Source organism: Theobroma umbraticum, unplaced genomic scaffold (genome assembly GCF_002168275.2).
Source record: "Theobroma umbraticum cultivar Fairchild unplaced genomic scaffold, ASM216827v3 scaffold_95.0, whole genome shotgun sequence".
NCBI classification, from domain to species: domain Eukaryota; kingdom Viridiplantae; phylum Streptophyta; class Magnoliopsida; order Malvales; family Malvaceae; genus Theobroma; species Theobroma umbraticum.
In genome coordinates this window covers 3,952,761-4,075,899 of record NW_018397257.1, presented here as the reverse complement: position 1 = coordinate 4,075,899, position 123,139 = coordinate 3,952,761, and the positions used below count along the sequence as shown (strand labels likewise).

The 123,139-nt window shown below is 31.9% G+C and overlaps 5 protein-coding genes and 2 long non-coding RNA genes across 9 annotated transcripts; 2 read left to right on the top strand and 5 right to left on the bottom strand.

Moving 5' to 3' along the window:
• Window positions 1-1,535: 1,535 nt before the first annotated feature.
• Window positions 1,536-5,249, bottom strand: LOC110412085 (Calcium-dependent lipid-binding (CaLB domain) plant phosphoribosyltransferase family protein). Its single transcript, XM_021422520.1, has 2 exons — window positions 4,990-5,249; window positions 1,536-4,483 (listed from the first exon to the last, which is right to left on the bottom strand). The coding sequence occupies exon 2, from the start codon at window positions 4,096-4,098 to the stop codon at window positions 1,783-1,785; it is 2,316 nt and encodes a 771-aa protein (XP_021278195.1). The 5' UTR covers window positions 4,099-4,483; window positions 4,990-5,249; the 3' UTR covers window positions 1,536-1,782.
• Window positions 5,250-17,419: 12,170 nt separating this feature from the next.
• LOC110412992 (NAD(P)-binding Rossmann-fold superfamily protein) lies at window positions 17,420-26,967 on the bottom strand. Its single transcript, XM_021423670.2, has 12 exons — window positions 26,662-26,967; window positions 26,435-26,575; window positions 25,525-25,573; window positions 25,120-25,137; window positions 24,338-24,450; window positions 24,150-24,263; window positions 19,806-19,856; window positions 19,079-19,167; window positions 18,923-18,983; window positions 18,769-18,846; window positions 18,436-18,546; window positions 17,420-17,817 (listed from the first exon to the last, which is right to left on the bottom strand). Exons 1-12 carry the CDS (start codon window positions 26,782-26,784, stop codon window positions 17,689-17,691), a joined length of 1,077 nt encoding a protein of 358 aa, XP_021279345.1. The 5' UTR covers window positions 26,785-26,967; the 3' UTR covers window positions 17,420-17,688.
• Window positions 26,968-32,179: 5,212 nt separating this feature from the next.
• Window positions 32,180-41,629, bottom strand: LOC149527434 (uncharacterized). 3 transcript variants are annotated; one of them, XR_016351004.1, is made up of 3 exons: window positions 41,083-41,605; window positions 32,886-40,980; window positions 32,180-32,454 (listed from the first exon to the last, which is right to left on the bottom strand). It is a non-coding gene; the product is annotated as an uncharacterized LOC149527434 (long non-coding RNA). The 3 variants fall into 3 exon arrangements; XR_016351002.1 differs by having other exon boundaries at window positions 32,890-40,980; XR_016351003.1 differs by lacking the exon at window positions 32,180-32,454 and having other exon boundaries at window positions 32,462-34,395; window positions 40,947-40,980; window positions 41,083-41,629.
• Window positions 41,630-43,542: 1,913 nt separating this feature from the next.
• TOP6B (topoisomerase 6 subunit B) lies at window positions 43,543-49,872 on the bottom strand. The gene is made up of 19 exons (XM_021423222.2): window positions 49,627-49,872; window positions 49,489-49,541; window positions 49,034-49,131; window positions 48,821-48,926; window positions 48,389-48,526; window positions 48,195-48,246; window positions 48,003-48,067; window positions 47,539-47,645; window positions 47,155-47,257; window positions 46,911-46,996; window positions 46,604-46,800; window positions 45,845-45,960; window positions 45,629-45,714; window positions 45,445-45,517; window positions 45,009-45,100; window positions 44,741-44,879; window positions 44,568-44,662; window positions 44,306-44,480; window positions 43,543-43,983 (listed from the first exon to the last, which is right to left on the bottom strand). The coding sequence occupies exons 1-19, from the start codon at window positions 49,706-49,708 to the stop codon at window positions 43,837-43,839; spliced, it is 2,010 nt and encodes a 669-aa protein (XP_021278897.1). The 5' UTR covers window positions 49,709-49,872; the 3' UTR covers window positions 43,543-43,836.
• Window positions 49,873-52,257: 2,385 nt separating this feature from the next.
• LOC110412741 (uncharacterized) lies at window positions 52,258-53,162 on the bottom strand. The gene is made up of 2 exons (XR_002444893.1): window positions 52,847-53,162; window positions 52,258-52,508 (listed from the first exon to the last, which is right to left on the bottom strand). It is a non-coding gene; the product is annotated as an uncharacterized LOC110412741 (long non-coding RNA).
• A 9,172-nt stretch (window positions 53,163-62,334) lies between these two features.
• LOC110411880 (linoleate 13S-lipoxygenase 2-1, chloroplastic-like) lies at window positions 62,335-70,578 on the top strand. Its single transcript, XM_021422236.2, has 9 exons — window positions 62,335-62,829; window positions 63,686-63,957; window positions 65,859-66,099; window positions 67,367-67,687; window positions 67,881-67,966; window positions 68,774-68,884; window positions 68,965-69,266; window positions 69,355-69,621; window positions 69,738-70,578. The coding sequence occupies exons 1-9, from the start codon at window positions 62,466-62,468 to the stop codon at window positions 70,495-70,497; spliced, it is 2,724 nt and encodes a 907-aa protein (XP_021277911.1). The 5' UTR covers window positions 62,335-62,465; the 3' UTR covers window positions 70,498-70,578.
• A 13,591-nt stretch (window positions 70,579-84,169) lies between these two features.
• On the top strand, window positions 84,170-89,321 carry LOC110412569 (linoleate 13S-lipoxygenase 2-1, chloroplastic-like). Its single transcript, XM_021423133.2, has 9 exons — window positions 84,170-84,601; window positions 84,723-84,991; window positions 85,179-85,416; window positions 85,901-86,221; window positions 86,344-86,429; window positions 87,121-87,231; window positions 87,356-87,657; window positions 87,749-88,015; window positions 88,107-89,321. Exons 1-9 carry the CDS (start codon window positions 84,259-84,261, stop codon window positions 88,864-88,866), a joined length of 2,697 nt encoding a protein of 898 aa, XP_021278808.1. The 5' UTR covers window positions 84,170-84,258; the 3' UTR covers window positions 88,867-89,321.
• The last annotated feature ends 33,818 nt before the right edge of the window (window positions 89,322-123,139 follow it).

The window sequence follows — 123,139 nt, the reverse complement described above, 5'->3', positions numbered from 1 at the left end:
AGCATTCTTTCAATTTCCCGTAATTGTTCTATAACAAAAAGCTCATCTACCATTTGATAATTAATAAAGCGACTAACAAGAAATTTCTTAGTTGTTGCATCTTCTGTCATGTACCTAGCTTCCAGTTTGTCCCATAATTCTTTTGTAGTAACCTTGTTCTGGTATGTGTCAAATAAGCTATCAGCTAAACCATTCAAGATGTGACCTTTGCACATATAATCGGCATTATCCCATTTTTACCTCTCTCTCATTGCAGCAACAGACTCATTTTCCCCTTCTTCTGGTCTAGGTGTCGTCAAAACTTTCAAGGTTGATAATAGGAAATGCATCTTCTTCTGCCATCTTAGAAAGTTACCGCCATCAAACCGATCTAATTTTACAAAGTCGAAAACCAATTCTCTTAGTGTTCCGCTTGCAGCAGCCATTGTTGGAACGGGAATAAAACCTTAAGATTGTTAGAACACCAAACTGAAAAACTTAGAAATTGGCTTCAAAGCGTGTATCAATGCCACTATCTTTAAGATTTTATTCGCACTTTTAGTATGCAAAAGAGTTAACGGTGTATAAACCTCGAAGATACAATGAAACACAGTGATTGATGACGTTTTGCACTGACAAAATCAATCCACTGAGTACTCACACCGGATTATAACAAGATTATCAAACTTCTATAATATTTTTTCTGTAAGAAAATAGTATAGAAAAAAACTTGAAAGATGTTTGAGGAAAAAGAATGAGAGATATTACTGTTTTTCTTTTTATGTACGTTGGATAAAAAGGGTTCTCTTTTATAGGCATAGATACCTGTTCTTAACAGACACTATTTGTGTCTGTTTCAAACTTCTGTTGGTCTTTTCCAACAGACATGGCTTTTTTTTATTATTTTATTTTATTTTATTTATTTATTTTATTTCCAACAGATATAATCTTTTTTTTATTTTAATTTCCAACAGTCACAATTTTCTTTTTATTTCAATATGAAATCATATTTTTTATTTGAAAATGTCCAACAGAATTAGATTTTTGGAATCTCTGCAATAGTAAGCATAACATATTTGCCACCCCAAGTCAAATTATGGTCTCAAAATCCAGTCATTTTGCAACCTAAAAGAAGATTGATTCAGGAAATAAAAGACATCAGCTCAATGGAGATCAACAAAAGTAACAGTCATCAAAGCCCACCAGTTGGTTTAGTTCATGCAAAACCTCTTGAGTTCTCAATTTAGTTAATGCCAAACATTTGGAGCTCTCTTGTCTGCATAGAAGAACAGACAAAACTGTTGGAAAGGCATCTGGTTTACCATTCACATAGAGTGACATGAGATTGAAACCACAAGGTTCTAAACAGTGATGCCATCCCAACCGTTTATGATCGCTTCTGGTTTGTATACTAAGTTGTAACTGTCGTTTCCTCGAAATGAACACATACATTCAAATGTCCTGGAAAACCAAATGAAAATGATGATTGGAAACTTTGATCACACAATCATACTTAGGCAAATAATATTAGTAAGATAAATAGGGGAAGAGAAAAATGGAATAATGGTGAAGTTGAAATCTAGAAATTGACAGCATAATGACAACAGGTTGCCAGAAAAAAAATAGAAGAGGCTACAGTTGCATGAAATTTACTAAATAAGGCAGACGAAAATTACACATTATACCAGAACCATGCATTTGCAACCAAGTAAAGAGCTCGAAGTGCTGAATCGTTTGCCCTGCTTCTGGATTTGCATACTAGACATTCAATGAAAAGGATAAACATATAATGGCTGGTTGTGCTCATAGCATACTGTCAGATCTTGCAGGCAACCTCCTAAAGAAGTTGAGAGGTACCGAAGGAAGCTTGTGGCGGAACCTTGGATGCCTTAGTGTATAAAGGCCTATGAGGAGAGCCACAACCTGGAATGGTGTAACATATAGAACTACGGCAGCTATCAAACAGAATGTCACAAAAAGAGTGGTTGCTCTTGGGTCTCTCCAGCTCAGCAGAGACTGAAATCTTTCCCCTTGAGTTGCAAGATCACCAATCACAGTCTGAACTCTCCCTGCTATACTTCTTAGACGGTCATATCTCATCCTGACAATATCTGAAGGCCGAGAAGTGGGGAAGGTATCAAACTCTTCATCTAGTTCATCGGGATGGGCAGCATCAGCATGAGAGAGCCGCGTGTCCATGTGAGGAGGGTGTCGTGGCCTCCACCGGTAGTTCCAGATTCCAATTAGGAAAAGGTAGAGAAAAACTGTGGGAAGTATTAGCTCAGGATAAAGAACTAATATAATGAAAAGGATATGAATCAGAATGGTTGTAAGAGGGTTTCTCCAATTGCATATTTGATCAAACCATTTTCCAACTGCAATCAACCCACTTAGAACTCCCATAATTCTGAAAAAGTTCGCTTTGCTTCTCCTCATGCTCCACATATGTGAATCAACATCAAGCATGTACTCCACAACTTCCTTCCTCAATGGTGGCTCAGCCCGGCTCAGCCTCACTGAGACAATATGCATAGCCTGGTGCCTCAAGCTATCAAGCTGAATGACAGACAATGGATGGATGTAGTGCATCTTAGGCAACAGCGGATGTGAATACATATGCAGCATGTTAATCAAAGTTGAGCAGGTGAACCTCACAGCCAATTGAACTTCACCTGTCTTCTTAACCCCTGAAGAATGTAGCACCAGAAGAGGATACGAGTGAGTGTAGACCCTATCTGCTTCAAGTGTAGACAGCCGTATCCTTACCTTCCCAATTCTCGCATCCTTTGTCCCTCCAGCTCCCCCATGTATATGACCATTATCGAAAACCCCTACCGTAATGACAGTACAAGGGTCGAAAACCTCCCAAGTGTATTGCTCATTCCACTTTGGCATAAAGTTGTCAACAATTGTCCTCGTCCGAACCCACTTCTGCCCATACTTAGCCACACAATAAGCATCAGTGGTTCCTCGTCCATCTTTTGTTTTCATTGGCATCAGCCCATGAGCACTTAGAATACCCAGTTCCAGAATTCCAATGCTGGGTCTCCATAACTGTTTTGCTGTTGGTCTAAGATCACTACTGTAGTGTGTAGATTCATCCAAAACATGATACCCTCCTTCCAAACAGATCCTTAAGTGAATCCTGCTGGAAAATTTTGTTTCTTTCTTCTCTCCATCCACAATCACATGTTTCTCCAGATTGTACCACCTACTGTTCACAGGTTTATGGTCTAACCTTCTCTGCACAGCATGCAGAGGAATCACACACTTCCCCAAGGTTTCATCCTTGTTTGATCCCACCCTATCTTCCACAGTTAGAACCAAAGGCTCCTCAAAAGGTTCAGCAACAACAAACATTAAGTCCTCATTCCACATTGGATTGATAGTCTTAATTTGAGATGTTCTAGTTCTTAAAGCCTGATTTCCAAGAGCAACTTTCACAAAAACTTCTGGGAACCTGCTTTTATCAGTAGGTACCAAGTCCTGAGCTTCAATCACATTCACCCTCACATACCAAAGTTTAGGGGAAAGATACACTTTTGATCGAATGTTTGCAACAGCATCAGGGCCAACCGATGCGGCATCTGAATGCCATGCATCAGGAAATGCCTCATCTGCTTGAGTTCCCATCCAAACAGCCAACATAAGCTCTCCCTTAGCTTTATCGCCCTTTCGATCTTCCAATCTATACCACTGTGGCGCCAGTGGGCTATCTGGAGGAACCCTTTTTGGAATTTCATTGAGATCAAACATAACCCTGCCGATTAAATCATCTACAACAACATCCTTGTCCTTCACTGACACTTCCAAAACAGAAGCTTGAATACTTTCTTTTGAGAAAGCAAATACTTGATTCCATTCAGGATTGGTCTTCTTCTCGAAATGCTTAGTAGTTCCCTTGTAGTTTCCAAGTTTGACCTCAACATAGGGATCACAACTACCAGTGACATCTTTTCCAGGTAAATCCTTGGCCTTGACAACTCGAACATAGAGGTATTGCATTTGCTCAACGAGATCATAGGTGCAAGACAGCTTATCGCCCGTGACAGCTCCTGCCCCAATGTTGGGGGAGGTCTCCTTTAGGGCAAAATCTACAGGTTGTGGAGGCTTCTGCATCTTTCTTCTAAAGAACACTCAACAGTTATGCAAAGACGTGACAACTGTTATCAGGAAACAAGAAATAGAATATTGAAACACGGTAGGGATGGTAGAGATAAAAATGCTACAGAAACCAAAAGCTGAAGTGTTCTGCTGTGATTATCAGTCAATTTGAATACAAAAGAAAAGAAAAACGCTGCTACAACTTTAAGAGTTCAAAGCTGAATAATAACAAAAAAAAAAGGTAAAAGCTGAGGGAGTTGGAGTGTTGAAGGCTCAAATCTCTAATTAAGGATGAATAAAAGGAAGTGAAGGAAGACAAGAGGATAAAAATATTTAGCTTTTGAGTAAGAGTTTAACACTAGGCACTTGTAGGAAAGCTTTCAAGTTGAGACACAAAAACCTGCAAAATCAAAGGAAGAAAAACCATGAGTAAGAATTATAACCCATCACCTCCATCTGGAAGCTGAGCAGAGGAAGGAAATAACATAGTAGGATAAGAACACAGTTTCTATGTGCTGTCATTATTATTGTCCATAATCATTATTAGGGGAGCATTTAATGCAGTTAAAAGCCAATGTAAGGTAAACTTGAAGATTCTTTTGAAAAAAAAAACATTTTCCCAGCAACCAAACAGCTTTAAAACTGAAACGTTTATCAGAATATAAAATAAGACAATGAATGCGCATTTTGTAACAAGAAAAATCAGAAACAGATCTCAAGCAAGAAAACCCATTAAACCAAACACAAGAAACAGGAAACTCAAGCAAAAAAAGAAAATATCTTTGTCAGGCATTATTGATACTGTCACATAACTTAAAAGAGTAAACAAAGAAAACACACAGTTTCAAAGTTTGAACAACTACTTAGACCAACCCCAGAAAGAGAATCCAACGAGAAATAATGTACCTTTTGCAAGAGTGTAAGAAAAGAAGCAGCTTGCTTGAAGGTGCAAGAATGAAAACCTTTTGGAATATATCTCCTTTTATCTCAATGTTTAGAAGCAGAAGCAAGTGAGGAGTGAAGCAAGATAGAAATGGGGACAAGGTGGGGGTACCGAGAGAACTGTTAAAAAGACTGAATCTATCTATAAAGAACACAAAGAACCTACTCAGTACCCACTTTTTTCTTTTTACCTTTTCTTTATAGTTTAAATTTTTTTTTTTTTCAATTCTTCTTCCAAGTAATAACAATTAGTAGGAGTAGCAAAGGGGCTAAAAGGAAGAAAAAGAAGAATGTCACACGTGGGAAGACTGTGGTCGGTTTGGGCACATGCGAGGAGAAGAGTTGCTTTGTTTTGCTCTGTTTGCTTGTTTGTTTGTACGTTGATGGACCCCTGACTTGGTGTTGGGGGTTTCGCTTTCTCTCGGGGCACCACAACTCTCTTTTTTCTTTGAATCTTGTTGGTTTTCTCGTGATATCCCCCACCAGTTAACAATGTACGGGCTTTTGTGACAAATATACCACCTTGCCCCTTCCTTTGTTAATCTCACAAAATTCCAGCGCAACCCTAATAATTAAACAACTCTTACATTTAAACTCAAATTTTACATTCATTATTGTCACCTTAACGCATATTTATTAACACCCAAATAATCAACCCTACCAATAAGCACCGGATGTTAAAAGTAATGATTTCGGTTTTGGAAGTCTGAAACGTCCGATTCAATCACCCAACACTCCAACAGAGCACTATTAGTTATAGAAAACTTATTCCATAAACTCCTTTTACAACATTAATTATAAATACCATAAATTAAAATACGATATGTAATTAAAGATTATTATGTGAATATGTATAAATTTACACGTTTCATTCATGTAATATAACAATTATTATAAAACAATAAAGTCATACATCTTTACATAATAATTTTTTAGTATACATAGCATTATAATTTATTAAAATTATGGTTGACATCATAAAAATGAAAATGTTATAAACAGTTTTTTAATTATTTAAATAAATTATATTTTTATTGCGTTTAGTTAAGTTTAAATAAAAATAACACATGATCAAATTATCATATCATATCAACATTTATTAACATCACTTAGAAAGTGACATGTCAACATCACGTAATATAAAATGATAAATAATATTTTAATTAACGATAAATAATTATTTAATATAAAAACTTAAATATATTTAAACAAATAAATTTTTATTTAAAATTTTTAAAATAATTTAAATTTTTTAAAAATATTATGCGTAATAATATTTTGTTTGTGACAAGTAACCAATTCTTAAGTCGGACCAAAAAATAAACCGTCCCATAAATACTAGCTTTTAGTAAATCTCGCATGAAAATATCGTCAACCTAATTCCATAAATACTCCTTAAAACTACAGCGTACGCTCAATTATCGTGTGGTCCAGCTCAGCTACTCCCAAAAAGAACAAAAAGAGAAATGATAATGTACACTCAATCTCTTCGAAACTCTGAACATCAGTGGCTGGGAAGGCCACAGATTCTGTACTCTTGATCCACTTCTTTGACGTGGTATTCTCTTATTGGCTCGCTGAACAGAATAGAGGTTCTGCTGCTTTGGAGATCCTCCCTTAACCAGTGCGGTTCACTTTTGACCAGGTCTCAGAGAGGGTTGGCTAAAAATTTTCGGACGTGGCTCACCATTATTGGTATTTTACATCTTAATATTTTTTTTCTCTTTTTTTTTCACTAATTATTATATTAAATTATATCTTTGATTGAAAATCATTGAAATTTACTAATATTACTGTAAATAATTGTTAGAAACCATCAAGTAAATAACAAAAGAAAAATACACTAATCTATTGATTTTTTATCATAATTACAAGTAGATCTATTAATAGTCTCAACAAATATTTTTTGTTAAACACATAAATCTTATCATTAATCAATTGTTTATGTTTTCGTTAATTTGATAACGTAATAATACTTTTAAAATAATTTTATTTTTTATTAATTTTAAAAATTAACACTATATAAATTATAATTTTTTATTTTTAAAATCATTTGCTCTTTTATTAAAAAAAAAATTCTCTCTTGGTTTGTCATCCCGTAGCCGAATCTAACTATAGAGCGTTAGATCTGACCAGATTAAGGAAGCATTGATCTGATGCTCTCTTAAGAAGATCTCGTAGAATTTGACATTTCACAATCAAATCTGGTTGTAAAATGATTAACTTATGTAAAAGAGTACCGTCTACTAGTATGAGAGAAAGAAAAAGAGTAAAGAAAAAAAAAATATATTTTAGGCATTTTATGTTTAGGTATTAATGTCGTTTACACATTTATAATGAATTATTCATTTTAAAAATTAATAAACTTAAGTGTAATTATGATAAAAAATAAAAAAAGTAAGTATATTTTACCAAAATAACAACACTAATCTCTCAATATGATTTTGCTTGCATGGGTTCATTAGCTCCTTAATGAAGGGCTTGATTTTAAAATCGAAAGGAATTAAATGATAGCCACAACCGTACCCAAGATTAAATAGTAAACAGGTAAAATCTAAAAACAGTAGTTATATTTGCGCATAAGTAATCAAAGATGAAATGATAATGATAGTCTTTAAACGGTCTCTTTGTCTTTGGATATAATAAGATGAACTTTTTCTTCTTTTTTATATTTCTTTTAATATAACAAAAAATGTGAAAAACCAAGGAGCATGGCGAAGATGCCACATGTTCCCTCTGTAGATTTGGACAAATGCCTTACTGCTTTGTGCTCTCTGCATTTTGTTCTTACTAATTAGCCGTTCATGCAAATTAAATAAATTACAAATAGCAGTTATGTGCATTTTTTTATGCGATTATATGAATAAGCAGAAGCAACTCAACAATTTTAAAAGTTTAAAATGAAATATTTAAATGAGGCTTTTTTTTAATTAAAATTAAACAAATTTATTTTTTAGTTTTTTGAGATGTAAAATTTATAATTAAACTTTTATAATCAAGTCATTTTAATATTTTTTAATTGATAATACAGTCAATCCATTTAATCTTTCTTTAAATATTATTGATATTAAATAAGATTTTATTAATTTTATTTTTGAAAAACTTCTTTCTCTTAGAGCAACATTTATGAGAATTGTTAACATTATTCAAAGAGTAACATATGCATTTGAAAAACAATCAAGACTTTCTATATGATTAAGTCTGCTGATTGGATTGCACCTGAACATATGACTCATTAATTGATATATGATCCCTGCTTAAAAAGTAAGGTTCAAATCCCTTTCAAACCAATTAAAAAAAATTTATGCTGATTAGACTGTTATCTTATATTTGTATAATTTCTTTTAAAATTTTTAACTTTGAAAATAAATTTAAACCATCAATGTCAATAGTTGTTATATTTTAAGGAATATTCAAAATTAAGGCAACATTTATTCAAACTATTATGACTTCAACCTTTTTCCACTAAATAAAAAATCAAAAATACTTTCATATATCTTAAATTGTTCAAATTTACTTTGGAGTGAAAAAATTGCTTAATCTAATATATTTAAGAAGTAATTAAGTCTAGATGATTCTTCAAGAGATCTTGTTATTTCATTATCAATATTCTCATCAAATTATTTTTTTCTACAAATGATACATGTATCACAGAATTTAGATTCTATGTTCATTTTAGATGCAATTTTTTTAGAAGAAATCCTAATAAATGCAAATCCATATTACTTTAGGTTGATTGGGATATAGGAGAAATAATTGAGAATTAATAGTATTGTAATAGTTGGGAAGTGATAAAAATTGAGATTTATTAGGCACATAACTAAAGAAATGGAAGAATATGTTATTTTATTAAATATCTTTGACTTTAACATATTTTTAATGACAAATGAGATCAATAATTGAGAAATAAGGATGTGGAAGTGACAAGAAATAGATATTTATTAGGCATGAGAGAATAGGTAAATATTTAATTAAATATCTTAATTTTTATATATTTTTAATATAATTAATTATGTTATAATTATTATAAAATTATGAAACTTCTTAAATTTGAGACCTAAAGCCTTGCTTGGGTGGTCTTACCCAAGGGCTAGCTCTGTGAATAAATGTGTGTATATATATATCACAAAATATTATACATTCAAAAATTTAAAAGTCAAATGTAAATTTGAACCAATCTTACATATGACGATAAAACTTGAACTTAAAAAAACCTTAAAGCTTTAAGGGTCAATCTTTGTTTTTTTTTTTCTTTCATTTTTTCTCTGTTGGTATTATTGTTAAGAATGCTAGCTTTATAATAATAAGGAAATATCTAAGAGGATGAGAATTGGATTTCTAAAAAAAAAAATTCAACAAATCAAACTTTTAATCGAAACAAGCTTGTAGGCAAGTTCACAAATTTGTTTTCATTTTAATGAACAAGCAAATTAGTTGAGCAATTTAGTAAGCAAATTAATGAACAAGCCAGTTGAAAATATATTTTCAAAACTCTTCAAAGTAAAGTTCACAAATATATCAAGGTGAATCGAAAGAAATTTGAAGAGTAGATTACAGAATAAACAAACTAAGAACATATGTTTAAATCTTTCCAAACTAGAGTAAAATGTGAAAGTATAATAAGTGAAGTATGAGGATGAAATGCACAAGTTCAAAGAGTAAAAGGAAGAGAGAAAAGACAGAATTTATAGAGGTTCAACCTTCTCCATAGGTGTCTACATCTTTTCCCTTGGCAAGCTAAGAAGTTCAAGTCCACTCTTAAGAAACTACTTTTTTAAAAGATTTACAAAGCACTACCTTTTATGGATCAAGTATAAGCATCGCATTTTCAAAGATCAAGCATAATCGTTGCTTTTTCAAAGATCAAGCATAACCTTTAAACACTACCTTTTAAAAGCTAAAGTATAACTTTTCTACTTTTTAAAGATCAAGCATAACCTCTAAATACTACCTGTTAAAGGCAGAAGCATAACATTTTTCTCTCTTACAATGTCAAATAGCAAGGATACCTCTAAAAGGTGAATTTTGTTAGGTGAGTACAATGTAGATAGAGTATGATGAATACAAATGATACGAATGGTAGCAGAAAGAATTTGAAGCTCAAAGATAGCTTAAAAGCTAGATGGAAGAATGTGAGTTGCTTGCTCTAGCTTGGTTTCTCTTTTTTTTGTTTTCTTGTTTTTCTTCATGTTGCTTGCTTCTAGATCAAATGATATTTTTCTCTACTCTTCTCTCTCCTATAATGTGTTAGAGAAATCCTTGTTATACTTGAAAAAAGTTTGGAGTTGTTAAGGATGATTTAGTAGGGGAATTAGTCATTTTTCTTGTCTTTTTCATGTCTAATGGCTATTTTCTGAAGTCTAAGAATCAACGTTTTCTTCTCGAGACATTAATTCTTCTTATCTCTAAAGCATTTTGTTTTCTAAGAATCAATCAACACATTCCTAAGAAATCGATTCTTCTTGCCTATTGAGCTTTCTATTTTCTGAAGATCAATTTTTGCATTCTTAAAACATTAATTCTTCTCATCCTAGATTTTTTGAGAATTGATCTTTGTCTTTCCATAAGTCGATTCTTCTTTTACTTTGGGTGCCAAATTCAAGATTCAAATTTGTTTTTACTTGCTCCATCCTTATCCAATTATCCTATCTTTTCTTCCTTTTCAAGTTTCTAAATTTTTCTGTTGTAACTTTGGGAATGGATGAATTGATGCTTGAGAAGTCAATTCTTACTCATCTAGTGATTTTTGTATCTTCAAGAATCGATGTTTTTTTTTTCCAAAAGTCAATTCTTATAGCTTAAACTTAAGTTTTAAAGTATTCAAAAGATTTTTCTTTTCACATACAACTTCAAATAACAAGTTCAAAAATCATTCAAGTATGATAATACTAAACCACTTCAAAAGCATTCAAGGATCATTACAACAATAAATTTTGATCATTTTTATTATTTCAAAACTCTAATCATTTTAAAGATAATAAAACTAACAACTGTGATGGATTAAATTTAGGATTATTTGTGGCTCCATATCTCAACCATTGTTAAATAAGCTCAAGTCACAATATAATGTATTTTGAACTTGTTTGAAAATTTTTTAAATTATATTATATATTCTACTAGTTTCTTTGTCTTCAGTAAATGCATAATTTTATTTATAATTGAATAACAACAATTGTTATCTAATATAAAAGTAAGTGACCTGCCACAAGAAAATTATAAATTAAGATATGCATATCTCAAAATATAATACAAGTACTTTGCTTCCAAAAGGAATTAAAAATTATACATCAAGGTCTGCGTACCTCAAAAAACAATTCAAGTACCTTACTTCCAAAAGGATTAAATTATAGATCAAAGTTACAAATACCTCAAAAGCGATTCAAGTGTCTTAGCTTCAAAGGGATTCATATTTTTTTTTCCTAGTGTTCTTTGTTTTTTAAAAACAACTGTTAATTAATTCTGATGGCCAACTAAGTAACAACTCTTGTTTTTATAGATATATTAATGAACTTGAATCTATAAGACCTAATTATTGTCCAACAAAACTTATATATAAAACCCAAAAGAAAATATGCTAGGGATCTTAAGGATCTCTCTACAACTATAGGTTCAAGTCTGTGTCATTTCATAATTCATATTTTACTTAAAAGTTCATTTAATCTAATATTATTATTTAGTTTTTTAAAATTAACTAAGAAACCTCATTTATCCATTAATTGCAATAATGTTCATCAACGCATTGCAACTGACCTTTGCAAAGAAAAGAATTACCAAAGAGGCCCCTTTTATTACAATCTTTACTAATAAATCCTTTCATCATATTATATTCCTCATGAGCCTTATGGATAAATAATTTCCATTATCACATCCAACCCATGTGATACCAATTTATGATTTTCATTTTTGTTGGACTTTGAAACTATTTTTCTTCAAAACACTAATATATAATATTAATATAAATAATATAATTTTAAAACACATTTTAGAAAACAAATCGGTTGGATTTCTTGAGTCCAATAATCTTATGAAATCCTTTGAACTTCTTTCTTAATAGAGAATAGTAAATCTTTTATTGAGCATCCAATATACTTTATTTAGCATGTACATAACTCAACTTACCAAGGTATAGCTTTTAAATTCAGCATTATCTATTGGTAACATGAAAGTTATATAGATACTAAATAAATTATATTGACTTGTCAAGTCTAAAGACAATTATTAATTTGTACTCGAACTCTTTTTAATTATTGACAGCGACAAACTTATATGGAGCTCTTTAATTAGACCTTATTCAATATATGTATCTCATACACTATGTCTATTTGTTGGCTTGAGAGTTAAACATTCTATCTTTTTGATAAAGACATAATAAGTGTAAGTTTTAAACAATTTGTCACATTTAGCTTAGAACAATTTTGATAAATAAAGAATTGAAAAACTATAACTCCCTACTTAATAGTTCATCAACTATTAGTATAATTTTTCTACAATGTTATCAAATAATTTATGATCCTATATGGTATAAATAAATAAATAAATAAAATACCCATTAAAATACTATATATATAAAATTAATAATTGATGGAATAATTTATTTATCTAATAAATAATAAAATTAAATTTTAAGGACATATGTCTAACGCATTCATCATTATATATGATTCATCAAAGAATATTCATTGATTTAACAAATATATTTATTTGCCAAAAACAAAACTTCTATATAATTTAGCCCTTAAGCTATAAAAATTGTGTCATTGTCATTATTTGACTCTTATAAAAGGATTTTATATTCGAAAATATGTCAACAGTAATATTGATGTTTTTCCTTTATATCTGTGCCTTTTACGGTGACGTTATAAAAAGTTTAATGATAACAAGGAAGACCAATTCACAAAAGTTGTAACGTTAAATTGCTTGCAAGACAAAATAACATAAAAACTCTTTGACCATTACGCAAAAGTTTGTAATGATAAATTAAGGTTAATTTTTTTAAAAAAAAGTTTTTATTTTTTATTTATTTCTAAATAAATATTTATTTTAAAATTTTTTTATTCAGATAAACATTTATTTTAACTCATGACTAGTTGAATTTCTTCTCACTCATGCCCTAAGGTATTCCTTTTTGAACATTAAAAATTGGCTAACTAAAATGATCATGTCTTTAAAAAGAATTTCCCATTAAACAATTTCTTACGTAACAAAAACTACGTCAATACTCGTGTGTGTGCAAAAGATATCAATTGATCAGTCAGTGATTATGTAATAAACATGATATATTTTTGTCAACATAAAGATTTATTTAAGTGTAAGTCATAGAATAGAAATTTATCTTGGTATAATAAAAAATAAATTATTTAGATAAAATATGAAATATTAAGGACTTATATTTTAGTCATAAATAAGTATATTAATAAAATTTTTATTTTAAAAATTGTATTGTGCATTTAGTGCTCTAAATTTGAGAAAAATCAACATTATTTTTGGTCTGACTCATTTTTTTTGGGATATCTTAAAATTATACTTTTTTAATATCAAATGTTTTTACATTTTTATATTCCAAAAAAGAAAAAAAAAGTATTAAATACAAAAATTTGAGTAAAAAAGCTCAAAGTGAAGAGTAAATATTTGGTGAAGTGGCAAGTAGCATTGGAAGTCCAAACCCAAAAAAAATAAAAAAAAATCGAAAGGGATGGCGATGGGGCCAGAATTGAAAATGTGAAAACTACTGTTAACGCCCTGCATTAAGATTTATATATATATATATATATATATATATATGCATATGCATGAATGGCGTCATGATTTTGATTGGAAAGTTGATGCTTTCGTCGGGTCTTTTTCCATCAATAATGAGAGAATTCATGCTAGGTGGATTACTTGCTCTTTTTCCTATCTTTTTGTCGAGTATATTCTATATAAGTTTTTAATTTAAAAGTTATTGTAAAATTTTTATAAAAACTAATAATTTTTAAAATTAAATTAAAATTATTTAATTAATAACTTAACAAAATAAATTATATAAAGTTAAAATTATCATAAAAAATATTCATATTATCTTCAATTATCTATTAAATCAAAACGAAACAAATCTGTTTTGAACTTATATACGATTTCAGATGTTAAAATTAAATAAATACATATAAAAATGAAACTGCTTTCAAATTTTATATAGTAGTAATAGTATTAAATTTTTATTGATTTAATAAGTAATCGAACCATGATACTTTAAATTCTCAAAAAAAAAGAAAAAAGATAGACGATATATTTGATATTAAAATCCTTTTAGTGAAGAAAAGAGAAAAGTAATTTTAAATTTTACGTCTTATTTTCTCTTAATTTTTGAAAGAACAAAATATCTCAAAATTTGTTATTTTATTATTGGGTCTTTTATTTTATTTTAGTAATTTTTGTAAAAAGAGTTAAAAGAGAAAGCGATCTTAATTTGCATTAGAGAAAGATGATTTGCAGAAACCAAAAGAAGAGAAAGAAATATTTTTTGAAAAACTGACATGTTTTTAAATAAAAGAAATAAAAAACTCTTTTTTAGAGCTTCCAATAAAGTTTTAATTTTTTTTAAAAAATCTTATTTGACATAATTTTTATTTTTAAAAAATAAATAAAGTAAAAAAAAATCAAGTCAAACAAACACTCCACCCGAAAGAACCCAAACCAAAAATTCTTTCCCACTTTCACTCTAATTAATTTTACCAATGGAGAGATTTAACCTGGAAACCTTCGCATTTAAGCTTTCCATCATGAAGTTGGCGGATTGATGGCAACGTGCCCCGTTGCCAGTCTTATGCACAAATATTAACCATACAAAATATATTCAAAGGTTTGACTTCAATTCTGCTGCCAGATGATTTGCACTGACAACCTAACTGCAAAATTTCAAGAATGTCTTTTTCTTTTTTGTTTTTTTTGTTGGGTGTAAATTAACGAGAGCATGACTTCATCTAACCACCCTTTGTCACAATTAATGCAATTATCAGTTTGAAAGGAAATCTTTATTTTTTGAGTATTTGGAAATAATATGATGTAGAAAATTAATGATTGGACATTTTCAACATTTAAGTGCTAGTTTTTTTTAATTAAAAAAGAGAAATAGAAAATGATTCCTAGTATAAAAATTGTGAAAAGAAAATGCTATCCATCAAACATGGTTGATTGAGAATATGAAGGATGTGACATTCTCTTCTTCATGGAGAAAGGCTAAGACCTTTCAAAGATCATGAAAATCTCACCACTCTGCCAAACCTATAGATGTGTGTAGGTATGATCATAATATAAAGAGCTAATTTTGGTAAAGAAATGATCATTTTTTTTTATGGAAAATTAAATAATCTACTCAATCCAATAGTTATAATGTGATGGTATTCACATTTTGCATTTATTAAGTTGTTAAAAGCACTATAAACCAATTAAAAAGTGTTAATAAACCACTGATCTTTATTTCATTATACAGGAGGCTGAATTGTAATCCCATCTTAATCTAATCGACACATCATGGTATAAAGAAGTTGGTGCCTCAAAAGGATCCCACCCTTGAGCAGCTTCGGAATATATATATATATATATTTGCATCTCCATATTCAATTAGAAATTGGAAATTGAGACTTGATTTAGAATTTTTAGACTTGAGTCTTAATGTTGGAAGAGAGAATGTATGAGATAACAAAAGATTACTTTTGGCTGTGTAAAATGGGATCATATATGTATATATATATATATATATATAAAACAAAGTTTGGGATTCATGAGATGTTAGAAAATGTAAAGCTCAAAATCTTTATAGGCAACAAATAAATAAAACCAGTATATTTATAATGTGCATGTCAACTTACGACTTGAATCATTGCATCATGATAATGGTGAACATGGTTAGATGATTATGATCACTCACTGTAACATCAGAATAAAAGCAAAGAGGTAAAAGAATTAAGATGAAACCTGACTGGGATCATGATAAAAGAATTCAGATCTTGTAACAATCAGAAGATGAAAAGAAGAAGAAAAAAAACCAAACTCAAGTTTTGATTATTGCAAGTTTGTGCAGAGGGAATGATGGAAGTTTCTTGTACCATTCAACTGTTATAATAATAATGTCATGCCCATGTGGAGTGGTGGTCATCGGGCATGGCCAGTCTCCATAACTTTTCTCTCCTGTCATTTTCTTTGCCAGCTACAACCTGCTATTTATTGGATTACAATTACAATTCTTATCCCCCTTTCTCTCTTTTCCCACCTCTGTTTTTCATTCCATTAATCAGATTGTTACCATAAATAATCACTAGTCAGCAAGGCTTCATTTTATTATTAGGAAAATCATAAAAAGGCCAAAAAAATAATAACAATCCGAAAGATCCCAATTAGAAATTGAAGTTTCGTGTTTGGAGTTTCCATTATTTATAGCTAAAAACATTATTTCTATCTCTCTTTACCATAAATAATCACTAGTCAGCAAGGCTTCATTTTATTATTAGGAAAATCATAAAAGGCCAAAAAATAATAACAATCCGAAAGATCCCAATTAGAAATTGAAGTTTCGTGTTTGGAGTTTCCATTATTTATAGCTAAAAACATTATTTCTATCTCTCTTCTTCAAATTTTAGATTATTTAATGCAATTCTTATTATTATTATTATTATTATTATTATACATAATATTTTAAAAAAATTATTAAATTATTTTTAAAAAATTTAAATAAATTTTTATATTTTTATTACATTCAATTAAATATTTATATTTTTATTTTAAATCAAATAAACTCTTATAATTAACTGTTGATTAACTAACTATTGTTACTCTAACCTATCATGTTAACATATAATAATAAATGATAACGTAACATGTAGATATAATCACGTGATATTTATACTCTTCACGTCAATACCACAACAGTACTATATGATATTAAAAATATTAAATAATATTTTAATTAATGATAATTAATCAAACATTAATCATAAGAATATATTTGATTTAAAATAAAAATATAAGAACTTAATTCAACGTAATAAAACAATAAAAATTTATTTAAATTTTTTTGGATAGTTTAGAGTTTTTAAAAATATTATATTTTAATAATAATAATAATAATAATAATTATTATTATTATTATTATTGGAGTGATATTTTGAATTGTACGGATTTTTAAAAGAAAAAGACAAAATTGAGCTGTATGAAGCTTGGGCCATTTGCAAAAGGTTGGGCCTTTTATGCTTCACCAGGTTAGGTTAGTCACATTAATCCCACGTGCCCCACGTGTCAGAGGTATAGGTACGACTGGACCATGCTGCTTCTCTCAGCTCATGCCCATCTTAAAAGATAGTCACAAGCTGTCGTGGAATGGGTTTAAGCAGTGTGGCAAAACAAGATATGCAATGCAACCTGCAACTTGACTTATTTTGTAATAGGATAGGAGAGCTCACTACTGTATTGCAGAGATGGAGAAAACATTTTCTCATTTTTATTCAATTATACCCATTTCTATGGTTTCTACACCCTATTTTTATTGTTCCAAGGTTCCCTCTATGAGTTCCTTCAATTTTATCAACCCTGAATGCTTCATTAAAGTGACAATCTTGTAAAAGAGTTTGTGAATCCATATTCTTACTGATAAACTTTTGTCGGCAGTCGAGATCCATGGCCATGCTCAACCTACAATTTTTTCACATGAACCAAGGCTCCACCCTTGTTTCCAGATTCAAGCATTGCCTCTAACACAGCAACATCCCTCGCACCTTCCACATATGAGCTGCGAGGTTCAGCTTCATAGCCACTTCCCTCCTGCAAAAACGTATACAACAGGATCAGGGTCATTTCAAAAGTAGTTTGTAGGGGAACAGGCGCATACAAGCTAGCATTGTTCTTGAACATTCACAATTTTATTCAGCCAGAGAGAATTACCAAAAGAAATCAGGATAATCTGATATGTTGCCTAATTTATAAAATTAAAAAAGAAAAGAAAAAAGAATCGCATCTAAACATTTGGCTTAATGGTAGGTGCATTTATTTCTTGTTCAAAGAGCTGTGTCCAAATCCTCCCTTCCCAAATAAACAAAAAAAAAAGAAATGCCACCAAAACTATTTGAGTAGTTCAGGTAATTTAAGAGAATAAAAAAAACATATAAAGAAATCTGAGAATACATATTAAACTTAAACCAACTCACACATTCATCCAATGCTGGGACAGACTATTTTTATCTATAGAAAAGCTCACTCTAATGAGAATAGTGCATAGACAATCAAAAATAGATTAACACTGTTGCCTAATAATTATCTAATGATCCTGTCAGTCAAAAATTGATGCTGAACACCTTTGAGAGCAACACAAATACTAGTATGCAAGTGGTGGAATGAAAAATGCAACAGCTAAAACATCATGAACTTAACATCAGTTATTACCTTCAGGGTCGCCCGTAGAATGTCATGTATAAAAGCTTTTAATTCTTCATGTACTCCACAGAATGGGTAGAATGTGCTTTTGCATTGCCCATCTGCACTGTATAGTGAAACCTGAGATGGCATTTCAAGATATCAACAGAAGGATGTCATTTGTCACAAATTGATCAACAAAAAACTCCAAAAAAGCTTTAGAATTTAAAAAGAAAGTATATCAAGAAGAAATTTCCAAAGTAGCTTTAGAATTTAAAAAGAAACTACAAATCTCAGGAAAAGTTCAGGACAGGAGTTTCAACATGTAATGAATCAGCATTGCAAGAATAAAATCTGGTTTACCAGGTAACCATGCCTTCCCTCTTGTTTTCCACGCTCAACTTGTACTGTTCCTTTCATGCCGACTACTCGCCAAATTACCTAAAACCACTAAAAATTATGAGCACAGCATAACAATGTATGCATAAATTGTTTTAAGTATCTCTCCACTGTATACCTTAGGTGAACTCGAGGATACAACCATCACAAAGACTCCAGAGCAGCCATTCTCCAGCTTACTGAGGCAAGCAAATTTTATTTCAAGCCTTTAGCCTTTCATTTCTAAGATAAAAAACGTAGACAGAAAATCAGTTATATTCTGTAGCTAACTCACAAATTAGAAGAAATGATATCTGGAGGAGGTAAAGTTGTATCTATATGAGAGGTTATAGCCGATACCGAAGTCACCTCACAACCAACCATCTGCTCAGAAGAAAGGGAAAGTCATATTGCAAATTTATTGGTAACTAAATAAAAATTGAGCCATTTCATACATAGCATAATAATAATCAAGCTTAACTTTAGCATCTAATTTTGCTTCTATTCATTTTCTTCTTATCTGCATTGGGTAGAGGGTAGGGATAAGGGAGCCCCAGTAGGGGAATTCAAAGAGTTGATGGATGGGTTTCTCTTGATGTGTTTTGCTAATTGTTTATGCTCTTGATTGTACGGCCTAGTATCTTGATATTTTCTATCCCACCATCAAAAACTATGACTAGTTAATGTAATTTTAAAAACAAGAAATGAAGTTAATCATCCAGCTGGGCTTCAACAGTTATTTGTCAGGCCATAAAGAAACCTGGTCATAGATTGACATGATTTGCACGGAGCATGATGCTTGCCATTTTGGAAGAAAATAGCAGCTATAACTTTACATACAAAAGAATAATCCTTTGAGAAACATAGTTGCTCTTCTCTTCTCTTGCCTTTAGAGGGAGAGAGTGAGAACAGTTTCTCTTCTCTTCTCTTGCCTTTAGAGGGGGAGTGTGAGACGGTATGATATCCAAAAAGGATCCTAAGAAGAGTTAATTAGCCATTAAGATGGTGGAAGAGAGACGTACCATCCTCAAACCAGCAATGAAATGCACGCCCATATCCAAAATAAAACCTCCCTGCCAAAATGAAAGATTTTCTTGTCAATGTAACAGGCAAAAATGTAGAGAAAATTATAATGTACATTATGTAATGGTATTTAACCACCCATATTTTGGCTTGTTAGCTTGGTGTGCTTGGGTCAGAGTTCTCAAGCGAGAGTACTGTAACAATAGTATTAGCAAGTGTTTTATGCTTGAGGGCATTTATTTGATTTGGTACGTTTTGTACTTGGTATAAATTGTTAGCTGTTTTGAGTGAGTAGTAGAAATATTTTACACCTTCATCAGTACTGGTTTATGTGGTATCAGAGCTTGGTGTGAGACTTAATTTGGCTTTCGTCCCTAGTGCAATTGAAGACTTTGTTTAGCTGTGGCTGGTCCTTACTCTTTGTTTTAGCTCTGTTTTGTTGATTCTAGTTCTCTGTTTTCATTTATCTTGGCTTTTCAGCTTTTAGAGCATTAATCTCAAACAGCAATTTTATCACCTGGGAAATTATTTTTGACTTTCAACCTCCTAGTGAGGGTCCTTGTGATAGGTTAGTTGGCAATCTGGTTTGTTTCCTATTTGTTGATTATAAGCTTTGTTACTATTTGATTTTTGGTTTCAAAGGCAGCTGATGAGAGACATTGGCTGTCAAACTGGATGGGAAAATTTAGCCCTCCTAGAAATTTCCTTTTAAATTCTTTGTTTGAGGAAAAAGCTCATGGGGGAATATTGATGGAACAGAAACTCAATCAGATGTATCAAATGTAAAAGAAAATCAACGATGGAGGATGAATAATGCAAAAACTTTTTCTTGGATATTGACTTTTAGGGAAACAGTGGAATTCCATGAGAGGTTAGTGTAATGCAAAAGAGATGTAGGAATATCTTGGAAAGGTGTATCAACAACCAAACTGGGCAGGAAAATTTCAAAATGAATTTGAGATGTTCAAGTATGGACAAGATGAGAAAAGTGTGCAAGATTATTATGCCAGTTTAATGACCTTATGGATTGAATATAAGTTTGTGAATATAAAGAATGTAAATACAGCTTGCAACATTTCCCTCATGGATTAAATTTTAGGTGAAGTTCCATGGGTGAAGGCAAGAATTTCAAATTAAGTTATTCTTGAAAAGGAGATTAATAGTTGATAAAGTATTTCGTTGCTAAAAGAACTAGAAGAAAGACATCTCAAAAAAGATCCCTATGCAGTATTTTGAATGTAAAGAATTTGGCTATATAGCCTCTGATTACAAGATGAAGAATGCTGGTGCCTACTCCAAATAATCACAATATATTGAGACAAATTGATGAGATTGAGAAACACAAGGGTGAGCTTTGTATGTGTAGAGCACCTGTGGTGGTTGGCTGACTCTTTACACAACAAGTGGAAGAGCTGAAGCCTAAGCCGTTTGTAGGAAACCACTTAGAGAAGGATGTTGATAATTTTGTGTAGGGCACGGAGTGAAACATCCAAGTGGTGTTTATGTAAAGAATATAATTCAAAACCAAAACCAGATCTTCAGCATTTTCTTAGTCATGCAAAAAGGTTTCAAGACCTAATTTAGAAAATCTTTTCTTTAATCATATTCTACAATTGAAAGTTTTTCTAAGTGAGATTTTCTTCCTAGAAAATCCAAAACCATATTTGTTAATTTTCTTGAAATTTTTTAATCAAAACACGTAATATCAACCAACCAGGTACCTCTATTCATTTTCCAAACTCATTGAGCAAAATAAGAGCAATCTTTTATACAAAAGTCCTAATATTAATGGATTAAAAAAAGTTAATGACACCATAAAACTCACCCCTCTTTCATATTTGGAATCTGTGAAGAAGAGGTCTTCAGCAGAGGGATTAGATTTGGTAGGGACATGACTGTCATTCTTATAGACGGTGACAAAATGTTGACTTAAAAATTACATTCTACTATCAACAATGGTGCCCAGCTGAAACTTGCAAGACGGATAATAGTGCAAGAGCTGGAGTTTTACTCTAGCCAACCCTTTGATGATTACGTCAGTGAAGTGTAGAAAAATAGAGAGAGAGTGAAGAAAGAATCAGTAAGAAGTTGAGGTGAGCCCCCTTGTGTAGACAACCTTATCATAAATATCAGTGTTGTCAAGATGTGAACCTACACGCTAAGGCACAATGCTAATCAAGCAAAGCACCTCACACCCCTTTGGTGAGGTGCCTTATATAAATCAAATGCTCTTTTGTGCCTAGGCACTCTTTGTTAAGGTGAAAGGTGCATCAAAAGCATGTGTGATTTCCGCATCCCTTTGGCTTTTTAGTTATATTTATAATAGTTAAAACAGGACTATGTCAACTACCTTTAGACGAATAAAACACTAGGTAATAGGTAATATGGTAGATGCTTAATTTTTCATTGAAGATGGAAGTAAGCATTGAGCTTTGTTAGATGTTGTTAGATGTGATAGTTCTTCATCTTTGAACACGAGACAATGAAATGCTGGCAACTCTTTAATATTTATTAACAAAATCACATATTTAAAGCTTATTAGATATAATACATAGAGTTTTCTTTGTGTGCAATATATTATTTTTAAGAATGTAGCACCTTTCTTCACTTAGGCAAGTATTTTTTGCATCTTCTGCCTCAAGCAATGTAAAAGTCCTAGCACCTTGTGCCTTTGACAACATTGATATGCATGTATGTACATACAAATGTATATATAATACATAGAATTTTCTTTGTGTGAAATATATTAATTATATTTAAGAACTTAGCACCTTCTCTCAGGCAAGTATATTTTTAGTGCCTTGCGTCTCAAGCAATGTAAGAGTCCTATTGCCTTGTGCCTTTCACAACTTTGATATAAATGTGTGTATATACATAAGTACATACATACCTACATACATATAAGTTTTTTGTGTATAAAAGGGGGAATTCACCTACATCCATATAAAATTAAAGAGTTTTACGCACCTCTTTGACTATTGGATCAAAATTAAATCCAAGGCTAAGATTAGAAATTTTTTTGTTACTCATCCTAACTTTTCTCTCCTCATTTCTTCTTCATTTTCTCTATTTTCTAGCTTTTTCTACTAAATCTGCATCTCTTTACGGCTTTCAACAACTCAAATCTCTCAAACAAATATTTTATATTCATAGATTGTAATCTCAAAATTAGTGTCCAGGTAGCCACTCTCAAAGACACATAACTATAAGTGAAGAAGATCCATGACCCAACCAAATCTTTCAATTGCCTCCAACAGGCTTAACCCAAATTTTATTAGCTGATGCAATTGTTGGGGCTTTCTCTCATCTAGATAAAGCTTAAAATCTATTTATGTTGTTTTCCTTTAACCCTAAAAAGTAGAATGATGAACTCCTATAATACTTAGTAATCAACAATATCAACAAAACAAAAAAAAAATGGAAAAGAGACTCCAAAAATTACTTCAAAATGATGAATATCCATCAGCTTGGTGAAAGCGAGAAATAGAGAAGAAACGATAAAGAGCAGGCAATGATTGAAAAAAAGGTTTCAATCTTAGTCATAGATCTAATTTTGATCCAACATTAAAAAAAAAAGCATAAAACTTTTCTGTTTTACATTGATGTAAGTGGATCCCTCCCCATATATATATATATATATATATATATGTATAGAATATTATGGTACGAAGAATTACCACAATGTACTTTATTATTTCCCCCATCTGTAAATAATATCAACATGTACTTTAAAAAAAAAAAACATGTACTTTAAAAAGGTTTAGCAAGGGCTTTACGTTTAAAGGTCTTTATTTGTTCCTTTTATACTTACTATAAACAGCAAACTGTTTAAGGGGTGTGCATGAGACATGTTTTACACAGCTTCCCCTATCTTAGTTTATTAAACAATTCAAGCATGCTAATAAAGGTCATAGAACTGATAGTATCAATATTCATGCTGAGATGACCCTCGAATTTCAAGATTCACAGAACACATACTACAAGAAACAACTGTTGGCTTATTGTACCCATGCCAAACACATATAAAGTATAAATATCTCAAATAAACACGACATTTAGGGTCGAACCTCACACATATAGATACAAACATGAAAAATCAAACAAAAAATTAGTGGATGTGGGAACGTGTTTGGCATCTGTATTCCACTCAGCAACATCGCTTCTCATTTTAGCAAGGAATGATTTATAAATCTGATTTATCAATCTCTCATTGGGTGAAGTATAATGTTTAACTATGTGTTGGAAATAGTTTAGGCCATCGTGATAGAGGGTATACTTAGACAGAACAGCTTGTGCACAAGACAAGAAGCTTACGTCATTAGATATCATTTTGAAAGAAATACCTCAAAATTTCGCCTCCAAGAGCTAGAGAAATAAGGATTTGAACTATTCATCGAACCTTCAATGATAATTTGGACATTCATCATATCCCCAATGTCAGCAATTAGTTTCTTGCTCTGCAAAAGCAAAGAAATTTGAAAGTTGGACGGCAGTGTAGATTTAACAAAAGCAGGAATGCGCAAAAGAGTACCTCTACAAAGGCAGGTTCAAATCGATAGTTTTCTGCTACAGCCCAAATTGGTTGACCAGGGTTGCTGCAAATGGATTTGTAACTAGAAAGTGCAGTTTCTATCTCAGTTGTGCCTACAATATAAAACCATTCCAGTTTCTAAAGAAATCAAATCCCATAAATACTTTTTCTTCTTTCTTTCTTTCTTTGTTTGGGTGGAAAGAGGATGAGAGAGAAGTTATTTTAAAAGCTCATAGCACCATATATAATCTAAACAAGAAGGATCTTGAAGAATATATATCAATAAAATTATTCTGATACCAAATATTGTCAATATTGCTTTGGAAAAAATTTTTGAAAGTTTTGTTCTTGAGTATCAAAGAGAAAAATTTGTTTCCAGTAGCAAAATATTTTTGCTTCTGTCCAAAAGTGAAGTTTGTAAATGGAAAAAGCTTTAAACAAATCTTTGCTTTTCTGTCTTCATTTTGCTGTCTTAGGTGATCTGGAGAAAGTAGACAACATTGTCAAAACATACTACATTTGTAGTACAAAGAACTGGAAGTTGTGGAGACCTGTCATCCTTCAGACTTTTGGTAAGATGTATTTTACTTCTGATTGTTGTTTCCAGCCTCTAGCATTTTGTGCATTCTATCTTTTGTTAATAATTCTTTGATTCATGTTTTGTTATGTGCGTATGTTAAGTTCATAATAAGTAAAAATTAAGAGAATAAAGGATACAAATACCATTTTCTAAAATTAGAAACCAACTGAAGAAAATTTAACTGAAACAGTATTGAACTTACTAGCTGCTGCAGGTTTCTCTAGAGATCCATGAGTTAGCCAGGTGATACATATGGCACATGCAAAACAAAAGGAAATTTAGTGCATTACGCATGGAAGAATAAACAACAAGACTAATATCTAATCATATAATCCAAACTATGATTATGCTAGCTATGTACTACAACATATCTAGGAGGTGCATCACCTGTCTCTCCTGCCTTTCATTCAAGAAAAAACAAGGGGAAGGGTGGGATGCAATTTTGTTTGATTTTATTTTCTTTGAAAGGAAAAAGTAGGGTGGTGGTTGAATATAAAGAGAATCTATGAAACAAATTGAAACTAGAAAAAGCTAATCAGCCTCATTAAAAGAACAAAAAAACATAGCGCACTTGTCTTTACGGTTAGAACATAACAACATATCTCACCTTGAATGACATGCTTCCCTCCTTTTAGCAACTTCAGTGAGATATCTACCTGCATGGTTTATTTTCACAAAAGAGACAACAATCCACTAATTAGTAGAATTAGTATAATGTCATGCTAAATTGTACAATGTTCTGGTGAAGAAATGTAGGCAGGATATCGAAAAGGTATTTGCTAAAAGTATCTCTCATAAAGAGTTGGATTGAACTCTAATTATTACAGCTTTGTCACAGTTAATTTTCTGAGTCATCTACCTCTGCATGGTGTTTGTAATAACATAAACTTCACAAGAAATTCATCCAAAAAAAGATAGGCATATTTTAAGAGTTAGGCAAGCGTTAACAAAATTAGATCAAGATGAGGATAAAGAAGTAGGAAAGAGACCAAACAATGAGAAAACTCCCAAAGGATGATTAGCAAGTATAAAAATGTAAATTTGTTCTCCATCAAAGTACTACTTTCTGTACGAGACAATTTGAAAGCAAATACTAAATACAACGGCGCACCCGAGCATTTGGCTCATTAGTTGGTACATTATCCTTCTGCTTGAAGAGCAAGGTTTGAATCCCCCTCCCCAATTATATATATATATGTAAAATACTAAATACAAAAGCAACAGTTCAATAAACTTATTAATGGCCATTCAAGGTGCTTGATATAGAAAAGGCAGCAACAGCCCAATAGTTACATGACATGAACATTCATATTTTACTCATTTTACAAATGCAAAGCCATCCCAAACCGTTTCGCCTTAAAATTTTCTGGCAAATCTTAATGAGTGATTGAATGGCGCTTATGAAGGTACTATTTATAAAAACATTTTCAAATTCAAATGCAGTAGTTTGATATGTATGTATACACACAACAAAGTTTGTGGAGAAAATAATGATGAAGAAATGTGAAGTAAAGAACCTGAGCTTGGCCAGCCAAAACGACAGCAGCACCAAGAATAGAAGCATCTTGAATGATGTCGTTTAGACCTTGGTCTCCCCACTTACATTCCACTCCAGGGAAATGCTGCTTCGCTAACTCAACAGCTCCTCTGGCAGATTCCTTCTCATGGTCATCAACAAGATCATTACTATTTCAATAAGCAGCAAAACGAAGAAAGAAATCTTTCAATGAAAAAAAAGAAAAACCTGTGTACGGCTCCAGATGTATTTGAGGCAGAGGAGATGCGAGATCTCGGCGAGTCTCGGGATGTATTGGGTTTTTACGAATATTCCGGCTCCCACAACCGCGATTTGTGGAGGGGCTGCCATGCTTGAGGTTTCTTCTTTTCTTCTTTAATTGTAAATCCAAGCAATGGTGGAGGTTGGAAGGGGTTTAAATTGTGGGATGTGGGAAGAAAAATGTGTTATGAAACTGAGAGAGACTGTTTAAGCCTAAGCCCGAGGCTGTCCTCTCTCACAGGTTTTTCTGTTGGGAAACTCTCAAACTGCTCCTCATCATTTTGCTATTTTCCAATAAATAGATTAATAAAGAAAATAAAAGAACGATTTTTTAAGAAAGAAATTGATGTCAAAACGACACCTCTTTGGCCGTTGGACCGTATATTGTTTTAAACATGTCAACAGATGTAGCAGAGAACTGATGGAGTTAATAAGTCTCCTTGAATGAATAATTTTGGAGAGTACAACTTAATTTCTTCGATTAATAAACTTAATCCAACATTTTAGGTGACTATAGGTTTAAATTTACAATTGATTAAAGTAATTAATATAATAGAGGTAATAAATTTCTAAAACCAGTCCTTTTTTTTTGTTCTTTCATTTCAATGAATATTGCATATTTATAACGTTTTGATTTTTGTCTTTTCGTAGTCATGATCTATCAGTTTCAAAGTTGAGGAGGATATTTTGAGTTTAAAATATGCTCAATCAATCTCTCAAATCGATTTGCATATCTTTAAATTAATAATATGTTTTTATATTGCTATTTTCAAGATTAATTATACATTTTTCATATTTTAATGAAAATTTTTAATTTATAATTGAGATTTTTTAATATGGTTTATATATAATAATAAAGAATGTGTAACTCTATTGTTGAATCAAAATACCATTTATTTATATTTTATAACTATAATGTAGAAATATATTAACAACACACATTTAAATATATATATATATATATATATATTTACATCTAATGGATGTGATCATGTACTTGTTGGATTTAAAGTGTCTTATTAAGTATATTAGAATATGACTCATGTATTGTATACGAATCAAATATAAGACACTCACACATGCGTGCAAAACCTATACCCCTTACACCATAAACAATTTTAGACCTCTTTTAGAAATACTATTCAACCTTTCTAAACACTCTTTAAAGCCGACACATGATTAAACAAAGAAGTCCTTTCTGAAGCTTCCTTTTACATATGTTATAAATAGATTAAATTTTTTTTAATTAAACAAAATAAGAAAAGTGATAGGAATAAAGGTATTTATAAGGTGACCTCTAGCTAAGTTTATCAAGTGTTTATTTTTTAAAAATCAAGTTTGAGCTCACCTTAATTGCATTTTTATGTTTTTTGTTATTCTAATAATAAAATATTCTAATATTAATATTTAATATATATTTTAAAATAAAAATAAATGTATAATATTATTAAATAAAATAATTCATTTTAGTCGAGTTGGGTTATACAAATGGGTCGGATTTGAGCTTAAAAGTCTATAAGAAAGTTACATGTAATTGTTTGAAATTTGCATTTAACTCACCATTGATATCAATCATATCATGGGCCATACATGTATAAATGACACAATTAATTTATTTTGGATACATTTTCGTTGTTGTTGTTGTTGTTAATAATAATAATAACAATATTATTATTATTATTATTATTATTGTATTTACTAATTGTCTAGTAATTGCATTTCAAAATTGTCTCCAATTATCGGGGACTTACCTAGATTGTTTCAATGATTCATGTGCTTTGGACTCAATTAATCAATGTTCCATGCTTTTAGGTTTAAATAATAAAAAAAATATTGAACTATATATGTTTTTACGATTCTGTTTTTTTATTTTTATTATATTTGATTAAAAATTATTTTTATTTATATCCAATTAAATTTATATTCTTTTATTTTACTTAATTAAGTCCTTATCTTTTTTTAAAAAAAATTAAGTCCTCGTCTCATAACAAAGATATGATGAACATTATTCCAATGATACTTATTATTTTTTATATATGTGAAATCGAGTGTAACGTACTGATTAAATACAACAAAAATTATTAACGTGACATATCATATCATAACAAATTTCTTGTCACTAGTATTTATTATGTATGGTTAGAGTTTTGATTAATAACCCACTTAACAGTGTCTAGAGAGTCACTTTCAATAAAGATTTTACAAGTATCCATTCATTTTGAGGCAACAAATGCTAACAATGCCTATCTAACAACTAAGATTTTCGCAAGAGTCGAATCACCAAAAAAGTATTGGGTTGCTTCATTAGTTATTTCTCAATTAAGCATTTCAACTATCGCCTGTTTTTTTTCATATTATTAACTATTACATGTTGTGTAGATGACACTCAAGATCTCATGGAAGATGGAAAATCAATTGGCTAAACTTAATGATTGGATCAGAAGCTATCATCTTGATACCAATGAACTTACTGATGATGCTCTCTCAAATTTCCCTATTATCTCAACGGTAAATGATGCTTTTTTATTTAAGGCAATTTATTTCATAATCAAGCAAAAAGTTATTTTTAAAGTTCACTACAATAAGCCCATGCGATGCCCTCGTGCACTATAGGCAATTTTGGAGTTAAACCAAAGTGGTAGAATAAGTATGCAAACAATGATTACTAAAATATATTTACATTTTACTAATCATACTGTAGTCACAGTACATAAATATTCATAAAGCTATTTATCTAGTTGACTGCTCCCTTGTGTCGCAAAAGATATGTTAGTGTTTTGTCATTATTAGTTACAAAAAATTTAAACTATTGTGCCTATACAAAAGGCCAAAAGCTACACAGTTGTTTAAGTGCTAATCTATTTAGAACATGCAGTCGTAAAGAGTTGTGAATAAAGGTTGCAGTAGAGGTTGCTATCTTTATAAAAAAAAATGACAACTTTTAACTCTAATTGTTGTTCGTCTTGCAACCACATGGTTATGAATAGAAGTTTACAATTGTTGCCTTCGCTAACTTTTCCGTTGGTCTACCAAAAGCGACAAATTCCATGTTGCCAATATCATCTTGAACAATGACTTGTAACAGTTATTATTGTATATATATATATATATATTTTTATGTGATCAAACTTTTTTCAATTGGCCTAGTAGACCAAGGTATGATAATTCATTCTATGATTTATGTGGCTTCCCTAAAAGATCCTTCTTAGTAAAAAGCATAGCCATGATCCAAAAAATCTTGTCACAGAAACTATCCAAGTACATATCTATAGATTTAAATATTGAGACTATATAAAACTACAAGTATTTAATGATAGAAATGCGTTGAAATCATTATATACATCAGCACCCCATAAAGCAACTAAGATCAACATATCCACAATGATACAAATGTTGTCAAAATCATCATTTATATTAGTACATAAAGCAACGAAGATCAACTTTGTTTCATAGGTTAAAATACTGAAGTTATATAAATCTAGGAGAATTCAATGATAAATATCTTTCCTAATCATTATATATATAAGAAGATAAAGCAACTAAGACCAACCGATCAAACAAAATATATATTAACTACAACAAATGAAATAAAGTGGATTGATTTGATCACTAAAGTTGTCTTCCAATAAACAGTTTACTTTGAAGCATTAAGTAACCAAAAGTGGGACGTGGATAGTTTATCAAACATTTATCGTATAAGGAGCCGACCAACAAAAGGTTTTCTTCTTAAGTATCATTGTGTAATCAAAACATGAAATCTTTGCTTAGGCTTTTAGCTATTAAATATTAGGAGAAATATCCAATCCAAAATTAATTAATTATTGTAAAAAAATAACTCTTGCAATTAAATATTTAACATGTATTTCTGTTAAAATAATGAGATTTATATGCCTTTGACAAGTTGAACGTTACATACATAAAATGACATGCACAACATTTTGTGTAAGGAATTCAACTTTTTCAAAACATTGAAATTGAAATTAAAAGTTTCTCAATTTAAGGGATCCAAGAAAAAAGAGCAAGAGATGGTAACTAGTAGTAGATTATTCAATCTATTCTAAAACTTGGAAGAATAGCACTCTAGTGAAAGGCTTTTCAGCAACTTCCTTACCTGCAACAACCATCAAAACCTAGCCAATTTGCTTTTTTCTCAACATCATAAAAAAACCTAAGACCATTCTGCAGTAACCACAAATTAATAGAATAACACCAAGAAAAACGTGATCATGAAATTTCATACTTCAATATTTAAGACAAAAGAGAATGCCCTTTGATTTAAAGTTGAAAAATCAAACATTTGGTGGGTGTCCTCACTTAACAAACCTGACCAAACTCTAATCTAGCCAATTTACTTTATTCTGAACATCATAAAATACTCAAAACCAATCAGCAGTAACCACGAATTAATAGTATAAGTCCAAAAAAATCTCATCATTAAATTTCATGCTTGAATGTTTAAAACAAAAGAAAGTACCATTTGATTTTAAGTTAATGGATCAAACATTTGGTGGGTGTCTTCATTTAACAAACCTAACCAAACTGTTGGCTCCATTGAAGAAGTAGGTATTAAAGTATAAAATAGATTGATCATAACTGAGTTTCAAAAGCTAACAGTTTGTGCATTGAGTTGCATTAATGGTCTTAAAATCATGGTAATGAAAAATTTTCTTTTCACCTATCGTGAATTAAAAATGTGTTTAATAATACGATAGTGTTGATTCTAAAAGCAGGCTTTTACTCTAGACACATTGGTAAAGAATTTGGGGTCTTTTTATGCTCTTTTCTTTAACCTGAACATGTGAGAGAACAAAAAGATGTTAATGGCAAAAAGAAAAAGAAACTAAGGAATGAAAATAGGGCATATATGTAGGTGAAAAAGAAAAAATGAAAAGAGGTAAGGAGAAAAAGGATGTCTATTGGAAAAAAATATGGTAAATACAAATCAAACTATAATTTCTGGTTGAAATTAATTAGGAATTACATTCGCAAACTATATTCTACTATATGGTAAAGGTTTAATATAGATTTTAATTACTGATCTCACTTGCTATTATATACTAGAATTCGACCCCTACTTCGCGTTGGATTCCAAAACAAATTGTGTAATAAATTATGCATGTAAATCTATATTCATAAAAGATGTTGATTTTTTGAGCAAAAGTTGTACGTGCAAATCAATCTTTTTTTTATATATTAGGAAGCATTCATTTATATATATAAAATTTGTTTTTGGTTTTAAGACCAATTTTGAGGTGTTTATACTTCGTTGATTTTTCTTCACTAATGTTTTGGAAATGTTTTGCTGCACATTTCTCTAGTATCATTTACAAAAATTGTGACGATAATGTTGAATTTATATTGCTTCTTCGATATAAAATATAAGGCAACATGAGCATTAATTGTCAATCAAATTTGAGCATTCAGTGACATATATCCTAATAAATTAATAATTAAAAGGTTATAACCTAAGAACTAATGGATAGAAGTAATGGGATATAAATGTTTTAGTTAACTAAAAAGTTATATCATACTGGTTATCAAAAAGAAAAGGAAAAAGACTCCTGCATCTCACTTTAAGATTCGAAAAGTTGCAGAAGCATTGTTAAATAGTGTCCAATTGATCTCACAAAAGAAAAAAAAAAATCGAAATGTAAGCTACAGACTTAAATTCTGGAAGAAGACAGAACCAAAAATCCAACATGGGAAACTCAAAATTCCAACCTCTGTCCCAACAGGAAATGCAGCTTTCCACAAATCTTCCTGCAAAACGAAAAATGATAATTTTCATAAAAATGAACTTAAAAAGCAACAACAACGCAAGACTTTGCCTCATTTAATTATCCCAAAAAATAATATTTAGGCTTTAAATTTGTATCCATTATGAACAGTAAGCTTTAATCTTCACATACGAGCACGAAAGCCAATAATAAAATTCAACGTCCGCTATCCAAAATTGATAGCTCAATGTAAATTGAAAAAGTCAACAGAATTAAGAAATTTGCCCTTAACTTAAGTCTTTTAACTTCATATTCATTCAGATATATTTAACAAATCAAAATAATAAACTTAAAAAAAAAAAACCCTAAAGCTCTCATATTAAAAATTTTCAATCATAAACAAAAACATCAAAACTTAGACTCAAGGAAAAAACAAGCATAAGATAAGACAATGTGAGGAAATTTAGAGGATACCAACTTTATCTTGTCTTCAAAGTACTCAGGCTCACGGTCAGGCTTGGAGGTCTTAACATGTTTAGCTTTGGGAGCATATTTATGGTTCTCCTTCTGATTTTGTTGCAAAGAAGACGAAGCAAAGAAATGCGCCCAATCTAAGACAACTGTTTTGTAGCCGAATTGTTTTTGTTTGGTTATATTTCTTTGGAAAATTTCCTGTAGGTCGACCAATTGTATAAAATCCAAAAGCTAAAATGAAATCTCAAAATTGAACCATAACATTGAATCCCAAAAATCAAAACCCTTTGACTGAAATCCACCAAAAAATATTGAAAATTCATGATCCCCTCTTCTTCCCCAAGCCAACCTGAAGGCAAGCCTGAAATATAACACAAGCCCAAGGATAATGATCAGACTCGGGGGCAAGTCGACAATGGGGAAGTTGAAAAGATAGAGAATGATCAGGTACATGTAAGCGACTTGAGGAGTAAAAAGAACCCAGGATGGGAATGGACACAAAAACTTCAATAGGGTTGAAGTCGACCCCCACGCTAATCATCAAAAGATTATTCACAGATGGGCAATTTGGGTTTTTTTCTTGGAAGCCCTGGTAGAAATTTAAAACCCTTTTCTTCAAGGCAGAGCGTGGTGACTCTTTAAAAGCAAATTCTTCATTTTTTTAGTTTGACTCACTCGTAAGCAATTTGTCTTTTCTTTTGCAAACTCTGTTAGAGATTTAAACTCCCAGCTTGAAAACGTGACCATTTTTTGAGCTAAGACATGGCAAATGTAATAGATATGCATCAGTTTCTTTTTTGTTTAAATTGTACGTGCATAATTCAACAGTTTTCGTATAAAAATGACAATTTAAGTGATGCCAATATGATTCACTTCAATCAACAATCTCTTATTTTTCAATCTTTTATCTTCAAGAAAAGGTATTTAAATTGAGATTCAACATTGAATAATCAAATACTATTTGCGATTTAGAAATATAATCTAAGAACAGGAGACAAAGTTTGAATATGCATAAGCCCCATTATGCCATTATCATCAAAATCGATTGTAATTAAGAAATATAATCCAAGAATAGGAGACAGGGTTTGAATATGCATAAGCTCCATTATACTATTAGCATCAAAATCGATTAAAAGAGGTGAGGATTTGATATTTATTTTTTAGTTTTATTATAGATAAAACTCCCAAATAAAAGATTGAAAGCTCAAAAGAAAAAGTACACCAGTAAAGCAAAAATAGGATGGCCAAGTGTTTAACTAAAAAGAAGCAAGTACATCAAAAACAAGTATTCCCTTTAATTAAGCCAATGAACTCCCACATAAACCCATCAGAATAGGGACTTAAAAAGAGCAAAGTAATATATATTGCTCAAATACCATAGACCTTTCCAGCCCTAACAATAACCTAAAAAAAATTAAAGAAACCCATTTAACCTTGGAGCTTTCTCTGCACTTTTCACAACAGAGAGAGAAAATGAGATACGATGGGTTTAGTCGTGTGGATGATGTCTCTGGAAACACAAAAACAAAAGACAAAAACAATTTTCAAAAATCAAGTAAAACCCAACTACGCCCCAAACCCACAAAAGAAAACCCCTTATGGGACAACTCTCACTTAACCTAAAATTGCAACACCACGAGTCAACCAATTGAACTGTCGACGTGGTGCTCCAATTGCTCTCAATTGTCACTTTCTCAAGACAACTTTTAATTATAGGTGTAGATATTTGTTTACTTATTTCTAGCTTGTGGCTCACACTTTGTTGTTCATAAAATATGATGCAGAAGGCTAAATACAAGTTTCTAGTTGAAGAAAAACTAGATTTCCAAGTCTTGATTGGCAAGGAATCTCTAAGGGTTGAAGATTATATGAAGGTGAGTGAATCTTTTTCTTGTTTATGTGGGACTTTGCAAACAGACTTTTGACTTATCGAATTATACTCATGGCTAATTGCAAATATTTGTGAAAGGTTCTACTATTAGAGCCTTTGATGTGAAATTCTCTAATCGTGCATTGAGTCTCAAACCTCAAATTGAACAGAAATATAAAGTATTGCTAAAAACTTATAGAGGCTAGTCTTTGGTGGCAAAGTTCTTCAAAATGATAGAACACTAAAGGAGTAAGCTTTGCATAATAATTCAACAATTTTTCTTTTTCTCAAACTTCTTAGGGGAATAAAGAATCAAAACATTCTAATACTAAAGCAAATCAAGATCAAGAATGATGTAAGAATATTGTCACATTGTGCAAATTTGGAAACTTGATCATCTTGACATGGGTTAAGAGTCGCCACCAATTTTTTTTTTTTGTTTCAGTGTAATTGGCCATTCAAATAAATGGATAAAGTTTGGTCTATGTAATTTAGTTAGGGTTTGGGAGTGTAATTACGCAGGAAAAGTAGTAGCATCTTTCAATGGCCATTCAAATAATAATATCAATTAATCACATGTTATCTTATTTTAAACTTAATTAAAACTTCTTGATTAAATAATTATTTTTCTTTCCTTTAATTGTTTTTTTTTTGAAAAACTGTATTTTATATTGCATTTCTAGAAAATAACAAAAGCTACTCCTATTTAAGTAGTATGCAGAATCTATAATCGCCTCTATATTGGCTTAAGACTACTTTTAGTTAAAAAATACCCAAACGTTGGTTGCATCTAAGATTCAAATGGGTATATAGGAACCCTCAAATCATCCCATTGCAACCAATACTGCCTAAAAACTATACAAAATCCAGCCCTGTAATAATAAAAAACAATGCAACAAAGTGAAAGTTTCCACCATCCTAGTTGCCCTTGAGAATTAACTCTTGCAAGCCATACTTCAATTCTTCACAATGGCCACAAATCAAACTCAAGTGCTAGTGATATATACATTACATCTTCAAAACTTGGCACCCATTGATTTAGAAATCAAATAAAGAAAACCTATGTTACTCAGCAACAAGTTTCCATAAAGTATATAATTATTTGAGCCACTAACTACTCACAACTCATCCTAATAATCAGCAATCCATTGACAACAAAACTCAGTAATTATTAAAGCATATCAATGGCTTATAGCAATAAAACTTATCTTCGTCCATCCCATTGGAAATAAACAGCATGTGGACATTTGTTGCAACCTTTACACCTACCTACTTCATCATCTCAACTCACCCAGCCATATATTCCAAAAGTCAATAATCATGCCCATGGCTCCTTTAATCTGATGAAGCTTGAAAGTAAAAGAAAGTCCTGATGTTCTCTTAGAACATTTCGTTGCTTCGTGAAAACCTCAAGCTTAAACGTCGATTCACAAAAACTTAATCACTCAAAACTGAACCAAACAACACATGGCAATGTATTGTCTTAAACCATCTCCTAAGAAACATGTCCAAAAATATCATGGATCAACAAAGAGATTGCAAAAGTACAACCTCATATATCAAAATAGCATTAAAAACATAACAACTCCATTGCCTCATAGCATGGCTTCCTTGAAAACAACGCCAACTTATGGATATCCACTTAAATATCACCCAAAAGCAAAAACTTGGGGCTTAGCATACAGTAATGAGGCTGAAAATAGAAGCCTAGTCAATTAATTACATGGTGAGTTGAAGTAAAGGGCTCCCCTTACCAACATCTACTACTTCAAACTCCACAATCCTTTGAATGACTTATTCCTTGTCCTCAACAAAGCTTGAGCCCAATATCTTACTCAACTCCCAAATTTCTTTGCTTCCCTAGTGAAGGCCATACTTCGTCTTCTAATATCCACATCTAAAATTAACCCATCTTCTGTTACCAATTTTCTTTCCATATTCTATTCATCTTGAAAACCCATCATCCCACTATCCGTATTTCCTCTCTTCCTGCTTGGTTTTGTCCTTCGTGTTTTTGAACCACATTTTCCTTTCCCATTGTCATTCAAAATTTAGTCATTCCCTTTACTTCTATTACCTTACCTTTTTACCGACTAGTGAAAAATTTAGTCATTCCCTTTACTTCTATTACCTTACCTGTTTACCGACTAGTGAAAATTTCTTGAGCTTGATTTTGCACCTTTTACTTCTCTTCACTTTATTTAGCTCCCACTCATCCTCCACTTTATTGCCTACCTCATAATTTATTTGCTTATTATCTTTAAATCCCCAATAATTTTTCTCACCATCATCACTGCTTTCTCTATTCTTATCCGTTACTATCTTCTTTCCTCATTCTCCAGAAAGCTTTGTTTTATCATTTAACTCTTCTTGCACTGCTTCAATATCTGTCATAACTTCCTTTAGCCTATAATTGCAACACTCCTCTAAGCCATGTTTACCTTTCTATTCAAAAATACCCTTTGTTCTTTCCTTACTTTCTCTCATGTTCTTTTTTTTTTCAACTAGTATTTTTCTAAGTTCGAGTCTTTAACTTTAGGATTTGGCTTAAGAAAATTATTCCCAGATTTGGGTCTTTCTTTAAATTCTAGCATTTTATTCCCAAATTTTAGCCTGAATGACTCTCTTCTTCAAGATGTCACATCTTCTTGAACACATATTCTTATGTACCAATGGGCTTGTTTTGCCCATTTTCCCTCTAGTATTCAAGCTTTGCCACAATGGGCCTTTGACTTCTAGTTTTTCCACACTATCTTTCTTCTTTGGGCTTTCTCCATGACTTTTTTCACCCTGCTCTAAAGCCTTTCTTACCATCGACCTTATCACAATCTGATTCTTAACATTGCCCTTGCGCACTACAAAAAACCTTATATCTTCATACCCTGTAGCCTTTGTCTCCTTTGTTCCCTGTCATATCTCTTACCCTTTTCTCCATCACCTTCCTTACTTAGCATTTCACACTTCATTTTATCTGCCAAAGTCCATTACTTTACTTTTTCTTTCTTATAACCTCTTTTGTTTATGCCACTTTGTTTTAATTCAAATCGTTTTGACATGTTTTGTTTTTTCGCCTAACATTCTCTATGTCCAATGCAATCTTTTACCTATCTTATGCTGGTTGAAGTTTTTTGAATTTCTTCTTTCTTCTTTTTGCCATTACCATTGTCCTTTTTTTCTCTTTTAACAATCTCTCCATCGTTTGGATAGTTTCCTTTCCTTTGTGATACACTTCATAATGGCATATTCCTTTGATCCCAATCATATTTACCATAATATTAAAAAAACTTACTGTTTACTTCAATCTTGTCTAAACCAGGAATGTTTGCCCTGCTTTTCACTTGAACAAGCATAATAGCTTGATCGAATTGTATCTGATTGTTTGTGTCTCTCTTAACTCCAACAAATTTATCCCAGCAATCGCTTAAGGCTTTGAAGAAGTTTAGGTGCTATACATGTAGAGGTACTTTGTAAAGCCTAACCCAAATTTTGATTTTTTTCTCATCACTAATGTATAATGCTAGGCTTACTGAAACAAAACAAACTTCCAGCAACTCCTTATAAAACTCCAAGATTGTCTTCATCATACCTTGTTCCTTCAAGGTGAATACCACAGTCAACTTTTCAAGAACGATGCAGCTGAATGTGGACTCCTTCATTCGCTAGATCCACCTCTATAACCCCAAAAGTAAGCTTAAATCTTAACTTACACATCATGTTTCTCTTTACCCACTACATATCTTCTTCCGGGCTATACATGTTTACAAAGACCATGCTATTTGCTTACTTTTGGTTACCATTACATGAGCTCTTCAAACCTTTAGGTCCTTATTCTATGATTTATCTCCCAATGTCCTTTTTGACCATACTTTTTTTTTAATAATTGTAGAAAGAGAGATTCGAACCCTGCACTTTAGGTAGGGGGATTATGCACCAACCAATGAGCCAAATGCTCGGGTGCTCCCTTTTGACCATACTTGTTGGTTTTTCCATTCCACTATTCTTCTTAACCTCACCTGTGCTCCTATTTCCATGCATAGACATCCCCTGCACTGTCTTTTCAAAAGTCTTTCCATCCACACCTTTGTTGTTGCTCCTAATCTACTCCATATCCTTACCTCAAGTCTTTGCTCCTTTTTGCTCCTTGTTCATCGACTCCACTTGTCTCACTATCACACACCTCTCATCTATCCATTAATGACTCCTCCATTTAATGGCTTTCTTCATCTCATGTTTCCCTCAATATCTAACGATGGTGAAGTTCACAGCTTTTCTCACATCCCACATGAATCTTCTTGGAATAAAGACTTCAACAACTCTATCATATTCTTCGAAAGCTCCTTCGATTCCAAACCACGACTCCCTCTTACTAATGTTATCAACATAGATAGAGAAAAGACTATTCCGCCACTGTCACCCGTTCTTTTTCTCTCTAGCCATCACTTAAGTTTCTCATTTCCCTTAATTGTTATGTATTACATTTTTTTTTCTATCCTTTATCAGATGTTGGAGGTTTTTCCTAAGCATTCTTAACTCTTTGGTGAGACTTTAGAAATTCTCCTAACCTTAAGAGTATTTGAGAAAACATGTTTATTTCCTCGAAAAGACTCCATCATCAAGCTTATTCAACATTTTACAAGAATAAGTCTAGATTTTAAATATTATATATATATATATTCAAATTTTTTTATTTTTATTATTTTAATTTCTTATGATTATAATTTTTTTGCAATATTTATCAATTTTGATGCATAAATGAAATCCATTATGTTGGAAATCTTTTGAAAATTTGCCCAATGCTTTTATTTGAATATAAGAATTTTTCCTCACTTAGAGAATTTTTTTAAAAACCCATCAATAAAATTCTCTCGAGAAAGTCTTGTCATTGTAATTTTCCATTCATGAATTGGATTAGCGTTAATGATGCACATGATGCAATCATGGAATGAATAATGTAATTTTTTGATTTTTTAAATAGAGGATGAAAATCTTTGTATTGAAAATTTTTCTTAAATTTGTCTCTACAATTTTCTTGAGAAAATTGTGTCATTGGGATTTTTTATCCCCTTGTAGAAATGATTATCTTAAATGAATGCAATACAATAAAGAATGAATACTAATGATGAGAAAATGAATCGTATCATCGAGGAAAGCTAATGACGTCTACCGAATGCCATAATAACCTACCAAGTGTAGTTAAAACCCTTTCCAAGGATGAAGAACCGATCTCTCTATACAACATGAATTTGGAGGGGTGAATATAAAATTCAGTAAGTGAATATGGGAAGGGGAGACGAGCTAAATGTAAGAATTTTTATTCTAAAATCTATTCAATTGAAACGATGTAAGTATGCAATATGAACATGCCATTTAAAACAAGTGTAATGAATGTGAATCCTTTCATTATCAACAATTGAAATAACAACAATTTTATGTTTCCAAAGGAAGAGTTTAGAATACTTTGAGGTTCATGCATAATGAATAACATAAAGCATTTAAAAGCCATTTGAATGTAATTGGATGTTTCTAAAGTCCTTTAGAACATTTATTTGAAATATGTAATCAAATGTGATTGAAAAACCTTTAATTTTCACAAGTATCAATGCTTGAAAGACAAAAGGCATTTTGCCACAAAGATGTCAATACTTGTAGTCCAATTTTCCAAAAAATGTGGTAGGTATCGGTACTTTTGTGACAAAATGCTTCTGGAATGCATTTTGTTCTCTAGGGTATCGATACCTGCTTCATGAGTATCAATACATCATGCTTGAAAACCTAGATTTTCATGCTTTCGTGCAACTAAACAAGCCTATAACACTTTTACTATGAATTTTTTACCATTTGTGGAAACTACTTAAGAAGAATCATCATCATGGTCCGCAAGCACTCCAACTTAAAATAAAGTGATAGGCTTGCTATCTATAAATGTTCAATGCATATAGCCACTGATGTAGCACACAATATCATTTAAGGGCATTATGGCCCTTAGTCATGTGCTTTCTCCCTACACCACACATGGCTAACACCATCGACCATTAAGCAACAATAACCACAATTTAATTTTAAAATTTGGACTTAATAAACCTAATAAGTATACACTAACTAAATTAAATTCGAACCTAAAATCTGACCCAAAAATCTAGTCTAATTCATGAACCCATTCAACTAACAACTCAAATATAAAGTTCTCTTACCTTGGTGAGCTTGGCAGTGGAGAAATCAACAAAACTTAACATTTTTAAAAGAGAGAAAAATATGAAAAATTAGAAAAAAATTTCAAAATTAAAAAAAAAGGAAAAGGAAAAAGGAGTTTGTGAGCTGAAATCTTACTTTGACTAGCTTTACAATGAAGATTGAAAACTAGAAACCTTGATTTTCAAAGAGTGTGAAGAATGGAATAAGAGAGAAGATATTCTCTCTCCTAAGGTTTTAGCCTCCAAGGGGAAGATGGGATTTTTGGGTTGTTGATTCATGTAAATGGAGAAGAATGAAAGCAAGATTGGGAGAAAGGAGGTAGAAGTGAAGTGAATGGGAAAAAAAGGAAGAAAATGGCGTTGGAGAGGAACAAAAGGGTTTTTGGAAGTGGAGAAAAAGACTTGAGACCTTTCAAGCTTGAGGGCTGCTTTAAAAGTCTTTTAAAATGATCATTTTATTTTTATTTGTTTTGTAAATTGAGACATAGGCATCAATACCTAGCGTTCAAGTATCGATACTTTTTTGTTTTGAGTTTTAAAAGGTATTAATACTTGTTTTTCAATATGCTTTTCAAAAATCTTTTGAGCATTAGGCATCGATGCCTTCCTCACAGAACAGAACGTTATTTTGCTTTTAAAATGCATCCATCTTTCAATACATTCAGTAAGTTTAAAAAGTTAATATTTCTAGAGAACAATTTCCAAAATTTGAACTAAATTGTTGTTATGAGCTCACCAAGTAAAAGAACCAAATTGCACCTGATCCACGTCATCGTTATTTCGCTACCTTACACGTATGTGAAAATTTGGGGTTTTACGAGCTCTATTGAGTAAAATAAAAAAAATAACGACTCAATTGATTACAACAAAAACTGTAAGGGCTTAATTATAAAAATGCATATAAGTTAGGGTTTCTTTTTATTATTTCAGCCATTCTTTTACAAACTATACTTAGTGTTAGTTTGACAAATGTTAAAGGCTTCATTCAAAGCATGCAGAAGCTGGTTGCATTGGAGCTTAAAGATTTATGTGACCTAAAACTTTATAATGGAATTCTCATGCGTTACATCAAGGTTTCAAGTGGTTACTCAGGAAAACAAAGAGATGTAATAAATTTCGATTTATCAAGATGTTTTGGAAGAATTGAGCAAATCGCCATATTAATAAATGGAGCCTTGCCATTTGCCACATTGGGAAAGGATCAAAACCTAGCATTTGATGGGGTGATCAAGAAATGCATAAATGTTGGACAATTCTTGCTGGTTAAGAATATGTATGACTGTGGTCCATCTAGCCTCTCAAGCAAAAGAACCAACACAATGATTCAAGAATGGGATCAGACCAACCAATTCAACTTGTTCAATTTGGAACCGACAGGGTATTCAAACTAAATACATAGGTTAAATCAGAAGCATCTTTTGATTTTCTACTTTTCTCTTCTAGTCTTCTGGCTACTGTCCCTGTTGCTGCTACGTTCTCTCTTCACCTGCTTGTTCCTGCTTCCTCCTCCATCTCGGACCTTAACAACATATCCAAAAATTTAGTTCTTCTTTTTTGTTCTTTCTTCACATGCTAGTCTCCTTGTTTGATGTTTCTAGATTTTTTTAAACTTTAGTTAGCAAGTCAGTCTGCTCTCTCCATTTCCTCCAACCCCATCAATACTCCTTAGTCCCATATTCGCTACCATGGGGCTGCATGGGTCGTACTTGAGAGGTTGTAGCAATAGGGTACATAAGTTGGGAGATTGTCTACATTGTCTGCTTCTTGTTATCTTTCAATATTTGCATCCTCTCTTGTGAAGTGTGGAGCATTTTCATTAGCTCTTTGACCTAAGTGAAAATAAGTGTTTCTTGATTGTTGAGAGAACTCTGCATATCTTTTAGTAGTGCAATTTTTTAATTTCTTTTACTTAATATTATCACTATTTCCTAATTGAGTTACTAAAATGCAAGATGTTATTTTGACAAGGAAAGGGAAAATGTCGCAACAAATAAGTAAGATGTACTAGAAGCCACTAAAAAGAAGATTGGAACAATATCCTAAACCCTAAATCCTTGAAGGGTTAAGTGCTTTGTGATAAGAGGTAAGGAAATACAAACTTGGGAAAAGGTACAAAAAGTGTAACGGCACGCACGGAGAAGAATAAGATGGAAAGAGTTGAGTAAAGAAGAAATAAGTAGTTGAGAGAAGCTTAGAGAGAACTTTTTAGAGAGAATATTTAAAGAGAGAGTTCGTTGAATTTTCAATTTGTCCTTTGCTTTATATGTATACCAAGTAAAAACAATTCTTTAGGAGCAATTGGCTAAAACGTACTTACCAACTCATCATGAGAAGAACACGTTTCGAAATAACTTTCATAGTTGGTAAATCACGTCCATTATTATGAAAATAATACATTAACCCACTACATATATTAGTGTTGGACAAATGTTTTAATTAAACGATATAATAAAGCTCAATGACACCTTAAGAATGCGTCGCATATTTCTAGAGACTCAGAAAAAAAAAAAAGTAAAACATTTATAATTTAAGAGAAAGTTAAAAAAAATAAAATAAAAAACCTCTTAATTATCTCAATATCAGAATCATCAAATCAAGCTCTCTAAAATATTTTAAATGTTAAATTAACTTATAAATCTTATCACTTGTTCCAAGATATTTTCACTATTCTCCATGTCAGCATAACTATTCTATCAAAAAACTAAACTAAAAAAATCAAAACTCTCAATTTCAGGGCTACAATGTACGTTCACGTTCAACTCAAATATCTAGTTTTCTTTGTAGGCTACAGATCAGTAAAAATGGTATAACTAGTGTTCCTTACTATATTGAGGTTGCCAGGTTGGAAAATAAAAATGGTATAATTGGGTAATAAGTAAATGAAATAGTCCTACTGGAAGAGTCTGAAGACAAATATGGGACTATGGAAATCAAAGAAGTTACTTTTAGCATAAAGTGACGGTAAATATATATCTTCTCTTGGTTCCTCGTTTACTCCACTTTGCGTGGCATACTCCAATGCCATCTCATAATCCACCTGCAAACATCACCACCATGGAAAAATGGACAGATTACAACATTGCCATAACCGAAAGAAAAATATAAATACTCACTTTAGCAATAAACCAGGCTTCATTCATTAAACAGTTCCTTCTACTGATGGCATGAATGGATTTTTCTTATGGTTTGATAGGTTAAAAGGGATCATTTTGGATCACAGGATTCAATTGCGGTGAACGCATAAATCCCATGATGATATGCTATATTAAATATCAATATTTTGTTGAAAGAACATAAAGGACTTGGCATTTTTTGGGACAAGTTTCAGGTACTTGAGCGGCATGCAACTCAAAACTCACCTTTGCGACATGTTGAGTGAGCTGTTCCTTGAGTGTCTCTTTGGTAATCAACTGATCAGATACCTTTCGAAGAATATCTGCATCCCTTTCCTCAAAACGTTTCTTTTTTGATGCATGCGACTTTGCCATTTCTTTCAAAACATCATACATAGCATTTGTAGCATCAGGAATATACCTGCCAGTTGATAGTTGCACTTGTTATCAGTTTTGAGCAAAATGAACAAGAAATACCATTTGGATAGTACAGGTGACTCAAATGTACTTGCTCAAATTTCGCTTTCTCTCTTGCTGTTCACGAGCCTGCATTTTCTTTACTATTTTCGACTTCAGCTGGATGCAGCACTGCTTAATTGCAGACTGAAAAATAATGTTGTTAGTTTACTCATTATATTTGTTATGGAAATTTGGATGCAATAAAGCAGAGAACTTCCACACCTTGACAGCACTAGCTATTTCGCTGATATCATCCCCAATGTACTCCTTCCCAGTCCCTTTAAAGGGGATTTTTGTGCTTACAATACTCACAAAGACACCAATTTTATCTTGTGTTTGGTTGATCTTGTAACTACTCCAACTGAAAATGATTGTTGAGTTAGAAGCCTTGTTTCAATCTTGCATTGCTTCTTGTGATAGTTTTATTGCAATAAAAGTTGGCATCCCTGTTTCCCACAAAAGCAAAGGAATTGCATGCAGTACAGCTTACCTGATTCTCTTTAGCGCAGTCCTTGTGACAACATCACCACCTTGCTCAAAAAGAAGCGGTATTCGATTTGCAAATCGGAAAATATTCAAACCCTGGAATTTTTGGAGTCTTTAAATGCTTAGAATGCACAAACACCATGTAGATAATGAAGTACCAACATGAAAAGGAAAAGCTATCCTGACAATACCCATCTAATTGTCAAGCATTCCAGACTTTACAGTAAAGATAGAAAATTTACTTGTATAAGTAACACCTCAACCCTGCCATCCCCATTGACATTGGTTTGAGAGATGATAAAAATGACATATTGCCAGAAAATGGGGGAATGAAAACACATCTTGCTTGTTTATTCACACTCTGGAACCTTCTGTCTTTTTATCTCTCTAATTCAAAATGATAGATAACTAATCAACTTATTTCTGCAGAATCCACTGACCTGTTTAACATCTTTTCCACCCACACTAACACCAGCTTCCACAATGAACGGGTGCCCCTCAAAAACTTGAGCACTGTATAATATTGTAACAAAAATTCCATACATTTACCAAAAAAGCTTATCCAACATTAACCGAGCAAGGTGTATAATTGATCCACGTAGAAATCAGCCCACTAGGACAAACCTGCCTGAATAAGTTGCGACCATGTCAGGATGTAGTTCCTTTATAATTCCTAAGCGAAGATTGTACTCACCCGCAGGACTTAGACACTGTCAAAAGCTTTGAAGTTAACAGGGGAAATGCTACAGAATGCGAGATTTAGTAATAAATGAAATAGAAAGGTAGTTGCATTAGAGTGTAGCAGACAGAATAATAAACTATTTAAGAAAAGCTGCTTACATCACCACTGGGGTCATCAAATTTAGCTTGACGAAATAATTGGTGGATGCGAACTATTTGCTGATCAGTTAGAGACTTCACAGCCAATTTTGGACTAAACTCTGGACCCATTTCTCCTAAAATGTGAGCAAAATCACGACACAGATCAGGTTAAGCATCTAAGGACTAGCCTATATCAACTAAGGCAGGAACATATAATATTTCGTATGTCACCAAACTACCAAAACTTGAATCAATTTCAGCACCAAGCACATTTAAATTGACTGATCTTAGTTCAATATAGCAAAAGTTTGCAGCTTCAAACATGACCATGACAGAAAGAAGCTTCAATATAATCTTGACCACCTGATAGAACAGTAATTCACATAGCAAAATCACTAGTATCTCCTGTTCCGTTAGAAATATGCCTACAACCAGGGAATTGGTGTAATGCATAAATGTCTCTCCACTCTACAGCTTCTAAAAATTTTCAAATTTTCACAAATGAGATATATAAGCAACTCAAAATGATAGAAGATCGCCTAATTTACATTTCTTTCATAAGATACTAAAGTGCATCCTTTTGAATGCTCTATAATAGTAAAAAAAATTTTTAAAAAGGGTTAAAGAAAGGGCAGTTAGCCTCAACACGATGAGATAAGAAATTCCACCATAACTTCCTTAATAGAATGGTGGAATAGGGTAACAGAGAAAACTCCAGGAGGAATAAAAAGAGAATAAGTGAAAACAATTCCCAAGATATATTCACAAGCTTCTTACCAATTAGTCGTTCAGCAAGGGATTTTCCAATATTTACAAATTCATGCTGAAGCAACTGCATTAGGTTCTGTTTTGAAGTTTCAGCAATAAGGCGTTTGATTAGTAGTATGTCAACAGATGAAGGATGGTGCTTCGTCTCAACAGGAACTGGAGGCATTACATCTGTCCTCCGTGCAAACTTTATAGTGACATTTTTACTGTATGAAAAAAGGAAAAGAGAACCAGTTCAATACAAGGTCGGCAAGATTGTGTGTGTGTGTGTGTGTGTGTGTCAAGGACCATTGAGCAACAGAGAGAGAGAGCTTACTCAGGGGCATCAGATACAAACTTAAAAAGAAATTGAGCATAAGGGGTGATAACAGCCATTTGTCGCATGTAATGCAATATCTTGGACTGCAAATACAAAAACAATGACATTTTTGTTATTAAGGAGTACCAACTGTCACTCTCAATCATCCTTGACAACCTAGAAATAAAGCATTAAGGAACTCTAAAAAGCTTGAACAGCTATGAGAGTCCAACAAAATAATAGGAAAGGAGATGATGTATACACGGTAAGTTGTCCAATTTCCCTCAATGACCACTTGAATTTCAGCCCCATGCCATCTATCCTTGTTGTCGCGTTTTTCATGTAAATGAATGTGAGGAATGTTCCTGAAATTATAAACACCATTATGGTATAACAATACATCAAACTCAAGAATATAACTCCTAATCATCTAAGTGTCATCATAGTTTTTTAAAATATAGTATAAGCCTCCAAACAGATACAAAGAAAAGAATTCAACATGCATAGATCTGAATGAACAAAAATATCCCACAGAGTGCAAAATGCAAAGATGAAATAAAATGAATATTTGGGGTTTATGTTGACCAGAAAAAAGTGCGATTTATGAGATAACTAAAAATCTGTTTGCCTTGCATTCACACCATACCTATGAATATCTATATCCAGCCTACAGAAGGAAATATAATTTTGACCCCTCATTGATGATGAGATCTCGATTGGCAGGCCTGTACTCATTTTGGACCAAATTAAGGCCTGCACGAATACAACTTAAACAAATTCAATATGTTCCACAACACAATAGTAAAGCCAGATTCAATAACTAGTCTCTTAACAGCTTTGTTCAATACCATATGCAGGGAAATTTAAATTGAATTGCTTCAATCATGATCTCCTATGGCAGATCCAATGAAATCCCAAAGGCAAACCATATTGTATGAAGGGAGCATTCAAAGTAATACACTGACACCTCAGATGCCACGTAAATCACAACTCGACATATGCAACCTAAAATATATCCCAGCATAAAAATAAAGCAATTATAATACATGTGTATACATGTCAAATGAAATACTGCAGTTAGAGACGAGGCACACATGTCAGAAGCACTACCATTTTTGCACCAAGACCAAACTTTCCACGTGTCTGCTTCAAGCCATATTTTGTGCCAGACAGAACTGCACAAATAAGCACGCTGCATTAGAGGTTAAAATGGGAGCACAACAAATCATCTGGAATAACAAAAGTGCTAATGTGCAGTCAAATTTGCATCAAAAAGGAACTTAATGTCACAAGTAACTTGACCTCGTCCAAACATGTTTGGGATGTCATCATGTGGCATTCCTCTTCCGTTGTCCTGCATTTTGAGTCAACAGTCAATGACTTAGACCTAAGGAAAAGTTTTAGAAATTCATTTACAATAAGATCAATTTAATTGAAGAACTCAGACAATAAAAAACTAATATGGTAAGGAAGGTTGAGATGGATCGTAATTATACCTTGCATGTAACCCTGTAAAAAGAAGCTTCGCCTCGACCCTTGACACTCTTGGGAGCTGCAGATTCTTTGACTTTCTTCCCAAGGGCAGCATTTTTTGCTTGAATTTCTTGAGCTCGAGCTTCCTTCGCTAATCTTTTCTGAATGAATGAAAACAATTGGAGCATGAGGCTTGAGATAGCAGACAAAATGGGTGATAAAACACTTCTTGCATTCCTTAATACAAAAACTTGCTAGCATAAAATGCAGTTGAAAGATGCAACACGCTAAAAATGAAAACTGGAACGAGGTTGCAAAGCTAACCATTTTTAACACCTAAAGTAAACTTATCACATATCTGACTCCAAAATGTAACTATAATCTGATGTACCACCTACACAGTTCATAAATGAAGTTAAAAACAATAGAGGATGCACATTAGAAGGCACAGATACCTCGCGGGCCTTAGCTGTCTCGTAATCATCGTATAATTCTTCATCAACACGTTCCCTATCAACAAGCCCAATCATGGAATTGAACTTGCTTTTGACGATCTCTTCTCTGCAACAGCAATAAGGATTTAGGCAGAAAAAAATATAGAATATTTTTGCAGCGCTAATTGATAGCTACAAACAATTTACAACGTTTTTTGCAGACATGAAACTTACATTGCTATTTCTACAATTGGAAGCTCAGATATTGACTCCGCTGAATCTAGTGCATTTTCAACCAGTTCCCTAACAGTGGTGTATAAACATTTACCGGGCTGAAATCCATGCAGAAATAAATCACATAAATTAATAAAATTTTAAAAGAACTCGCTAAAACAGAAAAAGAAACTTCCTTTTTATCAGTACTTAAGCTTATGATATAAGAATTTTTTTTTTTTACATTCAACCTGAATTTACCAATTATCAAAATTATTACCAAAATGTATCTTAAATTAATTAGAAATTTTCAGCTACAATAAAATGTATCTTAAGTTCAATTTTGCTAGCTAATTTCCCCCTAATTGCAGTTCCTTGTACAATAAAATGACAACAAAATAAAGCAAAACTAAATTCCAAAAAGAAAAATTGAAGAAGAAGAAGAAGAAGAAAGAAAAGAGAAAAACGCAACTTACGTTATCAAAGCCAGCAATGTTTTTGTTCTCTGCAAAGAACTCAGCTGGGGACTCTGCATAAACCACAAAAGGAATAAAATAAGATAACCTCAGCCATCATCCATGCGTACATCCATAGATCCATCCATCTATACATACTTTGCTTGAGAATGCTTTCTTTAGCTTTCCTGGGAGTTTTTGATTTGCCTTTCTTTGTTTCTGTTGGACTCTCACTCTCCATTTGATGTTCACCGAAGAACAAAATGGAAATTAGAGCTTGAAGAAAGAATTAGAGTCAAATCGAATTTAAGATAAATTGTTGAGAAATCAAAAAAGGCAAAACCAGTGCAGCAGTAGCCGAGCAAAGAGAAAGAGGGAAGCTAGGGCTAGTAACGGAAACTTTGATTCCCTGCGGTCATCTGCATGACGAATCATCGCATAGGCCAACGCTTTCTCATTAAACGGTGCCGTATTAAGGGTTGACGACGCTTCTGCCCTCTAACATTGGACTTAATACTTGTTTAGCCTAACTTTTTTACAATTTATCTATCACCTAAAAATTAGATCAAACATAAATTTAAAAAAAAATTTAAAAAAATAATTTTTTTTTTTAAAAATATAGTTTTTAAAAACAGAGCTTTAGGAAAAGCTTCTATAAGGACTTTTTCTTCTCTTTTTTAAAAATACAAAAAAAATTATTTTTGTTTATAAAATATCCTCATATATTAAAAATAATTATAATATAACTCTCTCAAAAAAAATACCATTTACGATAATTTTAACTAAAATTATAATTTATAAAAAAGAACTTATAAAAAAAATTTACCAAATAATTTCAATTTAATTCTAAACTATTATTTTTCATAAGAATTTCATAATAACTTTTAAATTAGAAAAAATTAAGCCAACTAGGCTCTTAGAGGCATCTGTAGATTACAATATTAAAAAATAAAAACAATACAAATTAATATACTATATTAATTAAATATTAAAAATGTACTGTCTACCATTCGATTTAATTTTTTATAGTTTTTATCTTTACTTAATTATTACAAATTCATTTTTATTTATTCTCTTTTGGTTGAAACATTAAAAAAAACCTTCAAATTCATACTTCAAAAAAAATAAGATTTGCCTTTTTTATTTTGACATGTTTAATGTTTTTTATCTTTTAATGAATAAATTAATGAAAATATATAAATAGAATGGTGAGAGTTTAAATTAAAACAATAATCTTTTTAATTTATGTCCTATAATTTTCAATCTTATTAATAAATATAATAAAATTTTAAAAAAATTTCATTAATTTTAAAATTTTTTTACCATATTTTGTCATACCGTATAATACTCGATATCCAAAATAAAATTTTGAATCTTTGATACATGATACGTATGTTGGTTTAATGACTATAATAATAACAATAACTTTTACCTATCATATGATCAAAAGTCAACTTGCTTTCTCTTTTCTATTTATTTTAAATTTAATTAATTAAAATTATGAATTTAGCACATTACCATTATATTCTTTGTCCATATTTTCTATTTAATAAAAATATTAAGTATGTTCTTATACTTTCTTAACCTTTTAAATAGATTTTTAGTCTTTTATTTTATTCAATTGAACTTTTAAAGTACAATTTTTATTAGATAATCATGTTTTTAATTTATCATGTCAATGTCTTCATGGATTTTTTTTTAGACATCTTCATAATTATTAGTCGTGTTATCTTAACATCTACGTGGCAAAATAAAAATTTTATAATCACTAATACGGTATGTCATATAAGTGTCAACTTAATATGAATTTTCGTATTTAAACATGTAACAATAATAATAAATGTAGACATGACAAAATTAACGAATTTTGATTGTTTTCATTTTGGAAAATGTTGAATTGAATAAAATAAGAAAATAAAAAATTATCTAAAACTTAAAAACTAGTCAAGGGCGCTCTTAGCAACCCAAATTACTAAAGAAATGTGCCATGCCAAGTTACAGCCGAAAGATAATGGTCAGGTTGGTCAAGGATTTGTATCTCATTGGGTTGGTCCATGCCGGGGCATTATTTAAGGGTCAATCTAGCACGACCCACTACTTTCATTAATGTTTCTTTTTTCACTTTTTTTTAATAAAATGTCTTTTCCTAAAAAATCTAATCTCAAGTCCCTAAAAGGTTTAATCTATCATCTAATCATTATTTTATTATTAAAATAATATTTTATGTTAGTATTTTAAAATTAAATTAAAATAAAACTATACTATTTATTAATAAATAATTTAATCGAACCAAGCTTGGCACTCAAACGGAGTGTTTTGGATATTCGATGTCACAAGCTTACAACATGACCAAATGTTAACTGATATCTAATTAATCTACACCAGGACAAGAAACAGATAAGAGTGAAGCACTTAAAAGGTAGACGAGAATCTCCTTGAATTGTCTCAAATCGCTTTTGTTGGATGTTCTGGTTGTTGTATGTGAAGCCTTTTTTATCCTTTTTATACTTAAATCTTTTTAAAAAATAATTGTTTGGGAGCGTTTAGTAACCTATCAAAATGGGCCGAGTCGGCTTAACTCGACCCAAACTTTTGTGAGTTGAAAAAATATAGATCGGGTCAAGTCAATCCATATTTTATATAAGCTACAAAATCCTCAACTCAGCCCACTTTTTGCTAACCTATGGGTTGGACCGGGTTAGTCCATTTTTTTCAAAAAAAAATTTTTTTTACTTCTCATCAATACAACTATACTATGATTTAGTTCATAAATTAAATAATAAAAATATATTACAAACAAATAAATTACGTTAAATATAAATAAGTAAATACATTACATCAAATATAAATAAAATTTTAAATTTTTAATCTTTAACACAATTACACAAACTACAATCCCATCAACATAACTACATAAATACATAATCAAATATTCATAAACTTCAAGACTAATTAATGTTTTTCTCAATCTTCATCCTCAATCAAAACATTTGAGTCTTCTTTGGACAGGAATGATGTCTCCAAATCTTCATCATTATTATCTAATATTCATTGTCATAAAAGAATAAGACATAATGAGTTTGAATTTTAACTAAAATTATTAATTTAACAAGAAAAGATTAAAGATATTAAAATATATAAAATAAACAATATCATCGGTAGCTAAAGAAAAGCCATGCAACTAATTTTTCGTGTAGACAAGCATTTGAATATTTTTATGACAGAGGAAACTTCTAAACTTGGTGAAAACATGACCACTGATACTAAAAGTAGACTCTGATGCTACTGTAGTAATCGAAATGCTCAATACATCTCGTGCCATAATAGAAAGATCAGGACAATACATCTGTGACAAAACAAAACGGAGAAGGTGCAGGACCTGCGGTGGTGTGATCTGCGGCAAAACAGAACGAAAAAGGTGCAGGCCCTGCAGATGAGACAATGCGATCTGCAGCAAAACAGAACGAAGAAGGTGAGGGACCTACGGGTGCGACGGATCGATCTATGATGTCGATGGGCGATGGCGACGATGGGGAGTGCTGCTATGTTGGAGTGCTGATCGGGATCGCTAGATGCTGGATGGGGAATGAGAAAGAATGTCAATCCATCACCGACTCACCGTGAAAGAACGAAGAACGGAAGAAGGCTAGAAAGAGTCAAAGAACAGAAGAGGAGTGGGACTTGGGAGTTGGGAGTCGGGCAGCGGGTTGGTGCCCATTTTCTTTAAAAATAAAAAAAATTTTTGGCCCATCGGGCTGGCCCGCATCAACCCGGGTCAGCACCCTAATTAAACAGACTAGCCCATTTAGGCTTGATTTTAATATGGACTTGAATTTTTAAGCTCGGCCTACCCCATATTTTAAAAAAAATAGGCTGACTAATAAAAATATTAAGATATAGTATAAATTTATTAAATTTATAAAACAGTCTAACACACAGATTAATCACTTAAGGATTTTCTTTAATCAACTAACCTATTGAAATCTTGAACTTTATTTTTCTTGTCAATTGCTCGACAAAAGTTGGTGTTTCCATAAAATGCTTCAAAGTCTTTAACACGGTTATGGCCGCATTCAATCCCTTAATCTTGTCTCTTACTCAATTAGGTTGGATTTTGAAATTTTTAAATAGTTTTTTGAGGAATTTTAATAGTGTAAAGATTAATTTTTATTCGATTAACTTTTATTTAGATTTGATTCCAATGGATCAACTCTCCATATTAATCATTAACTTATTAGCTTAGCCTTTTTCTTGACTCATTCAAACTAGGAACCCTTTTATCTTAAACATAAGATAAAACACATCATGTGAACACATTTAAGCACACACGTTAGCTTGACAAATAACACAATATCAACGAACGTGGTAGGAATGGTCATTGTGATAATTTTCTTTTACTTTAGTGATTATGACCAGGGGAAAAGGATATATATATATATATATATATTAAGTCTTATTTGTGGCATGAGCAAATTCTTGGTAAAAATCTACGGCAGGAGTGGTTGAGATTTGAAAGGTGGACGTAGAGCTATCCAATGGACCTCAAAATTGTGCTTGAAATAAAGCATTGGGTGGTCCACATAGCCATGTCTCAATTAAATTGCAAACAATGTTTTCCATATGCCTGAAAGTGTTGCAATGAATTTCGGCAACCAAATATTAAAATCTAAGGCTCTGATTAATCGCAGGTAGAGAAATAGATAGACAGATACATGGATAGGTGGGATTGTGGGCCTGCGGTCGACAAAACCGCGAACCATTCCAAGCTGTCAACCATGAAAACTCTTTGAATGAGGAGAACCGAAGGACGACAACTGTTGTTATCATCAATCAGCGTCCCTACCATTCTAAGCATGTTACACATGACCAAATTTTGCAAATCTTTCCTAAATATAATTAATTTGAGTAAAAATATTCATCTTAAGCTTTCAATTTCATATCGCTCTCGATATCAATTTCATCATATTTTATTTAATTAATTATATGTTAATTTATTGATTTGTTGAATAATTTTTTGGATCGAATGTAATGATTATTGTAATTTGTATTTTTTTTTATACTCTCCTTAAATATTGATAAGAAATGCTCTTTTCGTTTTTGTTTTGTTCATCTTCTTTAACGGGTCTCAAATTATATATATATATATATATATTTACTTTTTTAGATATTTATTTTTTTTTATTTTTTATATTATAAATTTATTTTCTAAATTTTATAATAAAAATGTTTTCAACTTTTAATATAAAATACATTAAATTCAAAATTTTAATTTCCATAATTTTTTTAAAAAAAAAAAGGATCGAAAAGAGTATAAATCAATGTAAATGAAAAAGATAGCAGCTGATGTGTCTCAAACCGATGGCTGTCGTCATCAAATGGCTCGTGAAGAATGAAAACTTGATCGCTAGTTATTAAGTTAGCCAACTTGTGAACTTGAACCGATGCAGTGATATCCTTGGTCGATCCTTTCGCTCTTAGGCCATTTAATTCCAACTCAGGCATTGATTTTTTTTTAAAAAAAAGGAAAAATAATTAATTGACATAAACACCGACTATTTGGCTTTTTGTGGAAGTACATATACATGCAATTTACAAGTAAAAGGTATAAATACAAACAAATCATACAAACTCATAGTGATATCGTAGCATTGCCGGCAAAACTTGTTTAAACAATCAAACTATAATTGGGAAAAAATGCATAAATTTGCTATAAGATGCGTAAGAGGTGGGACTTAGACTAAAAATCAAGGCATTCCCTATTACCACTAAGGCAGATGTCTCCCTAGCATCAAATGATTGGTTTGATGATTTCATTTAAAATTTTGAAATAATATTAAAAAAAGTCTTTAAATTATTAAAAAAATTCAAACAAGTCATTTTTTATTTTGTTAATTAAATTCATTTTGAGTCAAATAAACTCTTATAACTAATAATTGATTAATTACCATTAGTTAAAATGTCAATTATCATATTATATCCACATGACACTAATATGATATTACTGTGAAAAGTAAAAAATGTCACATGTTCATATTATCATACTACATTAATATGTCACGTCATCTTCAATTATAATATATAGCATGTCATTTTATCATCAATTATTGATTTGAAAATAATAGAAATTTTGAGTAAAAACCTCGAAAGACCATAAACAAAAACAATATATTTCTAATTGCAGCTTGAAAAATCCACTTGAAATTGTAGCAAAATAAATAACCCAATAAATCAATGGCATAACAAGTTAAAAATAAGAAAATCAAGAAAAAAAACTGCCATGTACTTAACGGAGAAAGAAGAAACTCTATGGTTTGTCGTTAGGGGAGATTTTAACATTTTTGACACTTAGCATTAAAATAGAAATGGAGCAAGCAAAGGGAAACATGGATGGGGCAAGATTCCCATAAAATTAAAAGTCTATGGATACAAAGTCTAGCTTCATCCTTGGAAGACACATTACTGATAATATAATTATTGTCGAGGAGGTGGTTCATTCATTCTGAAAGAAGTAAGAACTTAGGTTAGATGATAGTAAAGACTGATCTCAAGAAGGCTTATGACCATTTTTGTTGGGAGTTTATACATGATACCTTGAGAAAAGCACACATTCCCAAACCTCTGATTGGCATAATTATATGTACTGTAGTTCTCGAATTCTATGGAATGGGATTCTCTCAAATAGCTTTTCTCTATCTAGAGGTGTGCAACAGAGTGACCCATTGTCACTTTATATTTTTTCGTTATGCATGGATAGACTAGCACATAGTCTTGCAGTAGTGGAGAATGGGATATGGAAGCAAAATTGTTGTACAATGTTGAAAACATGGCATATAATTTTATCATGACTTATGCCATCATGAAATATATATTATCATTCAATATTTACCATAAATATGTTGTTTACCCATACAATTTTTTTTTCTCATTTGACATTTCATGTAATGAAGGGATATTTTCATAATGTTATTGATACAGGAAGATATCATTTAGGCAGTTTGTGCATTAAGTTAGGAAAGGTTATTTCTATAACTATTTTTTTCTTAATTGTCTTTTACTATACTTGTACTCCAAGGAAGTTCAAGTTACATTATTTACTTATTTATTTTATTTAAGAATTATAATAATCCTATATAGAAAAAGTAAGAAGGTTCTCTTCTTTAAGAATAGTTATATAAAGCTCTTTTGGGTTAATTCTTAAGCACATTCAAGTTGAGATTAAATAGAGAATATTTTCTTTAATAAGCAAGAGTGCTTATTTTTTATTGGTTCTTTCAAAAGTGTAAGAAATTTTAGTATCTTTGGTTTGACTAACCAAAATAGGGTTTTGGCCATTATTCACCTTAGTGGAGTTTCTTAACCTTGCCAAGATTGGTGTTCACCTTAATGGGGTTTTTAACTTAAGCACAATTGGTGTTTTCATAACATCCCTGAATTAGTTTGGTATTAGAGTGGAAGGATCATTTTTTGCTGCATAGTTTGAGTTCTTGTCGTTGTTGAGTTTTGACTCTTCTTGTTCAGGTAATTTTGTCTCTTTTATTGTTATATAGTTCTGTCATCATTTTTTTTTTGCATCACCACATTATCATCACTATATAATAAAATACCACCAAAATACCAAAATCGTCAAAGAAATGTTCATAAGATCGAGATTGAGGAATTACGTCGCTAGGTTCAAGAATTACAAAAGCAACTTGTAAGACATTATACTACTTAAATCAACAATAGTAGCTCTAGCGATGAGAGGATAATACTAATATTTTCTATCAAGAATCGTCTTTTGATAAGAAAGTATTTATACGTCGTCTAAGAACTATTGCTAATAAAGATTTAGGGATCAAGGTAAACATTCCTAAGTTTGAAATAAGGCTTAACCCTAGTGATTTTCTTGAATGGTTCTACACAGTGGAAAGAGTTTTCGAGCTCAAAGATGTTCCTGATGAAAAACGTATGAAGTTTGTTGCATTTAAATTAAAAAAAAACACGTCTTTATTTAGTGGAAAAAATTCAAATTGCAATGAGAAAGAAAATGTTGTAATAAGATTAGAACATGGGATAAGATGCATCGAGAACTCAAACGTAAGTTCTTTCTTAAGCACTATTGATAAGAAATTTTTATTAAATTTCATAACTTGAGGTAAAAAACAATGTCAGTGGAAGAATATAAATTCGAGTTTGAAGAACTTCACATGAAGTGCAATGCTTATGAACTTGAAGAGTAAATTGTAGCTCATTATCTTGGAGGTTTTAATGTTGAAATTGTAGATGTTGTTCAACTACAACTATATTGAAATATAAATGGTGTCACCATATTAGCATTAAAGGTTAAAAAACAACAATCATGGGAAAACTCAGTGAGTTTATCTAGACAAAAGAATTCTATGTCAAATTGTAAGAGACAAAGTTCAATAATCATTTTACCTCAAAAGGTAAACCTTTTCAAAGTTGCAAACAAAAATGATAAAGAAAGTACTTCTACTTGTGCTTCTAATGTCAATAAAAAGTGCTTCAAATACTAAGAATTTAGGCATATTGCTTTGGATTTTCCAAATCGAAGAATTATCTCCTTAGTAGAAGAAAAAGTTATGGAATAACCATGGAAGAAGTAGAAGATAAGTTAAAAATATTCAACAAATATGAGACCAAAAAAGTTTTCGTCGACCATGCAGAAGCTCTTGTTGTTCGCCATAACTTCAACACTACTATAATGATTGAAGATGAAAGTTGAGAAAAGGAAATGAAATTAAGGTAACTAAATTATGTTCAATTCTTTATTAGAAATAAGTATCAAGATGAAGTCTAGTGTGATGTTATCTTAATGGACACATGTTACTTGTTGTTGGGACGTCCATGGCAATATGATCGTCGAGTTTACCATGACGGATACAAGAATACTTAGTGCTTCATTAAGGATGGAGAAAAAATTATGTTGACTCCACTAAAACCAAAAGATCACCCAAAGAGACAAAAGGAAGATAAAACACTTATCATTGTTTCTAGTTTAAACAAAGCTTATCGTGAGTCAAGCTTCTTATACCTTTTATTAGTTTGTGAAGAGAATGAAGTATCTTTATCCTTGTCCAAGGATGTCAAGCCCATAATTGAGGAGTTTTGTGATGTTGTACTTAATAAGACACACCACGGATTGCCACCAAGGCAAGATATTCAGTATGCCATCGATTTCATCCTTGGTTCTATAATTCCAAACAGGCTTGCTTATCACATGAGTCCACAAAGTCATAAAGAGTTACAACATCAAATCAAACAACTTTTGGAGAAAGACTTGGAAAAAAATGTTAACCCTTGTGCTGTTCCTACTTTATTAGTTTCAAAAAAAAAATGGAACATGGCATATGTGCCTTCATAGTCGTGTTGTCAACAAAATCACCATCAAGTATTGTTTTCTCATTTTAAGACTTAATGATTTATTGGATCAATTACATGGTGCTATTATCTTCTTTAAGAATGATCTGCGTAATGGTTATCACCAAATTCGAAAAACTGCATTTAAAACTTGTGATGGGTTATATGAATAGATAGTTATGCCATTTGGCCTCTCTAATACACCCAACACCTTTATGCGCTTGATAAGCCATGTATTCTACCCTTTTATTGGGAAGTTTGTTGTGGTTTGTTTTGATAATATTTTGGTGTATAGTAAAAGTCAGAAGGAGCATTTTGAACATTGACGACAGATCTTTGAAGTACTTTGAGAGTAAAAGCTTTTTTCTAACTTAAAAAAGTGTGAATTTATGATAAACAAAGTTATCTTTTTGGAATATATTGTGTCAAGCTAAGAGATTGAAGTGAATCAAAGCAAAGTTGATGTTATTATCAACTGGCTAGTTCCGAAGTCACTTCATAATGTTCAAAGCTTTAATGGATTAACCTCTTTTTATCGACATTTCATCAAAAATTTTAGTTCTATTGTTGCTACACTTACTGAATGCCTTAAGCAAGATAGTTTTATATGGAGTATCAAGGCACAAACATAGCTTTGAGGAATTGAAAGAGATGACTGCTAAGGCTCCCGTGCTTGCATTTTCAAATTTTGATTTGGTGCTTAAAGTAGATTGTAATGCCTCTAATGTAGGCATTTGTGTTTTTTTATTTCAAGAAAGGCGACCAATTGCCTTTTTAATAAGAAACTCAATGAAGCAAAGTTGAAATACTCAACGTATGATAAAGAGTTTATGCCATTATTTGAGCCCTAGACCATTAGAGCCATTATTTGTTGCCATTGGAATTTGTCTTATATTTTAACCACGAAGCCCTTAAACATCTCAACTCCAAACACAAGTTTAATCGCTAACATGCAGCTTGGAGTGAGTTTCTTCAAACTTTTCCAATTCTCTTCAAGCACAAGTCAAGTATGTAAAATAAGGTAACTGATGCTTTAAGTCGTTGCCTTACTCTTTTTTCTACCTTACAATTAAAGGTTGTTGGTTTTGAAGTTGTGAAAGAATTGTATAAAAAAGATTTTGAATTTGGAAAGATATTAAAGTCTAATTCTCAACATCTTTATTGACAATTTTACCAACAAAAAGGGCATTTTTTCAAAGGTAAACAATTGTGCATCCCTCAGTATTCTTTACGCTAATCTATTATTTAGGAAGTTTATAATGGAGGATTAGTTGGACATTTTGGGAGAGACCAAACATTGACTTTTGTGAAAGAAAATTTTATTGGCCCAAGCTAAAATGAGATATCATTTGAAATATTCCAAAGTGTCATATTTGCTACATTGCCAAGTTCGAGAATCAAAACTTAGGTATGTAGAAACCATTACCATTCCTGAAACCCTTGGATAGATGTGAGTATGGATTTTGTTTTGGGTTTACCAAGAACTCAAAGGTGAAAAGACTTTGTAATGATAGTCATTAATAAATTTTCCAAAATGGCTCATTTGTGCCATAAAATAGATGATGCTTCTCACAAAGTTGATTTATGTTTTAAAGAAATTATACTTCCCCATGAAATTCCAAAAACCATCACTTGAGATCGAGATGTGAAGTTCATGAGTCATTTTTGATGAACTTTTTAGAGAAAAATGAGAACTCACTTGCAATTTAGTTTAACAAGGCACCTTTAAACGGATAGTCAAACAAAAGTGATCAACAAAAGTTTAGGAAACTTATTGCAGAAACTTATTGCGAAGCTTTATGGGTAAACACATTCACCAATGGGATTTTGTTTTAGCATAAACGGAATTTTGTTATAATAATTCTGTGAGTCAAACCACTAGAAGATGTCCATTCGAAGTAATGTATGAAAAATGCCCATTTAGTCCTTTAGACCTTCCTACGTTACCAAGTACTTATGAATTTAATGCTGATATTGAAGAACGTGCTAAGCAAATAAAGAAGCTTCATAAAGATGTTTGAGAGAAGATTATTCGTCAAATTGTCAGATACCAAAAGTAAGCCAACAAGTATAAGAAGCTTACAAGAAGAAGACTTAATGTGGATTTACTTAAGGAAAGAATGTTTTTCTTAAGTCTTGTGCCAAATTATCTCCTTGAGTTGATGGACCATTTCGAGTCTTGGAACGTATTAATGAGAATACTTACAAGATTAAACTTCCTAAAGATTATGAAGTATCTTCTACCTTTAACGTAGCTGATCTCTTTCTTTACTATGGAGAAGATAAAGAAAACATGGATCTTGAAAGCGATTTTTCTTCAATTTAAGGAAAATGATCCATAAGTATATTATTTAGGTAACTTGTGCATTAAGGTAAGGAAGGTTATTTGATAATTATTTTTTCTTAATTATTTTTTATTTTACTTGTACTCTAATGAAGTTTATATTAGATTATTTACTTATTTATTTTATTTAGGAATTGTAATAATCTTACATAGGAAAAGTAACAAGGTTCTCTTCCTTAAGAATAGTTATATAAAATCTTTTTGGGTTAATTGCTAAGCACATTCAAGCTGAGATTAAATAAAGAATATTTTCTTTAATAAGCATGAGTGCTTATTTTCTCTAGGCTATTTTTAAAAGAGTAAAAAATTTTAGTATTTTTAATTTGACTAATCAAAATGGGATTTTGGCCATTATACATTTTAATGGGGTTTTCTAACTTTGTCAAAATTGGTGTTCACTTTAATGGGGTTTCTAACCTTATCATAATTAGTGTTTTCACAATGTCTTGACGTCAATTATACATATTAGTTTCAATATTATATAATAAAAATATTATAGTTAATTTTACTGATTTGGTTTTCAAAACTCAACGCTTCCAATTTATTTTTTTGCTTATTCTTGATCAAATGCAAATTAGAGTTAGCTTCTTATATATTTATTGTTTTATTCTGATGCAGCATGGTGTCCAAGAAAATCTATTGAGATCCGCTTAAACTTGCCAGAAAATCTTTTGTTTAAGAATGATTATCAATTTAGTGCTGTGTATAGTTTTTTTTTTTTGTAGCTTTTAGCAAGATACAACACTTAATGTGACTAATCAAGTCAAGTTACCTTTAATGTTTAGAAAAGAGCAGTATTGTAAAACAAACAACTAATATCCAACCAACATTTTATGATAATTTTTTGTAAGATTAATGTGAATATATTCAAGCACTTCATTTGCCTATGAGGTTGAAATTTGTTTTTATTTTTTATATGAACATTACTCACTAGTTTGATAGTTTAGACACTTCTATTCATATTCTAATTTTTTATTTCACTTCTATGGTTATTAATATCAAAAAATTCTTTACGTCACGTCAAATATTATTGTGACTTACATATTGAAGCAAATAAAACAGAAAAGAGTCTCTCTCTCTCTTTCAACCTAAACAGAAATTTTTTTTAAAAAAAAAAACAAAAGAAAAAGAATCATGGTCTTCTCTTTCGCCACCTGGTTAAACCCTACAGGACATAAGATAGCGTAGAGGTCATTTGCCGAGACATCCTTCTCCAACCACAACCTTTAACCTTAGATATATCTGCTCTCTCTAAGGCAAGGATTAAGCCAAAAAATAGGAGAAAAAAGAAACAATGTTGAAGCCACATGCTTACCATTCCAGCACCCCCAAAACCCTACTGCCATTGCACAAGCCATTTTTCCATGGAACTGGCTGTGCTTTTCTGCCTGTGAAATCCAGGCCTTCTTCTTCATTCTGCAAAACTCGTACAACCTTTAGACCTGGCTTTGTCCCAAACAAAATTAAAGCAGCAGTGGCCAGTACTGTTATTGATAAAGTTGATGGTTCAGCTTCCGCTGTCAAAGCTTTGGTCACTGTAAAACAAACTGTTGGTGGTTTCCTCACGAACTTAGGATTAGAAAGAGGGCTAGATGATATCCAAGACTTGCTTGGTAAATCAATTCTCTTGGAGCTTGTTAGTGCTGAGCTTGATCCAAGTAAGTGAAACAAAGTTTTCAGGGTTTTTCAAGGGCAGTAATAAAAGTCAGTACTATTTGTTTCTCTCTTTCTTCTTCTCTTAAACTATTTATATAATTTTTTACTTTTCTTTTGAAAGGGTTTACACAATTTTTTTTTCAAAGGGTAACCAAGATTTTTGGAAACTGGATTTTCCTCTCAGAAACCTTTTTCACTTTATTTTCCGGAAGAAAGCTCTATTTATTATTGAAGTTCATCTTAAGGAGAAATGTATACCACAAAAATTTCAGGTAGCTAGATTCCTGTTTTCATCCTTCTAGCTGCTGTAATCATACTTCTCTAAAAGAGATTAATCACGTACTGCTTTTACATTCCTTTTCCTTTTTATTTTAGATAAAATTTTTCAGTACTTAACTAAATTGTTGACATCTTTCACACAATCACGCACAGAGGTTTTGATTTTGTTTTTTAAATTATTTGGAGATAGGGGATTCGATTTTTTTTTTTTTTAAATATTATGCATTAATCAATAGAATGAGTACGGGAGTTTTGATTTATTAATAGATGCTTTTATTAAGAATAAAATTCTATTTTTAAAAATAAAAAATTAAAAATGAAGAAAGAAGTTTGAGGTGACCACGTGTTTGTGACAGTTCAGTTGTATTATGATCGATGGGACACTGGAAGTGAGAGTTTGCAGTTTTCAATCTCAAGCTATAATGAAGAGGACATTTATTGCATTTAAGCATTTTATTATACATAATTAAACAAATAAAATAAACAAAAAAAAAAAGGAATCCAGATACTGAGTTAAAAGGAAAAGAGCCATCTATTTGCAAAGAAGCCCCATACGTTTGTTTTTGGCCTGTTTTGTAGAAACGGGGCTAGAGAAGGACACCATTAAGGCCTATGCACATCGAGTAAAACAAGAAGGTGACGATGTGACTTATGAGGCGGAATTCAAAGTAGGGGCCAATTTTGGGGAGATTGGCGCAGTCGTCGTCGAGAATGAGCACCACAAAGAGATGTTTTTGGTGGACATCGTGCTCCGTGGCTTCAAGGGTAAAGGGCCGATTAGTGTCAACTGTAATTCGTGGGTTCACTCCAAGTTTGACAATCCTCAGAAGAGAATTTTTTGCACTGACCAGGTCAGAATTCGCGACTCTCTACATTTATTTATCAATTTTTTCTAATCAATGTTCAAAGGGTACAATTATCACATTAATTACTAACGTTGCATTCATGTAATAATGTTTTAATAAATAACCTCTTCACTTTAAAATACCTGTCAATAAATATACTTTTGTTGTCTTTATTATATCTTAGTTTGGAGTGTGCCCGTGCCTTAGTGTGTACATAATATGATATATAAGAATTTTTTAGCTAAAAAATAATCATATTAATGTTTAAATTATAAATTAATTAATACTTTAAAAAATAAAATTAAACTGAGATTAACAATCATATTAAAGTTTTGAATAAAAGTTTATTATTAATTTTTTATAAATTATTAAAAATAAATATTTTAAATTAAAAATAAAATATTATAATGAAAGGTAATTTTGTCATTTTGTCATTTATTCTTTGATTATTTTAAAACTATTCTTACAAATCAAATATTAGAAAGAATCATAATAGCAATTCTTATCTTATTCAATTCCATAAACCAAACAATATATATGATAATCATTTTATTCTATTTTTGCTTTATTTTATTATCACAAAATAGTTATTTTATTTCATTCCGTAAACCAAATGTGTCGTAATTATTCTATTATTTCACTCCTCATTTATTTCTTCACCTATTTAAGTAAAGTATTTAAATGTTGAATTTCTTTGATCTTTATTTTTATTAAATATAAAACCAAACTAAGTACTATTTTTCCAGAGATCTTTTTTTCATTTTTAAATACTTTTTCCTTTGTTTTAATTTCATAGTAAAATTTCTTTTTTTTACATTAAAAATATTGAACATCAACATTGTGAAAAAAACAAAAATCAAAATAAAAAAAATACAAAAATAAAACGTATCAGATAAAAAACTAGATAAAAATGTTGAAGAAAGGCAGTATCTTTTATTTTGCCGTAAAAAGCACAAAAGAAAAGAAAAGAAAATACTAAGATGTTCCCTTCATTATTTTTTAAATTGAAAAATAACGTTTGAATTTTATTTTTTAAATAAAAAAATTATATATTAATTAATAAACTAAATATTCATATGCATGTTCCCTTGTTGTTAACATCAAAAGAAACATGATTTTCAAAAGAGCAATAATATTCAGCATAGAAATATTATCTGAAGGTGGGAATATAAGATGCTGATCATTGCTACCAAACAAAATAGCTTAATTATTGTCATGAAGTGGTCCCGCAACTATGGTTTGGTAGACTGCAGAACCGGCAAAGTCAAAACATTTGAAAACGACAACCACAATTTATCTGACCGTCGTGGCCCTTAATGCACCAAACGTTTCCCACGTGACTGGTCCCTGTAATACGTACTAGGAGCGGCATCAATCAGCTTTTATTGTTTCATTTCAATTAACATGAAATTGTTTAACAATCCAGAAAACTTGACTTACAATATTCGACGCATTACCCTACATTACTGCCAACATATATACCTGGTGTTAATTGCTTAGTTTAATTAATTTCTAGATACAGAGATAAAAGTTTATGGAAAAAACCTAGATCCAGAAATTTAAATCTAGCTTTTGTCCTGCAAACAAGAAGAAAGGAAAACTGTAGCAGTAGAGTAATATCAATTTGGGCATTGAAGGGTACATTGTGCATGGTCATGCATGCTTGTCAAATGATGTGAAAACTCAGCACCGTACGTCTGATCAAAGCTAAACAGAAGAAACACAGTCGATTCTGCTTTGTTTTAATAATAAAATAATAATTGAATCATATATCAATAATCCCTTGGCATTGTAGCTGTCTAGTTTTATATTATCGGTAGTCTTCAATAAATATGCTAGCTTAAAAGTAGTTATATTAAGTGTAATTCATCATAAGTTTGATTATTAATTATTTTTTTGGGGTTCAGTCATACTTGCCATCACAAACACCAGGCGGATTAAAGAGATTGAGAAAGGGAGAGCTGGAGGCTTTGAGAGGCAACGGTGTAGGAGAGCGTAAGGCTTTTGAGAGGATATATGATTATGATGTTTACAATGATCTTGGTGATCCCGATTCTGATCCAAATAAAAAAAGACCTGTGCTCGGCGGCAGTCAAGATCTTCCTTACCCTAGACGTTGCCGGACTGGTCGTCCACCCTGTGATTCAGGTATAAGCAAAGTTTAATTCATGCCTTCAATTTACCCACATATATATATATATATATATATATATATATATAAATGATGACAACATTCCTAGCTATGAAATCCACTTTGCTCAAACAGACTAGTCTCTTTCTATTTTGATGGTTAACAGAAACAAAAATAACAAATAAAAAGGAAAGATGGGATAGTCCTTACGTTATGTATGGTTTGATAAGTAGTTTTCTGGTCCAGAAACCATCAAACGTAAATGCTCAATTAACTTTTGACATTCGATAACAAATTGTGTCATTATTGGACGGTTTGTGGGACCATTATTGTGATAGTACTAAAAGGTGCGGCTACTTCAATTGACATGCATGTCCCTTCGCCTTTGCCATTCAACCCGGCAACCTTATCAATTAGTATTTTTTTCAGTCATTTTACTGTGTTACAGGGCTTAAATTGTCAAAAAAAAGGAAATTAGTACCCATATTTATTAGATAGTAATTGAAATTCGTCTAAAATTTCAAAAGAAGTATTTGAAAAGAGTTTCCTTGGCAAAATTTGACAGAAATTCGTCCCAAAATAGTCAATTATTTTGTAATGAAATTACACTCAATTATTAGATAGTGATTGAGGAAGATCAGACAATTCAGTCGAGAAAATTTCAGGAAAAGTTAAGAAAGAAATGGTCCCTCGTGGTTGTAGACTTGTAGATGGTAGCAGAAAATCCTTATCAAGTGTACAGAACATGGATTGTGTTTTTCTGCAACTTTTTGTCTAATACAGGTTTTTGTATGGACGATATGGGATATCCTTATCCCTGTCATTGAATTATTTTCATCTTCTGACTTTAACAAAAAAAAATGATACGAAAAAATCAGTGACAGAGGCGTAACAATCTAGGTAAATTGGCTTGAAATAGCGACTTGGTGCACGAGAAAGACATAGAGAAAACAGTGAATTTGGACCATAACTTGTGATGAGAGTACACGTCAATCTTACCAGGATTTTTTTCTCTGTTATGAATTGAAATTTCACAAAAAAAATGAGTTATTTTTATTTAGAGAAAGAGGATTCCAGTTTTACTTTTTAAATAAAAAATAATATATTAATTATTGAATTAAATATTCAGATAAATATAAATTATTTATTTTAAAAAAAATAATTAAAATATTTGATTTAACAACGTACATATTTTACTGAAAAGTGAAGAGTTGATTACAATTAATTAGTAACTAGTGCTTGTGATGCTGTTTTGATAATAAAGATTGATGGAAATGTATGCAGATCCTCTTTCGGAGAAAAGGAGCAATCTCTTCTACGTGCCAAGGGATGAAGCCTTCTCCGAGGTGAAGCAGCTAACATTCTCCGCAAAGACCGTCTACTCTGCGTTTCACGCAGTGATCCCATCGCTGCAGACAGCGATTGTGGACAGTGACCTTGGATTCCCATACTTCACAGCCATAGACCAGCTGTTCAATGAGGGGATTGACTTGCCCCCCCAGGATAATCAAGGCTTGTGGAGAACAATTCTTCCTAGACTTGTCAAGGCTATTTCTGATGGAAGTGACAATGTGTTGCGCTTTGAGACTCCTGCGACAATGGACAGTGAGCTCTCCCTCGCTCCTCTTTCTCTCCTATATGAACTTCATTGAATTTGGAACTGCACTGATTATAATAAAGAATGACTCATAAAACTTATTATTAATTTACATGAAAGTCAAGCTCCTCAATTATAATAAAGCATGTTGCATGGATGATCAATGCTACCTGCACACTTATTCGTTTTTTTCATTTGCAGGAGACAAATTCTTTTGGTTTAGGGATGAGGAGTTTGCTCGACAAACCATCGCCGGAATCAACCCATATGCTATTCAATTACTGACGGTATGATTTATGCAGATACCGGAAAGTGTTCTCTCATTGTGGATGGACTAAAATAACTCATCTTAAAACCCCAGACGACTTAATACAAGATAAGGGTGTAGGAATATATAAGGTTTAACGTAGGTGCTATTTACATAATCTTAAAATTTTAATATTGAACATTAAGTGTTGACATTTAATTTCAATTAACATTGAATTTGTACTATGAAATTAAATTATTTGGTATATCGTTGAAAATTAAACCCCAATAGATTTTTATTATTTTTTTGTAAAATAATTGTATAGAATTTTACATTTAGTAAGAATTAAAAAAGAAAACAAAAAACCTAAGATTAAAGTCGAAAGAAGATAAGTAATGAAGTCAATTAATGATAAAAAAAATTTAAACAAACTTGACTAAATGTATAAGATAGGTTTAACTATTACTAATATTTTTAATAATTTATTAAAAATGCTCAATATTGAGTGGTGTCCAGACGAGTAACTAATTGTACTTGGAAATATTAAATCTTCCAATATTAAAACTTTAAATAGTTTTAACCAAGCAACACCTTAATCTCTAATATTGACATGGGAGGTGTTTGATTAATTAGTTCATAACTCATGATTATGTACCCTAAAAAAAAATTCACAACTAATGATTACAAGTGCATGCATCTACATATGCATAACATTTTTCAATAATTTTTTTGGCAATTTATGTGTAAAAGGTCTTATGGCTAGCATAATTTATGGGCATGTTGAAGAAAAGATAGAAGTACATTGGTTTAGTCCCAGAGCTATAAAATTTTCAATAAAATCCTACAGGAATGGCCAATGAAGAGCAAACTTGACCCTGATATCTATGGTCCCCCAGAATCAGCAATTACCAAAGAAATGATCGAGTGTGAAATCAAAGGTTACATGACATTTGATGAGGTAGGCAATATTCACTTCAAATGTTCAGACGAAGATGGTGCAAAGAAACAATGGTTTTGATTTGGAATAAATTTATGCAGGCAATGAAACAAAAAAAGTTGTTCGTCCTAGATTACCACGACTTGCTACTACCATATGTCAAGCAAGTTAGAGAGCTTGAAGGTACAACACTGTATGGATCACGCACACTATTTTTCTTAAATCCAGACGAGACGCTGAGGCCTCTGGCCATCGAGCTTACTCGGCCACCCATGGATGGAAAGCCGCAGTGGAAAGAAGTATACAGATCTTCTTGGCATTCCTCGGGTGTCTGGCTTTGGAGGCTTGCCAAAGCTCATGTCCTTGCTCATGATTCCGGTTATCACCAGCTTGTTAGTCATTGGTATGTACACTTTCTATATCAATTTAGATTATTGGAATAGAATTAATTTTTTTTCTTTTGACATGTTAACTTTTAATTTCTATTGCAGGTTAAGAACTCATTGTTGTACCGAACCTTATATAATTGCTACTAATCGACAACTCAGTGCAATGCATCCAATCTATAGATTGCTACATCCTCATTTCCGTTACACAATGGAGATCAATGCACTAGCTCGGGAATATCTTATCAGTGCTGGTGGGATCATTGAGAGCTGCTTCAGCCCTGGCAAGTACTCCATGGAGCTTTGTTCTGCTGCCTATGGCCTTCAGTGGCGATTTGATCATCAAGCACTGCCTGCAGACTTAATTAGCAGGTAATTTCTTTTCTTGTTATTAGATTCTCTGAAACGTGAGGCCCTGGCCATGAAATAATAGATCAGTGCTAACATTTTAGTTTCCTATTTTCCTCACTTTTTTTTTTTAATTATAGGGGGATGGCTGTTGAAGATCCAAGTGCTCCTCATGGCGTAAGGCTAACAATCCAGGATTACCCTTTTGCCAATGATGGACTCTTTTTTTGGGATATTCTCAAAGAATGGGTTTCCGACTATGTCAACTACTACTATCCAAATGCAAGTCTTGTGGAGTCAGACGAAGAACTTCAAGCATGGTGGACCGAAATTCGTACGGTTGGACATGGTGACAAGAAAGATGAACCTTGGTGGCCTGTCCTCAAAACCCCAGAAGATCTAATCCACATTATTACAACCATTGCTTGGGTATCCTCAGGTCATCATGCATCTGTGAACTTTGGACAATATACATATGCAGGCTACTTTCCCAGTAGGCCAACGATTGCCAGAAGAAATATGCCCACCGAAGAGGCAACCGATAAAGATTGGGAATTTTTCATGAACAAACCTGAAGTTTTACTCCTACTATGCTTCCCTTCACAAATTCAAGCAACTACAGTGATGACCATTTTGGATGTGTTATCAAATCATTCTCCGGATGAGGAATACATGGGAGAAAATCCGGAGTCAGCATGGGCTGAAAATCCTGTGATAAAAGCGGCATTTGAAAGATTTAATGGGAGGTTAAAGGAGCTTGAAGGGATTATCGATGGAAGGAATGCAAACAAGGATCTTAAGAACAGAAATGGAGCTGGAATGGTGCCATATGAGTTTTTGAAGCCATTCTCAGAGCCTGGGGTGACTGGAAAAGGGGTTCCATATAGCATCTCAATTTGAGGGTAAGAACTCAAATATTTTTTATGCTATGATTATTATGGATGCTCTGTTTTTATTATGTATGAATGTTGATGTTGTAGACACTCTTCTTAATAAATAAAATAAATAATTTAAACCAAAATTACAAAAAAAAAAAAAAAAACGGGTAGCACGCTTGACTTCCAGTGTTAACAAAATACAGAACATTGAATACTCCTCAAGCAGATGGGATTTGAAGTCATTTTCGGTAAATTTGTTTTTGACTTGAAGGTCACTCATCCGAAAATCATGTCGAGAAGGGCATGATTGCCTTGGACAATTCGGTTCTATAAGAACTCTAAAACTCTGGCTCAAAAAGAAGGGCTAAAAGAAGATTTGAAAAAAAAAAAACCAGATCCAATAAAAAAAAATCCCATTTTCTTCAAACAACAGAAACCTGCAAATAAAAAAAAAAATCTTAAGTTCTAGCAGCCAACTACTTCAGCCATAATTAAGAACAAAAATGAAGCGATTCACTACAAAAAAAAAGAAGAGAAAATCAAAAGCAATCTCTACAAAGAAAAAGATTTAGGAAATGGGTTGACAAAGGAGGAGGATGGAGGGGTTTTGAGGTTGGAGCCGCCGGTTGAGAGGAAAGAAGATGAAATTTTGGTCTCCTTTTAGAGGAAGATGGAGGAGCCATTGGGTAGAGAGGGAAGGTGAAAGAGAGAAAGAAGGAGAAAAGTGAGAGAAAACCTTGGAGTAGAGAGAAAGGAGAAAGCCGGCAGTAAAAAAAAAAATGGCCAAAAGGAGGGAAGGCAAAAGAAAATAGCTATATACTCAAGGTTGGGTACGTTAAAACGGTGGCATTTTCATAAAGAGTAGGGAAATTGAGGGCTCGAAGAAGTGACACCGTTTTTGGAAAGAGCAGACTTGTCTTCATAGCACCATACGGTGCGTTTCACGAGGCTTGGGCACCTGGAAGTGGAGCAGACCGGTGCTGCCTTTGGAGCTAGGCCAAGCTTGTAACTCACTTGGAAAGATCAGTTTTTGGACATTTAGTTGGAGCCCGTCAAACCACAAGTCTTTGGGTTTGGTTTGGCCCGTAAGGTGAGGGACCTTTTTCTTGGATGTTGATTTGACTTATTCTTGGGCTTGGTAATTTCTAGTTTGCATGTTTATGATTTTTTTTTTGTTTAGAAATTATGCAATAGTTTTCCATTTTCTTAATATATTTATACATATGGGTTATAAGCACAAGATAGAACCGTTAATCATACGAAATATTATGAGTCACAAAAAAATCAACTAAATAATAATAATAATAATAATAAGTGAATAAGAAGGATAGCATAAAAAAAGAGAAAGAAATTTTTATATTATAAATATATTTAAATACTCATAAATATAATATATAAAAAATATATGATGTAAATATAATTATTATAAAAAATAAAATGATTATTTTGAGTGATCCAATTCTACTTTAAAAAGGCAAAGAGTTGCCTTTTTCGGGTGAATTTCTTAGATGTGGAGTTCGAGACAGGTTTTCACAGAAACGTTGTGATAAATCTGAACTCTATACTCCAATACCCATTAACTCAAAAAAAATCATTGTTAAAAAATAATATATATATAAAAAAATAAATTTACATAATGTTTTATTTAAATCTAAATTAATGTAGTCAGTTAATTAGCTTAAACAAATATCACTAAATAAAGTTAATCCAACCATTAAAAATTAATTAATTGTTTGTTTGATAAAATATATAGTTAAGCAAAAAGTATTAATCCATAATGTTAATTAAGGAATATAGATTTAAATAGAAAGCTCTAAAAAATAATAAATAATTAAAAACTAATAAATAATAATAAATATATGAACAAGGTAATAAATCACCTTAAATTATTAAACATATTATTGCATGAATAACGAACTAACTAAATTAATAAATGTGTTCATGTAGATGCCATCATTTTATCTTATCATAGCATGCCATGTTTATCTTGTTAATGGGGTGAGAATTCTGATGATGGGATTTTATCAAAGAGCTCGTAGAGATGAGTGCTTCTTGGGATATCCCTAGGTGAGGAAAACTTCTAGACTTCACCAAAGCGTTAGGATGATCTAGGAACAATTTTCCGATAAAAGATTGCCGACCTCATCGTTTAAAATTGAATTACTCATAACATCATTTTACGATTGCATCATGTGCATCCATGAAATCAAATAAAAAACTCAATCAGCTTATCAGCAAGGATTAAGGAAATATAGGAATAAAATCAAGGGTAGGCTACAATAGGATAACTTAAAATTAAATGGTGCCATTCGTGGAACAAGAGACACAGAGGTGCTAACCCTTCTTCATGCGTAATCGCACTTCCAAACCCATATCAAAAAACGTAAACCAGTTCTCGTTCTTTCGATGAACTTAAAATTAATTTAAGACTTCGTCGATCAGAATCAATTTAATAGGTGGCCAATCGCACCTAAATAAAAAAGATTGGTGGCGACTCCTAGCTATTTTATTTTCACCTACGTTTAGTGGTCGAGTTCTCGAGCCCGTACGTTACGACAGATGGTAAAACATTTCATGAAATATGTCTATTTGAAGTTAGTTTATATAAATATATATATATATATAAGCTATGAAAAGATTTCATTAAATTATAGAGATTACTCAATGTCATAACTCAACAAAGTGAACAAAAGTTTGGCATTTTGCCTATACCCTATACAAAAATTCTCCTCTAGCAGCCCTTGTAGGAAATCCCAAATTCATCCTTGTACAAAAGCCATCTTGTACATTCCCAGCCACGGCATCAACCCATTCAAAACATCCCTGTTCAGTATTGTAATGATCACATAAATTACTTACAACTAGAACACTAACAATCCAGTGTCATAGATCTTCCTATGCAACTACACAGTGACCAAAATACTAATCAACTTGAGATTGTTACCCATCTAGTTCAAGCGAAACAGACTCAATGAAGGCTGAATATCCATCCAATTGCAGTTTCATACTCATTTCAAAAAATAAGAGCATAGGATTCCTACCCTTTCTTGAAGGCTTTATCACTCTCACACTACAAAAAAATTGACTTTTTTTGATGAAAATTTCCATAAGAAATAGTCAAAATTTTGTTAAAAATACATTTTGACATAGATTTTCAATGGAATTTTCTGTTGAAAATTTCATCTTTGAAAGTATTGTCAGAAATACTTTTCGTTGGAAATTCGTCCAAAAATTTTTGATGAAAATTTCATCAAATATATATAAATTCGTTGAAAAAAAGCTAAACTTCGGTAGAATGTTTCACACAAAATCCGTCAGAGAACACCAAAATTTCGATGGAAGGTTCCGTTTGAAATGAATTTCCAATGGAATTTTGTTGGAAATTTTTAACGAATTTTCCATTGGAAGTTTCCAGCAAATTTCAAACAAATTACCAATGGATTTTCTGATAGAATTTTTTATCAAAAATTACCAACGGATTTTTTGACAAAAAATTCCATTGAAAGCTTTGCCAATGAAAAATTCTGCTTGTAATTTCTTGGCACTATGCCTCCAATAGAGTTTGCCTTCCCTTCACCATTTATCAACTATGTTTTCATTTTTATATCCATGCTGCCGGCATTGATCTCTTGTCTTGAGATTCCATTTTAGGCAAATGATTTGCATGTTCATTGACCACATGCGAAATGGCCCTACCTAGATGGAACCAATTTTTTCTTTCAACTCATCCAAGCTTTGAAATTCCCTCCACCATCCCCATGGTCTTACCTCTTTTATCATTCCCTTTTCAGTACAAAATAAAATACCTATGCAAACGAAAAAAATTCATCAATAATTTAAATTACTAATGGAATTTTGACAGACAATTTCATCAGTAATTAAGTGACAATACCATGGTTGATAAAGGTCATTCCATCAGCATATTCGGTCGGTACAATATTCAATCCGTTGAAAGCTTTATTACTCGATATTCAATGACTTCCATCGGTAATTTTTGTTTATAGTATATTGTTAGATTTGTCGACAAAAACCCAAATGAAATTGAGTGTTTTGAATTGTAGTAAATTTTGTTAGTAATGTCCTTTACTTTTTCGGTGATAAGGTTGATTTTGGTGATGATACTGATTCCAATTCTATCAATAAAAGAAAAAATATCCATCAGTAATGACGTGGAATAAGAAACACTTTTTTTTATGGAAATTGAAATTGATTGATCCCTGTTGTCATTTTAAACAAAAATACTATTCAAATAGTTAATAATATTAAACATTGCAAATATTTATAAAAAATATTTTTTATTATTAAAAAAATACAAATTATATTATTTTTCTTACAATCAATAAAGAAATATAAATAAAAAAACTAGAAACTATCTACTACCATCTCTCATTGGTTGTATGTCTTCATTGTTAGAAGGGCCTAACTGCTCTAATGAAGATACAGAGTGGGTTGCCGACCTCATATACTGGAGGATCTACATGATTCTTGACTTGAAGTTTTGAATTGTGGTCTTCCTAGTCAAGACTTCTTGTTTTAGTGGCTCGTAGCTCTCAAGATTCTTTGGAGAAGCAATTGCAACATTGGTAGAAAGGGTTAAACAGCAAGCGAAATTTGCTATTTGAGCTACATCAAGTATTAATGTAAATGACACCTTAATGCCAAATTTGTGGACATGCGTCCTTATGGTCTTCACCCCTTGAAAAACGTCTGACTACACTTGCGAATCGAACTCTGGTTAGGAAAATGGCTATTGATTATACTTCTGTGATAATGCAGAAGCATAGTTTGTAAATAACTTATAATGGAAAAGTCAACGATAATTGTTTTTTAAAACATATAAAATCATATAATGAAATGGAAGACTTTTATTACTTACACTAATGGTCTTGGACTTGTTGTACATATAATTTCTACTACCTTCATTCATTGTGGGTGTAATCAAATAGCTCAGAGAATGTCACCAGCCTTTGTATAGCCTCTAGTTGGAAGACAATTACAATGATATCCATATTATAACATAATATATGCAAGATATTAATGCAAATGAAGAACATGTACCATTCTCTTACCATGTATGGCAAATGGTAAGGAACTGCTTGTGTGTTTTGATATGCCACCTTCTTTCTTTGTCAGGCAATTCTTCTTGGCCTCTAGGATCAACGTTGCCACTCATTGGTGCCTCAAACATTACTAATGAGGGTATCCTAGACTTTTGTAGTGATCTAGGCATAGGGCATCCTTTTTGTCTAGATGATGTTTAAAACCTTGACTTCTTTTTGCACTTTGATGAGCTCGTCCCACAACAGATCCTTAATCGATTTTTGCAAATTTTCTCCCATATCTACCACACCATTCAAGCATCTGCAGGGGCTCATGTAAAAAACTCCTACATAACAAATGGTAATAAATTAGTGTTGCCAAGAAATTTTATATACATATATATATTCAATAAAAATTAATATTTTAGTGAAAAAACAATATGGTATCTCAAATTTTCTCCACATCTAGTCCTTCATTTCCATTTGAACAACCCACCATGTAGGCTAAGCACCATCTAAGTGACTCTTGATTATTCTCGAGATTGTCAGAGTCACCTCAGTCTCAACAAAAGTATTGAAACATAATTAAAACACATTAATAAAAAACATATTCATTATTTAAGTAATAGTTGTATTTGTTTTATAATCAAAATTACCTTTTTCCAATAGGAGTCAAATGGATATGTTGCTCCAGGTCGATGGGAGTAGATAAGCCTACATTGAGCCTTCAAACCCTCAATTGCTATTTTGAAATAGAGGCACTCTCACCTCAATTAATAGCAGTGAATGTACCAATAACATGCACTGAAGTAGATGGAGGAGGCACTGTTGTTAGTGGAGGGAATAAAGTAGTAGCTATTGTAGTCGACGATGGTACTGAAACAGCCACTACTTTAATGGATGTTAGCATCAACAATGGTGGTGGCAGATGCTGCTCAATTGAAGTAGTTGTGGCCTTTAGCCATTCTTGATTGTTGGCATGCTTGAACTTAACCATAGTTGAGTGATCTATCAATAAAGAAAAACAATTCATTAATACTTTTTAACTAGAACCAATTAAGCGTCAGATTGCTAAATTCAAAAACCCAGTAACTCAAACTAGTTAGATCTCCATTTCATTAGACAATTCCCCAATAAATCTTTAACCATATCTTTTTAACTAGAACCATAGCTTGCCATTTATAGCATGTATATAAAATCTTGATATGATAGTGACTTGTTCACCTGTTTATTGGTTAACAGCACTAGGAAATGATCGGATAATTGTTAGTTAAATTTCTACCTACGTAAGTATGTGTATTGAAAATATAATAAAATGGTAAGCAAAGTATCGATCCCATAAAGAATTGATTTAAAATTTTACTAAGTACTAAAATTAGAACGATTTAATCGTATCAAAACAATAAAAATCAAATAACTAACTAAAACTAATTAACCAAAATTTAAACTAAAAAGAAAGATCAAAGTAATATTAACTTGAGTAAAAATCAAATCAAACGAGCCTAGGATTACAATATCCCTCACACTTTATCTAAACATTACCTTTCTACCTTAACTTATTTCAATGGATTGAATTGCTAACCTAGAGTCTTTAATTATTTGTAAAGGTCTCTCAACTCGTCTCATAAAAATATCTATTTTAATCAAAACACTATATCTTTATGTGAATTGAAATAAAATAGACTCATTAAATTCAAGCTCTAATCTAGTTACATATGACCTATAGGTATATCCCTATATTATACGCAAATCAATTAATATGATCATATCCTATTCCAATTTTAGTCTACATTAAACTCCCTTTTCTAGGTTTGTTTAGGTTCCTAAATCCATTTAATTGGTGATCAGGAAATTAAAAATATTAAGAATAAATTAGAATAAACAATTCAAATCCCATTAAAGATAAGCAAGAAATAGATTAAAAATTTAGATTACATGTGAGTTTAATTGCAATCCTAGAAAAAGAAAATTAGGTATGCATAATTACAAAGATAGATAACATTATATAAATTTTAACCATTAAGAGTAACAAGAAAAATTAAAGCTAAAGAAGAAAACAAAACGATTGATTGCAGCCTTGCTTTCCGAGTTTTTGCCTCAACTTTCAACCTTTTGAATCTCTAATAGTTGTCTCTTTAGTTTCTCCTAAAACATACTATTTATACGAAAAGACTTAACTTGAAATTCCCTAAGTTAACCTACTAACTCTAATTATTGGGGTTAAAAGTGTGATGAGCCCCAAACATCAATTGTTAGCCTTAAAATTATCATTCTTGCAACAATATGTCCAATCATCTTTTGATGTGAGTTTCTTTATTTTCAAAGCAAAACTAGGAAAAGTAGTCTCATATATAGCTCTGACTCTCATCTTTCCAATGGTTCAAGAATCTCATCATTTGGAGTCTTGTAGTGTGAGTTCTGATCAAAACACTAAAGCATATGCAAATAAAATTTTGGGTCCTTCAAACACTTTACTTTCCAAAATTAAGCTCAATTCCTTTAATTCCTACAAAAACATAAAAACTAATAAAAAAAACCAAATTAAAGTACATAAACATAAAATTAAAATAACTAACTTAAAATAATTGACTACAAAAACAACTAAAAATAATTAAATTATATTAAAAATTAAGGACTTTACTAATTTTCAATAACAAAATTAAACTAAAATAATTCTATAAAATAGAATTATCACACCTCCAAACTTAAAATTTTGCTAGTCCTCGAGCAAAAGAAAATAAAAAAAATAAAACATAAAAGAAACTTGAACGAGAGATAAATGTACCAAATCATGATTTCTCAATTTTTCCATCAGAATTTATCTTAGTTCTAGCTTAAGGTAAAATACAATTAATCTTTAAAGTTATGCATCAATTCAGGTGAAAACCTATTTTTCGAATGGACTTCTTGTGTGTGTGTATGTGAATAATCTCTTACAAAAAATATCAAGCAATTCAGATTAGTTTATGTCAAATCTAAACATAGATTAGTACTAGAATCCCATGAGTTTCTTTTTCATCTCTCTGTACTAATGTAGAATAACACTTATTCAAGGATCCATAGGTCTTTATTAAGCTTATAATGTAAGGTTAGGATCAAGGTATGATAAAGGATATTTTTAGGCTCAAATTCACCCTAAACACTTAATCAATCTAGGACCTATAAAGAGCTCAATAAAGTTTTATAGCACCCCTAAACTTGAAGTAAAATTTTCTTTGTACAACACACTTTATTTCTTTTTCTTTTCTTTTCCTCTTTCTTTTTTACACCCCTAAACTTATTTTTGACAATTGTGAGCAACGGGTAAATTTTAGGCACCCATCACCCTTTTTTTTTTTCACTTTCTCCATCAATTTATCTTTAAGCTCGATACGCTTCCTAGAAAGATCAAAATATTTAAAGGTGAAAAGTTCAAACTGTGTAAATTAAGCTCAAAATAAGTGACTAAGGATAGATATATAACAAGGTAGCTCAATAAGGCTCAAACGATCCAAAGATGGCCTAAATCACTTCCAACTAGTTAGTCAATAATAATTTACTATTATATAATAATATACTATTATATAATATATATATTATGACTTCTTGGTATACTTATATTTTATATAAGTATATATTAACTATATATAGTAATATATTAATACACTATACATAGTACATATCTTAACACACTATTCATAGTATACTTATTAATATATACTAATTAGTAAAAAATTATATATTAACAACATACTATATTATTATTTTAGAAAATTTATAAATAATAGTGTAATATGTAGCAATATAAAGTATATTAATAATATATTATTAAATAAATTTAAAAAACTAAAAAAAATGAAAAAAATATAGTTAAATCTATTAAACCAATTTAAACGACTAAAGTTAGCTACAATCTTAAGTCTGTTTGGTTTAGATAATTTTTTGAGAGAAATCGGTTAAGTCAATTAATGATATTCCTTGACTGAATTAACCATTTTAACTGAATGTTCTTCTTCACCTATAGCTTTCCTTTCCCTTTTAGTAGTGTTGTATCTTTGAGCTAGCACAATTTTTCATGAAATTGGTTGAGCCAATTATATGATATAACCCTGGTGTTAAACCAAGGAAGTTGTAGGTACTGGGTGTAAAACTCTTGATTTTGACATGGCCTATTTGTGATAGGGGTTAAGTTATTGAAGAGTAAATTTGAACCCTGATGTGTATGCTTGTGGTTGTGTTAAGCGTAGAAAGCATGCCTTATAATACTTAGGCAAAAATTTTATGAACATATTTGGGGAATCCAAAGGTTTGATGCTTAGATTAGAGTTTTGATTTTATGTTTGAGTATTTGAGTAAAGATTTGAGTCATATATGAATGGTTTGAGGATGTTGAAGAGATTCAGAATGGGTTTAGGCTTTAAAAGGAACAATTTTTACAAATCTAGACCCAAAAAAATGATTCTAATGCATTAAAGGTCGATCTTGTGAAGTACAAAGCAAAGGAAGTCATGCATTCTAGTCCAAGATAGACTACAGACCCTTTATAGTTGATCTTAGGAAGGAAAAAGGAAGAAATGCAAACACTCTAGCGTAAGATCGACTATAGAGCCTCTATAGTTGATCTTATGAAGCAAAATCGAATCAAAACGAACATTTTAGTCCATGATCGACTATAGACCCTCCATAGTTGATCTTGTGAATGAAAAATAAGTGAAATCTTTAGGTACATGATCGACTACAAATCCTCCATAGTCGATCCTAGGTTGGCTAGTTAGCTTAAAATAAGATTAAAAGCTCTAAAATCAAAATTTTCTTCAGTTTCCCCTAACTTCTCATTCTTCCACCCATTTTGTTTCAAATTTCATACCTTTCAAAACTTCAAACTCCAATAACAAATCTTAGATTCTAATTGTTAAAGGTAAGGGTTTTCACTTTTAAATGCTTGATTTTCTTTATTTTTGTTTTCTTTTTATACCATTTTAAACCCTAAGCCACAAATGGATTCTTGAAGCTATCTGGAGTGAATTTGGAGCTAAGAATCATGCAACCCAGTCTTTTGGGTATGGGTTTAGCTTATTGTTGAAGGATTTGAGCTTATATGTTGGATTGTTAAAAATGTAGTCAATTTTAGAAAAAAAGCTAGTATTTTTTGAAAGCCAAGATTTAATTAGTTTTGTGATGTTTTGATGTGTTCAAGGGAAGATTGAGAAATTTGGGTGCATTTGTGAGCTAAAAGACAGTTGGAGGTTAAAGATTGAAATTTGGAAGAGGAGCACCTCTAAACTTGTCACTATGAGTGGGTTAAATTAAATGCATGTGATGCATGATGCCTATTAAAAGTGTTGTCATAGTACTAGATTAAATTATATATGTAAATGTATACGAATACCTAGATGTACGTGCCTAGGCTAGAGAACAACAATGTGAATTTGTGTATGATTGCTTGTTTTAGTGCAAGCCACATAGGTAATCGATGTTGTGTAAGCCTAGACTAGAATGTCTAAAGGTTATGATGAACCCCTAAGAGTAGATTACCTTAGGTGAATGATATGTAAAATGGAATTGATCAAATGATGCTTTGGAGAATAAAGGTACTTAGAACCTTAAACTAGCTTATAGACGATTAAAGCTCGATAATATGATCTATGATATGTTATGGATCTATGGAAAGATAAAAGCTTGATGGCTTCATTGTGGATTCGTGTTCCATTCGAGGGATGATTTTTGGACGTTGATCTGACTTGTGGTTGAGTGGAGTTCCATCCCCTTGTGACCTTTGTGTGCCTGCAAGAATAGTGGCGAGTAGGGACGGTGGTACTAGTCCCGCTTGTAGTGCCTTAATGCCACTGGTCTGAGAATACCTTTCCATCGAGAGATTACTCCAATCGATGATTTGATTCTCTTCTAGCTGCTTCGGTGCTGTGCATGATTTGTTTTCTGCCCATTCCTTTAGTACATCTGTGATTTGTTCTCAGCTAGCGACTTTGCCCTATACGTGATTTGTTTCACTTCTGGTTGGCCATCGAGTGTGATTTGACTATGCCCAAGTGAAAACCAATCCATGATTTGACTTGATTTGTTTATAATATGAGATAGCCTTAGGGAGGCTTAGACATGTTTGATTTGAAAATGACATGATACTTCGGGGACTTGAGTGTGCCGTTGAGAATGATGTGAGTGACTTTGAATGGCTTCAATGATAAGCCAATTGATTGGTGTGATGATATTCGGAGACATTAGGGATGACAATATGCCCCATATTGGAGACTGTAGGGATGCTGTTATGCCCCTATATTTAGAGATGTCTGATATGTGTGTGCACTAATAGTGCAACATTTATTATGTGCTTGATTTTTTTATATACACCACTCATTGAGTATTAGATGAATTGCCTCTTTGTGTACCATATGCAGATAAATAAATTATAGACATGCACATAAAGGTAGTTCAGTGACAGACCAATTTTGGCATCTTGTAGTTTTCCATTTATTTTGTCACTCCGTTGCATTAGTCACGAGCTTCTGCTCTACACTTAATTGTTGTGTATGGAGGCACACTATGCCATATGAACTTGTATAAGGGTTATTATGTACGAACTCACCTTGAATGGTTCATGTATGGCCTTATGGATATTTTTATGAATTATGTGTAAGGGATAATGTTTTATGTTTGAACTTAAATTTTATTTACGAATAATAGGCTATGAACTCCTTTGGCTATGTGTTATATGATTTTGAATTTTGAGGCTTGCTCGGGTCTCGTGGGTGTTACTCGTTAGGCTCGTGCATTGATCAGGGACCCCTAGGTTTGGATCGTGACATTGGGCTAGGCAATATGAAGTCAAATTCCATGTTACGAGTGGATACATATATATAATCATAAGTAAATTTTTTCTTTGAAATTCAAAAGTAGGAGTTTTATTTTAGCAAAATGAGGATACAAGCTCCTCATGTGTGTGTGTGTGTAATCCTTGAATTGAATTTTTGAAAAAATTATTTAAAAATTTTCAAAAATTGTATTCACATTCTTAAATTAATCAAATTTATTGTTTGACTTGGAATTATTTTAGTCTTATTTTAAACTTGAATTTGTACACCAATTAATTAGGGATGGATAAATTGCCACCTTGTGAAATTTGAAATCTATGGTTTCAAATTAAGGATGTCAACGGGGTAGGGTATTGTTATTTTTTAGGTACTCAAATCTGAGCCCTATTAAATTATAAGGTACTCGTACCTTATAATTACTCAAAAAATTTTTAAAAATATTACCCAAATCGAAACCTTAATATCCTAAAACTACCCATTAAATATTTGACCTTGTTAAATACCCATTTAGGGTTAGAGACAATATATATATATATCTTTCATTAAGTGGGAAATAAATATAATTCCTTTTCATATAATATCAAAAAATGGATTTGGTTAAATTGGGTAGAATATTGGTTGTCTAAGAGTAAAAGCAAGGTTCAATAATCCTATATAATTGGATTACGTACCCATAGGTACTCGGTTAAAGAGTATCCATTGCTAACTAAACTTTACTACTTGTATCTATCCCAAATTCAAATAATAGGGTTTCTAACCTATATAATCGAATAAAATATCCATGGATACTCGACTAAAGGGTACCCATTATCATCTTTAATTCAAATTACACCACTTTAAAAAAAGTTTGAAGATGGTGGGTCAAGTCTAGCTCCGAAGTAAGGTTGAGCAATTAGTTGGTTGCAATTGCACAATCGATCGAAATCGATGGCGGTAGCCATAAACGGCTCAATTTGTTTATGCCACTTGTAGCACCGGTTGTAGCCTTTGATCGTTGGGGGCAATTCCTCGCCACTCGGACCAAGCTAAAAATCGAAAGGGTGAAATTCTAATGATAAGTCTCATTAATCCCCTTTCTTCCTTCCCCTTCTCCCGATTGACTCCTTTTCTCATTAATCCTCATTCTCTATTAAAACCCTAAATTAAAAACCTCCCCCTTTTCTTCCTTCACTTGCCATCTCTTGCTAGTACTTTGCCACTGGCCTCCTTTGCCTTCTTCTGTACCCACCATTTATCTTTAAGGTTTTCGATTTGATAAATCATGCAATGGTCGGTTTGCTTTTGACTCCTTATGATCAATCGAAACTAAACGAAATCGGGTCAGTTTCAGTTGATTGATTTTTCCTTATGATCGGTCTGCTTTGATCGATCATAAGAGATTACCAATTTCGACGGTTTTGATTTCTTCCGAAACTGAAACCTACCAATGCACTCCCCTACTTCAAAGGTCAAATTGGGTTTGCTAGATTGTGTTGACGAGGTCAAGAGAAAGATTTGAAGTGTGGAGGTCATCAAGGCCTGAATGGGAGTTCACCAACAGCCCATCAGAGCGCTCGTATCAATAATTTAGAAATGACAAAATCCTAAAAAAGACGTTTGCCTTTTTTTTGCAAGAGTGCTCCACTAGACACAATTGGAATTTGATTTATTTCACCTTGTAATATTGTGTCTAATCCAATACTCAGACACAAAAAGTCGTCTGTTTTAGTTTCTCTCTCGGTAAAATTTTAAAGGATACAAACAAATGATATAAAAATATCAATTGCGGATCCTCCTTTCACTGTTCAATTTTTCACGTGCCATGACTGCCTCGTCTTCCCCCCAATTCTATTTATGGAATTTGCTTAGTGCCGCAGCTCTGTCATTGCCCAAGCACCTTTTTTTTTTTTTCCTAACTTGTATATCTACAATACAAACATCCAATTGTGGCCAAAAACAATGTTGAAGCCTCAAGTTTACCAATTCTACTCCAGTAAGACTCTGTTGCCGTTGCAGAAGCCATTTCTCAATGGCACTGGCCCTTTTTCTCTTCCTGTTGCATCTAGGTTGTCTTCATTCAACAAAACTCGCAAAAACGTCAAAGTTGGCTTTTTCTCTCAAAATATTGAAGCAGCCTTCAGTTTTACTCAGAAGGCTGTCGGTGTTAAGGCCACTGTCACTGTGAAACAAACCGTTACTGGTTCGCTCGCAAACCTTGGAATAAGCCGAGGGCTAGATGACATACAAGACTTGCTTGGTAGAACTCTGCTCTTGGAGCTTGTTAGTACTGATCTTGACCCAAGTACGTTTTCATCATGGCCAAGCTTATAACTAGATCGTATTGGATATGTAACAATTGGTTAACGAGTTTTTAATTTTAATTTGTTTTCAATTCCATCAATCATGAACATCCTGATTTGCAGAGACAGGATTGGAGAAGGAAAGGATTAAAGGGTATGCCCGTCAGGTGAGCAAGGAGGACGAGGAAGTGAAGTATGAGGTGAAAATTGAAGTTCCAGCAGATTTTGGAGAAATTGGTGCTGTTGTTGTCGAGAATGAGCACCACAAAGAGATGTTTGTCCAGGACATTGTCCTAGATGGTCTCAAAAATGGCCCTGTCAATGTGAACTGTGTTTCTTGGGTTCATTCCAAGTATGACAATCCTCAAAAGAGAGTCTTTTTTACTAACAAGGTCAAAACTGAAACACATTTATCTTTCCTTTTGTAGATTATTGTCCTTCTATCCTTTTCTGTTGCTCCTAAAATTTAATGGGTAATGTTGAAAAATGAGATCGTATTAGTTTTCAATGAACCAAAAATCCCACTTAAAATGGTTTAAAGTTTTGATTGGGAGTGTTTTGGGTGTTTGTTTGGAGCAGTCATACTTGCCATCGGAGACACCAAGTGGATTGAAGAAGTTGAGACGGGAAGAGCTGGAGCTTTTGCGAGGTGACGGCCAAGGAGAGCGCAAATCCTTTGATAGGGTATATGACTATGATGTATATAATGACCTTGGTGACCCAGATAGCGACCTAAGCAAGAAAAGACCAATACTGGGTGGGAAAGAGTTTCCATACCCTAGACGCTGCAGAACTGGACGCCCTCAGTGTGACACAGGTTAGATTTTTTTTTTTAATTACTTTTAGCCATGGTAATTAATTATTTTGATCTTTGAAAGCCTAAATGCAGTTGGATATATAGTGCGAAATCAGTACTCAACACAAGTCTAAATTTATAACCTATGAATATCTTTATTATTATTATTTTTTCTCGACCAAAAAGTGAGAATTTTATAAATCCCTGAAAAATACAGTGAAGGGATAGCGTAAAAGCTAAGAGCAGCTGGTGGCAAAGAAACGTATCGCCAACAAACAAGAAGAACAACATCCCACATGAACACAGGCAGAGCCGAAATGTGCAGACATAATACATAAAACTAAGAAACATAGACTTAATGTTTAAAACTGTCAATCAGATGGGTTCAATCTAAAGATATCTCTAATTAATTATCAGTGTTGCATGAAAATGTTCTCTGAAACATATATATACCCTCCTGAATAGATACTATTATCCACACAAATGATATTTTAATTATATGCAGATCCAATTTCGGAGAAAAGGACCACCATTTTGCCCTACGTACCAAGGGATGAAGTATTCTCGGACGTTAAGTTGCTAACATTCTCCACAAATTATCTATATTGTTTGTTACACGGCATGATCCCATCGCTAGAGAGTGCCATAGTCGACGCCAATGTTGGTTTTCCGAGCTTGGCCGCTATTGAGGAGCTGTTCAATGAAGGGATTAACTTGCCACTTCAAGGGAAAGGGTTTTTAAAGTCAGTCATGCCTAGACTTATCAAGACTATTACCGACGGAGGTGATAGTGTTTTGCGCTTTGAGACCCCTCCAACTGTGCACAGTAAGTAAGAACTTAATTCCATTTTTTTTTCTTTTCCTCTTTTTCTCTATTGTCTTACTTCTTATTTCCTTTAATTACATTTTGCGTTCATGTGATTTTTGTTTTTTGGTGGGCTTTTTTAGAGGACAAGCTCTTTTGGTATAGGGATGAGGAATTTGCTCGACAAACTCTCGCCGGTTGTAACCCATATGGCATACGGCTGGTCACAGTACGATACAATAAACCCTGTTAAATTTAGCATAAACATAGATATAGCTGCCATTGTTTGAAAGGTTTCGCATGTAAATATTCTTTCATCTTACTCGAATTATTATTGATTCTTTTAATGGTATATAATCTCCCCCATACAGGGCGTCGGTGGAAGTGGGAATCTAATTGCTTGGGTTTAGTTTTTGTTAAATACATCTTAACACCTATGTCTTATGTTTTATATATGATATATATTTTTTTGAATAAGGTCTAAATTTATTATTTTACTTTGCGTGATAAATTAAATTTACCACCCATTTTTAAATGGATGATTTTTTTATTAATTAATGAAAATTTTAATTTAGTCAATATATGATCAAAAGTTAAAATATTTTATAGAATATTTCTTCATTTCTTTACTTAATATTTTTTTACTATTAATTTTGGATCATTTTAATCAAATTGAAAAAATATAGTGATAAAATTATGCGTTCTAAAATTAGTGATTAAGTAGAGTGATAAATTTGAACTTTACCTATTTTAGAAAACCACTTGAAACCTGTTTAAAAATTAATAAGTGAAGGGATTTTATTTCAAATGAAATGTTTAATGTAGCATAGAATAAAATCTTTTCAATTTTGAGAGTTGAGTTTTATATGGGTGTGCCACAAAATCCTTTCAACTAACCAATTTTGTACAAAATCTCACAGGAGTGGCCAGTGAAAAGCAAACTTGACCCAAAAGTCTATGGCCCCGCGGAATCAGCCATCACCAAGGATTTGATCGAGCGACAAATAAAAGGTTACATGACAGCTGATAAGGTACAAGAAGAAGCAGATGTGGAAGTTTAAACCAAAAAATTTTGCGATTCTTTCAGATTGCTTTTGATTGGAAAGGAGATAAAACGGTTAGGTACATAACTTCGTTGGCTTTGGACTTATGCAGGCAATTAAAGAAAAGAAGCTTTTCATCCTGGATTACCATGACTGGTTATTGCCATACGTTAAAAAAGTGAGAGAGCTTGAAGGCACAACACTATATGGATCTCGCACTCTGTTTTTCTTAAATCCAGATGAGACTTTGAGGCCTCTAGCCATCGAGTTAACTCGTCCACCAATGGATGGGAAGCCGCAGTGGAAGGAAGTATACACTCCATCTTGGAATTCCACGGATGTCTGGCTCTGGAGGCTTGCCAAAGTTCATGTCCTCGCTCACGACTCTTACCACCACCAGCTTGTTAGCCACTGGTATTTCCCGATTGCCATCATTCTAAGGTTCTATTAGCTTTTGCAATTTCTTCAATCGACGTTAAAATTTCCTTCAATCTTTTCTTTTCAGGTTGACAACTCATTGTTGCACTGAGCCTTATATACTTGCAGCAAATCGACAACTAAGTGAGATGCACCCAATCTATAGATTGCTGCACCCTCATTTTCGGTACACGATGGAGACGAATGCTCTGGGTCGACAATTTCTGATCAATGCTGATGGAATTATTGAGAGCTCATTCACCCCAAGCAAGTACTCTATGGAGCTCAACTCTTTGGCCTATGACCAGGAATGGCGGTTTGACAATCAGGGCCTTCCTGCAGATTTAATTAGCAGGTACTACTTTGTTCAGTTAACTTCTTTCACAGGTAATAAAAAAACCTGATATTTTTTTTTGTTTGTACTTGTCGTCCAAAAATTGTATTAGGGGAATGGCTACGGAAGATCCAACCGCTCCTCATGGCCTAAGGCTAGCAATCAAAGACTATCCTTTTGCCAATGATGGTCTGATCCTATGGGATGCCATTAAACAATGGATATCCGAATATGTCACTTACTACTACCCAAAAGCTAGTTTTGTAGAGTCTGATGAAGAGCTTCAAGCATGGTGGACAGAAGTTCGAACGGTAGGCCATATTGACAAGAAAGATGAACCATGGTGGCCTGTTCTCAAAACCCCACAAGACCTGATTGACACCCTCACAACCATAGTTTGGGTATGCTCAGGTCACCATGCGTCAGTGAACTTTGGACAATATGCTTACGCAGGCTACTTCCCTAATAGGCCCACCATTGCCAGAACCAAAATGCCCACCGAAGACTCCACCGAAGAAGAATGGAAATTTTTCTGGGACAACCCTGAAGCTGTACTTTTGGAATGCTTCCCGTCACAAATGCAAGCCGCCAGAGTGATGGCAGTTTGGGATGTTTTATCTAGTCATTCTCCTGATGAAGAGTACATTGGGGAAAAAGTGGAGCCATCATGGGCCGAAAATCCTCTTATAAAGGCAGCATTTGAAAGATTCAATGGGAAGTTGAAGGAGCTTGAAAGGATTGTTGATGAAAGGAATGCAGACACCAACTTAAAGAATAGGAGTGGAGCTGGGATTGTGCCGTACGAGTTTTTGAAGCCATTCTCTGAGCCTGGGGTGACAGGGAAGGGAGTTCCAAATAGCATCTCCATTTGAAGTTGATGGACTTTGCCTAGTGACAAACGTGTGCAAATACTAAATGCGAGGCAATCGAGTCCATTTGACCTTAAAGTTTTTCGTTACCATAATAAATAAATTCTCTTTTTGCCCTGCAAAGATAAAATCTCGCTAAGGAACTCTAACCCGAGCAATGGCGAGAGAGTCCAGAATCTAATTCTACCTAAAACTTTTCAAGACTCCGCCCCCTTTTTATTAGAAGAATTTACTATCTGCCTACCCCCAAAACATAAATCCATGCACTCAGGCAAATTTGAAACCATCCTCATGATAAATTTTCATCACGAAGATGCTGCTGGTAATGCTATTACCCGAGTACAAGCTATTTAGATTGAAATATTTTAACTAAAAAAATTGATGTTGTAACCAATAAATAAGTTTTGCTAATAAATGCCTTATGGTACTGTTAAACTTTGTGTAATTCTTTTATACTTAAGCTTTATTGTGATAGGAATTTAGAATACAAAAGCATACTTGATTCTAGATTTATGATTTGATATTTAAAAATAGTACTAACCGAATTGACTGTGAAAATTCAGCATACTAGAATCTTCCTTATCCTTAATCTACAACTCTCCAATGAGTGAGGTTCTTAATGTTTTCTATAGAAGGGAGAGAAGATATAGTCCTATTGATATATAGTCTTACCTTATTTTCAAGAACATCGAAAGAGTATCTTTCATCAAATTTAACCACTATCAAGAAGCTTGATCGAATCCGTATAAGTATTTTTGAGTCTACACATAAAATGATTTTTACCATTTTTTTTAAATCCATTATGTTACAAAATATAGAGTTTTTCAACATGATTCCCATTCAAGAAAACAGTGCTAACATCGATTTGGTGCAACTCTAAATCATAGTGGGTTATAAATACTATAATTACTCTGAATGCACAAATTGCATCTCATCTCTCATTGTATTCTAGCATAGATCTTATTGAGGACTATAAATAGTTTCCAAAAAAGTTGTTGGATTAACTAAATGTTCAATATCATAATAACACTCTTCAAGATAAAATTCATAGATGTTTGAGGAAAGAGAAAGATGTCTTACCCTTGTTGACAATATTAAGATGTTAAAGGCCCTAAACAGGAAGTATTTAAACTTGTTCCTATTTCTTAACTGGTGTGTGTGTGCGCGACAACATTTAAGTCTCAAGATGCTTTCCTTCATCTCTATCTTGACAACAACTATTATAAGCCATATGTAACTCTAAAAATTTACTTATTTTTGCCTCAATAATTTTACAGCCTTCCCTTAAGAAATAAAATTTATAGCCCATAAAATGATATGGGTATCCAATAAAATATAACGAGTGAAATGATATTTTATTTTAGTTTAAGTGGATCATAAAAGTGCATTTATGAAGAAAACATCTCTAAATACATAAGTGATTAAGACTAGGTTTCCATCCAATTCATTGTCCAAAAAGGATTTTAGGTATTGATTTAGTAGAGATTCAATTTAAAATAAATAAATCTATTTTGATTGCTTCTCCCCACATAAATTTTAGTAAATTAGCCCCAGTTATATCATATTCCTCATTATATCCTTCATCATGCAATTCTACCTTTCAATAACACCATTTTTTCGAGGATTACCAAGATAGTGTACTGGAACACTATTCCATAGCTTTCCAAGTATTTGGCAATTGAACCATTTTCCTGTCTTTTTGTGTAATGTCCACCATAATACTCACCACCACTCTCAAACTTGACAATCGTAATGGTTTTTCTCAATTGTTTCTCAACTTCAATCTTAAAGATTTTGAATTTATCAAAAGTTCCTGATTTTTTTTAATTAAAAAAAGACAACAATAGTCGAAAAATCATTAATAAGAGTCCCAAAATATCAACAATTGCAAATAATAAAGGTATAAGATCCATATCTATCAGTGTGAATGAGTTCCAATAAATCAACACTTTGATTTGATCCTCTTCCCTCTCACTTGTTCAACTTACCCTTTTAATAGCCAACCTACGTCTCCATGTCAATAAAAATAAAAGAAGGCATAATGTTATCCTTTATCAACCTTTGTACCTTTTTAAAAATGCAACCAAGTCTTTATACCAAAATATGGATAAGGTTTCTTTTATGCAAGGTCTTTTGGCTATTCTTTTAACATCATATGAGGTGGCATAAATGGTAATAGGAGCTAAACATATTCTATATAATTTGAGAAACAAAGAACAGTGGAATTATCTTTTGAATCAATAATTATCTTAATAATTGAATTCTTTATTTCAAGCATAATCAACAATGTCTAACATGAAAATAAAAATTAAATATCATCTAAACGACCATACATAGAAAATGTTTTCTAATAAAAGTTTATAACAAGTTCTTAAATTCAAGCAATTTGCTCCTCTTGGCTCTACTTTCTCCTTCTCATTGTTTCCAATTGTAAGCTTAGATTCTTCCTTATATGGCTTCCTGTTACTTATTAATCTTGTAAGGTAAAAGCAACAAGATTAGTTGCAACACTATTTAGTCATAAAGAATTGGATGAGATTTCAATTAAATTGGATGCATGTATAACAAGAGCTAAAGAGTTACCTTCACGCTCACATTGCTTTAGTCAAGTTTTTTTATTTGAGACAATCTTATTTCTTATGTCTCTTTTTTTACAAAAGAAACATTTAAAATTATTTTTAATGACAGCTTTTGGATCCTTTACACTAACAAATTGACTAGATTTTGTTTATATCCTGAACCTGTTTAGGAGCATTAGGTTTAGTTTTCTTATCTATCTTGTTATGGGTTTTATTGTGGATCATTTTATTGACATACTCCTTAACTTCTGTTATCCCACATAATTTATAGAATAAACTCATTTTTAGAAGAGTGCCTAGTTCAATTACTAAAAAAAAGGTAAAAGCAATATCATAATTTATTTAAAATGGACAAGTAATCGTAATAGAAATAAAGATAATATTTATCACTCAATCGAATTAGGGGCTCCCAATTTATTGTTCTATTTTTTGGTGCAATTTAACCATTTTACTCCAAATTCTTTAAGTGCAATTTTACCATTATTTGGATGAAAAGAAGAATATTTCATTAAGAATTTCAATTGTTCCGTTGTTTTCGTTATGTAACAGAAAGAAAAAAAATATCAGTGATGCACAAAGCCATGTGAAAGAAAAAAGAATAATAAAACTAATACTCAAAAGAAAAATTGTGTCATAGTTCATTGATGCAGAAAGCCATGTGACAGTTACCAGCCTGTCAATGGGTACCAACTCATATGGGCAAGACTCTATGGTCGTTTCCTCGTTTGTCATTTTCCCTGTGCTGTGATTTGTACTTTTGCATTTGTCAAAAGAAGAAAACAAAAGCTGTAGCTACGTTTCAAGGGGATAGCCCAGCTGCCTGGGGACATGATCGTGTCACCGACAGTGCAAGAGTGGCAATAATCGGAAATGTTAGGATTCGATTGAGACTGTCATATGAAAGTTATCTTGTCACATCATAATCTTATCATATCTTTAAATCAAAGTCCTGCATGACACGTGTTATATAAAAATGCTAACCATTCCTCGTTTTTCCGTCCATCACTTGATACGATTTTTCAATAATGAATGTCTCATTGTAGGTGTAAAATGTCTTATTGTAGGTGTTGTTTACGTCTCCACAGACAATTGAATGAAGATGTTTTCTTCTTTCTTTCTAAGAAATATGTATTAATGTCAATGTAACATCCATTGGATGTATTGTTATATGGCCCATGCGAATCCCAACGTCGCACAAAATATCTCACAAGTATAAGATATAAAAACGTTAATTGACTTTTTCTTTTTTAATCCATCTGTTCATTTCTTTTATGCTTGTTTTTTTTATCAAGTACAATTTTAAAGAAAATTAGACAAAAAATTGAAATCAATTTTTTAAATAAGAAATATATACATTTATCATGAAACTAAATAATTAATTGCTGTTTTACACTTATTTTGATATTTCAATAAACTCCTTATTATGTCTGTTGTTTAATATATTGTACATTTACAGAAAAAATATCAACCGAAGCAAATGTCAGCGTGCCATTGGTGATAAATGCGGTATGGCTACTTAGAAACCAAAATGTGACAAAAGACTCTTTTTTAAGGTGATTGAAAAATTAATTAAATTTTCAATGTCCTTGGAAAAGAAAAAAATAATAATCTTTGTCGATGGAAGGCATATGAATTGAATTAATAATAAAGTGTAGCATTGGAGATTCAATATAGATTTAAGATAGAGATTTAATAATCAAAAGTTAACTTACATTATTTATTTTTGTATATTATTAAAATTAAGTTAAATTAATTTAATCTTAATAAAAAGATAATATTATAATTGCTAAAATGATCTAATAAAATAAGGGACCGTATCCCAACAGGGAGGATCAAGATAAAGGTGCGTGACTTCATGTCTCTTTATGGGTCTTCTAGTGATGATATGGCTTTATTTGGATGAGCATCGTTTGGTGTTGTCATGTGCATATACAAAGTGCTCTCGGGTCTTCCTGATTTTGGTTTGGACTTCCATGCTCTGTTTCAGACCTTATGTTTTTCGTCCTTGATAGGCTTGTGTGAGGAGATTTTTGTATTATTGTGAGCCTTTTTGGTGTGGCCAAGATATGGTACTGTATTCATACAGGGATGAGATTTGTGGATGAAAGCTGCCAATGGCTTTTTGAGCAGGGGAAAATTTTTGTAATTGTATGGAACTTTGATGCTACTAGCTAGAATTACTATATTTTTGTAATTGTATAGAACTTTGCTATCACTAGCTAGAATTACTATGCCACCGGACGTCTTTTATTATTATGATTAAAGACTCGCGTACTCTTTTTTAAAACATATATAAAATATAATAAAATAAAATAAAATAGACTAATTCTTATGTTATAGGTAGGTTTACGGTGAAGGTTTGCATAGAAAACCTTAAATCTTATAATAAATAGGATTAGTGTTCATTAACTAAAAGTAAAGTTAGGCTCTCTTTCCTATCTATACCAAACATTAAGATTCCCATACATTGAAGAGTTAATAGATTAGGAAAAAAAGATGTTAGTATATTGAATCTCAACTGTTAATCTAGTCGGTATTATTTTTTTTGTCAAACAATAAATCAAGAATCAAGTAAGATTTTGTATTTTAAATTCCTGCAATGATAGCTTTTCAAAAGAAAAAATTGTTATAATGGTAGATTATGAATTAGTATAAATTAATTATATATAAAATTTTACAAAATTCACTGTGGAATTACCACCGCTTATCATGCTACATAAACTAGATAGACACCCATTAAGAAAAATTAACAATCTTCAATATACCATTGATTGATTTTTACCGATGAATTGAATATATTATGGATAAGCCAAGTGAACATTCGAAAGTTGAGTTATCTGTTAGCAGATGAGTCAGTGTGGAGAGATAAGGAAAGTGGATATACATAATCAACAAAAACAGTACACTTCTTAAGTTTAAACGTTTTATTTATGTTAACTATTGATTCCTTTCATGACAAATTTTACATATAGTTGAAAAATATATGATTATATTGAATCAACAAATATAGGTAGGGTTACACTGACAAGAATAAGTCTCAAAAGTAAAATAGAAATAAATAATAATTTATATAATTCGATCAATTGACCTACATCATTAATAGTATCAATATTTTTCATTACTTGCAATCTATTTATGTTTCAGTCACAGATGATTCAATAGCAAACGATTGATAATTAGCTGAGTTTGTGAATTCATTCTTTCTTTGGATGAGGAAAGAAAAGGATAATAACACAGACGTTCACATGCAAAACTCAATTGACAGACGAGGAGTGCTGAAGATGAGACAGTAGCAAAAACATTTTGTCCCTCCTTTTTGTTTTCCCTTCTTTTTACGTATCAAATTCCCAACATAATTTTAAATTTTTTCCCTGTTTAAAACGAAAAGGAGATAGCGAGAGAACACAGCTCAACGATCTGCAATCTTGGGCAATCTCCTATCATTGTATCGAGTCCCAATCAGCTGTGCAACAATCAATTTATTTAGGGGCCAATGTATTTAATTTCTTATGGTACATATGATTTTGGGCATATAATTGTCAAATTTTTAAATTTTTTTTTTGGTACATATGATTTGGACACCGCTAGAATTAATATAACCGGAACAAGTGACAGCCACATGTGCATGTCCTTCGTGCAAGTGGATCAAGCTTCACCATCGAATATGATTTTTTCTTTTCCGTTGATGTTTGATGTATGACAAACTTTTAAAGACATTGATCTAATAGCATCTGCTATAGAGTTATTAATTAATTGTTTAATATCTTTCAATAATTGAAAGAAAATTAGCTACTTAAGGGTGGACAGCTGGACGATTTAATGTTGAAGAAAACAATGTACAATTCAGCAAAGACATTTGCGAACTCGAGGCATTAATATATGAATATTCTATAAGCTTATCAATTGTTATCAGAAAGTCATCTGCCAATTAATGCTTGGCCATCACCTGTCGAATTTTCCTTGGCATGAACTTCTTGAAGAATGGAAGAAAACTTGTCAACTGACAACAGAAAGATAGCTTAGAAGATTGGGTGACTTGTGAGGCACTTAAGGAACAAGATCCTGTGCAACAGATTCATGAGGCTAAAAGCAAGGAAAACGTGATCATAAAATACCGGCCCCTAGCTTTCAATGATTCAATAATAATTCATTTGAAAGTTTAACTATTTCAATCAGTAAAATAGTTTGATATTAATCTTTTTAGATTCAATACATATGCAGTTTTTGAAATCTTTGGAAGCTCTTCTTTTTCGGGTTTATGTGGGATTATGTCATTTTAGGATCTTCGTCATTTTGTAGCTCCTTTCCATTTTTGGTCAGAACTCCGCAAGCCACCAGAGTACACATAGCAATCCACATAAGTCACAAAGCAACTCGCGGCCCACAAATCTGCCAAAATTTGAAAACAGATAGACGTCCAAGTCTATTGATATTTAGTTGTCCAAAAAACATGTGAGGATGAAAGTACTTGATAAACTTTATATATAATTAATTTATATTAATATAATTTAGAATACAAAAACATATTTCATTGTTGGTACATAATTTGACAATGAAAACAATATTGACTAGATTAAATATTGGGATTTAGTATACTAGGATTTTCCTCTTCCTTTCTATTAACTCTCAAATGGGTGAAAATCTTGATGTTGTTGTAGACGAGATAGGACTCAACCTTACTTTTATATAGTGAAATCCTTAATCCCACTTCTATATCATAAGATTTAGGGTTTCTTATATAAGGCTATACTTTTTAAGCTCACATATAATATTGGAGTCTAACCCACTTTATTAGATTATATTTTGGACTATAATATTGTCTCTCTATCAAAGCCAAATTAACTTAACTTGATTCTGACGAAATAAAAAAATAAATAATGTAAGTCTGCACTTTGATTTTACAAGAAAACATAAGAATCTCTCATTTGAACTTCATTATTTAAATTTAAATTTTTAAAAAACTACATTTCATGAAATCGACTCACCGACTAAGACAAGAAAAAGCTTTATGAGCGCAAGTTTAAAAATAAATTGGTCTTGAGACTACAATTTTTCCATCTTATGCATTCCAAAAATATCTCACCCAAATATCTTGAATAATAACTTTCAAAAAAAAAATGAAACCCATTCATCAAAATCCTTTAAAGCAACATAAATTAAGATTAGTTGCGTAATGATTTTGAGTTTCATAAGCATTCTTGATTAGTTTTGGTTTTCTCAAAATTTGATTCTTTAAACTATTTATTTAATAAATAAAAACTTATGTCTTATCTCTATAACATAAAACAACTGATTTAGAAAGAGAAAATTGAACTAAAATGCTAAAATATCGAGGTTTTAACAGATTCATTAACTAGATTTTAATTTTATACCTGAAATTTTAAGCTTTGATTTCTCTCTTGACAAGTCAAATCAAGTTATAATCTTTATACTAATTTAACCCTCGTATTAAAAAGAATGAAAGTCTATGTTAATTGAAATTAAAATGAATCAATTGGGCAAAGTTTAGACAAATTCAAGTCAAACTCGAATGTCCATGATGGCACCTAATTTGATGAAATCGACAGTTTTAAGCTTTGTGACCTCAACAAAAAATTTAACTCATCAAGAAAGAATAACCCTAAGGTAATTTAACAAAATTACATACAATCAAGTTATTGGCTTAAAATTATTGAAAGTTGCGGTCTTTTAATAACTCAGTTTCTCAAATACTATTTCATTCAATTCCGTAGATGCAATTCAATCAAACAACCATAATTAATAATGTATCATTAATTAAGCATTCACAGGATTTAACTGTACTATTCTTAAGAGAATTATGAATTTTAATGGTGTAATCACACAAATTCAAAATTACACAAGACCTTAAGATAGAATCATGATGTGTAATCTATATATAAGTTTTTAGGTTTGTAAATCCCAACCATGGAGGCTTTGATACCAATTGATAAACTTTATGCCGAATTAATTTATACTAATCTAGGATCTATCATAATAGAAATTTAGAACACAAAAGCATACCTATTTTACAGTGAAAACAATACTAACCAAATTAATTGTTGTGGTTTAGTGCATTAGGGTCTGCCTTCTCCTTTTTCATTACCTTTCCAATAGATGAGAATCTTAATGTTGTTGTAGATAGTAGAGGGGATTTAATCTTACTTTTATATAGTAAATTTTTAATCCCACTTGTCATAGAATTTAGGGTTTTTTTACAAAAGTTTACACTTTTAAGCCTCACATATAATAGTGGAGTCATAACCCATTTTACTAGATCATATTATGAACTATAAATATTATCTCTTTATCAAGACCAAATCAATTTAACCTGAATTTGATAAAATACAAAACAAAAAAAAATATACGTCTATACTTTAATTTTACAAGAAAATCTAACAGTCCTTTCTCAAAACTACAAAAACTAGAATTTCTTTGTGGCACTGTGTAGAATCAGTAGAAACATGAATCAACGGTTGTTTTAGTTCAGGCTCACCAAGAACCTGTAGTTATCATATAGGCAATAAAATAACTTTTGAACAATGAGCCAGCAATAAATCTTATTATTTGAGTTAAAAATATATGCACGCATAAACAAATTAAAAAGCTATTGACAGTTTGTTATCACGTTATGAAAAGCAAGCAACTTAAATTAGACATGGAAAAGTAGAGACTTTGCGATTTGTCTAGAAAAAGTGTTAGTAGTGAAGAAGCTCTCGCTTGAGCCTCGACACTGCCACAAGGCCCACAACGTCACCATATATAATTGCAAGGAAGAAAATTGACCCTGCAAGACCCAGCAGCTTGAAGCAGTTTCCAACAGACATGTATTAAAAATTGGGATTTTAGCTTGCCTGCATTAATGGAGAAGTGAAGCTTTCATGTGCCCACGTCTTCGTTGGGCTCATCTCATCTAATAATGGAAGTGGACAGCTAACTTTGACCGAACTGTCAATTACGGAAAGGAATTTGGAACTATGTGCACGTAACTTAAATGTCAGCTTCATTTTTTTTCTATATTTTAATTTGACATGTTTCCACTATTGGACAAAGACTCGTCTTATCCGTTTCATTGCGGCACACGTGATTTAATGACTTTGTCTTGTAGCTATGGATTATGATTTTCCCAAGTTGCAAGAAATTGTATCAGTAATTTGTGAGCACGTGGATCGCTCAACGTACAGGATGTTGATGTAACTATTAGTTATAGGCCGAATGCTGCTGTCAAACGTCGGGAGCATGCATCAGAAGTTTGGAAACAGAAGTAGGTGCCAAATTCATTGTCCCATTTTCATTCACCCGCCTGTATATGGCACAATGCCAATGATCCTTTTTCTTTGTTTTTTAAACTAGGCGCGTGCTGGCGAGTTCAATTATTGCATGACATTTCGGGGGTCAAGCCTAGAAATGCCGATATCTTATCACGTCCCAGCCAATTGGATTCGATGCTACTGACCATCTTGATATAGATTCCGTTTTGGCTCAAAGGAATATGCTGTGACATGTATGGTTATTTTACGTAAAATAAATTTACTAATTATTATGTACGAATAGAGTTATTTTACGTAAAATGAATTTACTAATTATTATGTACGAATAGAGTAAAAATAAATAAAATAAAATATTATTATGTAAAAATAGAATAAAAAAAATAATTAAGTTTAGATAGGTTTTTTCTCTAATATTTATGATACTTGAAAGGTAAAAATTATAAATTAAAGTAAGAAATTGTTAGAACTTATAATTCAAGTCTGAAAGGATTTAATTTGATTTTTTTATTGGTTAAAAGTTATTGCTAAGCCATATCAAAGTTACCTCTTAATTTTCTTAATGAGATTAAGAAAGGAGCATTTATGGATGTTGAGATTCGACCTCATGCTTAAACATGAAATTTGTTTAGAAATTAAAAATATCTTGCAATGGAAAAATAAACTAGTAATATTTAATTAGAGAAATAACTGAATCCTACAAGATCAATGTTTATGTTTTTCATATAATTTTTAAATTAATTATGAATATTTATTAATTTAAGAGTTACATACCTTGCTTCACATATCTTAATCAAGAGCCAATTAAATTCAAAAGGCTTGTGATGAAGCAAGAAATCCGAAAAGAGAATAAGACAATATGAAATCTTGTAGTCAAAATCTTTGCTTCTTCATTTTTAAGATTTGTCAAAATTTCAGCTACTTAAGTGTTTGGCTTTTAATAGTTAATCCATATAGTGACCAAATGAGACCTTTTCAAAGTAAAATTTTACTTGTGCTAGCAAGTTTTATTTTTAAAACAAAAAGATTAAAGGTTCTTATCAAATCTTATTTTTATTAAAGAGAGAAAATTATTATTTTTTTCTTATTTTTATGAAACAACTAAGAAGCAGTTAGAGGCTTAGAGTTTTAGTTGGCTAACATAATATATTTATATAGTCAAATTAAGTTGTAACCGTAGATACAATAATTGTATTTAAATTCAATTAAGTCCTTGTGAACTTAATTAATTTTTCACTTTATTTTGATCTATTCTAATTATGTCCAACTGATTATCCTTATTTAATCTCAATCATGTCACTTAATGTGTGTGACCTATTAGGCTTCTAATATGTTGGCAATAAATATAAATCCTAATCAAATAACAATTTGATAATTAATTTATATTTATAGATCATAAGTGGCATCTAGCAATACATAATGGCCACCTAAATGTTAAAGAGTGAATTAAATAATTTGACAAAGCCCTTCAGTGATAAGCTTCTTAATGCAATATAGTCCTTTCATCACATATCTCAGATATGTCATAAAGCATGACTTAGTGTCTACTTATAACATTCCATATTAGTTGTCACAATTCATGACTAACTTTATGAATTTAGGAAACTTTTCTTAAATTCATCATGCTTTGGCTAAAGACTTTATACAAGTTGCTCAAGAATTGAGAACAAGTGAGATACATTCTCTTATATCATTTGGGGTGATGATTACTCTCTTGACCATTCATTCACCTTTGCATGCTTTATGGCATATCCAAAAATACCATGTTTAGGTTTTTGGTCACCTCTAGATTCGTAGAGGTGAAATCAAAGTATGTCATTCCTCATACAACATGACCTGGTGTCTAAAGTTTGAGGACTAATTGCAAAACTATCATATGAGAACATATTCCATAGACACTTGAGTGAAATACCAAATGAAGTTCTCATAATAGGTCATATGTAGTGAACTTGATCTATTAACAAAGGGTAAGGTACGACCTTGGATCACTGCTGAAGTATGGGACCAGTTAGTTGATACCATATGGTCCACGCTTGAGTGGCAGTCACACTCACATAAAGCCAACTAGAATCGCCTAACAGAGAAGGATGGCAGCATTGCAAAACATACATGCAATTCTTTCTCCCTACACTAATAGAGGATGGTACGTGGTTTTATTTTAATACTAAAAAAACATTGACTTTAATAATACAAGTCTTTATATTGTTAGTGATTGTGATACTATGCAATGATATGTTTTTTATTCTTATTCTCTTTTTGTAATTACAATATGAGGAAAAATAGTGCCAAGTGATGTTCATCGAGCTCTTTGAACACATTCACAAGCGGCAGAAAGGTATTGAAGAATTTGTGGACAATAGGTCGAATACTGTCTATGTAAGTAATATGTGTGTTTATATATATTTTGATGTATATGTTGCTTACTGATTAAATAAGTTAATAATTTTAATTTCTTTACTATTATTAAGAATTATACGCTTTGGCTTTATTGCACAAGTATGATGAAGAGATGTCGACCTAGCTGAAGTTTGATCCTGAAGCATGGATTGAGACCATTGGAGGGCCTAACAGCACTTAGACTCATGTCTACAAATTTGGCACCCGAGTCCCCGCTTTGAGACTTCTAGCTCCAATTAAAACTTTTGAGTTTGCTTGTGGTCCTCACATTACATGACCTCTTCCACCTCTTGTGCCTAAACCTAAAAGAGATCAACAATTGGTTAGTAACATTAGTACCTCGACGACATCGATGGGCAAAATTAATAACTTATTTTAGGTCATTGCAGTGAGGTTACCGCCTTTAAACGCTTCCAACTCTTCCTCATCATAGCAATCAGGTCTGGCACATCCACCACAGCAACAACCACCCTTATCCCCTCAATGAGCTTTGTATTAAATACTTATTTCGATTATTAGAATTCTTTTCCAGTTTAGATCTCTCAACAACAACCTCTTACTCCGTAAATCTATTACAAATTCATAAATCATCCTAGGGATTTTTACATTTGATTATATGTTGTATACCTGCTATGCACAAAACACAAAAAAAGTTTGATCCTATAGAATCTGACCCATTTTCTCATTGAGTGAGGGGTACGAAAGAACCGCATTCAGTATAAGTTGAAGACACATAAGGGCCCTAACCATATTTCGATTAGTGATTATAGAAACAGTATTATTTTTGGTGCCATTATTCCTACTTCTATAGCTATAGGTTTGCACTTTTACTCGATCTGGTCACTATTCTTGAACAACTTGGAGCCAGGCTTTCCTTTCACACTATTACGGATATGAAAATAATGGAAAAAGTTGGATTCAATTGTCAACTGCTCCTATCGAAAATAAGATTGACTACGGATTCGAGCCATATACACATGGTTCATAAAACCGTATGATTCTCCCGATCGATTGGTCAGATCTAGTGTGGATCGTACATGGACGGTAGTTGGAGTTAGCGGCTCCCCTAGGTTCCCCCATCTGGGATCCCTAGGGAAGAGGATCAAGTTGGCTTATATTGGATTTTTTTTATTAATTATAATTTGTATTACATTTTCATATTTTTTATATACATTTATGTTTGCTTTTAACAATAACAGCATCATATAATAATTTCATTACGAACAGGACAAAATTTAATATCTAAAAAAATCAGTTTTGTAGTTATTATCGACAGAATCATTTGATAAAATTCATTAGTTACTAATGGAATTATCAACGGAATTCATCCTTTACCAACGGAGTTCATTCACAATACCAACAGAATACTGACCTATTTAAAGCCATTGTCGATGGATATTGTTGGTGAACTTCAAAGCTAACTCCGTTGGCTATTTGTTAGTATATACCGACATAATTATTGATGGAATAATGGCTTTGACAATTACCAACGAATTAGGATCCGTTGGTACTATTACTAATAGAAATTACTGATGAAATTTTGTCATTATTGATGAGAAATCGATTGATGGATTTGAGCCTTTGCCAATGGAATTACCAACAAAATATTCGATCGGTAACTTACCGATGAAATATTTCATCCATAATGGATTTTTCATGACCAACAACAATATTTTCGATCGTATACAGAAGAAAATATCAGTAAGTTTTTTCCTCAGTAATGTAATATACTGACAGTATCTTAATCATTAATTATAAAATTTTTTGTCGCTAATGCCCTATTTTTTGTAGTGCAAAGTTGAGTTCGTCACATTCACAATAATAACAAATTGAAGCGCAGTCTACCTGATAAAATTTGAGAACAAGATTGGGCCTTTTCCATAAAAATCTTCTTTGAATTTTATTAATCTCATTTTAGACTTTGATAGACTTTTGGAAGAGCGACATATCAAAAGGTGAGGAGACTATTGAGGACGCACTTGAGGAAACACCACTCAGAGAAAGTCCTTGCCTTCCACATGGCTAACTTGCTCTCAAATTTTGAATCGCCAGGTGTTACGTGGTGGTTGAGTGTGGCCTGGCTCTTAGTAGGAGGCCGAGATAAGTGGTAGGGATGCAGCCCAACTTGGCATTTAATTATCTCAGCTCATTCATTGATGTTTCTTTGGTAAACTCTCACACCATACAAGAGGCTTTTGTGAAAATTGATTTTCAATCTAAACATGACCTGAAAACACCTTCGCAGCCGTTTAATATTAAGCAAGTAATTGTTGAGACCGAAAGAGAGCTCATGTTTGTTTCTGTTTGGGATTATTTTGTGAGTGTGTGTATGTATTTGGGATGAAAGATAAGTTTTATTAATGTTAATTATTTTTTTAAGTCCACACTTAAACAAGGAACCAAATTGTGAAATAACCATTTCATTCTACATAAGCCTATGTAGTGGCTATTTCACCCAAACCAAACAAGTTACGGGTCATTCATTATAATAAAGTCAAGGTTCTGGCGGGTCCTAGAAACAAAATCTACACCGAAATCAAACAAAAGAAATAATAACATTATAAGGACTATTTATATGCCTATATCCAAATAAAAAAGGAAAAATAATGTAGTTTTGTTTTAAAATTAATTAAATTTACAAAAAATCAACCATTCCACTTATATCGATCACATATATAAATAATTTTTTATATAAAAAACTTAACAATATAATTAACTTAAAATGATTAAGTTACAACTTAAAACTTGACGCTATCTCATTGAATAAGGGTGGCAATAAGTGCATGCATGGCTTATCAAAAAAGTAAAGCTAGATACTGTTTGTTCCATGAATTCATTTTATAAAGTCTAAGCAATTTTATGTAGAATGAAGACAATCCTTCTACTTTGTGCTCCGATCACTCGGAAGAAAACTATAAGAGTGAACAATTTTTTACATAGTTACTTGTCACATCTATTTCCTTATATATATATATATATATATATATATATATATATATATATATTCGTTTGTACATTTTTCAACATGTCTCATATATATTTGATAGAGTAGTGTGGTTTAGTAGCACAAATAGGATCCACCTACCCTTCATTATTTCTGTGAAGGATATTCTTGAATTTTTGGTTCAAGTCAAAGATTGAAGAAGTTATTAACTGAAAGAAAGACACAAAGTTGGGATCACAAACGACCTTAACACCAAAGAAATGCGATATATAGAAGCCAAAAACACAAAGCTAGAACAGGTTCACACGGGATGCACAAACACCTGGTGAGCAGCCTCCTGCAAAGAGAAGATGTTCCTTAATAAAAAGACTAAATGCTCAATTTGGAGTTAAAATTTTTAGATTTTTATCAATGTAGGATCAAACAATTCAATAGTAATAATTAAGTTGAGAGGTGTCTAGCACGTGTAAGACACGTCATAACTTGAACATTGACTTGTCGTGTAAGATACAAAAAGATAGTTTTGTCAGAAAACATTTTCCATCAAGTCAAAATTATTCAAATTATGACAAGTTGTGTAATAACTTTTTTTTCATGATGTGTAACAATTAAATTTTTCAATATGACTTGTAATAATTATATTTTTTAATATAGCATGTAACAACTAACTTTTCAACATGACATGTAATAACTAAATTTTTAATATGACGTGTAACAACTATATTTTTCAACGTAATATGTAATAATTAAATTTTTAATATGATGTGGAATAACTACATTTTTAACATGATGTATAACAATTATTTCTAACATGGCATGCAATACTACAATTTTTAACATAATGTTAACAATATTTTTTTCACAAAAAGTAACAATAACATTTCCTAACATGCCATGTCATCAGCTCATACGATTTTCTGTAGCTTATTATACACATTTAATCTACTCAATTTAACCCTTAATTGTAAAAAATTGAAAATATTTGACCATTGATTATTACATTTAAAATGTTTGACCATCAATTGAAAAAGAGTTCAAAAATTTACCCCCAATTTAAACATTTAAGCTAATAAAAATATAATAAAGCTCTAATCATAGTTTTGACCCATCTGATCAGCTTTATCGGCACGTCTTTCAGTCTTTGGTCTAACCAATTACTGTAAACTTCAACAATAATTTTACATTTGCGACTAGTTTAATCAAGCAAAACTAAATTAGATTTTTTTTTGAAAGTAACTAAAGTTGATTAATTACTCTGTTCAATCATATGTTATACAAAGAAAATAGGCAATAATAATGGATTTTTTTCACCGAAATTGGGAAAAAAATATACATGTTTTTTTCTCAATGAAATAAGGTATTTTATTTAAGAATGGATCAACGATACAAAGTCATAAACCTTACTGGATGGATCGAACATAGGCAAACTGAAATTCATGGATCGAACACACGAAATAATGAGTAGAAAAAATAGTCATGTAAATTCATCAGATTTACTATCATGCAAAAAAAATTCCAGCTCTATCCACTTCAAATTTTGCAAGATAATCTATAAAGATATTGATTTCACGAAAAATATGTGCAAACACAATGTCACCGATTTTTTTGATAGGATGTCAATTTCAATAAAAATATATCAATTGTTCCATGACTTGTGCTGCACTTTGAAATCAGATTCAATAATCAACCTTTTTGAGACAACCCGAGTTGATACTGTAAAAAACTGGAATGTATTCTAATTAATCGTCAAAAGTTCTGTATAATTTGAATCTTGAATTTCCCTAGGACCAAAAAGACATGCTTTGTATTATTTGCTCAAAAACCTTGAAGCATAAGTGAATATGTTCTTGTTTCATCCAAGTAGCATGCTTATGTGGAACCTTGACTTCGGGCTCAATTGGAGGCTGTCCGTGTAAGAGTGTTTATATATACGCTTCCAGTAACTCTTCAAATATTCAATATGGAACTGTTCTTTTTGCATGAGCAAAGACTGCCGATTTCTAAAATACAATATGTAGCTACTTCCTGTATATATTAATGGAGGACTGACGTTTTCATGTGCCCACATTTAAAGAAATTGTCTCAAGTGTCTTTGTTGGGCTCATCTCATCTAATGATGGAAGTGGACAGGACAGCTAACTTTGACCAAATTGTCAATTACGGAATGTTATTTGGAATTATGTGTACATAACTTAAATTTCAGGTCCTAATTTTTTTACTATATTTTAATTTGACATGTTTCCACTACTAGACAAAAACTCGTATCATCTGTTTAATCGGGGCACACTTGATTTTATAACTTGGTCTTGTAGCTTCTGGACAGTGATTTTCCCACGTTTCAAGAAATCGTATCAGTAGTAGCACGTAGATCTCTCGACGTACAGAGATGCAGATATAACTTTTAGGTATGGGCTGAATGCTGCTGTCAAACGTCCTAGGCATGCACTAGAAATTTGGAAACACAAGCAGATGCCAAATTGATTGTCCCATTTTCTTTCACCCGCCTGTACAGGGCACAATTTCAACGATCTTTTTTGTATTTTAGTTAGGGCCGACGGGGCATGACAACCAGGCGGGCGTCGATCGCAAGACATTTCGGGGGTCAAGCCTAGAAATGCCGTATCTTATCATGTTTCAGCCAATCAGATTCGAGATGTGCTACTCACCATCTTGACCTAGTTTCCTTTTTGATCTTGATCCTTGGCTCAGAGGCATATGCTATAGAATGCACGGTTATTTCACAGAACAATTACTGTAATTACTTCACATAAAGCAGTATGATGTTTTTTCATATAGCATTCTGAGATTTTTTTTGTTCAAATAAAATTTTGTGGTTTTTTATTATTCCTGTGAGGGTAACAGAATTAAATTTTTAATTAAATGTTAACTAAAAAAACAATCCAGATGAAACACTTCGTAAAGCATTGAAAGTAGTCCTAGATGATGTAAACAACCACCCACTGCTAAGAAAAGTGCAGAGATTGTGCTTGTCTTCCATTTTTGACGAGTACCAGCAGCTTGCCACTGCCAAAGCAAGAGTGTCTGACCAGAGGTTCATGGAGAGGTTTGAGGTTTCTAGCTTGAAGCACTTACCAGGAACACTTCCATGTTCTAAGGAATAGCAGAACGTTAACTACAGCTTAAAAGTTTGTCTGCCATAATCGGAACAAAGCCAACCAACCGGACAAGAAATTGTCTTAATATCCTTGTTGGACTCATCTCGTCTAATAATGGAAGCGAACGGCTACCTTTCACCAATATATCAAATCGTCAATTATTGAAAGGAAATTCTGTGTACATAAACTTAAATGTCAGGTCATAATTTTTTAATATATTTTAATTTACATCTTTCCACTTCTGGACAAAACCTCGCCTTATCTGTTTAACTGGGGCACACGTAATTTTATAATTTGGACTTGTAGCTACTGGATTGTGGCTTTCCCACGTTTTGAAGAAATTCCATCAGTAATTTGTAACCATGTGGATCTCTCAACTTACAAAGATGGAGATGTAACTATAAGATAGGGGCTGAATGCCGCTGTCATACGTCGGAAGCATGCATTAGAAATTTGGAAACAGAAGTAGATGCCAAATTTGTTGTCCCATTTTCATTCACCCACCTGTATATGGCACAATATCAATGATATTTTCTCTCTGGGTTTTTAGTTAGATGCGACGATTCATGACAACCAGGCGCGTGCTCACGATTATAATGATTGCGTGAAATTTCGGGGGTCAAGCCTAGAACTGCCAATATCTTATCATGTCTCAGCTAATTAGATTCGATATGTGCTGCTCACCGTCGGGATATAGTTTCCGTTTTGATCTCGACGTTTGGCTCAAAGGAATATGCTATCCATGACATGTAGGGTAGAAAAGTTTCGATTGATGTAAAAGGAATAAGCTTTGGAAAAATTTCACTGCCGCAATTAGTGGTTCACAGCAATTTTAAAGAGTTAAATAAAAAAAAACGTAGTAGCCAACGAAAATTTTATATATCACCTAATTCTCACTTATTTAAAAAATTAAATAAAATTTATAAAATATTAAACATATAAAAAAATAAATATTGACGATTATTGGAGTTACTTTTTTTTTTTACAAAAGTACTATAACGTAATTAAAGCACATTAATGAAACTCATATGCATAATTATTTAAGTAATCTAATGAAAATTTGAAGATGTCGAAATTACTTAAAATTGGTTGGAATCAAACGTATATGGAGCTCTGGACCAGTAGGAGTGGGTAAGCCTACATTGGACCTTCGACTCCTCAACTACGGTGTCTAGCAAAAGCCATCCTCACCACTATCGTCAGCGAGAGATGTACGAACTTCGGGCGTTGAAGATGATGGAGGTGGCACCTGAAGTGTATGAGTGACTGAAATAGTGAATGGTGGTATTGGAAGAGCCACCATTGAAGTGGACGTCAGCATTGGTGACAGTGTAGGCCGCCGCTACTTAATTGAATCTCTTGTCCTAGGTGTGCGCTATGCTTAACCTTAACCATAGCTAAATGATCCTCACAATATTCTAAAAAAGAACAACCTTATATGGAAAGAGTGCTAAAACAGTAAGCACAACCAAAACCATTGAGATTTTTAAAGCAGTATCAAATAAAAAAAGTAGACGATTAAATGGAGTATAAATAACTATGAGTATAATCACACATATTTTTCTCAAATCAAATTTCAAGAAAATAGTAACAGAGGTAAAATCCTTAATCTCTTTCCTTTGTTAATCCTTTATAGTTTATGCAGTAAGAAATTAAATGTTTTAGCTATGAATTAATGTTGCTATCTATTAACACCTCTATGATCGATGATAGAACACAAGACAGTTGGCTCTGATTATTCTGAGAGAACTTCAAATATAGGAGTTGAAGCATTGGAAGAAATGAAATAATTGCCTGCTAGAGCCTCCAAAAACCACAGCTTCTATAAAAGGATACTTTTCACAGCAATTACAGTAAACCACAGCATCAGTTTAACACATGCACACCATTTTAGATAAATTTGGTGCAGGAAGATCACTAGCACAAATGTGATAGCCACGTCCCCACGCTACCATTCCCTGCTTTTGGCAAGTGCATCATGACAGAAAGGATGCAATACTAGGAAGAATGGTTTAAGAGAAAACATAGAATAGAATAATAGTAAAGGTTTAGAAAAATTCTCTTTTTTGGTTAAGAAAATCAATAATGCCCTTCAGGAAAATTACAGATCACGGCCGAAAAACCATTACATGCATCTGTACGTATGAATTCTATCCACTTGCAGGAAGTTTCTGGAATAGAAATGGAATTGGATCCATGTTTCAAATTCATAATATACTATACTGCAAGGTCCTATTGACAGAAAACAGAGTTCGAAATCTCCATAAATAGCTTTATGCTAAATATCTGTTTCTATCTTTCTGAAGGTAAATTCTTCTATCTAGTTTACCATTTTTTTTGGGTTTAAAATCATTCTTAAATAAGTCATTAACACATGATGTAGAACACCAATAATGGATGATGTGACATGAGGCAATCTGGTTTGATAACTCGAACTCTATTTATTACCAAAATTTAAAATTCAATAAGCTAACTTCATTTAAAATTCAAAATCAGTAATATTGATATTATATAAAATTTAACCCGATTAATAATTCAGTTTCTTATTAAAGTATGTGTCCAAAATTACCAACCCACCAAAACATTTTCTTGGAATTTAATCCATTAGCTTAGGTTCAATTTTCTTCATTGCTTCATCTACTTCTTTATTTGGAGAAACTTTTCAAAAGATACTAGTGAATAACCACTTCACAGGGATGATAGTGAAAGAAACCTAAAATTAAGTGGTACAGTTCACGGGTTACTTTCATCTTAGGATGTTTTGAACAGTTTGGCTTGGTGGCTCAGATATAGAGATAGTTAAAAGTTTTTCCTTTTAACCTTTTCTTGAAATACAAGTGTTTTTCTCTCTTACCTTGTTCTCTTGTACATATTCACATATACCTTCTTTTATTGTACTTGTTCATTTACACCTTTTCCTCTTAACTTGTTTTCATATAACTTTTCATGTATATCCCTTTACTATTACCTTCTACTCAAGAATAAGTTTTATTACACCAAATTACTTCAATGGTTTTATAATGAGTTTCTAACAATTACTCAATATATGCAATAAAATCACCATTTTAGCATCCACATAATGGGTTATAGTAACGGTTACTCATATTAAAACTTTTCATAATAATGTCATTCATTACGTGCATTAACGTTTATTCTTGAGTAATTGACACTTCTGGAACTGTATATAAAGCCTTCACAATTCATTTGAAGGGGCTTCTCCTTTCCAGAGCTTGAACATTCTTACCTAAAGTTTCTCTTTCTAAAGTTTCTCTCTAGCCTTCTTCTACTTAATGCTTCTCAACTTCACTTTATCAATCACCTATTCTAAGTCTTACTTTACTAGTTTGGCAATATGACTATTCTACATTTTGGTGGCTCCATTGGGCAGGAATGATTGCATTAGGTAAAAGTTTACTAGAAAAACTTTGTGTTTTTGGAAGAGATGGATAGGTCCACTATATAGAATGAGAGCACTTCTCCATGAGTGGATTAGCGATGAAAAAAAATGAACGTGCCTTATGTTGCATGACCACAAACAACAGAAAACAAGTCCAATATGAGGTATTGTGATTCTCACTGAACAGTTGGTCATTCATTTTTTGAATGTAGAGATGTATAGAATATTTCACAAGAATATGCTAGCAGGAAAGTTACTAATTGAGAACAACAGGGTCCAAAACAACTCGCTTCCCACTCTTGTATGATATTTCTAAGACTTTCACTTTTTATTACTTTATGAATTGCAATTTGACATTTGGAATGAAAAGAAATTCATATTCATCTGTTAGCTTTATTTCTTATATTTTGACTACAATTATATTATACTATTGATCATAAGCTTTATCGCTTGTTCTTTGACCATAGTTCTATTTAAGCTGTAAGCTTTATTGCTTATACTTTGGCTATAGTGGCATTATTCTACTAGTTGCAAGCTTTATTGTTTATTCTTTGACTATAGCTCGTCACTCTTACTTCAACCACAAGCTTTACTGCTCATATTTTGGTTGTGATGATATTTTTTGAATTGGTTGTAAGCTTTATCACTTATTCTTTAAATAATTCATTATTCATATTCCAACTGCTAGCGTTATCGCTTATAACGTGGTTGTAATGATGTTATGCTATTGGCCGCAAGCTTTATCACTCAATTCTTGGCCTTAGCCTATTACTCACAAATTGGTCGCATTTCTTAACGCTTATTTATTTAAAGGGTTGAATTAATCTCCTTCACATCAGGTTTGAGTTAACCTTTTAATGTAAAGTTGAGAGTTTCCCTTAGGTCGAGTACAATAATGTGAAAAGTGAATAAGTAAGTAACATACATATAACATTATTATTATTACAAAATAAAAGAGATACGATATACAAATAGCAAAGTACTAGCTCAAATGAGCTTTCAAAAAGAAAAAAAAAGGTAAAAACCTTGACAACTACATACTCCATATAGAAGAGTTATTATCCTATTATTAGCAAAGGCATCTAGTTTCTCTCGCACTACATCATGCTTTATCAGTGAAGCTATCTTTGTTGTAATGTCTTCTAACTCAATTTACAAGAAAGACTTGTCACCTTTTATCTCAAGAAAAGCTTTGGCTCTAGATCTACAATCATTGAGGCACTCAAGTTTGAATATATCATTATAGGCGTCATAGAAATACTATAACATTAGTTACAATTTCTCTGGTGAAAAGCTCATCAATGGAGCATGGGAAATCACTAAAGCTTTACATAACACCTCCATCATGAAAAAAATAACATCAATGTTCTTTAAAAGGGAGGTACTCCAAAATTCCCCCTTTATATTGAAAATATTCTCCAAGTATTTCACATGCTCTGATGAAAGTTTAAAACCATGAAAGTTGATTTTCCTACCACTTTGCTCAATACATGCTACTTGAGTGCCAGAAACACTAATAGCATTTTGTGTTCTGGTACTAAGAAAGAATAAGCACGAGGATTAATCAAAGTGGTTCAAGTATCATTAGTAGTAGCTCCAACATCATGAACAACTTGAACATTCAAAGTGGCTTCAGCATCAACTTTACCATCATGAACAATCTCAACATTCGGAGTAGCTCCAACATCAACTTTGATATTAGGAACAACTTCAACAATAGGAATAACCTCAGTGTCAAGAACAACCTTATCTTGAGTAGCCTAGGAAGTAAGAATGATCTTAGTTTGAAAAAAAAATGAAACAATATTAATTGGAGTAGTATAGCAATATGTTTCTCTTTGGTTTGTATTGGAACTTTGAGTATGAAGGGGAAATGAAGCATCCAAATCAATGAAACTATCAAAAAGGCCTAGCAATACAATTGGTGTTCTAAAAGAAGTAGCAACACCCTCAACGTCAGCCTTATTAACATTAGTAGACTTGTTATTTGATTTGTCACTACGTTTAAATCACATGATACCTCGTTAGTCTTAACTTCATCAATCTTTTCCTTTTCAACTAAGTTAAGTTCTATTCTGGTAGTTTTTTCTCTTTAAAAAAACAAAATAAGAAATGAATTTAAAAGAAAAAGTAAAAGAAGAAGCAAAGGATGAACTTACTTTTCGATGCACATGTTTTGTTCAATGAGTAAGGGCATGAAGAACAACATATTCTTCATCATAAAAAATGTAGAGACAAGCTTTGGGATTAGCTAAAAGCACAATAAAATATCTCTATTCTTTAAGATACTCTCTTTAATAAGTAAACCATTCAAAAGTGTGGATACCAACTTTATCAAAAGTTGGGATAATATAACTCTTAAGTTTATCTAATTGGATTTAAAGTCTCACCATGAGAAATGAAGAAACACAAGAAGAAAAACTGATAGATGAAGAAGAGTTAAGCAAAGTTGGTTGGTCAAACCCAAATTGTTGTGCCATTTTATAAGGAGAATACACCTCGACACAAATAATGTCTTTATCTCCACCTAAACTAGCATTCCCAATCATATAAGGTAATTGGGAACTATGAACTTATACACAAAAGTTAAACTTCGTGAGCTCATTCTACTAGACTGTAATGGGAGGCAATCATAATAAATTCTAGGATCATAGAATCCATTTTTGAGTTGCACATAAGGTCGAGGATTGAATTTTTTTATCACATAGATCACTTCAAGGGCATTACCTCTTGAAATTTGATCATGCCATGCCTAAGCCCTATAGTTGTTCTTAGGTAAAGGGTTATTCATAGAAAAAGATGCAAAAGGATATGCATTAGGCACAAGAGTGAAAGTTCCTAAACATTTCCCATAGGCACATCTAAATGAAGGAAGCATACACATAAGTCAAAATTTTATAATGCCCAACTAATTTGGTAGTTTTGACTTGATACAAGTCTAGCCTCTTACACAAAAATCCTAAATATAACGGAGTAAGAGAAAAATGTATTTCATGGAAATTTTTATTGCAAATGGAACAATGGTTGAAGAGATACCATTATCTGAAAACCCTGGAAGTATATGTCATCCTAACCAAAAGATTAATAAAGCCACTAACTCGTGCTCATGGTCTAGGTAATCAAGAAAGCTAATATCAACTCCTTTAGCACTAAACTTCTTATAAAATACCCCTAGCCAATTGGAAAACCATGCAACCTTTGAAGTTTAACTTAGACTTTTGAGTAAATCAAGAAAAAAAAGTCTCAAATACATACATTTTCTTCAAAAAGCTTGATTAAGTGAAAATCATGCTTACCCATACAAAGAAATTCCAAGAGAACACACATATCTTTTAGAGTAAAGGTAAATTAGCCTTGAGCTGTAATCATAGTATGAGAAAAAATGCTTCACCTTACAAGAATGGCATGCCATACATCTATCTTTTTCTCTCCATGAATGTTGAGCTTGGAGGTGAGACATACAACATCAAGTATTCTAGCAGTTGAGATAAGTTTAACATAAGTAGGATTCTTCAACACATTAACCCACTCACCTTAAACAACACTACAATAGCAAAAAGCTTTTAACATTGTTCTAATTCACAAATTAAGAACATGTACCATTCTTTTTTGATAGACTATGAAGGGTAAAAAACTGCCCCTATGTTTAGATATGTTGTCATCTTTCTTAGTTAGGTGGTTATGTCGAGCCTTTTGGGATTAACATTGCCACCCAAGTTTTGACCAAACATCATCGACAAGCTTGTCATAAACCTTAAAAATGACATAGGCACGCACTTTCCCTTTTTTCAAGCGAATATCGTCAATATCTCCCGCCTCTATAGTAGGTTTGTTACGCTCATCCCCCAACAAATCATTTCAACTGGTCCTTGCAAATTTTCTTCCATATCTTGTGGACCGTCGAAACATCTATAGTACTTGAAAGACTCTTATATTAAAAGTTATAATAAATCAGTGTTACGAAAAAAATATATAATATACAGAATAACGATTTATATTTTAACCTATTGAAGGTAACATTGTACTACAAATTTATGCCACATATAGTCCTTCACCTCGACAAGAACTTTGGTCCAAATAGGTCATGCCTCACTAAAGTGAGTCATGACTATTTTGATGATGATTATAGTCACTTTAGTCTCCGCAAAGGTATTACAAAATTAATACATCTGTATTATAACACATTAATGAATTTAACTTTATGAATGAAAATAGCTAATTTTTAGAAATTACCTCTCTTCAATAAGATTCAAATATATATATATTGGTCCAGATCAAGGGGACTCAAAAACTTATACTGGGCCCTTGACCTGAAACTACGATGAAAAGTTTGATGCACCAACATCAGTAGTAGCAAAGTTACCAACTTGTGCAAATGTAAAAGGTGAAAACTTTAAAAATGGATAAACTAAAGTAGTCGGCAATGTAGACATTAGCATGGACGACGTAAAAGGCATAAGAGTGACCACCAGTGTTGTGGTCGATGGAGATGGCACCTTGATAACTCTATTATATAGGGTTATTTAGCTACATTTGGATGTTAAAATAACTAAGTCCTTGTGTTTTAAGTCAGTTTTAGATAATATTTTATCTTTTTAGTTAATTAGTTTAAAGCATGTTAACTTATTTCAATTCAAGTAAGTCTAGTTCATTTTCGTGTTGAAAGTCTTAATTTAAGCCAATATTGATTTAGTCCTTGTCTTTGTAGGTTTTCAAATGCATAAAGTTAAATGTTGATGAACGATGCAATGGAGACAAAACGCATATTTCCACTGAACATGCTATAGTAATTCTTGCATAACTCCAGCTACAAAGATTCAATCAATATAATTCTTAGACCATTGAAAAGATAAGGGGCAGGACTACAATGTTTGTGTTTAACATTTTTCTCATATCAACCTCGAGGTAGCAAAAACTCACATTGTAGGATAAGGAATTGTAGTAGTTTCTACACCAAGGCAGCATAAGGAATTAACACCGCGGCCTCAAAAAACTCAAGGCCGTAATGCCTAAAGAAGCAGCATTACTGCCATATAAATTCCCGAACACTTAATTCCGTAGAAGCCATGTAGGAAGGACACGGCACTGGTTGGAAGTTAGTGAAAAAAAAAGTGTTGAGCGTCACAGTGCTCAAGAAGGAAGGTTTTGATACTTTAACATGTTTTACTAAAACAAAGCCATTCTAGATTGTTTTTTAGGGTTTTTTGGTGGTTATAAACATGTGGTTTTCAGCAATTAAAAGAAAGCTCTTAGAGAGAAACAAATGGCAGTTTAGAGAGAAAGAAAAAAGTTCTACGAAGGAGAAATAAGAAGAAAATGAAGATAATTGAAGATCGAGAATCATCGGTAGTGTTGTTCTTTATTCTAGTTTTTCATTTCTCTCTTGTTCTTTTGCAGTAGAAATGATTTATTCTCTTGAAATTTTAATGTTTGCTGAAGAATGATGATGAACTAAATTCTTTTTCTAGGATTACAGTTTATTTCAATATGTAGTTTGAGCATATGATTTTTCTTTGCTTAGCATTAATGGGTATTGTGTGGTTTATTCAAATCCATGTTTAATGCTTGTCACTACTTGGTCACCAGTTGAGATGATCAGGGTCTCTAAATGCAACTTGACAAAAAGAGTTTAAATTAGACCATTGATTTGAATAGCTTATGTTTGATTCACGTAAAAGTTAGGTGATAGATTCGTATTTAGGATAAACATATACCTAAATATCATAGGCAGCTAAATTAGAACATAAACTTAATGGGCTTTTTTCTTAACTAATTTGTATAGGCATATAGAATTAATTTTGAAAAGTATGTGTACAAGAATCTAGAGAGATACTTGTACATAAAATTGGATTTTAGGTTAACTATTCACACCATTAATATAAGTTTAAAGGAAGAGATTAAATTCAAATGAAATATTAAGAGACACAATGATCCTAAGTTTTTAAAGTAATATTTTTTTAGCAAAATTACATTCATATCCTTAGTTTAGTTTCATTGGTAAATTTTACATTAATTAAGTATTCAAAATTGAGTTGCTTGGATATGATAAATTTTGTTAAAAATTTAATACTGAGTAAAAGTTTAAGGGCTAATCTTTCAGCCATATAAAACTTAAGTTACCTCTATATTTCTTGAGTGATATGTATACTTGTGTGTACAAAATCAAACAACACACCTTCATTGGCGTAGGTGAAGTATTTGCACCACTAAATTCTTCTCGATGGCTTAAAGTAGTCTTGGGCCTAACCATCTCGCAATAATATATCAATAGAGAATAAGATAGTATATTATTCTTAGCTGTTGATAAATATGATGCACAACAATTGAATAACATATTAATACAAAACTAAGAAAGATGTAAATTAGTTTAACAACAATTCAAAACAAAATGACATAAATAAATAAATCACCTTTAAAAATTTTCAATGTCAACATCCTTACATCATTAATAAGGCAAAAAGTCGATCATCAATCATCATTCAAATAGAGAAACTTGTTTTCTTTATTCTCATCTTTATCATACGGGTTTAGAGAAGTCTGAAGAACGTCTAATTTGGTTTCAAACAAATGAAAGTCAATTACTTTTCCATGAGCAACATTTTTGGAGGCAAATAGGTTGTCGTACTTTTTTCTTTCAACATCATGGGAGAAATTAATATTGAAGGGTTCTAGTGCTTTTTGCAATTTTTGAACTTTGGATGTTGCTAATGCTTTTCCTTTTTCTTTTCTTAATCTCTTGGGGGCCAAGGAAAGAAGTTTGTGTGTTAGAAATTGAGTTCAAAGGCTTTTTGAGATTGAATAATCAAGGGTTTGGAAGTAAAGGTTTAATGCTTTTGTTAAACCAACTTTTCTCTCAAGAAAAAAAAAGGGTTTTAAGAAACAACCACAAAGAGTGAATTTATCTGTTTGAAGATGAAAAGTTCTGTTGAAAAGATTTAGACTTTCTAGTTTTTAGGGGTTGGTTTCATGAAATCAAAATGTTTGAAAGAGAATCTTGAAGGAATGTGATGCTTGATAAAATTCTGATGAAGAAGAATCATGTGTTGAAGTTTGAAGTTCAAACAATTTTAGCCTTATGAACAGTTTGGAATTGACTTTAAATATTCATGTCGATTCCTGTGCCTTAACCTTTTTTTTAAGATTCCCTCCATTGTTTAGGAATTGATCTTTACAAAAAGAAAGGTAGATTCTTAATAATAAAAAAGTCTTTAGGGGAATTTTTTATTTTCACAAGTAGATTCTCATTTGATGAGAGATTGATTCCCATGCAACAAAGGAGCAAAAATTTACTACTGCTTTGTACACAAATGATTCTAAGAAGCTAAGAAATCCATTTTTGCACTTAAATAGCTTTGAGAATTGAGATTATTATTTAAAAAGAAATCTTTGTGAAAGATGCAGTGGCTTCAACAGCATCGATCTTTTTGACTTTGGTAAGGCTTATGCAAGAATTGATATGCATATGAAGTAATTAAATAAATCACTTTATTTCAAGAGTTTACAATTTAATTCATCATTCAAGTAGATACATCTAGAAAAAGCACATTCTAAACTTTCTTGATATACTGAAAAAATTGAAAGTCAACAAATTTACCTTTTCCAATTTTGATGAAACATTGTCAGTCAAAAGATATTGCAATCATTCTCACTTACGTTTTCACTGTATGCTTAGAGTGCAACCAATCTTCAAGATCTTGATCCTCTTTGCTCTAATTTATCTACAATAATCAACTTCATTTGATTTTGGTATCCATGTTTCTTTGGATCCTTGTTGTTAGTCTCAACCATAAGATTTCTCTTATGAAATCCACTCAGTTGTTTTCCATTTTAATATTCTTGAGAGCATTTTTCAAGTTTTCATTTTTGTTTTCCCAAAGTATCAAGGTTTTTTGACAAATATCAAAATCAATTTTCTACTTTTTATTTTCATTTCCTAAATCAAGTTTGGCATTCTTTAAAAATTCATATTCAACATTGAGGCTTGAAATCTTTTCCTTATCTTTCAAATTCATTTTCTTATAATTACAAGCAAGTTCATCAAAGGCATCTTCCAATTCTTTAAATGAATATAAAAATTGTGCACTAGTTAAATAATTTACTTCCATTCTTGGTTTGTGGATTGAATTTCACTTGTCTCCTCTTCTTTAGTTTTCTTGCCACTTGTTGAGCATTCATTTGTGCAATCTTTTTCTTCTAACTCTTTTTCTTCTCCATACATCTTTTCTAATTTATACCATATATCTTTGGCACTATCATATGGAAAAAACTTGCAATACCCTTATTCTTCTCAGGCAAAGAGAAGCATGTGCATGGCTTTGGCATTTAGTTGTATTTTGTGAAGGTCACTTGAATCCCAATCATCCATTTCTTTGCACAATTTGAAAGGACTACCTTTGATTATCTTCCAAGCTTTATAAATTTTTCTTTGAACAAATACCTTTATTTAATTCATCCAAAGAATAAAGTTTTCTCCATTGACACTAGGAGGCTCTATGATTGATTGTCTATAGTTGGAAATTGTTACAATGGAATCAATGTCCATAAGAGTAATATTGTTGACTTCTTCAACATTATATTTTGATTTCAAGTATTCTTCCACATCCATAGGGTCATTCAGAGTCATAAGACAAAGATTTACAACTTTTTTATGTTCTTCACTTTGTGATTCATCTTCATCAGTTCAAGTAGCTACCATTGCTTTCTTCTTTGACTTCTTTGGGTGGTTCCTCTTGATATTTTGACATTCATATTTGGTATGTCTTGACCTTTTGCACTCATAGGAAGTGATATGATCTTTGCTTGATTTTTCATTTTGTTATTCTCTTCTTGGTATCTTTCTTCTAGATAATCTTCTATTTCTACCATTTTGCTTGTTCTTTAAGAACCAATTGAATTTCCTAGTTAGCAAAGCTATTTCCTCATCATTTTCCACATTTCTTCATTTTTCATGCCTCTTTCACCTTTTTCTTTAATAGCTTTAAGAGTAATACTTTTCTCTTTGGCATCTTCCTAATAGCTTCATCTCTCTCACTTTCATGTCTTAATTGCATCTCATAAGAGAATAATGATCCATGTAACTCATCTAGCTTAATTCTATTTAAATATTTTGCTTTTCTATTGCTGTGACTTTAGGCTTTCAAGACTTAAGGAGAGAATATAGAAATTTTTCACAAGTTGGAGATTAAGGAATTCCTTATCCAAGGCTTTTAATCTCATTTTATTTTGGTGAACCTCTCATACATTTCTTTTATTGGTTCATTTTTTTTCATCTTGAAAAGTTCATAATCAAGAGTTAATAGTCTTATCTTTAACTCTTTCACTTATGACATGCCTTCATAATAGTTTTCTAGGATATCCCAAATTTCCTTGGCTATTGTACATATGGCTACCCTATTGAACTCATTTTTACTGAGTGCACATAATAGGGCAACTACAGCTTTGGGATTTAGCTTAGGCAATTTTCTTTCCTTGTCATCCCATTCAGCTTTAGTTTGGAAATGTCTCACACTATCTACAAGTTTCCATGGGACATAAAGTCTTTGAAAATTGATATCCCATAAATCTAGATCAACTGATTGCACAAAGTTTTCAAACCTTATCCTTCACCCACAAAATTGATTAGTCTTTACCTATAAAATTTGTTAGAGCAATTGTTATAACTTCAATATTCTTTTTTAGGATCTCTCAAAGATAGTTAAACTTAAAAAATTTGAAAACTTTCTTGGATACCAATTGTTAGGTGAAGAAGCTTAGAGTAAAGTAATAGCCAAGATGGGGGTGAGTTAGTTTTCAAATAAAAATTTCAACTTTCTATGAAACAAAGTTAAAGATGTAAACTTTATGCTCAAAACTTGAAAACCAATAAGTATAAGCGTAAATAAATAAGATATGAAGCATGTAAAGTGTAAAGAGAAGAAGGAAAGAGCTTAGCCACGGTTTTTATAGAGGTTTTATCATAACATATATCTTGGAGCATGACTGGCATTAGGGTATTTATGAAAATGACCTTTCTAACCCATGCAAGCCTAATGATGAACAAATAATCCAATAATCATAACTGCTTCATGGGAATCATCACCATGGTTCATGTGCAAGTAGGTATAAACATGATTATATCATATATCTAAAAATGCCATATCAATCTACATGCTTACATGCTCATACTATGGAAGCAACATAAAACATAACCCAAGTATAAGCTATGCTGTGGCACATACAAGCATAAGCCATCTCGTGGCAATCATACATAATATCAATTATCACAAGAAACAAACAAGTCCAAATTCATAACAATCAATATAAAAGACCAGATTAGACTAGCGGAGTATGACTCAGAGTAAAAAGGTTGATGTCTACTAGATGCCATGATGGTCACCTATCAACACTGATTGTAGAAATAGCTCTGCTCCAAAGGACAACAAGCCAAGCAATTTACTGGTATGCAATAACAAGTGCATCTTACATGTGTGAGTTATAAATAACTATATGAGTGGATACAGTGAAGGGGAACAAGCTAATGGGAAAGAGTATTTAACAAAATACACTTAAGAAATATGAAAATAAACATTTATCAAATGTTTTACAGATCCCCGCCTTTCCAAGTGTAACCATAAATCAACACCTGTCATTCCAAGCATATCCAAAAATCAACATTCACCTTTCTAGGTGTAATCATAAATCGAGCCTTGCTTTATCAAGCATGTCAAATATCCACGTGGTCTCTAAGTCCATTGTCTTTCAAACGAATCAAGGAACAATAATCCCATACTTTCGAAGTTTGTTGCCTTTCAAATGAATCAAAGAACGTATGTCTATATAACCTGCTAGACCGTTGTCTTTCAAACAATACCAGGATAACAAAATGTTTTATGAAACATAGTTTGTAAAATAGTTCATAAGCATTTTAAATAACATTACATGTTTAGAAACCAATTTAAGAAATTTGTTAAAAATTGAGTTAAACAATCAGTTTAAAAGTGCTTGAAGCATAAATCGAGGTTTTCACAGATTTGGTTATTAAATAAATTCATTTTCCTCTTTAGAAAACCTTTCGAAAACATTCAAGTGTCAAATAAGCAAGATCTATCAATACATTAGTCTTATGTATTGATAGATTGTCCCGTCTATTGATACATTGTCTTAATGCATCGATAAATTGGATGCAGAATGCAAATCCATTAGTTCTATATTAAATCTATCAATACATTGGTGCAATGTATCAGTAGATTTGATACAAAGTGCATAGTTTCAGCCTAGAACTCATTATTAGGACCTTAACCAAGACTATTATTCATCCATAGTCAAATAATCAACATTCAAACATTAAATAAACATCATCCATGATACAAAATCATCATATTAGAAATCAAGACAAGCAAACCCTGGACCAGTAGCCAAGGACAATATAATCACCTAGTGTCGTAACACTAGAATGGTTCGGTTCATTCAGCCACCAATCATAGAAGAAAGGGTAGAACTCCATTAGCTACCAATATCTAGTGAGTTTTGGGAAATAACTTCTATCGACTCACGCTATAAATCCTTGTGAGTCCCAAGATATTACCTCTAGTAGCTCACCACATCTCATTATGTAGAATGGTTAACACCTATTGCCACTAGCTACAGTTCTTTATCTTGCTAAGCTCTAACACACACATTACAACAATCCAATGTTCAGAATATATATACAATCAAACGGTGAAACCCATCACCAAGATATGATAGAGGTTGAGACATAACCTTAGCTGAAGTCAATCAACCATATTAAAAATCTCAAGATAAATAACCATAAATACGATGGCCTCACCAAGGAGAAATCAATTCTCACATTAACATTTAAAATCATCAATCATACATCAATCATATACAAATGAGATGTTTGAGATGACAAAACTTTGAGAGGTTTATTTCCCATGCTCAAAACTAATACATAGTAGACTATATATCCTTACTTTATGGTTTTCATCAAAACATACTTGTAAACCTTTGCTTACAACACAAACTCATTGAAATTCATTCATATGCAACGTTGTAGAATATGCATATGCTTAATTATATTAGAATAATAATAAAATTCTACATCTACCCACCTTAAAGAAACGTGCCTTACTTTCTAGCTCCTTTTGTCAATCACTTGGTTTTCAAAAAATTCAAACTTTTCTCCACAACCCTTATCATGAAGTTTTCCATCATTAGTGCTTGGTTCTATAACAAAATCTTAAGCTAATAATCATCTAATCCTTTCTCAAATATTTTCCAACAACCCATACTTAACAAATCAATAGCTAATCTAACTTTAACTAAAGGATTTAAGTTTCCTAATAGATAGAGTTTAAGCAACTTTACCTTGGTGATCTTGAGAGTTCCAAAATCAACTCAAAACCTAAGTTTTCATGTGTAAAATGAATTTCTAAGAATCTATGAATTTTGGAAAATCAAACATTACTTTCAAAGGTTTAAAACAAAGGACTTTACCTTCCAAAATTCTTAGAATCAAATTCCAAGCTTGAAGATGACTTTTAATGCTTGAAATCCATGAATTTGTTAAAAATGAGAGTTGACAGCAAAGAAGGAAGAAA

Coding starts and splice junctions, on each gene's coding strand:
- TOP6B (XM_021423222.2), bottom strand. CDS start 49,708: ATGGAGAGTGAGAGTCCAACAGAAACAAAGAAAGGCAAATCAAAAACT. Junction 47,646..48,002: donor TTGGTCTTGGTGCAAAAATG/GTAGTGCTTCTG, acceptor GTATTCGTGCAG/GCCTTAATTTGGTCCAAAAT. Junction 45,101..45,444: donor GTGGAAAAGATGTTAAACAG/GTCAGTGGATTC, acceptor CAAAAATTCCAG/GGTTTGAATATTTTCCGATT.
- LOC110412085 (XM_021422520.1), bottom strand. CDS start 4,098: ATGCAGAAGCCTCCACAACCTGTAGATTTTGCCCTAAAGGAGACCTCC.
- LOC110412992 (XM_021423670.2), bottom strand. CDS start 26,784: ATGGCAGCCCCTCCACAAATCGCGGTTGTGGGAGCCGGAATATTCGTA. Junction 25,574..26,434: donor TTTTGGCTGGCCAAGCTCAG/GTTCTTTACTTC, acceptor TAAACCATGCAG/GTAGATATCTCACTGAAGTT. Junction 18,847..18,922: donor TATCCTCGAGTTCACCTAAG/GTATACAGTGGA, acceptor TAGTGGTTTTAG/GTAATTTGGCGAGTAGTCGG.
- LOC110411880 (XM_021422236.2), top strand. CDS start 62,466: ATGTTGAAGCCACATGCTTACCATTCCAGCACCCCCAAAACCCTACTG. Junction 67,688..67,880: donor GACTCCTGCGACAATGGACA/GTGAGCTCTCCC, acceptor TTTCATTTGCAG/GAGACAAATTCTTTTGGTTT. Junction 67,967..68,773: donor ATGCTATTCAATTACTGACG/GTATGATTTATG, acceptor AAAATCCTACAG/GAATGGCCAATGAAGAGCAA.
- LOC110412569 (XM_021423133.2), top strand. CDS start 84,259: ATGTTGAAGCCTCAAGTTTACCAATTCTACTCCAGTAAGACTCTGTTG. Junction 84,602..84,722: donor TAGTACTGATCTTGACCCAA/GTACGTTTTCAT, acceptor CCTGATTTGCAG/AGACAGGATTGGAGAAGGAA. Junction 86,222..86,343: donor GACCCCTCCAACTGTGCACA/GTAAGTAAGAAC, acceptor GGGCTTTTTTAG/AGGACAAGCTCTTTTGGTAT.